At 35.5% G+C, this 142,957-nt stretch overlaps 1 protein-coding gene and 6 long non-coding RNA genes across 15 annotated transcripts; 3 read left to right on the forward strand and 4 right to left on the reverse strand.

Annotated features, from left to right (window-relative positions):
• Nucleotides 1-49,443: 49,443 nt before the first annotated feature.
• On the reverse strand, nucleotides 49,444-51,709 carry LOC138140617 (uncharacterized). 2 transcript variants are annotated; one of them, XR_011162644.1, is made up of 4 exons: nucleotides 51,653-51,696; nucleotides 51,542-51,593; nucleotides 51,383-51,475; nucleotides 49,444-51,328 (listed from the first exon to the last, which is right to left on the reverse strand). It is a non-coding gene; the product is annotated as an uncharacterized lncRNA (long non-coding RNA). The 2 variants fall into 2 exon arrangements; XR_011162643.1 differs by having other exon boundaries at nucleotides 51,542-51,709.
• Nucleotides 51,710-64,655: 12,946 nt separating this feature from the next.
• LOC138140640 (uncharacterized) lies at nucleotides 64,656-67,325 on the forward strand. The gene is made up of 2 exons (XR_011162671.1): nucleotides 64,656-66,095; nucleotides 66,151-67,325. It is a non-coding gene; the product is annotated as an uncharacterized lncRNA (long non-coding RNA).
• A 24-nt stretch (nucleotides 67,326-67,349) lies between these two features.
• LOC138140636 (uncharacterized) lies at nucleotides 67,350-70,384 on the reverse strand. Of its 5 annotated transcripts, XR_011162664.1 has the most exons (5): nucleotides 70,221-70,384; nucleotides 69,478-69,583; nucleotides 68,758-69,419; nucleotides 68,414-68,700; nucleotides 67,351-68,347 (listed from the first exon to the last, which is right to left on the reverse strand). It is a non-coding gene; the product is annotated as an uncharacterized lncRNA (long non-coding RNA). The 5 variants fall into 5 exon arrangements; XR_011162665.1 differs by having other exon boundaries at nucleotides 67,350-68,347; nucleotides 68,758-69,580; XR_011162663.1 differs by having other exon boundaries at nucleotides 68,758-69,583.
• A 4,638-nt stretch (nucleotides 70,385-75,022) lies between these two features.
• LOC138140638 (uncharacterized) lies at nucleotides 75,023-76,650 on the forward strand. The gene is made up of 2 exons (XR_011162669.1): nucleotides 75,023-76,049; nucleotides 76,103-76,650. It is a non-coding gene; the product is annotated as an uncharacterized lncRNA (long non-coding RNA).
• Nucleotides 76,651-79,577: 2,927 nt separating this feature from the next.
• Nucleotides 79,578-88,551, reverse strand: LOC138140553 (uncharacterized). 2 transcript variants are annotated; one of them, XM_069061632.1, is made up of 4 exons: nucleotides 88,395-88,551; nucleotides 87,841-88,338; nucleotides 80,776-81,077; nucleotides 79,579-80,720 (listed from the first exon to the last, which is right to left on the reverse strand). In XM_069061632.1, exons 2-4 carry the CDS (start codon nucleotides 88,334-88,336, stop codon nucleotides 80,190-80,192), a joined length of 1,329 nt encoding a protein of 442 aa, XP_068917733.1. In that variant the 5' UTR covers nucleotides 88,337-88,338; nucleotides 88,395-88,551; the 3' UTR covers nucleotides 79,579-80,189. The 2 variants fall into 2 exon arrangements, with proteins under 2 accessions (XP_068917734.1, XP_068917733.1); XM_069061633.1 differs by having other exon boundaries at nucleotides 79,578-80,720; nucleotides 87,841-88,539.
• Nucleotides 88,552-99,672: 11,121 nt separating this feature from the next.
• On the forward strand, nucleotides 99,673-100,924 carry LOC138140639 (uncharacterized). Its single transcript, XR_011162670.1, has 3 exons — nucleotides 99,673-100,256; nucleotides 100,312-100,727; nucleotides 100,785-100,924. It is a non-coding gene; the product is annotated as an uncharacterized lncRNA (long non-coding RNA).
• Nucleotides 100,925-114,278: 13,354 nt separating this feature from the next.
• On the reverse strand, nucleotides 114,279-121,447 carry LOC138140637 (uncharacterized). Of its 3 annotated transcripts, none has more exons than XR_011162667.1 (3): nucleotides 115,798-118,480; nucleotides 114,598-115,745; nucleotides 114,279-114,548 (listed from the first exon to the last, which is right to left on the reverse strand). It is a non-coding gene; the product is annotated as an uncharacterized lncRNA (long non-coding RNA). The 3 variants fall into 3 exon arrangements; XR_011162668.1 differs by having other exon boundaries at nucleotides 114,598-115,292; nucleotides 115,370-118,465; XR_011162666.1 differs by having other exon boundaries at nucleotides 114,598-121,447.
• Between the last annotated feature and the right edge of the window lie 21,510 nt (nucleotides 121,448-142,957).

Consider the following 142,957-nt stretch of genomic DNA (forward strand, 5'->3'; position numbering starts at 1 on the left):
TGCGTTTTAGGAGTATGTTCAATTGGAAATGATGTTACAGACTATGCTGGCCTTTCTGAACTTTTTTAAAAAGACCTAATTATTTTGAAGTCAAAGTTAACATTGAATTGTTATCAACAGGAATCCTGCTGCAACCCCACTCTTAAAAATGTAAAATATGAGACGGAATCGGGTGACCCCTCTAGTATTTGGCGAAATATTTTTACAACCGATTTTACTTGATTGGTGATTAAAAAATACTCAAAATTCCTTGAAATTATCCCAAACACAAATAAATAAAAAAGCCGGATTCCGAATCATTCTCCAATTCCCGCAAAGGTACTTTTGGGGAATTTGTGTTCCTCAAAAGTACCTTTACGTGATATGCGTTTTAGGAGTATGTTCAATTGGAAATGATGTTACAGATTATCCTGGCCCTTCTGAGCCTTTTTAAAAAGACCTAATTATTTTGAAGACAAAGTCAAATCCCGCTGCAACCCCATTCGTAAATATGTAAATTATGAAACGGAATCGGATGACCCCTCTAGTTTTTGCGAAATATTTTTATAACCGATTTTACTTGATTGGTGACTAAAAAATACTCAAAATTCCTTGAAATTATCCCAAACACAAATAAATAAAAAAGCCGGATTCCGAATCATTCTCCAATTCCCGCAAAGGTACTTTTGGGGAATTTGTGTTCCTCAAAAGTTCCTTTACGTGATATGCGTTTTAGGAGTATGTTCAATTGGAAATGATGTTACAGACTATGCTGGCCTTTCTGAACTTTTTTAAAAAGACCTAATTATTTTGAAGTCAAAGTTAACATTGAATTGTTATCAACAGGAATCCTGCTGCAACCCCACTCTTAAAAATGTAAAATATGAGACGGAATCGGGTGACCCCTCTAGTATTTAGCGAAATATTTTTACAACCGATTTTACTTGATTGGTGATTAAAAAATACTCAAAATTCCTTGAAATTATCCCAAACACAAATAAATAAAAAAGCCGGACTCCGAATCATTCTTCAATTCCCGCAAAGGTACTTTTGGGGAATTCGTGTTCCTCAATAGTACCTTTACGTGATATGCGTTTTAGGAGTATGTTCAATTGGAAATGATGTTACAGACTATGCTGGCCTTTCTGAACTTTTTTAAAAAGACCTAATTATTTTGAAGTCAAAGTTAACATTGAATTGTTATCAACAGGAATCCTGCTGCAACCCCACTCTTAAAAATGTAAAATATGAGACGGAATCGGGTGACCCCTCTAGTATTTGGCGAAATATTTTTACAACCGATTTTACTTGATTGGTGATTAAAAAATACTCAAAATTCCTTGAAATTATCCCAAACACAAATAAATAAAAAAGCCGGATTCCGAATCATTCTCCAATTCCCGCAAAGGTACTTTTGGGGAATTTGTGTTCCTCAAAAGTACCTTTACGTGATATGCGTTTTAGGAGTATGTTCAATTGGAAATGATGTTACAGATTATCCTGGCCCTTCTGAGCCTTTTTAAAAAGACCTAATTATTTTGAAGACAAATTTGTCATTAAATTATTACCAATAGGAATCCCGCTGCAACCCCACTCGTAAAAATGTAAAATATGAAACGGAATCGGATGACCCCTCTAGTATTTGGTGAAATATTTTTATAACCGATTTTACTTGATTGGTGATTAAAAAATACTCAAAATTTCTTAAAATTATCCCATTCACAAACGAATAAAAAAGTCGGATTCCGAATCATTCTTCAATTCCCGCAAAGGTACTTTTGGGGAATTCGTTTTCCTCAAAAGTACCTTTACGTGATATCAATTTTAAGGTTACGTTCTATTTAAAATGATGTTACAGGCAATGCTGGTTTTTCTGAGCCTTTTTAAAAAGACCTAATTATTTTGAAGACAAGTTTGTCATTAAATTATTATCAATAGGAATCCCACTGCAACCTCATTCGTAAAAATGTAATATATGAAACGGAATTGGGTGACCCCTCTAGTATTTGGCGAAATATTTTTATAACCGATTTTACTTGATTTGTGATTAAAAAATACTCAAAATTCCTTGAAATTATCCCAAAAACAAATAAATAAAAAAGCCGGATTCCGAATCATTCTCCAATTCCCGCAAAGGTACTTTTGGGGAATTTGTGTTCCTCAAAAGTACCTTTACGTGATATGCCTTTTAGGAGTATGTTCAATTGGAAATGATGTTACAGACTATGCTGGCCTTTCTGAACCTTTTTAAAAAGACCTAATTATTTTGAAGTCAAAGTTAACATTGAATTGTTATCAACAGGAATCCTGCTGCAACCCCACTCTTAAAAATGTAAAATATGAGCGGAATCGGGTGACCCCTCTAGTATTTGGCGAAATATTTTTACAACCGATTTTACTTGATTGGTGATTAAAAAATACTCAAAATTCCTTGAAATTATCCCAAACACAAATAAATAAAAAAGCCGGATTCCGAATCATTCCCCAATTACCGCAAAGGTACTTTTCGGGAATTTGTGTTCCTCAAAAGTACCTTTACGTGATATGCGTTTTAGGAGTATGTTCAATTGGAAATGATGTTACAGACTATGCTGGCCTTTCTGAACCTTTTTAAAAAGACCTAATTATTTTGAAGTCAAAGTTAACATTGAATTGTTATCAACAGGAATCCTGCTGCAACCCCACTCTTAAAAATGTAAAATATGAGCGGAATCGGGTGACCCCTCTAGTATTTGGCGAAATATTTTTACAACCGATTTTACTTGATTGGTGATTAAAAAATACTCAAAATTCCTTGAAATTATCCCAAACACAAATAAATAAAAAAGCCGGATTCCGAATCATTCTCCAATTCCTGCAAAGGTACTTTTGGGGAATTTGTGTTCCTCAAAAGTACCTTTACGTGATATGCGTTTTAGGAGTATGTTCAATTGGAAATGATGTTACAGACTATGCTGGCCTTTCTGAACATTTTTAAAAAGACCTAGTTATTTTGAAGTCAAAATTAACATTGAATTGTTATCAACAGGAATCCTGCTGCAACCCCACTCGTAAAAATGTAAAATATGAAACGGAATCGGATGACCCCTCTAGTATTTGGTGAAATATTTTTATAACCGATTTTACTTGATTGGTGATTAAAAAATACTCAAAATTTCTTAAAATTATCCCATTCACAAACGAATAAAAAAGTCGGATTCCGAATCATTCTTCAATTCCCGCAAAGGTACTTTTGGGGAATTCGTGTTCCTCAAAAGTACCTTTACGTGATATCAATTTTAAGGTTATGTTCTATTGGAAATGATGTTACAGACAATGCTGGCCTTTCTGAGCCTTTTTAAAAAGAACTAATTATTTTGAAGACAAAGTTGTCATTCAATGACAATAAGAATCCCGCTGCAACCCCGTTCGTAAAAATGTAAAATATGAAACAGAATCGAGTTACCCCTCTAGTATTTGGCGAAATATTTTTATAACCGATTTTACTTGATTGGTGATTAAAAATTTTTTAAAATTCCTTGAAATTATCCCAATCACAAACGAATAAACACGCCGGATTCCGAATCATTCTTCAATTCCCGCAAAGGTACTTTTAGGGAATTCGTGTTCCTCAAAAGTACCTTTCCGTGATATCAATTTTAAGGTTATGTTCTATTGGAATTGATGTTACAGACAATGCTGGCCTTTCTGAGCCTTTTTAAAAAGACCTAATTATTTTGTAGACAAAGTTGTCATTAAATGACAATAGGAATCCCGCTGCAACCCCATTCGTAAAAATGTAAAATATGAAACGGAATCGAGTTACCCCTCTAGTATGTGGCGAAATATTTTTATAACCGATTTTACTTGATTGGTGTTTAAAAAATACTCAAAATCCCTTAAAATTATCCCAGTCGCAAACGAATAAACAAGCCGGATTCCGAATCATTCTTCAATTCCCGCAAAGGTACTTTTGGGGAATTCGTGTTCCTCAAAAGTACCTTTACGTGATATCAATTTTAAGGTTACGTTCTATTTAAAATGATGTTACAGACAATGCTGGCTTTTCTGAACCTTTTTAAAAAGACCTAATTATTTTGAAGACAAGTTTGTCATTAAATTATTATCAATAGGAATCCCACTGCAACCTCATTCGTAAAAATGTAAAATATGAAACGGAACCGGGTGACCCCTCTAGTTTTTGGCGAAATATTTTTATAACCGATTTTACTTGATTGGTGATTAAAAAATACTCAAAATTCCTTGAAATTATCCCAAACACAAATAAATAAAAAAGCCGGATTCCGAATCATTCTCCAATTCCCGCAAAGGTACTTTTGGGGAATTTGTGTTCCTCAAAAGTACCTTTACGTGATATGCGTTTTAGGAGTATGTTCAATTGGAAATGATGTTACAGATTATCCTGGCCCTTCTGAGCCTTTTTAAAAAGACCTAATTATTTTGAAGACAAAGTCAAATCCCGCTGCAACCCCATTCGTAAATATGTAAATTATGAAACGGAATCGGATGACCCCTCTAGTTTTTGGCGAAATATTTTTATAACCGATTTTACTTGATTGGTGACTAAAAAATACTCAAAATTCCTTGAAATTATCGCAATCACAAACGGATAAACCATTCTTCAGTTCTCGCAAAGGTACTTTTGGGGAATTCGTGTTCTTCGAATGTACCTTTACGTGATATCAAATTTGAGGTTATGTTGTATTGGAAATGATGTTACAGAGTATGTTGCCCTTTCTGACCCTTTTTATAAAGACCTAATTATCTTGAAGACATAGTTGACAATAAATTATTATCAGCATGAATCCCGCTGCAGCCCCATTCTTAAAAATGAATGAACGAATGGGAATCTGATTGGAATAGCATAAACATAACCGACATAACCAAAAAATCTTTTTGATGTCATCTCAAGTTAAAAAATTCGGTCATTGCCAATTACGAGACAAAAAACCACAAGTGCTTTTCAATTGTTTTATTGCCAACAGACTCTGTCATTGTTCATCACGTGAAAATAGAAATTGATGTGTCTGAAAATAAAAATTTTTTCACAAATTGTTTGTTTACAATTTATGAAATTTAATCCACGGTTAATGGGTGCAGTTTACGTCCAAAGGAGTCCAGGGGTTCTTTTTTCTCAACAGTACCAGTCTGAATGTGCATTTCAACACCTTACTGTACATTATATACAATAACACACCGATACGTTTTAATTATTATTATTTAAATAAAACAAAATGCATATTTTATTTTCAGTAAACAATCAACTGCTTGTTAGAAATACTTCTCAAAACCTAAAAAATTAACATTTATTTCATCAAAGTACAAGGTCGTTCCTAAAAATCTTGCCCGACTTACTCCTTCTTACAACACCTAATTAGGCCCCATATTTTAAACAAAGGATACATTACATTTCGATTCTAAATCTATAAATAGTTCATTCTCTGGAAATCAGGATCAAGCACCGATCAGGTGTTCAACATCGCCGTCCTTGCAATGGCTTGCAATAAAAAATATTATGGTTATTTACAAATTACTACAGCTAAAATATACAGCGTGTTTGTTTAATATTCCTCCACATTATGTTAATGCAAAATACAATCAATTTTCCCTCAATCATTTTTGCCTTAAACCTGAATTTCATTCTCTATTAAAAAAATGTTTGCAAACAGCTGATTTTTTTTGCTTATGACTCACATTAAGCCGGAAGCCAAGTATCAGTTTTACAATTCTTGAGGTTATATAGGTATGTTCTACTGGAAATGATGTTACAGACTAGGCTGGCCTTTCTGAGCCATTAAAAAGACTTAATTATTTTGAAGACAAAGTTGACATTAAATTGTTATCAACAGTAATCCCGCTGCAACCCCATTCTATAAAATGTTAAATGTGAAACGGAATCGGGTGGCCCTTCTAGTATTTGGGGAAATATTTTTTTCAACCGATTTTACTTGATTGGTGATTAAAAAATACTCAAAATTCTTTGAAATTATCCCAATCAGAAACGAATAAAAAGCCGGATTCCGGATCATTCTTCAATTCCCGCAAAGGTACTTTTGGGGAATTCGTGTTCTTCAAAAGTACCTTTACGTGATATCACTTTTAAAGTTATGTTCTATTGGAAATGATGTTACAGAGAATGCTGGCATTTCTGAGCTTTCTAAAAAAAGCCTAATATATTGTAATTAGCATGTACAACATCTCTTCGGTGCAGGCGACTTTTTTTTTTTTTTTTTTTTCATTGTGTGGATGACAGACAATACTTTTTTTTTTCTTTATCCTCGAACGCTACACTTCCGGATTTGCAATTTTTCAAGTTCGTACATTGTCAAAGTGAAATCCGTTAATTCAGTAATTGAATACATAGGATGCTGCAGTTCCGGATATTTTAATCATTTTACGGAAATATTCAATAAAATTCTGGAAGTACCGCGTTCACGAAGACAAAGTTAACATAAAATTATTGTCAACAAGAATTTCGCTGAAACCCAATCTTAAAATTATTAAATATGAAAGAAAATCGGGTGACCCCTAATTTAAAATATCCTTTTCAGACGACCACTGTGAAATTTGACACACTTCACACGGTTTCTCCTTAGTGAAAATTTAAAATTGCAAACGATTTCAACACGAACACGAACGAACAGCCTAACTGTGTACAATGAAAAATTTGAGAAATGTGATTGGCCGACAGCTGTGTGTTTTTATATTGTACACGGGCCGATGATTAACGATGTCTATCTCCCCGCAACGGCATAATTATTTTGTCCGCAGCTCTGTCGAATGATATTTGAAGTTTGAAGGGATGCCTAATATTAGCGTTTTTTTTTTGTGGTCGTCGGAAAAATATCGTGTATACCACGTGTTGAAAATTCGATTTCACACTCGTTTGCTTAAGCCACGCGCCTACGGCTTGTGGCTCAATTCTGCAAACTCGTGTGAAATCTTTCATTTTCAACTCTTGATATACAATATACTATTCAATGGTTAATTATAAGAGAATGCATGTTTTTTGTAACAGCTATTGGCTCCCATTTGCTATTTAAATTCTTTAAAATGAGGGTTGCCAATTGCTTCCTAATGACATTTTAAGGTCAACTTTCTCATTAAAATATGTCTTCTAGAAAATAGAATTTGATCTGTCCGAAGATTGTTTTTCAAAAATTGTTTGTTTGCATTTTTTCGAAATTAATCCACCTTTTATGGGCGCACTATACATCCAACGATACTTTCAAGGAGTCCTTGTTTCTCAACAGTACCAATCTGTATCTAGGGGTTGCGCAACAAATTTCGAAAATATAATTTTATGTAAAATTTAATATTTTATAAATTGACGGGGGATGGGGTGTGGAACGTGTGCGGTGGAAGTCCTAAAATACTTTTCATTTTGTTCATGTCATCTCCAATTAAACAGTTTATAAGCGTAGTACAAAAATAAATCAAAAATGCTACATCAACGGGAGTGGTAAGAATAGCGTAAACATCGGGAAAGGCTCCATTTCAAGCATTCCCACAGCGAAACAAAAAAATCGCGCGGGAAAGTTTTACAACTTCGGCGAAAACTGATCGTTTGATTTAATGACGCCGGCTATATAATATGTACTTATCAGGCCTGGAATGAAGATTACGTTTTTAAGATAAACAGAAAACACGATCTTAATATTACTTGAAGAGCCAATTCTATGCACTAATATTTTTGTCGAATTAATTTAATTAAAAATAAATAAATTAATCCAAACACATTAAAACACAATCTTGTCCGGGTTAATTATACAACTAGTAATACTTCTTATAATAATGAATTAATAATTAATTGAGAACGAAAGACCAACAATTCCACAATTTCAGAAGAATTGGGATAATATCAATACCAAACGAATAATTGCCAATGACTTAAACTTTAAATCACCTAGAGACTTGGCTCGTTATAAAGGCGGCCTTACACCAAGGCAACAATTGGCAACATGTTGCCTGCAACATTTTCTATTAATCTTGCCGGTGATTACTAAAAAATGTTGCGGGCAACATGTTGCCAATTGTTGCCTTGGTGTAAGGCCGCCTTTAGGCTTTGCAATGCCGAAAATCTTGGTTACATGCAATACCTTTTCCTAATATTGGTACTCTTTTAGATAACACTTCCTTCCAAGTTTGTATTCGTTTAATATTGGGTTGTAATCTTTGTACACCTCATATTTGCAAATGCACGAAAGTTGACTAAATTGGCATCCACGGTCTAAGTTGTTCAAAAAGCAGTGGTAGATTTTCCAGACACACTGAAATTAATTCTATTATCAACCGGGCTTTGACTTCTATTCATGTTAATTCAACTTTAGAACCAAACGGACTGTCTCGGGATGACGGAAAACGCCCAGATGGGATTAAAGGTCAACCTTTGGTTTGGGACGTTACTGTTGTAGATACACTTGCAGATAGTTACGTTTTGAAAACTTCTGAAGTTTGCAAACGCAAACATAGCAAATATAGTTCAATTATTTCATCAAATTATGTATTTAAAGGTTTAGCCTTTGAAACCTTAGACCCTTGGTGCAAAGAAGCCATCGATTTCATTAATGTCATCGGAATCCGCAAAGGTACTTTTGGGGAATTCGTATTCTTCAAAAGTACCTTTACGAGATATCAATTTTAAGGTTATGTTCTATTGGAAATGATGTTACAGAGTATGTTGGCCTTTCTGAACCTTTTTATAAAGACCTAATTATCTTGAAGACAAAGTTGACATTAAATTATTATCAACAGGAATCCCGCTTCAACCTCTCTAGTATTTGACGAAGTATTGCTTACAACCGATCCTACTTGATTAGTGATTAAAAAATACTAAAAATCCCTTGAAATTATCCCAATCACAAACAAATAAATCATTCTTCAGTTCTCGCAAAGGTACTTTTGGGGAATTCGTGTTCTTCAAAAGTACCTTTACGTGATATCAAATTTGAGGTTATGTTCTATTGGAAATGATGTTACATAGTATGTTGCCCTTTGTGAGCCTTTTTAAAAAGACCTAATTATCTTGAAGACAAAGTTGACATTAAATTATTATCAAAATTAATCCCGCTACAGCCCCTTTCTTAAAAATGAATGAATGAAAGGGAATCTGATTGGAATAGCATAAACATAACCGGCATAACCAAAAATCTATTTAATGTCATCTCAAGTTAAAAAATCCGGTCAGTGCCAATTACGAGACAAAAAACCACCAGTACTTTTCAACTGTTTCATTGCCAACAGACTAAGAGGTCGATTTCAAGTTGACTTGCAACTTGTATTGTCATGGTAACGGCACAAAATTGCAAATTTGAGAAAGATGACGCATATTAGTAATTAATGTGTACGACAAAGATAGCTACACATTTGCGCTGCACCACCTATTTGACACCCTGACTTGAAATCGGGCTCTCAGTCATTGTTCATCACGTGAAAATAGAAATTGATCTGTCCGAAGATGATTTTTTTTACAAATTGTTTGTTTGCATTTTATCGAATTTAATCCACGGTTTATGGGTGCACTTTACATCGAAAGGAGTCCAGGGGTTCTTACTGTACATTATATAAAATAACACCGAGACTTTTTAATAAAAAAATAAAATAAAAATAACACCCTGTATAAAATAACACACCGATACGTTTTAATTGTTATTATTTAAATAAAACAAAATGCAAATTTTATTTTCAGTAAACAATCAACTGCTTGTAAGAAATACTGCTCAAAACCTAAAAAATTAACATTTATTTCGTCTGAGTACAAGATCGTTCCTAAAAATCTTGCCCGACTTACTCCTCCTTACAACACCTAATTAGGCCCCACATTTTAAACATAGGCTACATTAAATTTCGATTCTAAATCTATAAATAGTTCATTCTCTCGAAACCAGGGTCAAGCACCGATCAGGTGTTCAACATCGCCGTCCTTGCAATGGCTCGCAAGGTACTTTTGGGGAATTCGTGTTCCTCAAAAGTACCTTCACGTGATATGCGTTTTAGGAGTATGTTCAATTGGAAATGATGTTACAGACTGTGCTGGCCTTTTTGATCCTTTTTAAAAATACCTAATTATCTTGAAGACAAAGTTGACATTAAATTATTATCAACAGGAATCCCGCTGCAATCTCATTGTTACAAGTGTTAAATATGAAAGGGAATCGGGTGACCCCTCTAGTATTTGGCGACAATTTTTTACAACTGATATTACTTGATTAGTGATAAAAAACACTAAAAATGCTTGAAGTTATCCCAATCACAAACGAATAAATAAGCTGGATTCCGAATCATTCTTCAATTCTCGCAAAGGTACTTTTGGGGAACTTACGTTCTTCAAAAGTACCTTTACGTGATATCAATTTTATCGTAATCACAAACGAACAAAAAAGCCGGATTCCGAATCATTCTTCAATTCTCGCAAAGGTACTTTTGGGGAATTCGTGTTTTTCAAAAGTACCTTTACGTGGTGTCAATTTTGAGGTTATATAAGTATGTTCTACTGGAAATGATGTTACAGAGTAGGTATGTCCGCCTCTCTGAGTTTTTTATAAAGACCTAATTATTTTGAATACCAAGTTGACATTAAATTATTATCAACAGGAATGCCGCTGCAACCCCATTCTTAAAAATATTAAATATGACAGGGAATCGGGTGACCCTCTAGTATTTGGGAAATGTTTTTTACAACGGATGTTAATTGATTAGTGAAAAGAAAAATACTTGAAATTATCCCAATCACAAACGAATTAAAAAGCCGGATTCCGAATCATTCTTCAATTCTCGCAAAGGTACTTTTGAGGAATTTATGTTCTTCAAAAGTACCTTTACGTCATATCAATTTTGAGGTTATATAGGTATGTTCTACTGGAAATGATGTTACAGAGTATGACGGCCTCTCTGAGCCTTTTTAAAAAGACCTAATTATCTTGAAGGCAAAGTTGACATTAAATTATTATCAACAGGAATCCCGCAGTAACCCCATTTAAAAAAAATATTAAATATGAAATGGAATCGAGTGACTCTTCTAGTATTTGGCGAAATATTTTTTACATCCGATTTTACTTCATTAGTGATTATTAAACAGTACTAAAAATACTTGCAATTGTCCAAATCACAAACGAATTAAAAAGCACTGATTCCGAATATACCTTCGATTGTCGTAAAGGTACTTTTGGGGAATTCGTGTTCTTCAAAAGTATCTTTACGTGATATCAATTTTTTAAGGTTATGTTCTATTCGAAATGATGTTACATAAACATGAATTTATATTATTAAAAAAACAAATCTTGAAGACAAAATTGACCCTAAAATGATATTAGAAACTAGAAATTATAAATAGAAAATGGAGTCGACTAACCTTTCCTTTAAAAAGTCTTTTCAAAGTTTTTGATTCAAATCTTTTTTGTAAGTATAGACCACCTGGAGTCTCCTTGACATAGATTAAAGATTGCAAAAGTGGATAAAGTGTCTCTCAATAATTGAAATTTATTTTAATTCTTTACTTGCATTTTTTATTTTCTTAACAGTTTTCACAAAAATAATTTTTAATTTTACAAAATTTACAAAAGGAGTAGTTTTTCAAATGGTTGAACGCAAAACGACAAAAAAATATCCTTTCCCGTAAGGGAACAGAAACTCCTTGAAAGTATCATTAGATACAGTCAATGAAGATTATGTACCTAATGAAACTTTCAGGGAGTTTCTGTTTCTCAAAAGTGCCAATTCGTATGTAGAGGGTTGCGGCACAGATTAGTAAGGCAGTTATGAGGAAAACAAAATTTTTGATTAGCCATTAATGTTGTGACAGTTTTTAAGATGATTGCATCATTTTAAAAAACTTCTACGAGATTTTGGATTTTGAAAAAAAAAGTGGAGGGTGAAACTTGAAAAAAAGTTACTGTTTGTTCGTCATCTGAAATTAGACAGTTAAGGTTTGTAGTATTTTCCTTTTTTGTACATAAAAAAGTTTGGGGGTTGAAAGGGGGTGGGAGGGTATTTTCTTGTCACACTGTTAACATTAAAACTAAGAATTCTTAGTGTGAACAATCAATGCTAAAAACAAAAAAATTATGGGAGCAAATTTACAAAAGGGGGTAGTTTTTTAAAGGGTTGAGCGTAAAACAACAAAAAAATATAATTGCCCTTGATAATAGAGTTTATGTATCTAATGATACTTTCAAGGAGTTTCGGTTTCTCAAAAGTACCAATTCGTGTGTAGGGGGTTGCGGCACAGATTTGTAAATAAGCCAGTTATGAGCAAAACAAAATTTTTGATTAGCCATTAATGTTGTGACAGTTTTTAAGATGATCGCATCATTTTAAAAAACTTCTACGAGATTTTGGATTTTGAAAAAAAAAGTGGAGGGTGAAACTTGAAAAAAAGTTACTGTTTGTTCGTCATCTGAAATTAGACAGTTAAGGTTTGTAGTATTTTCCTTTTTTGTACATAAAAAAGTTTGTGGGTTGAAAGGGGGTGGGAGGGTATTTTCTTGTCACACTGTTAACATTAAAACTAAGAATTCTTAGTGTGAACAATCAATGCTAAAATCAAAAAAATTATGGGAGCAAATTTACAAAAGGGGGTAGTTTTTCAAAGGGTTAAGCGTAAAACAACAAAAAAATATAATTGCCCTTGATAATAGAGTTTATGTATCTAATGATACTTTCAAGGAGTTAGGGTTTCTCAAAAGTACCAATTCGTGTGTAGGGGGTTGCGGCACAGATTTGTAAATAAGCCAGTTATGAGCAAAACAAAATTTTTGATTAGCCATTAGTCGTGTTGTGACAGTTTTTAAGATCATCACAACACTTTAAAAAACTTTTACGACATTTAGGAATTGTGAAAGTTAACGCAGGGGGTGAAAATAAAAAAAAATACCGTTGATCATTATTCGAAATTAGACAGTTAACGTTTGTGGTTTTTTGCTTTCACAAACATAAAGAAAGGTTGGAGGGTAACTTCTTATCAAAATTGTTAACATTAGAACTAAAAATTTTTGGGGTTAACGAAAAATATTGCAAAAAAATATTGATTATTCATTGGATTTATTTCACAAAAAGAGGTAGTTTTACAAATTGTTGATTAAAACGGGATGAAGGATATGATTGATCATGTGGAAGAACTTATTTAAAGGCAGATTTTTATTATGCCAAAATAAGAATAATAATAATAATTTATAAACATTTTGTCAATTAAATATTAAATAAGGGTTGAAAACCAATTTGAAAATAATTTCGTAATGTATTTCACCACCTAGGGGACAATAGCCAAGTTAAACTCATTACAGTGTCGATACAGTGTTAGTTCATGTAGTGGGCAGCACATACCAATGAGATCTTGATACCTCAAAGGTACCTTTCCGTTGCATGGAATTTCGAGGAGCTCCTCGAAATTCCCAAATTCTCCTCGAAAGTACCATTCCGTGCTACAAATCTCCTCAAAAGTATCTTTCCCCATACATATAGGTATACAGACTGTTTCACATAACGTTCCGACCCCGGCGAAATTTAAATACAGCCATTTTTTTTCATTCATAACTTGATCCAAAAACACGAATAATTTTAAACTTTTGTATAGTTTGGATATCCCTCACAAGTCTCAATTATAAAAATTTTAAAATGGCAGTAATAATCGCCAATTTTTTTTAATGTATTTGGGTAGTGACTTTTGTTATGCTTTTGATGTAAATACTGATTTTAACACTCACTTTTGGACTGTGCAAGGCAATGTTGTTAATTCTCCTTTACAATGGAGATCTCCCTAAATGTTTTGATGGAATCTGCTGAATGATCTGACCAAGATTCAAGCGGATGTTTTTATCGCATCTCTCCATATGACGAAGTAACTCATTTTACAGTTCTTACTGATTATTACTCTCTGTTATAGCTTAATCGACTAAAAGAACCAACTGCATAACTTGCCCGCTGGTGAGTAAAACTTCAACAATATGGTTTCGATTTAATCCATGGAAAAGGGAGCTCCAATTTTGTTCCGGATGCGCTATCTCATATGCACTCTACAGTTTATTTTTTAATGCTGCAGAAAAAGTCAGGCAGCCTAAGATACACTTTCAATAGTTCACTAGATTCCCATTTCAATTTTGTAAATTACTTCAATCCATGATGCCATGTCACAATAAATGCATTAATATCAATTCCTGTCATTGGGCCGTACGATTTCCCTTTCATAAAGTTAAAGAACGTCGTTAAATTGTTTTGTCTCTGTCTAACATACTGCTTGGCATATACTCTCACTTTGTATAATCAATTATTTAGCTAATGAAAGACTTAACGAATGGGAAATCATACGGCCCACTGTCAATTAGGTATTAATTTAAAGACTAATTTGGTCAAGGGTTTTTACACTTGATTATCTATGGGATGCACAGAACAAATTATGTTCAACAAAAAAGTAAATCGCCCTTATCCGTATTCGAAAAAAACATTATTTTGAACATTTACAAACATGCCTGTGATGAACATGCGGAACTTAAGGTTGGGGATACGGTTAAACTAAAGAAGAGCAGATATGGGAATTGGATGTGTGTATTGAAGTGACTGTGGAACCACTGATTATACACCTTGGAGAGTCTGATGACGATTCGGATTAACCGGAAGAATTCGAAGATAAGAGTTGATTTTTTTAAATCAATGATATGACTGAATTATCGTTAATTCCCAATTTATTATAATCTGGATAATCCGTAAGGTATATTTTTTAATACAATGTAATAAATATATGTATTTTTATATATAAAATCATAAACAATGCACTTCTTCAAGTGGAGTTGCATAAGGCAGAGTGTCCAAAATACTTGCAGCATTTCCACGTTGAATTGCAAGGAGATTCTTTGGTATAGCAAAAATTTTGCTCTAGAATCTCCGAACCCAACTATAAGTTTTGCACCAATGAAATCAATAAATGTTTTACATTCCAAACTCCATGGACCCAACGTTTCGAAAGCTAAAGCTTTAAAAAGATAATTTGCTGACTTTAAATTTTGATATTTATCATGTTTTCGTTTACTTGCTTCTTCGGCAGCTGATCCTGCGATTGTGGAAGTTAATTATTGGTTCTATTTACTTACTTAATGTTTTTTAATTCATTAATTCTAGATTAAACACATTATTAAACACGTTTTCTCATTTCAATTAAAATTTATTATCAAATGTCCAAAACCTTGTCAGACTGACAAAGATTTTGACAAACAGAATTTTTAGCGGCATCGTGGATCCGTATCAATTATAAATGAATCTCTAAGGTATCTAGGCAGCTTTGATAACTGTATATTGGGCTGCCTGACTTTTTCTACAGCATTAAAAAATGAAATATAGTAACCCTCTTCCCATGTTGATATCATTGAGATTTCTCCAACAACTAATGACAATTGGTATGAAGATCTCCGTGCAAGAGTACAGCAAACCTGACCTGAACGTTACCCCCAATTGAAAATAGAATATAATTTACTATCAAACATGCCCCGTTACGACTCCCGTTGGAAACTAATTTTACAGAATGGAAGTTATTAGTACCAAAAGAAAAATGCCATTTAGTGATTTCATCGTGTCATGACCCACTTACGGCTGGCCATTTAGGTTTCATGAAAACATTCGCCCGTGTTGCAGAAAATTATTATTGGCTAAGGATCAGAAGAGATATCCTGTCCTATGTAAATAAAATGCACTGTTTGTGGAGCTCAAAAGCCTCTTTTATCCGGTCGTTTTGGTTTGATGGATTCTGAAAAGAAAGTAATTTTTCCTTCACAAATTTTGGGAGTTGATTTGTTGAGCCCCTTTCCCCATTCATCAAAGGGATATACTCATGTATGTACTTGTTGCAGTAGACTGGTTCAGCAATCATATTCTTCCCTTTCCTCTATGGAAAGCCAATGCTAGTAATGTGATTCGATGTATAGAAGATAATGTTTTTCTTGTATTTGGAATCCCTCAATACATTATTGCCGATAATGGTACCCAATTTGCGGATAAAGATTTTAGGAAGTTTACTGAAGAGTACAAAGTTCAGGATATTTGGTACAACACCAAGTATCATCAACAAGTAAATTTCACAGAAAGAACGAACCTTACTTTAGGAACAGCTATACATAGTTACGTAACAAAACATAAGCAATGGGGTAAAGATATCGTAAAACTACAACATGCTCTCAATACAGCAAAACATGAACTTACAGGTTATACTCACTCGAACGTTCTTAAATTTTGGCCGTCGTTTACCTCTTTGTGGAAATTATTATGGAAGTCTCAACAACCGATGACATGGAAATTTTACCGGATGATCGCGATCAATATGTTAATTAACCAAGGAACTTAAAAGAAATTTTCTATAATGTGCGTACTAAATTGCACCAATCATGTTCCAAAAATGCAGCCACATATAATTTACACAAACGTGATGTTAACATTTGAACCGAGAAATAAAATTTGGAAACGCAATAAGGTTCTTTCCGATCGTTCTACAGATTTCACTGCTAAATTAGAACCGAAATACGCAAGTACCATGTATAGTTGAAAAAAAAATCTCGTTTAGTGTATTCGTTAAAGGATATGGACGGATCAGATGCTGGTAAAATGGCATGTGAAAGATATGAAGCCTTATTTTGCTTCTAACCCTGAATCAACCGTTGTCTAAATATCATTATTAAAGGAATTTTCTTTAAACTCTACTTTATTTTTCTTTCAACATTTTTTGTCTTTGAATATCAATTTGTATAAGAAGTTGTCTTTATCTAGGGTTTTTGAAAAATTGAAAGAACAGCCCCCATTTGTTCCTGTTCCTGTTCCGTCTCTGTTCTTGTTTTCCTTTCCCATTGCGTCCAATTAAAGTTATAGCTACAATTATTTCGTTTGATCGTTTCGGGCCAATTTATAGAAAGAGAATTAAATATTTAATTCGAATTAAATTTTAATGAGCGATTAACCTATGAATCCAAAACTTCGATTGGTTCAATCTGATCACGTGTTCAGTTAATCTCGCATTTAATTACGATTAAGTTAATTTCGCTTCTGTAAACTGGCCCTAAATATAATAGTTTTAAAATTAGCTTAAGAAACGCTGTTTAGGGAGTTGTCACGAGTACCTATTGTTTTTGTTATGTTATTGTATTTCTTTTTTTTTTTCTTTATTTGTTCTCCACTGTTACATGATATTGTTTGCCGTTAATAAACCTATTATTATTAAGAAACTTCCTCACGATCTGACATGAGTATAATAATATATGTTTTGAAGTAATCGAGCTTTTTCGATTACCAGTTGAGTGAATACACAATTAACTTTAATAATAATATATTGATGTAAAAAGGACGTTACAGATAAAAATTGGAGATGTTACTGGTTACAAGTTTTCATGCGTATTGATGAATGTGTTCTTGTCCAAAACCCAAGCAAACCTAGGAGCAGGTATACAGGGTGGGGGTGCGCAAGGGCGCGCATTTAACAATATACCTTTTTGAATTTCAACTACCAATGTGTTACCTAAATCCAGAATTTTTAAATATATAATTTTCTTTATATTGGGTATTATAAGTTACACAGTAGTCAGCCGGATTTCGAAGACGTCACTATTTCTTGGTCGCGGCCTCTATCAATCTCGGAGGTTACGGTGCGTGCTGAGTAGTAGGCTTTGTGATTAAAAAAAGCCAAAGAAACAATCATGGTAAATTATTGATTATTTAACGTAGCCAAATTACATAAGTTTTCTTAAGCACAAATCCCTAAATATATATCTCAAAAATTGTCCTCGGACGACATAACCTTGCTGCAGATGGTAATTGATCACTCACAACAACCTCTAGAAATGGACAAAGTAAAACTAGAAGCGGACAAAGTAAAACTGGAAGCGGAATTCAATAACGCTAAACATGAACTAGACTTGAACAAACAAAAATACCAACAACTTGAAACTTCACTGGTAAGTTAACCTGATTTTTATTGATTAAAAAAATTTGTCATTGTTTTCTTTTAGGCCACAGTAAACTGGAAATTGTTTAAGAATACAAAAGAACTTAATATAAGAAGTGTTTTTGAGGAAAAATATATTGTAATGATAAGTCCTCTAACCTTAACAAAAGCAGGTAAATTAAAGCAGTGGGCACATAATGCAGCGGACCTAGCGACATATAAAATGAACGAGAAAACATTTGCTGATATTTACATGAGGTTATACAAAAAACTGAATAGCTCAGCCCAACCGTATTTCGACGAAGTACACGGTTTGGTACTCCTTGAAGATGAGTTTGAGCCGGAAGACCTAAAACTGTTGGCTTTTTTGTGGCACTCACTCCCCCTTGATTCGGAAAAATTTACTGTCCAAAAAGCAGATGGTAATCAGATTAAGTCTCCAAATGCTTATATCCAGAGTATAAAAAATTAAAGTACCTAATATTAAAAAAATATGTGTAACATAAGTGCGCGATTCCAAATCATATGATCGCACTGTGGTTTCGGGTGTTCCTCAGGGTTCGGTTTTAGGCCCTTTACTCTTTGTCATATATATCTCGGACCTCAAGTCTATTATCGACGTTGATCATGTATTCTTTGCTGATGATGGCAAATTATACGGTAACCCATCTTCGCAATTTCAATCCATCCAGGATAGTTTGGTAAAGATCTCCCATTGGTGTCGTGACTGGTTGATTCAGCTAAACATTGAAAAGTGTGAGGTCTTGCATTTGGGTAAGAATAACCCGCATCTCGCGTACGTTATTAATAATAAAAATCTGAAAGAGGTTGAGTCTCATAATGATCTGGGTGTGATTGTGAACCAGAATTTGTCGTGGTCCGACCATGTATGTTTCATAACAAAACGTGCCAACAGATCGAGTTATTTAATGTTCAAGGTTTTTCGTCGTCTTGATTTTGAAACTTTCAAAAAATTATATAAAGTCTATATACGTCCTCTGCTGGAATATGCGAATGTGATATGGTCCCCTCACTTACAACGTGATATTGACACCCTTGAGAGAATTCAAAGAAGGGCTACTAAACGAGTCGCTGGACTTAGATCGATTCCATACGCAACTAGACTGCAAATGTTAGACTTGCAACTAGACTGCAAATGTTAGACTTGCCAACTCTCCAACACCGCAGAAGACGGGGTGATCTCATATGGACCTATAAAATATTGACCAACAATGAATCTGACGAATTACTTAATTTATTTGAATTCAACACAAACATCCATTTGCGCGGCCATCGATTTAAACTGAAAATTCAAAATTTTAAGACAAGTGTCAGAAGCCATTTCCTTCCGAATCGGGTTTTTAGCGACTGGAACGCCTTGAGTGACGAAATTGTAAACGCATCCAACCCCAACATCTTTAAAAACAAACTTGATGCACACTTTCGATGACGAAGCAGATGCGATCAATTGAAATTGGAATTACGGAAATAGTTATTTACTTTTCCGTTTTGATCTGGGAGTTAAATAGACTTCGGTCTCAGCTTCTATTTTGAGTAATAATAATAATAATAATAATATATAATAAATAATAATAATAATATACATAATACATACAGGATGTCCCAGAACTGGCTCCCCAGAGAAAAAAGGGAGCCTTAGGGCGAATAGATTAACGTGTATTTTGAAGAAAAAAAGTCTTATCTCAAATGATAACCGAGAAAAGACATTCTGAAGTTGACCAATTAGAGTTGAGCATCATTAAGGTGGAATAATCGCAATTTTGCATTGCCTAGGTTTCCTTTTTATCCGCAAACCTCTATAATTCTGTCCATTAGATTTGGTCCACTACATTTATTAGAATGATTGTTTACGTCAGTTTGACATTTGTTATACAATTTCGCTGCGATATTTAATTCAAGTGTATCATTTAACATGTATTCTTGCTCTGAGTACGTAGATATGATTCTTACTTTTGCGCGATGTGGGAACAATACACGTGAAGCAGTAAGGTTGTACCGTGAACAATTTCCACAAAGACAAAGTCATCCGGATCATAAAACAATCCTGAAATGAATCGCTCGGGGTCGAGAAACGGGTCAGATGCAGCCAGTTCGAAGAAGAAGTTGGGGGTGTAAGGACTGTCGAACACGAGGAAGCCGTATTGAATGTCTTTGAGGAAGACGGCACCCGGAGTATTCGTGAAATGGGTTTATCCAAGAGTTCGGTGCAGAGAGTTCCAGCTCATAATAGGAGGCATCCGTACCACTATACAGGAGTACAACATCTTCTGCCAGAGGATTATCCAATTAGGCGAGAGTTTTATCTATGGTTAATAAACCAAAACGATGCTCCGCACTTCTTGTCACGGATACTGTTTTCTGATGAGTCGCTATTTTGCCGGTAAGGTTGTTCCAATTATCACAACCTTCATATCTGGGCAGAGGAAAATCCAAGAGAATTATTTCCCAGAGGTTTTCAACATAGGTTTTCTGTTAATTTGTGGACTGGGCTATTGGGCAATCGTTTGGCAAGTATAAGCGTGGTGGATCCTTTAATTTGTTAAAATTCCGAATCCCCGGCTCTAGATTGGACCGTTTGAATTCCCCGCAAGATTAACGGGGGCAAGATATGCTCAGTTCATTGGCACGGAGCTACCTGATTTACTTGAAATTGTACCTCTTGCTTATCGCATAAATGACTGGTTCCAATATTTTAGCAGAAACGTTCGGGAAATTTTGGATAACCAATATCCACAGCGCTGGATCGGCCGAGGAAGACCGCATCATTGGCCTGCCAGGTCTCCAGATCTGAATCATTTATCGGCGGCCCATAAATTCAGAGGCTGATCTGAGAGTTCGAATTCAGGAGGCTTTGTTTCAGTTACTGAAGAAATGATAACTAACGCGACTACAAGAAGTTTGTTACGTAGAGCGCAATTGTGCATACAAATGAAAGGTAGTCATTTCGAACATCTGCTTTAACATTGTTACCTATTTAAATAAATGGTTCTTTGTAGAATCGCCATTTTTATTGTTTTATTTCGAATTTTGCAATTGTCAAATCTTGATGTTGATGACAGATAAACGTCAAAATTCCAGTTGCCCAAACATTTTATTGATTTGTGCGATATCAGAGATTTTTTGTTGTTGTTTAGCAACCGATCGGATGTTTTAGTAACACCTGAGGACGAGCTTCCGGGATTGGTGAAATTAAAAACTTTATAACTCGGTAATTTGAGCTAGTAGAAAATTTATTTTAGTCAATTTGGAATCTCTTTTGTTGTCGGCACATGCCTGTTTTCTCTGGGGAGCCAGTTCTGGGACACCTGTATATAATAAATAATAACATACATAATATATAATGAATAATAATATACCTTTTTGAATTTAAACTACCAATGTGTTACCTAAATCTAGAATTTTTAAATTTAAAAAAAAAATTGCGATACTATTCCCGTTGCTGAAATTATAAGTGGTAAAATCGAAATTTTTTCTAAACACCAAAGATTTTTCATAGCAACGGAGAGCTCTAAATATTTATTAATTTTTGTGTTATACAGAGTGTCCCCAAAAAAGAAGACGAGTCCATAACTCCGTTATTTATCGGAAGATTTTAATTATCTGTGCACCAAATTAAATAGTTGTTAATAGGCTACAAAATGGCCTAATAAATTCAAAATATTTTTTTTCAAATGGGATTACATATTGAAAGTGAAACTTTTTATGGGAGGGGTTTGAAATTCTAATCGGCAACCTTTTTGTGTGACGAAAAGTGGTGGGGGTAAACACTGGCGGGTCGAGTAGGAACAGTGTCTCGCACAACGGTTGCGCCAATGTTTCCATCTCATGTAAAATGTAAGTTAATCTGTTTGACACGATACAAACATCCCTTAAAATTGCGTATACTTCTGTCTTTGTCACACTCACGGTATTTATCGATAATGTCCTCTCGTTTAATTTGGAAGCTTAAAAATGAACAATGAGTTACGCATTTCGATATTGTTTAGTGTTATCGTTGTTTATAATTTATTTTCTTTATTAAAATATACAATTTTGTTGTGAATATGCCTAAGTCAGGCGCAGAAAGAACAAGACCGTGGCATGAGAGAAAACGTACGAGTCAAGTGACAGTTCAGAATGTGAAAAAAAGAAAAAATAGATCTGAAATGAACGAGATAGTAGAGAAAGGAGTAGAATATGTGCTAGTTTGGACGGTGTAAATAATTGTAAATAATAAAGACAATGAACCAACAACTAGCACCTCGGCTCAGCCACCTCCTCTTGCACCTATCAGTGATAATTTACAATATAGTGATTTCCCTGTAATACAAAAGTTTCACTTCTATCGTGCGTCTTTACGACATACTCTTTTTTTTTCTTAGTAATTCTGATAGAGATTTTTTATTCTGAAAACAATGCCTCGATTTCCGGCTTCTCATATTACGAACATTTTCGCATTTTATAATTTTTCATATTTAATAATTTTTTACAATTATTAAATTCTCACATTTTCATAGTTTTGCATAATTTAGAGTTTTCATTGTTATATAACATTCACGTTCATTGTTCAGATTCTCGGAATCATTCATTTTTATACATTTTTTATATTGTTTGATTTATCAAGGTCATTGCATTTAAATTAATGTATTAAATTTAGTTCATTATTCAATTCATTTATTAGAATTTCTTGTTCATTTAAGAGTTATTGAACACCCCGTGTTCACCATCATATTTAAGTTCGGAAAAGTCATTTAATTTATACTCTTGTTTTATGCTCGGAAACACCACCGACAGATAGGAGTGTTCAAAAGCACTCAATATGTATTAAGTTTATTTAAACAGAATTTATTAATAAGTTACAAGGTCACTGTGAGGAAAAGCTTTTCTAGAAGACCCGAATAAGCGCTAATTTAAGGTTCCATGTGAACTGGTTCGGTCTATTTAATTTTTTTATACATTGAGAAAAATCAACGTCAATTTAATGAACCAGCGCACACCACTAAAATAAGTAACTGTTGATCCAATTGCTGTTTCGAAATAACGAGAATAAACGAGATCATTTCATTTCGACCGAAATTAAATCTTTTCATTTTTTCCGACGCAAAAAACTAGAGCGCTTGTCCCGGCAGCTGGACAAGGTTACCATAGCTCCCGAAAAGTTGCCTGGCGCCCACTTATGAACCCACCCCTTTGCCCCGAAAAACCCCCTGAGAGCCCGGAGCAGTCCCTGGCCCATTTTGGGTCACAAGGCCAACTTGATTTTTTTTAATTAGCACAGGGAGTCAAATTTAATATTTTTGAAAACAGTATTTTTTTGTGAATTCATTGAGAAAATTGAAAAAAATCTCAGATGATAGAATTTAAATAATATGCCAAATTTCAACGAGCTCTGCTAAACCCTTCTGAAAATATTTAGCTGTATCCATACTTTTTAGCGACCCTGTATAAAAATTTCCCAGTTTATTAGTTTCATGAAAGTGGCAGATCGAGTAGGTTCATAATTAAAATACAAAAGTCAGCGCGTTTTATGTTGAGTGAAAATAGTCATCAGTTGTTGGTGTTAAATTATAAGTTTTCTAAAGCAAATACTTCAAAGTCTGGAAGAATTCGTTGGAGATGTTGCAACCGAAAATGTCCCTCTACAATTTACAAGAACGTTTCTCAAGAAGGCATGGTTATCGAAAAAATATTTTCTTGTGAAAGTAACATGCAATTTATGTGTAACCAACAAATATTCTTTGTTGATGGAACATTTAACTATCGCCAAAACAGAATTTTATTAACTCTGAGATTGAACACCTTAATACCAAAACATTAGTATGATTATGTTAAATGCGTGTCTCACAAGTTTTGTAATACTGTTTTGTAAATAAATGTTTGTTTCCAAAGTTTTGAATTATATATAATAAAGTTTAATTGCAATTCATGGTATGGTGGGGAGAGACCAACAGGTACCTTTTAGTTATCACCGAAATAGTGCCAACAAAAACACTAGATGATCATAACCAACTCGGTCCCAAAAAGTTCGTGAATGCCTAATAAGTTAAATTTTCTTGACTGCAGTTCGAGATAAGATTAGAGACGACCAGGTAAGTTAAAATTCTTTAACCGCAATTCAGGTGTTGGATTATTGCGCTTCTGACCGCTGACCGCAGTTCGGGTGCACCGCCAAATATTTTAAATGCACTTCCGAAAAATGAAGATGACGTTTTCAATGTGGTACAAAGTTTAGAACTAAAAACTAATAAACATGAAAATTTAGATTTAGTGCATGTGAAAGTGAACAAATTATGGTATTTTCATGTTACACAAATTTACACTTTTTATGTGCAGTGGATTCAGTGTTTATGGATGGAACATTTCAATTCTGAACAAAATTTTTCTACCAAATGTTTACAATTCATGGTTTTATGAAATGACACTATGTTCCTCTTGTGTTTGGTTTACTCAAAAATAAAAAAAGTTAAACTTATTTTAATTTCTTTAAGATACACTTACCGGCACAAAAAACGACTCATTATGATTTCTTTAATAAATGATCTTGAAATTATATCTGTGCTTATTTTTCTTTTTTATAGTTAAATTGGGATATTTTCAATGATCGGGAGTGCTATGGTCACCATGGCAAATGAATTGTTTTGTGTTTTTGTCGGTTGATTGACGTGTTAAAAGATTTAATTTGACAATACGAGATACTAATTCAAAATGCTGTTCAAATTTTGCCAATTTTTCATAACATCAAATTTTTTCTAAAAAATTGCTTTTATTTTATTTTCAAGACAATGAATTACTTAATTATATTAATAAAATTCAAAGTGAGTCGTTTTTTGTGCCGGTCAGTGTAGTTCAGCGACAATGCAATAACTTTGACCTAACATTTAAACCAAACAAAATTGTAATAGATTTTGAACTTTCTATACATAACGCCAAGTTCTGAAATTGTTGGCTGTAGATTCCACTTGAGTCAAGCATGGTTTAGAAAAATCCAATCTTTAAATTCCGTCGGAAAACATAATGATAAAGATTCTTCAGTTGGAAAGTACCTAAAGCTGCATTTTGGAATGCAATTTTTAGAACCTGCTGAAGCGATGAGTTTCTTTACTACTGAATTGCATTAATTAATTCCAAATGACAGTAGAGTGGTTGAATTTCGCAATTATTTGTTCCATACTTATATTAAAGAAAATGCAGTTTCTTCTAGAAATTTGGGCTTCTAGCTTTAATGTGTTATGCAGAACTACAAACGCATGCGAGTCCTTCCACTCCAAGTTCAATGAAAACTTTTATTCAACTCATCCCAACATATTTCAATTTACTACAAATCTACTTAATTTTCAAACCGAAATTTATGTTAAAATTAAAACGGCCTGCTCCTATATTTAAAAAAAGTAAGGAATACCACATTGTCAAAATACAAATACATTAATGAGAACATTTCAAAATACCAAAATAAAGTTATTTCTAGATATAACTTTGTTAAATTAGTTAGTTATAAATTTTTACCGGTTGTACATTAGGGTTTGCTCTTTTTGTTTAGTAGGTTTTGTTTTATGTAGGTATACAGGGTGTCTCAGCTAAGACTTTCGAGCCTAATATCTCGGTTATTTGCCAACGGATTTTTATGAAATTTAAAATACAGATATTTTAGACGGCAAAGGTTCAATTAGTAATAATAAAATAACATCAAGTTAAAAAATGTAATTTTAACACATGCCTCCTTTATTGAAAATTAGGCGCGATTATTATTAGATTGTTAACATTAAAAAATAGGGGTCTACACAAACAATTAACTAAATCACTCGTCTAATTCAACGAAAAGATTAGATTTTGTCGTTAAAAATATAATGTAAAATTTGAAGGTATTTGAGCAGTTACTTTTTGAAACAATTGATGAAAGATTGCCAAGCAACATTTTGTACACCCTTTAAAATCTGTCAAAATTGGGTGCGCTTTATTAGAAACGTGAAATTGTGTAAATTAATTGAAAATACTCTAAAAATAGACTACAATGGAGAGTGTCGTAAGAACTTCAATGACACAGTTCATTTTCTCGTGGAACACTATCCAAATGTAGGCTTTACAAAATGTAAGGTTAAAAGAGTCGTCAATTTATTTGAAGACACAGGAAGCGTACGTGAACTAAATTACCTTGCTAAAATATCCCGATCGTGTTTTAGTCCTTTATGGAAGAAATTAAAGCATCCAGTATAATAAATTACGTCCAAATGTTGTCTTTACCTTTGTAAATGTTTGTAAGGTTAGCAAGATAAACGTCAAATATGTCACCTGCGTTTGTGCGAGAAGGGGTGACCAAAATTCGGTGATAGTGCGCGTTTGTTTCATACGCGTCTACGTTTTTGCATCTGCAGCTACGTTTAACACAGTTTTTTGCTTTTTTCTTGCAAACCAGACGTCTTTCGAGGACGAGTTTCTCCCTACAGCATTTTTTGATGTAAATCTTAAGTGATTCAACATTTTAAAAAGGCATGTAAAAATTACGTTTTTAAGACTTGGGTAATTGGATTAATGGGATTTTATTCTTCACCGTCTAAAATATCTGCATTTTAAATTTCACAAAAATCCTTTGGAAAATAACAGAGTTATTAGGCTCGAAAGTCTTAGCTGAGACATCCTGTATATGTATAATGCTGAATGTATGTATTTGTAGAATAAAATTCTTATATCATGAGTGATTTTTTTTTTTATAAATCTTTACTAACAGGCTGGACGAATTTGCTTAGAAGGTGTTCACTCGCCAGCCGAGATCATATAAACGGTCGCGATCGCGAGTGGGCGGCAGCACGCCCGGACCTCCTCGTGGTGGCACCTGGTAATGCGGTTCGCGCAGCTAACTTTATGGGCAAATCGGGGAGTTCAGTTGAGTTGACTGACTGTTCGCCCTATTCGGCATTGAGAGTATACGGCGGGGCCGTCGCTTGAGGTGTCGGGCACTGGTATCTCACGATTTTACGATTTCGGGGGGGTGCCAGTTGTCACAGTATCCGAGACGAGACCCGGTGCAGACCACACGGCGTTTACCCCTAAAACTCGTTTGTTCGCTTTGCGGGCAATTTACTGCGGGTGGCTCTGTCCCAGGTTCTCTGGAGTAAGGAGGGTCGCAGAGAGACTAAGATGTGTGGTAGAGCCTTGTTTATAGCTTGCTATATCCGCGATCGACGGGGACTTATCCAACGTTGTGGGGGCAACCTTGCTAAGATAAGTACCACGGGGAAAGGGAGCCCTACCAGACCCGGCTATTGGTGTTGGACTCGTGAGGGCGTGGGGCTGGATAGAGGGTTTAGTCGGGGAGCTTCATGTGTGCATCCAGTCCGTAAGATGGGGGTTCTGGTGTTGCTGTGCACCAGTTCCTGTCCAGCGTTCATTTCTCTCTGTCGGTCGCTTCGGAGTCGTCCCGTTAGGGTCCCGAGGGGTCGGTACAAAGGGGGTTCCTAACATGCGGGGAACATCTGCATGAAATGGTCGAGCATAGTGACCGGTGTCTGTAGTCCTACTGTGATGAGAGGTCCTCGATGGTCCGGCTGAGCGGAGACAGCGTTCGCTGGCTGTAAGGGGAAACCCCCGGTTCGTTGACCGAAAGACATACGGATAGGCTCGGGGACCGCTTCCGATACCGGTAGAGCACCCCCCAGACCCCCTGCTGCGATCGTAACTATGACTCACTTATGGTGGTTTGGTTACCAACCAATTTCTTGGTTACAGGCTTTTCAGTCAATGTTCGTCCGTTAACCGTGGTTAAGTTAAAGAAAATTTTAACCGACTGAAGAGGGCTCGGTTAACCGGTGGCGTTGATTTGCACGTGCACGTGGTTTCTTGCAAATAGTTGGAAGATTTCTAGCTTATTTAGCTATTTTTGAGTTGCGATTAAATGTGAAAAAATGGAAAAAAGTGGTCATTCCAAAAACTTTTCTACCAATGAAATAAATTTATTGATGATGTTAGTTGTCGAGTCAAAAAAAAAAACAGAGACAGTAACCAACAAAGAGAAAACAAAAATGTGGGAAAAATTGCTGTTTCGTTTAATTCACAAACAATAGAAAGCATTAATCGAGATGCAAAAGTGTTAAAAGAAAAGTGGACCAATTTGAAACGTGTGTGTGACGGTGAAAAACTACTCTTCAGACAAGGCGAATTCGTATTATGTTGGATATTTTCACGAATTTCCTCCAGTAATAGAACAACCGTGTTTTTGGAAGTAAATCTAATGTAAAATTCTTCGTCGTTCCAATATTCTAAATGATTCCTTCTAATTTGCAGTCGAGGATTTTTACGAATTCTTCCCAAATTAACCACAAAACACTCTGCACCAAATTAACACAACTGTCAGCTAAGCTATTCACGCCTCGAATTTCAAATTTTTAACCTGAAAATCTAATACGCACGTGATTGCGCACAGGCAATGTTACCAATGTCACGAAAATAATGGTTACTTAACCAACATTTATCTAACCAAATGTTTAGTACAGAAAAACGGCATCTCGGTTAAAATATTGGTTAGCTTTTAACCACTGTTACTTAACCGGAAAGTTAACCAACCACTGAACAACTGGTTAGTCTGAGTCTGCAATGGTAATTACTCTGTGACCCAACTAACCGGTACCTTAATGCGACTACCTGATTCTGTGGCCCAAGGGGCGTAGACCAATTGGGCCAACGCTACGGGCCGTCCCTAATGTCAGAGTCGGAGTTGGGCCAAATATGCCCAGCCAGGGGATTAAGAACCCTGTCACCGACTTAGACAATTATTGGAAAAGATGAGCCCTTATAACGAAGGTTGTCGTAAAAGTAGTAAGTAACCGAACCCCAATGATCCGCAGGTACAAGTCTTGAATCGTCTTGAACTGAATCAAGAAACAGAGTCGTAATTCCAATTTTGCTTCCTTTTAAAATTAGTCGTCGGTGAAGTTTTTTTTCTTTGACAATTTCTTCATTTTTCAGTTATTTGTACGGTAACAGAAATGCAATGAAATAGTACAGGGTGCCCATTTTATCTCTTCCCGCCTTACGGTTTAGCAATAGGCAACACATAATACATTGCACAGATATCTTGGTGGAAATTATTTATTTTTATAATAAGAAATATAGTTAGCGAAAGTGAAACGTTTAATATGCCACAAAGTGACATAACGCATAACCTAATAGCTTAAACAAGAGTTCCTCTATTAAACAGCAAAAGAGTAATTTAGAGCAACTTCGTTCTCCATTGTAGTAACTGTTCGAGGCTTAGCTCTTTTTTTCTCGAATTTCCCATGTTCTCTTAACGTTATTTCAAGATTCCTGAAGACGTGATTTCTAGGAGTTCTTCTGTGGGGATAGCGTCTAGCGTAAAGTCGGATTGCTGCTTCATAATTCCCGAGAGATTCTCCTAGTATGAGCAACATATCCACTTTTTCGGAATTAGAGGGCATTTTTTTAGAATTTATAACTCATACAACTATTTCCAAATTTTTGAAGTATTTGATGACTGATGTCATCCATGACGGTAATATTCAATGCAACCTTTTAAAAATTTTCAAAAACATTTTTTTTAAATATAGCAATCTACGAAAAGTAAATTGTGTTGCCTATTTTGTAGTTTTAAGGCGGGAACCGATAAAATGGGCACAGTGTATATTGTATATCAAGAGTTGAAAATGAAAGAATTTTCAACGCGTGGTATACACGATATTTTTCCGACCACAAAAAAAAAGGCTAATATACCCCATATAATTTTTGTTACAACACTTTAAAAGAAATTAGGAATTAAATTACCTACAAGCTTGGCCCAACAGGCCCATGGGATTAAGTTGACCGTTTATAATTTTCCGTTTACTCTAAGGTTATATTGGGGCCGCAAAAGTAGTTACCTCCTAATAAGCTGCCCTTTTGTGTGGGTTTCAGAAGCCACGCGCCCCTGCAATAAATCAAATTTTAAAAGCTGTTGGGTGGATGTACAAGGTCCGGTTTAAGGGAGAATGTTTAGTTTTATTATTTTCTGAACCGAAGTATATGGTACCCTGGTTAATTCACTGGTCTTTTTAATAGGATTAGAACACCCCCTTGTGACTAGATCTTCATAGCTTATTTTTCAACATAATCTCTAAAAACGAAAATTTATAAATTGGAATTCATATTTCGACAAATTTGCCTCAGTCCCGCTCTGAATGAAACAACCAGCCGGGTTTACCTGCTGTTTACAATCACAAAATGTTTTCTATTGTAGAAAAATCAACTTTTACACAATGGGATAATTCTACGGCCCCAATATACCTAACCTTAGAGTAAACGGACAATTATACTTGACATTACTCGACGCAGGTAGGTTGGCCCAACTGGCCGACTCCGGGCACACGTGACGTGCGTCGCTCCCACGATTTTTAAAACTAATTTGAATATTAATTTAATTTTTGAGACCAGAACCTTTAGGTGATAGTCTAGGACTCTAGGTCTAGGTTATTCTTCAAAATGTTTTTGGCGCAATCGTGTTGTTATAGCTACTTACAATTGTTGTTGACACAATCTGAAAGTTGAACTTAACAACCCTAATGCTGTAAGTAAATAACGACACCGATACCTACTGAGGTAATGACATTAATGTTTTCAAAATATTCCTGTCAAAAAAATTACTTCGAAGCCATTTTTTTCGTATAAGCGTTTCCGATTGTACGAAAAACGTTGTGGGATATACCGTTAGTAAGTGCCATAACAGAATCTCGGTTGTTGTTGAAAAATCTCGATTTGTCTCGATTTTTCACTCTTTCTCGATTCTGTTATAATGCACTTACTAACCTTATCCCATATATATACCGGGTGTATTACGAAAAATCTTTGGTGCTGTAACTTCCTTATTTTTCATACGATTCATACGATAAATGATGTGTCAAACAAAATCGTTTTAAATGGGCTACAATTTGAATTGATGATCCAATATTTGTTCTTGAGTTCTGTTTTTGACAGATAATAGTCAACTTTTTTTTTTAATTGCATTATTAACTTTTCTAAATGAAGCAGTCACATTTAACAGTTATAAAAGTGCATTCTTATTTTGCAAAGTGACTAAGAGAACTATGGACATTCAAAACAATGTCTATTTGACTCAGCCCGATAACAGAGATGATTTAGTAAGAAGAAGCGTAGCAGTATGTGAACAAATACCACCAGACATTTTATTAAACGCTGCAATGGACGTCTGTGGAAGCGTTCCGGCAGACTACCCCATCCCACCGCTCCGTGGACAACGGGCGTCGCGGTTCGCAATTTATGTGGGGGGAGGGAAGCCCATCGGCCTCGCCGGTGCCCTCCCACGGGAACGGACTCTTAGTGGCAACGTGTATACGCTAACCGGTAGGTAGCATTTTTATAGGACTTTTAGCCTTGAAGGCAGGCAAGTCGGGCCAAGGCCCAAGATACACATTCAGCACCAAAGATTTTTCATAATACACCCGGTATATATCCCAATATACTATTATCCGTTCAGCTGACATCCGCACTGTCAGTATCATTTTTTATTCAAATTATTGGAATGTACACTTCTCTGGAATAAAATTAAGCACAAGTCTTATGACTAATTTTCACAATATTTTAGTAGTTGTAGGTATAATACATTTAACATTTGAAAACATTTTTGAATTGTTCTCTAAATGACACAGCATTTTGACATTCCTAAAAAAAAAATACTGACTTACATAAATACTTTTTTAATAGGAATTTCGTTGTCCCGTTTAAGGATGAACTGGAGTAGCAATCTCAGCAAAAAGTGGAGGAATTCTTATAATGCTACTGAGACGTTTATTATGAAGTATTAATATTTGAAAAAAAGTTTTTAATTTTTGGAAACGAATTTTTATCAGTTGTAAGTAAATTTAGCGTTTATTTTCTTGATATTTAGATAATGGAATGGAATCACAAAGCGACGAAAACACCAATTTTGAAAAAGTCGTTAACGATTCTGTGGCTGAAGAACGCGAGAAACCAATTCTTGAGGGAAGAAGAATCGTAGAGATGACCTTACTTGGCGATGAATTGTGGTGTGTCTTGTGCAAGGAGTGTTTATCCCTACATGTCGAACGTGAAATTCGACGGGGTTTCGGCTCGATCCTGAGTATAAGATGCCATAAATGCTTACTTCTGAACGAAGTAAAAACAGGAAAACGCAGTGTCCTGATGGAAAACGAAATGCTACACGCTTTAATATTAATTACAAAGCAGCAATTAGTAAATGATATATATATATATATATTTTTTTTTGTAGTCAAAATCTGAGACAAAATTTTGTTTGTGCGTGAACTCAACGAGTTTCTAGTAACTCCTGGAATTCTTTTGAACAAATCCATTTTTCTGCAGGTACCGTTAACTCCGGAATGGGCTGGACACATCTCGACAAATTTTGTGCATGTTTAAACACTCCATGCTTGGATTTTAAAACGTTTCAAATGTACGATCAGAATGTTGGTAAAGCGGTTGACGAAGTAGTAAAGAAAAGTTGCAACGAGGCTTGCGCGATCGAACGCAAACTTACCATTGAGAATGCAGCAGATATAGAAAAAAACTTGTAATTAATTAGAATCGCTGATTGTAGAAACCACCTGAGTTAATTTTTAAATACCAAAACACAATGCTTAGTGAAGTGTATTTTGGGTTGCATTTTTACCTGGTCAGGCTCGTCATCTTACGTGAATAACCCTGTACATACATAAAAATCACAATATTACAAATCATATATTATTCCATTTTCATCACATCATTTTTCCCTTTCAGACCTGAAGAATTCCAATAGAACTTTCTGATCCCAAATCCTTCCCAGTTACCTATACTGGGTGCCCCAAAATTCGCGGAACAACTCAATGAGGCAATGTCAACTCAGGTTATAAAATAATGAGAAAAATAATAAAAAAATTCTATATCTCTTAGATTTGAAGATATGGGGGGTCGAAAGGTGCAGCTTTGATCTCATTTATTTTAAATATTAAAAAAGATTTTGACTATAGGGCATTCATTTTAAACGTTGGGTAAAGTTGTAAACTCAAAACACCATAAATTACGAAAGCGGCAAATTTTCATTTTATCGGTACCGTAAAGTAGGAATCCCTCTGTTCATATAAAACTGGTACCACGTCGTACTTTCACCATCTTATCGACGAGCAAAAGAAAGAGACGTTAAAATATCCACAAATAAAAAAAAATTAAAACACGTTTTGTGATCAGTGACCAAAAAAATGTAAAGAGATTGTTGATTTTAAATAATGTATTTGACAAATAAGATTACTTAATAAAGAAATAAGAGTAATTAGTAAAGTATCCATTACATGTATCTTTTAAAGTAAAAAATAAATAATAAAATACGTTAACAAATAAAAAATTAATCGTCATCTGAATCAAATTCACTAGATGATTCACCAGTATTGGCAACAAATGTTAATGGTTTCACTTGGTCTTCTAAAAGTTGATCTCGATCCCACCATTCTTTAATTTTGGACCCGAATATATTGAACACAGTTTTAGATTCACTGAGTTTCGGACAAGTGTCAAAGCAATCAAGTTTTATTACAAAACCGAACATTTAAAATGAATGCTCTATATTTGTCTTTTACTAGCCAGTGACCTAATAATTCTGAACGATTGTGATCACTGATCAGGTTTGCAATTATTTTCTTCATTATTTATAGCATTTCCAAGTAGTAATTTTATGTTCGTTTTACCGCAAATAGCGTGCGGCAATATGGCTTTGATTTTTCCCTCTCATTTCCATGGATACAACAAAAATGAAATATTTGCAAACTATTGGGATGCACAGAATGTTTTGAAATGTTGCCACATTTAGTGTAACGAATAGGTCCATATCTTCTACAAAAAAGAAGATTTTTTTTTCAAACATTTTTAGCTGATATAGTAATGACTACTTAACAACGTACTACTACGTTGTTCCGCGAATTTTGGGACACCAGTAGATGAACCAAACCTGACTCATATTTCTTTCGACGATGAAGTTAGAATTATCGTCTCGTATGATATGGGGTGTAGCAAAAGAGGAGCAGATCGAGATTATGACAGTCCCAATGGATTCGGAGCGATTGTGGGATCGATGTCCGGTTTAGTTTTGAACTACTCTACATGCAACCGCAAGTGTAAAAAGTGTGACAGCACTATTGACAGTCCGGATCATGATTGTAGGAAACATTACTATGGGTCAGCAAAAGGCATGGAATCTTTTGTCGCGAAGAAACTGATTGTCGATAGTGAAATATTGAAATCTCCAGGTCGGAGAGGTGACGATGACAACAGCAGCATAGCAGAGTGTTGTGCTGCGAGTAAGCATCCAATTATTAAGCAATCTGACACTAATCATGCGACAAAATGAGTGAAAAAGGAACTGTATAAAATCGACAGGACTCATAAAGAGCTAATTAAAGATTAAATTAAAGATTAATTAATTGGCTTCAGCGTCAGCTAAAACAGGTCACTTGTATAAAACAGAAACTAAAGAAAAATTTGAAATTTTTTGCGGTAAATTTAATGTGTGGTACACTCTCATTGTATGCACATTTTTTAGGATTCTATGATAATTGATAACCCTGATAGGAGGTATTAATTAAAACAAGACGTCAAAAAAAATGTTTTGTGTAAATTTATACCTTTTCATATTCATTTAAAAAAATATTTTCTTTTAATAACGTTAGTGCATTTGTTTTGGTGAAAATAAAACAGATTTGCTCAAAACAATCCCTAATTCTGAAGAATTATTTCAGCAATGTTGCTCATTTATTCAAAACAAAAGACAACAGGATCACTACTTGACTCTGTTTCGAATTCAACCACAACATTGCTAGAATAATTCTTGAGAATAACCAAAACCTATCCACTAACATTATTAGAGAAAAATCTTTCTTCAAGTGAATATAAAAAGGTACAAATTTGTAAAAAAAAAAATTTTTTTGTCGTCCCGTTTTAACTAATACCTCCTAACAGGATTATCACCAGTGTTAGGACAAAATAGTACCCGACAGTCGACCAGTACAACTTTGCGTAATCCCTCGCTCGCACATAAACACGATTGAGCTGGTTCGCCTGTTATTTAAAGCGAACAGACTGAACCAAGATGTACTTGAAAATTTTTCGGTCTTATCAGAGCCAAGGGAGGGCTTCATGATCACCCAAATGCTTTGGAATTTAGGTATAGTCTTTCTAACTCAGGTTGAGCCAACAATAAAAATATACTGCGTACCCTCAGTACCGCAAGTGCCACCTCCTCTTAGCTTTACAATGAAGATGAATTTATGGTTTAAATGACAGATGTTTTTATTGCTCTTTCTCGATGGTTTCCAGGTGAATGATACTCTTAATGATACTCTTGACTTAACGCCGCCAGATGTAAATTTAGGTGCGCGTTGTTTTACGGGCCTCGTTGATGATTTAGAACCACACAGCGATCATGATTTGAAAGAATTGGAAGATGTCGTTTATGATGGTTTGGAAAATTTGGCTGGTTTCATTTGCAAAAAATTTCAGGAACCAAACAGCTAATTGGCAAGTTGTAGTAATGAGTCTAGTTATTCATTATTAATTTCAAAAAATTATTTGTCAAATTTATTAATTAAAAGTGCCACTGTGATGTGCAGCGAATCTTCGAAAAAAATGTTTTTCAAATCTAGAATGTTTTTCCGATTGCGTTATTTAAATAAACTATTAAATTGTAACCGCAAAAGCACAGTCACACACAGCACCGGAGTTGTAGCTGTATTTTTTTAGGGAGCGGGTCGTGGTTCGGACAGACTCTTGGATTCCTCCACAGAGTCCGGTACAAATTGTAACAGGGCGCCAAGTAGCTTGATTTGCGGCTCTGTGCTACTGAAAGCCACTCAAAAAGAAACGAACACAAACTTTCAACAATATATTGACTGCCTGTCAACCACTCGCACCTATTAAGTGGCGAGCAACTCGTTTACAGTGATTTCAAATTTTACTGGCCAGTCAAGAGTACTCTTGTTCACACTTGGGCGCGAAAAAAACAAAGCAGTTCAATAGTAACACTTAACCATGTTTCGTGACAGCTTACAACTAGGTTAACAATTATAACAAGATTTAAAATTTCGTGACTTTCGTGACTCTCTCTACCTTCCACAAAACAAACGGAAACGACAAACGGTAAGTCAGAGCACGTAATCGTCGCAGCTCCGCGGACACGGGAAATCAAATTGTCTCGACAAGACGAGACGACGACAATCAAGAAAAATAGTCCGGGCTGGCGAACGGTCCTCGACGCGGTACGGTACGATTTACAACGATACAAATAGCGGTAGGGTACGAAACGGTTCTGGCCTGCTTTCCGGGAATCCTGCGAACATAGGGGGTGGACTCCGGGCGGGTCCGGTGATCCGGGTCGGTCCTGCTACGGCGCCTCAAGAGACTGCGGCGGGGTCGTGAAGCGAACTTCCGGGTTTTCGCCTACAGAGGTGGCTCGAACGGGATTTCTCACCCCAAACGGTGGTACTGCAGCCTTATCTGCGATTCTGCGGCCCCAATCTGCGATTCGGCAACCCCTATCTGCGACCCTGGGTGCGGAAATTTGCCGTAGCGTGCGTTCGGATATTAATTTTGTGGTATTCTACCTGTTTACAAAGGTCGACTCGCGTGACGAGGTTAAGCGGCAGCGTGGTCAGCTCGTAGATTTTCGGTGGTGGTTCTCGAAACGACGCTGGATCTATGGAAATGCTGATTTTCGAACGTTTGCTAGCCGGTTCGCGCGATAATTACCTTGGATGGCGTCGATTTTGCTGGGTTGCAGGTCGGAAAGTGCGTCTCAGTACACGGCCATTACGGAAAAATGAAGACGGAAAATTAAGGGTTTTTTCCCTCTTTTCGTCACTCGCGCGGCGTTCTCCCATTGGCTCGGCACGGGCCGGAAGCACGCTGATTTCTGTTCGCGCAATTTTGTCAACTTAACGTGGTGCGTTTTCCTGACCCGTATCATTAGGTTGTTTGTTTACCCGCGCGACGTGGGCGAAAAGCGGGATTCGGGAAGAAATAATAATAATAATGAAAATTTTAGGTTCGACTTCCTTCGAGGGCTGAGCCGAGATACGAACGTGTCGTCGTCGAACCGAGCGTTGATAGTCACGTCACCATAGACGTCTACTATATCCTCTAGACATTGCATAGCCCACATTGAGGTGTGACCACTACGTATCGAAGGCGCCATATTGGTAAGGGCAAAAATGTGCATATTGTGTTGCATATATCTACATAAGGATAACAATAACAAACTGACAATTCTTTCAGGTCGCCACATTTTATAGGTTCGGAATCTGTGTTTACTGTTCAGAAATCTTTAAAATAGTGCAATACAAACTATACAAGCATACTTACCAAAATGACAAGAACTTGTTACGTAAAAAGTTGCAGAAAATAAGTAACAAGAAGGCATTACATTCCACCGGTAAGTATCTAATCATAAAAATTTACCAGACACTTACAGTTCAGGCAATTATATGTAATGGTCTAGAACAAAAACTATAGAACAACATTCAACATTTGGAATCTGTACAAACAACATGTAGCAGTGTAAGGAAAGAGTAATAAAGTTGTCTATAAAACATTTCAGATTGCCCTTTTCTAAGAAGAGCTTATTAGAAAAATGGATTGCAATAATTGGTGAACAAAACATAAAAATTAGTAAGTTTGCAAGAGTTTGCTCAAAACATTCGACATCTGGAATCTGTACAAACAACATTTAGCAATATAAGGAAACAGTAATAAAGTTGTTTATAAAACATTTCAGATTGCCCTTTTGTAAGAAGAGCTTATTAAAGAATTGGATTGCAACAATTGCTGAACAAAACATAAAAATTAGCAAGTTTGCAAGAGTTTGCTCAAAACATTCAACATCTGGAATCTGTACAAACAACATTTAGCAGTGTAAGGAAATAGTAATAAAGTTGTCTATAAAACATTTCAGATTGCCCTTTTGTAACAAGAGCTTATTAGAAAAATGGATTGCAACAATTGGTGAACAAAACATTAAAATTAGCAAGTTTCCAACAGTTTGCTCAAAACATTTTCATGAAAGTTGTTTTGATAAAACAGGACAGACGACAAGGCTATACGAAGACGCCTACCCAACGCTTTTTTTAGGTGGTAATGCAAATGAAGAAATTATTGAACTTTTCATTTTTGTTCATTTTGTTACAATTGCGGTACATGTATGTACATAGAACATGCCATTCCGTTATGTATTAGTTTATTATACGTTGTGTATGTTAATGTTTAATGAATCGTTTTTTCTACATATACATTTTCTCTTTATTTTAGATTGATATTGAATACAGAATATACTTATTTTGTTATGCAATGTGTATTTTTTATATATTTCTAATACCTAAAACGGGCATAATAATGACATACGTAACCATTATATATTTATAAGAAATTGGCGAAAATTATTTCATCATCAGGACGCAGGTCGAGGCAGTAAAAGCCTTTGAATGCACAAAAAACATCTTCACCCACGAAATATAAACAATATTTTTTCTATAATTGCTTTCAAAACTAAATTTTAAAATTCAAATTTTTGAAGGAAATCTGAAGTATATCAACCAGTGACCATGTTGCTAGATAACTAAAAAAAAAACAGTGCGTGAAGTGAAAAACAGAAAAGGTTAAGTGCGTGAAATCGTATTTCACACAGTGTTATGCATTGTTTCTATAGTTACTATAGTACTAACAACGTAAAAAAGAAATACACGGAAGAAAATGACCCACTTCACGCAAGTATAACTATGCGTGAATATGAATTTTTTAAATCAATTATAGAAAAAATTAGTTTTTATTGTTTCCTAACCTGTATTATATAAAAAAAATACCAGCGAGAGATTGGTTGACATAAGAATCACTAAATTCTACATAGAGAAAGTAGTACTTAGCGCACGTAAAATTTGAAATATAGGTACCTTTCAAGTAGCAACGTGTTTGCCCTGAAATTATGCTATAATTAATGTATTCTAGTGCCTTTTGTAGTGTTCGGTTACAAGTCTACAATTTAAAATCTCCCAATCTCTCGCTGAACGAAGTTTAATAGTTTGTTAATGAATGTTTCATTTTATTAAGATAATCAATTATACTGAATTAAAATAAACATAGTATCTTACGCTTTACGTGTTTTACTCCAACATTTATCACTTAAAAATGTATAATATCGCTAGAATTCATTCGAGTAGAGTTGCGAAATACTAACCGCGTGACGTCATGCGCCAAGCTGCACGAAAATGAGACCGTCTAGTATTATATCTCTCTAGTCGTATCATGTACATATGATGGTGCTCCACCACATTTTAGTTTAGAAGTTAGAAATTACTCCTATTTCAATACTACTTATGGCATCAGCTGGATTGGAAAAGGTAGACCTATTCCCTGGCCTCCCCGCTCTCCAAATCTCAACAGCTGTGATTACTATTTATGGGGTTACATGAAAGCGATGGTGTATAAAACTCCAATTGACAACCAAGAAGAACTTTTAAATAGAATTACAGTAGCTGCGGAACAAATTCGCAATAATCCAAATGAACTGGCTAGTTCTTTGTTATCTTTTTTATTTCTTGTTAAATACATTAACGTTTTGTTTCTTGATGCCGTGTTTCTTGGTGAATGGCGAAAACTTTCCTTGCGCAACGTCAGCTGTTCAAAGACTAGTATAGATTCAACACTTTATGTTGCTAAGCAATTTACTTATTTATACTATAATCCATTTTTAAACAATGGAGTATTACAGCAGTCCCAAAATATTGGGAATTAATATTAAATTATTTGTTTTTGGATAACTATTCATTTTAGGCAAATGACTTCTTTAGATTTTCATCTACATTTTTCATAAAGAATTCAATCCAAAAATTATTCCCAACCATTTCCTAACCCCTGTATACCACTTTTCACGTTATGTATCTCGGGAAACGAACATGAAAAACTCATTTTGACAACAATTTGAAAACTGTCACAATTTAATTGACATTTATTTTATAAAGGTGTTTTTTTTTTCGTTGCTATGATATGTTAACAATGTGGCCGCGTTTGAAAACTACTCCCCCACACCGAAGAATTTCATCATATTTAACACTGACGAAAAAACGGATTTCAAACATATTCGTGAAAGCAATTTTTGGATATCTGTTGAGGGCACCTTTGAAAGTTGACACATAATTATGTTTCCACATCAATAACAAAATTATTTAGTTTTACAGGTAGTTTAGTTGTAACTGACAAAAGCCTTTTTTCACTACTAGTAATAAAGTCTAGCGTTATCGGTTGTCATAGAACACTGAGAAGTTTCGTTTTTCTACGTTGGCCCAGTGACAGGTAAATAATTTTTCATTATTAACTAGTGGTGAATAATGGAACAACCGTCACCTAGCAACGAAAGATTGTCGTCTATTTCATTGGTTAACGTAGACGATTTTCATACCAACTGTCAAGAAATGACAACTCGGACCCTTCGCATTCGACAAAATAATTTGATGAATAATTATTATCAGAAAGGGTTTTAACGTATCTAGTAGTGAAAAAAATAGTGTATAAACCACGGTGGAGAAGTCCCTTATAGCCTTCGCGCCTTACAACCCTCGGCGCGCCTCGGGCTCTAATCTTGGCGCTCTGGCTATAATCATGAACTTCTCCACCTTGGTATATAATATACTATTACGCGTTAACGAAAAGCCAAAAGCAGAAAAATTGTAAATTGTGCACCTTGTTTGGTGTCCGTCCTTTTTGATACGCCCGATATAATTAGGCAGTTTGCTAGGGGGCGTGAACTAGATACCATATACACAGATGTTACTATAGTCCGGACAAAATAAATGTGAATCCTGACTTTATTAAGTCAAATTATTTAACATGTTCAAATAAAAATGTAAAGATAACAATAATAAAGATTTATAATGGGGAACAGATGGTTATCTACCACCAAAGTTGCAGGTAGAATTTCGAAAACTCCCTGTATTTAGTGATGTTGACGATTCAGATGCCGATCCACACTTCACTCCTATATTAATGACACTTTTAATAGAACAAAGATATTCTCTAATAGGGCAACTCATCCTTCTGATAGTAGAAATAGTTCATCTGAGAGTACAGTTAGTACAGGTTCAGAATGAGGTTCCTTTGTTGCAAGAAAAGAAAAAAGGCAAAAAAAAAAAACAACAACCTAAGAACTGGAAGAATAAAAAGATAAAGCTATTGAGGAATTCAGGATAACCCAATGACATTATATCTGACTAGATGCGCCGTAGAGTGAGAGGCATTGACTTCTACATAGAAGTGAGACAGCGAATAAGAGTCAGCTGACCGTGGGCAAAACATTCTTCACTTCTGCAGCAACTGTGTGTTCCTTATTATTACCGAGGTGTTGTAATAAGTATTGTAATCGCTTTAACAATAAAACATCCATCTTTTAGAAATACAGATGCAACAGTAAACTTTTGCCGCACAATAGATAAATTATTCGATTATTATTATACTTATAATAGCTACGCGAAATTCACTCAGTAAGAATCCTTTCAAAAAAACCTCTCTCAGAGGTGAATATTTCTTCTGCAAAGGCATTCTTTGCTAAAAAATGGTTTTTAGTAAGAGAAAAACTGGCTTTATTGAACATGCTTTCAGTACAGGGTTATTTTATTATAAATGATTGTAGTCCAAGTAGACGTAAAAACGGAATGGTTGCCGCTCCATGTAAAAAACATCAAAATGATGTGAATAAGGAGTACACACCCTTCATACACAGGAGTTAAATTGGGTGTAAACAACTCAATATATACTTCAATGCATCAAACTATTGTTAGAAAAAACCTCTGGGAAAGAGGTGTCATTGAAAGACGAGATATCTTAAATCCCATGTATGTACCGCAGCTGCATGCCACCTTAATACGCTCACCAAACAAGACGGGATCTCCGTATCATGTACACGAGTTAACGCATAGAGATTTTTATGATTTGAACACCTTACAAGAAGAGTGGGGAAATAATTTTACTGTTGATGAAGAAAGAAATCAAATAAAATGGCACTATATTAAGATACTACGTGTTGAGGAAGAACATCCTCTCTCTTTCTTTTATTAAACGACGTATGAAGACAAGAAAGCCAATGTGCGTAAATTAAGAAAAAACAAGGTTCACGACGGACAGCTTTTTCCTGTTGGTTTGATTAATATTTACCAAAACACCAACTCATTAGCTGAGAATAAAAAAGGACATACAGGAGTTAATAAATAAAAATATAATTCCTAAGTCTTATTTCCATTCTTTCTTCAAGAATATTCTTCATTAAAGTATTACGATTACGATAAAGACTTGACCAAATTAAGGGCTGTTACAAAATTAGGTACTAGCAGTGGCGACTCGTGCAATTCTGGGTTGGAGGGTCATTTAAAAAATTAAATAAATAAATAAAAAGCAAACTATAACTTACCAAAATTAAAATTTCTTATATTTCAAATCAATCCTTCGTTCCTTTTGATTTGCAAAATGGTCAATAACGAGTTCATTAAAATTCACTATGTTTTTTTAATAAATGAACTTTTCAATACTGAGCAGTGCCAAAGAACTTAATCTGGACTGTTCCATGGTATTTCGTAAAAAACTTTTAATTCGCTTTAAAGTAGAGAATGATCGCTCGCTTTCTACTGTTGTCATAGGGATCGTGCACAGTAACTTTAACAATTTAACAGTTTCCGAAAATGTTTCTGCAAGATTCATATTCACAAACAGTTGTAAAATTGCGATACTGCTGTCACAGTCCGTAAATTCTTCTCGTTGGTAGATGACTTCTAATTCCGATTTAAGCATGAACTGGCGTAACAATCTCAGCAAAAAGTTGACGATTTCTTATGATGCTATGAAACGTTTATTATTATGAGTCAATATTGCAAAAAAATGTTTTTAATTTTTGGAAACGGATTTTAATCAGTTGTAAGTAAATTTTGTGTTTATTTTCTTGATATTTAGATAATTACTTACATGTAACTTTACAATGTTTTGACTAAGACTGTACGTAAAAGGAAACATAACCAAACTAAATTTCAAGATGGAAATTTTTATTGCATTTCTGTTAACGTTGTTAATGTAACTGTAGTAAAACGTGCGATATAAGTATAATATTGCATACCGACATCAATTACATATTTGCTTTTGTTCACTTTTTATTGAAATTAAAACAGTTGTATAACGTGAAAAACCATATAATCAGCGATTACATAGAAAATCCTCGACCAACTTTTCTTTGTAAATTCATTAGAAAATTCTACGATATCCGATACTTTGTTTGAAAAATTTAAGAAAAATTGGCCATTTTGAAATATGTTTTTTATCAATTTATATAGGAGCACTGATCGATTTCTCATAAGAACGCGTGTAAAATATTCCGAAACTTTAAAAGGTAATAACTTTAAAATTCCTAGACCAATTTTTTTTAAATATGGCACAGTACTTTAGCATGGACGAAAGGACTACTGTACCAATTTTGAGCAATTTTCGCCATTTTTCAATGTTACTCCAGTTCATCCTTAAGTTTAAATGCATTTATGAATGGATTTTAAAATAAATTCCGGGAAAACAGTTCGAAACTGGGAAAACTTTTCTTTATAAAAAAAGCTGGGCTATGATTAAGTGATCGTTAAAAATAAATCGAGTTTTAATTTCGCATAGAATGTCACACACTTCAATAGCAATTTGGCGCTCTGAATCATCTGTTCTCCTGCGTTTGCTTGTACTAGGCTCGCTTTCTGAATCATTCAGAACTGTATTTCTAACTTTTTCTGTTTTTTTCAAAATTCGAAATGTAATTTCTTGTAGATGTAACATCTAGATCTCGTTTTTGTAGCTGTTGGAATAGAATTTCGAGATGTGGCCTAACGAAATGGAAATACTGCAACCAATACAAAAAGCTGTCGTCTTTTAAGTAATTAATTAGACCACATTAGTTCAAACTGCTATTACTTTCCATGTCCATTATCTTTTCCAAACAAGAAAGGATATCACTTTGGTTGATATAGACAGTTTCTACACATCTGCCATTAAAGCACCACCTCGTAGGAGGTGATTTAGGCAATCTAACTTTTACCACTTCGTCTAACACTGCCGTTCGCTTTGGAGACATTGAAAAAAACGTAGAAAAAGCTTGTAAACTTGCAAAAAATATTTTTATCATTTTATTTTGACTAGCGGCTTTTTGCAAAATTAAATTAAGTTGATGTGCGTAACAATGTATAAAATTTGCGTGTTTGTATAGTTCCCTTACTTTGACCTGCACACCACTCAATTTACCACTCATTACGGCAGCTCGATCGTAACTTTGAGCGATGAGCTTTTTAGGATTTTGACTAATTTTTGAAATTTCTAGTTCTCGAAATATCTCATCCGTGATATGATTTGTCGTAGTACCTGCTGGATTAATAAATTTCCAAAAGTGTTCGCACAGAGTATCATTTAATAGATATCTGAATATATTATTACCAATTGTGTTTTTTATAAATATCAGTGAGCTTGTATGGCTACAAAATCTGACTGCTCGATTTCAGTTTCAACAAAAAATGAATTTAGCTATTTTTTAAAATTGATTTGTTAATAATGTCACTTTGGATTTAAAATGTCCAAAATCACATTTGAATCTGAACATTAATTTTTTTTTTTTTTTTATTTAAATGAAAAAATACTCGTAATGAGAGCGCTTGCAAAAAGCTTCTAATTCGCATCAAAATCTAGTAGCTGTGTAGCTACTGTTTTCGGATATTTTGACATGTGCCAAAAATGTTTTTCTGTCATACAATTAAGGCGTAATTGTTCAGTGTGTCTTTGTTACAAAGGTATGTATGCATATTTATTTACACAAATTTACAAAAAGTATGTTTTTCGTGTCCCGTCCGTCATGCAAAACTCAAAATAATTGAAAATAAACCATAATGTTCTTGAATCGGTTATTGTTACTTTTATGTATTAAAGTAGAAGGACCGATATATGAAGAGGAACTATTTAAAAAAAATATATGGTGCCATTTGCAAACATTAGAGCACCATTTTTCCTGTCCCGTCCGTCATAAAATAAATAATAATGTGAAACATGTGATATAAAAATTGCTCCTATAATACACTACTCAAAAATAAAAGTAGTCACTTTTTTGAAGTTCGGTATTTTTTTCATATTATAAGGGATTTAAATCAAACTTGGAATATATATTGAAGCGTCATTTATTCAAGTAATTACAAAATTGTACTCGAATGCTCCTTGTTATAATCGACTTAGAGCCTCGAATGTTCAAAGAATACAAAAACTAAAATGGAAACAAATCACTTAAGAATAAATGTTTAAGCAGGCTTTGTGCCATTTTAGTGTTAAACAACATTAGACCAGTTTGACAGTTCACTAACGTTTAAAAGAAGCAATGCCTCAGCAATTAACGTCGATAGAAGTTAGTAGAGCTGTAACGTTACTTGAAGAAGGGTATTCACAACGTTATGTTGCCCAACAGCTTGGGGTTGTGCAGGGAACGGTATGGAAGCTTTGGAAACGATACCGAGAAACAGGTACCGAAACAAGACGAGCAGGTACAGGTCGGCAGAGAAAAACTACGGCAGGTGATGAGCGTTTTCTGCGATTGCAAGCCCTTCGAAATCGCACACACACTGCGCGGGACCTGCAAGAAGATCTATTGAGGGCAAGAGGAACAAGAATTAGCGACCAAACCGTCCGCAATAGGTTAAGAGAGGTCGAGTTAAGACCAAGACGTCCTGCAAAAGTGCCTAAATTGACCAGAGTACATCGTCAAAGCCGACTTGAATTTGGAAGAGAACACTTAAACTGGCAACTTCGTCATTGGACCCCTGTCATGTTTAGCGATGAGTCCAAGTTTGTTCTAACCGGTAATGATGGACGTGTAAGAGTCTGGAGGAGGCCTGGAGAACGTTTCATGCCAAATACAGTGCATAAAACCGTCCCGTTTGGTGGTGGATCCATAATGGTGTGGGGTGGAATAACAGTAAATACCCGCACGGACCTTGTTGTTATTCGCAATGGTGGACTAACAGCTCGAAGGTATATTGACGAGATTCTAAAGCCCCAAGTGATCCCAAGAGCAAATGTTATTGGTCAAAATTTTATTTTTATGCAAGATAATGCCAGACCGCATATTGCCCACATCGTCACTGATTATCTTGATGATCAGAATATCTGTAAAATGGATTGGCCCGCATGCAGCCCAGACATGAATCCAATAGAACATGTTTGGGATCAATTAGAGAAACGTGTTCGACGACGTCCAAATCCTCCAATTACAACTGAACAGTTGGCACAGGCTTTAGTTGAAGAATGGGACAATTTCCCCCAAGACGCCTTGCGAAGGCTTATTCGTAGCATGCCACGACGCTGCACAGCACTTGTGCAGGCAAGAGGAGGCCACACTAGATATTAACATAAAAATTGATACAAATTAGCCAGGTTGTCAGACTTTTTTTTTATTCGTTTTGATTTCAACCTCTTTATTTTTGCACATAGTAGTACATAAAAGTTTTACATTTGTTAAAATAAGTTCAATAAATAATAGTTCTTTACATATTCCAAGTTTGATTAAAATCTTTTCAAATTTACAAAAAGTATCGAAGTTCAAAAAAGTGACTACTTTTATTTTTTGAGTAGTTTAGTTTTTAGTTATTTACATTGACTTTTGCTACATTTTTTATTTTTCTACATACAGGCTGTCCCAAAAATGGCGTACTAACTACTTACTACCGTATCGAGGATGTTTAAATGTACACAAAAAAAACATGGAAAAAATTTTTCAGACAAAAAAATTAATTTTTATTATTATTATTATCAACGGTAATAAAAAAGCTTCTAAATTCTCTATTATGCAGGATTAGATATTGGTAGTAAGTAATCTTGTACTTTGTGATAATATGTACGATTATAGGTAGCTGTCATGACAATTTAATAGATTTATTTTGAAATAATTTACCTGTTAGGTGCCACCTTCAAAGACCGCCAAATCAGCAAATAAGTCCAATAGATTTTTTTTAACATTTTTCTGACGTTTACAGTAGTATCTTCTACACCGTAGTGCACCGTTAGTACGCCATTTTTGGGACACCCTGTATAAACGAAATCTGCCTAATAAATGGTTTATGCATATTTTTTGTACATATAGACAAAAATGGATGCAAAGAGGAAAGAAAGATTCAAAAAACTAAACAAAGAGGCTTCGCGGCGATACTGACACAAGATTACATCAAGTAATAAGGGAGAAGGCTTTCTATAACATGACGCTCAAAGAAAGAGAGTACCAAGAGCAGGAGAAAGAGTTTCATTGAAGAGTAATGCTGTGTTATCGAACAAGAAAAGAATATCTGAAAGGGCTCGTAAAAGAAGATTCAGGAAAAAGTTGAAGAAAGCAGAAGGAAAAGTTGAAATTATCAGGTTCTCAGTTGTGTGCGTGCAAATGTCCTCAAACATTGAGTAAAGCCTTCAAAAAAGTTAAAAACGCTTTACCGACAAGTACTCATAAACAGAAAGTTTTCTTATTACGATTTTCGAATTTTGAACTTTGTTTATAAAATGAAGTACGAATTATGTAGTTATTTTTGTTCGTTTTGTAGTTAAAAGTACTTGTTTATTGTAATGGTTGGTAAAATAAAGTATATTAAAATTGAAAGTAATTATTGTCCCATCCGTCATGTCCCGTCCATCATGATTTTAAAAAATCAATAATCACTTTTTCATTCACCATTTCTTAAACGTGACTGTTACATTTCATTGATTTAAAAATTACAACATCAGTGTAATATCAATTCTACTTGGTTTATTCATAATTTCGCATATTTTGTAGATAATACACTTGGAATTTATTTTAACATTATATTCATTTCCCGTCCGTCATTCAACTTTGCAATAAAAAAAAAACAAGTAAACAATAAAGGCGATAAAAGTTAGCAATAAAATGAATCATTGGATCACATTGAACAGTATTGTGAAATCTTATTTCAATTTAAGTACCAATTGATTAAAAAAAAAAACAATTTTTGAATAAATGTTTCCGATTTGTCCCGTCCGTCATAATGGAATGGCTGTACGATAGATTGCAAGCATTGAATCTAATAGTTCATTTTGGATTGTCTTAGAGACTTCTTTAAAAATGGAACTTTTTTCTATATATTCTTTAAATATAGTGTCCACTTCTGCCATTAAATCAAGTAGTCCCCGAAATACCCCTGGATTTGCAGATAAATCACTTTCATCGTGGCCTCTTAATGCAAGCTCAAAAGCACCACAAAATTTAACACATTCAATTATCCTATTTAAAATGAATCTATTTTTTGTTACCTGTTCATTGTAGTCTTTTATAGATTCACGGTACGCACTACGTAACTGTTGTCTGATGTCTGTTCGTCCAAGAGCTGCTAAATTCATTGAAGCATTTAAATGAACCGTCCATAAGCCATGTTTCTTTACTTTTTCCTTTAAATGCTTGATATCTGTTACACCCGTTTTAGTCCATAATGAATCCTCACAAAATAAATGACAGAGAAAACAAACAAAAAAGTGTTTCTAACACTACACCCACATATCCTTACTCACTTAGCTCGCAGAAAGATTGTCTAAAATACCTGTGAATGTCATTGCCGCGGTCTTTAGGTACAGTAGTTTGTTTTAATTCGAGGTTAGGCTTTGGTCGTCCACTTTCTTTAAAACGCAACCGTTTCTCGAAATTAAGTTCATTAGACGATTTTAAATTACAAATATCTTGGACCGACATTGTCCTGGTTTTCCAAAACACAGCAAACAATAAACAAATATTTTTTTATGATCTCGACTCAATGCTCTACGTAAAATTCCCCGAAATTGAAAGTTCGTAATTATTCGTCTATGTTCGTTATATTTCCAATGCGCCAGAGTCGACATAAAGAAGTCGGGCCCTCGACGCAGCAGCGAAGTTTAACAGTACTGACATCACACTCTAGCTCGCTTCAATTTGAGGATACCAAATTTTATCTCCCTCGGTGACGATTCACTTTTTCTCTTTTCTCTAGTTGCAATTATATATGTATATAGATAACGAGTGTTCAATTGAAATGTTCATCAAGTTGGCTTTGACTTTATTTTTTAAAAGACAACAACATCGTAGATTAAGTTGGTTAGACAAAGATAGCGACAAAGATCAAAGCCAATTTGATGAACTTTTCAATTGAACACGTGTTATAATCCCTGTGGGGGCAATCTTGAATACGGCCAGCAAACGACAGGACAGCCGGGCAACCACCGACAAAAAATGACGGCACTGGTTGGTAAATGATAGAAATTTGAAAGTATGGCATTATTCAAAGAATTCTCAATTATATCTTACATTCTATCGAATACATGAAGCTATATTTTTGGTGGGTCATTGACCCAATGCCCTCATGGAGAAACCGCCAGTGGGTACAAGTGTTTAGTAAGGTATTGAAAGGCAGGTAGTAATAGGCTATAAGACTTACTTGACCAAATTAAGGGCTGTTACAGAACTACCAGTGTTTAGTTTTTGAAAGGTTGGGTCTAGGCCAACTCGACACCAAACCTTAGAAGCAATAAACATTGACCGGCCAAATCGACACCAAAAAAAGCAGGTAGTTTTCAAAGACACCCCAAGAAATAGGCCAACTCGACACTAAGCACCCACTCACTACCTGTCTATATGATGCCCCCTAGTAGAGGGTATTTCCTGAAGGGCAGGCGTCTTTTCCGCATCAACCATTGCTTATAACACCCCTATAACCGCAGATACAACTTTGGTGTACTGCTTTTCCGCACTTGGAGTTCGAGAAATTGCACATCTTTTTGGATTACCATATCTTGCGTTTGAAAGAATCAGTGACTGTTTTGTAAACAATTTTATGGCGAAACTTCCTAACTTAAATTCTTTTTCAAAAATGGCAGATGATCTTGTGGATAATTATAGTGGGGAAGCTTCCACATTTCCCCCTTCTTTGTGGTCCTCTAAATCAAGTCATCTATACTTAACTACCAATCCATGTGAATCGTTTCATTCGCATTTTGCCAAATCCTTCTACCATACGCACTCAAATATTAATATTTTTGTAAAAACTCTTCTTGAGTATCAATGTTTTATATATATAAAAAATCAGAGTATTAGAACGCAAATAATTGTAAAAACCAAAAAAGTAAAAGAAGCGGAGAAATTTGTATCAGAAAATATTTGAATATGATAATTGTCAAATATCAGAATATGATTATGTAAAATCTACTTCATATAGATATAAGATTAATAATTAATTAATAGTCTTGTAGTTAATATTTAATTGTAAATGTCCTATAAAAATAACATTATATTTGTATATTATAAAAAAAGTATTTCCTCATCTCATTTTATAATCCCTGATATATTCCCGCAAGAACTCTTGTCACTGGCTGCGTCCCAGGTAGACAGTGCCGAGTTGGCTTGACCGCGGTGCCGAGTTGGCCGGTTATTCATGGGCCACCGGTGCCGAGATGGCCTGTTGTAAGTACTTTATTGCAAATTTTACCTAGGTATAATAAAGTGCGGAGTTGACGTCCGCCCAAAATTTGGTGGAAAAATTAAAATTTACAAAGGTACTCATGGCTTGCTTGATCGCATCGACCACTCACCAAGATAAAAAAATAGAGTATATAATGCGTGACTATTAAAATGTTCACTTGGAGTTGACTTTGAACGAGTTTTTCATTTTTCTGTTACTTTAGACACACGCAAGAACGCACGATAAATGTCAGTCAGTACAATTGAAAACATTTATGAAATGTCAAACTTGTCAGTGTCTAACGTGTAACGGAAAACAAAGAATGATCCATAGCCAATCTTAAGTGAAAATTTTAATAGTCACCTGTTACTACTCTAGGTCTCACCAGTCTTGGCACCAATACCAAATTTATCAAAATTTCATTTATGTTTAGGTCATCAAATAGCTGTGATGTGCCAGAAATATTGTCCAAATTAAGTTTTCATGTTGTACCTCTGTATACTCTCACAATGGTGCCACTTTTTCACATTAATATGTAATTCTAAAACCAACTTCACCTCCAATCAGTATTTATGCGACAATTTAGTTAATTTAAATTATTAGAAACGAGTTAGTTTTGCTAATAATTTCAATTTTTTGAAGTGGTTACAACCTCCTCTAGACCATGACAAAATTAAGAATTAAATGTCTGTCCTACCTTGTTTCAATGACAGCGATGAATGACTTTGAGAACCACATCCAGAGACTGAGTCCTGAGGTCTAAACCTGGCGTTAAGGGCTGTGTTGCACTCTAAGGATCGAGTTGAACATCTGGATCGAACTGCCCACCAGACGAAAAAGCAAATATTCAGGTCGAGATGGCTATGAGTGCTTCGAATTAAACTGCCACTTGACTGCAACTGAAACCTGAACCCAAAGTTTGAACCTATGACACGTATAATTAGCGCCAAACTCCGTATGTTTTTATCGGCCTATGTACCTTCTCAACAGGGTCCCATCGATTCCTCAAAATTCCATGATTGAGCCTTGATCGCTTTATTGGCGATTCCGGCGATACCATAACCACACACCACTATCGAAGTATTGAAGAAAACACGTGTTCAGAAAATTTCAAGATTAGATGTAAATTGTGACTTACCGCTTTCTCACCAATCCCTCGCTCGAGAAGCCACACCATGCACCTTCGTTCACTAAGAGAAACATATTTTTGAAAACTATAACTATGAATTTCGGTAAATTAGTTACAAACGTTTTCAGAACACATCAAGACGTGCATTCCAGCCCACGACATTTTGATAGGACAGTGGAAAAGGAGGGGGTAACAACTCACTCACCAGAGAACAACGAGAAGCGACACTTCGCTTAATTTGCAAAAATCACTGTTATTGACCTTCGACCGTATGATTTCCCTTTCGTTAAAACTTATATTAACGCGTCTCTATCTGAATAACAATTGATTTGGCTAAACAACTGTTTACAGAATTATTTAAATAAAGGGTTATAACTTCTTTAAGGAAACAATGACAACTTAATAAAAACATTAAACATCACTTGCCGTTGTTTAAAATTTTATTTAAAAATAACCACTGACGGCAGTCGTTAAACACTTAATTAAAGGGAAATCATAGCAAAAAATTAAAGACCGTCTTTAAGTCCTTAACAAATGTTTTTTTAAGTCTTAATGAAGAGGAAATCATAATAGTCTAAGATCCCACTGCATGATTTCTACGTTCATCTGTTTTTTAATCAAAATACCATTATTACCTATAGATAATTATGAATAGAGAAATATGTTTCTGCAGGGTTGCCTATCAAAATATGGCCGCAAGTATTTTTTAATTAAATCTTGGCCAACATTTTTTAGACATTTCTAAAAAAAATGATGTAAACCAATCCTTAGTGTCATTTAAGTGACAATAATAATTAAAAGTCACTTTGAAATTTTTCGTGTGACATCAAAAAAGCAGGGAAATGGCATTATCGAGCCAAAAGTTGGGTTATATTCAATAAAGGCCAGTTCACACATATTTGTCAGTTAAATGTCAGTTGTGGCCAAGATTCCGTGTCCGGAATAGTACATGTTTACACCCGGTTGCCAAAGGGTTGCGGCCAACTGAGAAATGGCAATCAAAACTTTTCAACTTCTTTACACATCTCTCTTTGAGATGAATTATAATTTATCTTAAAAACAAGTGAACGAAACTGTTTGGAAAAAATAATTAATTTAATTTTAATTAAAAAATACTTGGGGCCATATTTTGATAGGCAACCCGACAGAAACGTATTTCTCTCCTCATAATTATCTATAAAAATTGTATTTTGATTAAAAAACGGATGAACGTAGCGGCGTTGGTCAGTTGGGCCAGGCGACAGGTAGAGGGATTAATGTATCGTTCAGTTGGGCCGATCATTAGTTAGCGGTAGGATTATAGCGTTATTTGTAATCTTCTCTTCGCATGTTTATGTTCTCGACAGCACCAAACAAAATACTTTATTAGAAGTGTTGCTGTATTGCTATAGGAATAAATATTTAAAATCAAAGATACAACATAAAAAAATGCACGGTGTGGTGCGCTAACTCTCTTTCGCTCTTATCTATCTGTAACAGTTACCCATATTTGCGGCCACTTTTCCATAAGCAACCGTATTCCATAGTGTAGAGAAAAAAAATAGCTTTAATTTGATATATAATTTATGAGGATACGTTATGAAGGTATAAATTAAACAGAAAGGTACATGTTTACACCCGGTTGCCAAGGGGTTGCGGCCAAGTGAGAAATGGCAACCCAAACTTTTCAATTTCTTTACACATCTCTCTTTGAAATGACTTATAATTTACGTAAAAAACAAGTGAACGAAACTGTTTGGGAAAAAAATATTTAATTTAATTTTAATTAAAAAATACTTGCGGCCATATTTTGATAGGCAACCCTGCAGAAACATATTTCTCTGTTCATAACTATCTATAAAAATTTTGACAGATGAACGTAGAAATCATGCAGTGGGATCTTAGACTATCAGATGTGGTCAAATTTAAGAGCATTATCTCTCTGGCCCAACTGCACGGTCAACTTAATCCTCCCCCTGCCCTCCCGTTTATAGTGCTTGTATTTTCCTAAGGAATTCTGACTTAAGCCCTAAATAAACCGAAGAAAAACCCTACTTAAAGAAATTTATTGTCATATTGTGCCTGTCAATCACTAGAGGGTCTCCGACAAATATTTTGAGTAGGTACTACCTCAGGTAATTTTTTTCTCCGAGACCGGTTAGTGATTGACAGGTACAATATTACAATAAATTTCTTTAAGTAGGGTCTTTGTTCGGTTTATTTATGACTTAAGCCAAAATTCCTTAGGAAGATAAAAATACTATACCTGCGTCGTACTTTTTGGCCCAACTGACATACGTTCGAACGTAGAAATCATGCAGTGGGATCTCGTACTATAAGGCCCACTATGATTACCGTCTTGATTATGATTGGATTTTTTGGGTGGTAAATTTCAAAACTCGAAATTATTTTGTCATTTTCTACTACACAGAACGTTTCCCTCAGCTTCTCTATCTACTACTGCTCTAATTTTATTCATTCATGTCGGATTTTTGGAATATCTGAACTTTAAACAGTTTAAAGTGATTAGCAGAATAACAATATGCATGTCAAAATGGCAAGAATTGAAAGTGGGGTTACGGTTCCTAAAATTTTTTTGGCTGCCATAGTAGGTGCCAGCCGAAGCCTCCGTGAATATCATATACAGGGTGGGGCATCGTATACGCGCATGCGAAAAATCGCGACTTCTAATGAAATAAAATTGTCGAAATTTTATATTATTTATATTAAAAATTCAAGTGATGCCTTAATTATGGAGTTCAGTGTCAGTTTATTTTTTTAGCTCTGTAATTATGTTTTGTAAATAGTGGCATGTAGGTAAACACCGTACTATTACGTTACGAGTTCCAAAACAACACAGTGAAAAATACCAAGTGCTTATTCACAATGGACTTGACACAAGGCATAAGAAATTCATGATACATGCAGTGGGTGTAATATTAATTTTTACGTAACTTGTGAGAAGTTACCTCAGTGAACATAATTGTTGTGTACAAAAAGGCATGAAGAATCATATTCGAGTTATATGGACACATAAATTATTTTCCAATTGCCCAGATTTACAAATTATTCTTAGGTATCTCTTATGTATTTCTTATGTCTTATGTCCATTGTGCATAAGCACTAAACTGTGTGTTATTTGCACCACAATGGTTTTTTGATTTTTAAACAGCGTTTAGTTATAAATAGTGCTGTTCTTAAATTTTATTTAATTATAAAAAAATTGAAAGTCGAAACCATATTCTGCCTAATTCTTTCAATAAACTATATATCTAAAAATCCAAAGGCACACATAAATATTAAAAACTTTTTACGTACAAATATTTAAAAATTTAGAACAGCAATTTCCTTCATGCAAAAATTGAAAATTTGAGAAACGATATTTCAAATGCATCAAACCATCTTGGGAGATCATATAAAAGCACTGACCAGTTAAGGGGAATTGTTTATGATAATTTTGTAAACAGTACTTTATTTGAGACATTTGTGCAAAGTTTAAATACTTAGAGTTTAAATAATGGTAATATAGGAAAATAAAAAATGGAATATATGTATTAAGAATTTATGAAAACAGAAAGGTAACGTCTCGAAAAAAAAACTCAAGGACACAGTTAAAATCCTGAATGTTATAGAGAACGATCAATTCGACTTACACCTAGTAAATTTGGAAATAAAAAGAGAAAATAAATTTGGATTTAAAATATTGTATAATTAAAAAAGGCAATAGATTCTGGTGTGAAATGCTGGAAAATCGTTTTCCGGCTTTACGTTCGAAATTAGTGGATCTTAGACATCAAAGAGGACAGTCGATCAGAAAAATACTAAAAAAAGAGTTATAAGTGAAAATAATTTTAATATAAAAACATTATAAACTCTGTCCACTCATAGATTGCTTGACATAAATGTTACTAAAAATGTTCAGTCTATGCTACAACAAATAGATCCGGCGCGAAATTTAAAAAAATGGAAAGAGCAGGTTTACACGTGATGTTTTATTAATATTCTACATGTTTGCACTTAGGAAAGACGAAAGACGAAAGAAAACTTCAGTACAGTAGGAGTAATATATTAGGTTTTATTAATACAGGGTATTTCACGAGAAATAATGTGCCCCACGGAATAAAATAAAATACATTTTGGAATTTCCGAAAAAGCTGGCTACTGAAATTAAAATATCCAGCTTTTTTCGGAAATGGTTAAACACAAGCAAGAGACTATTTAATATGTACTCCTATTTAATGCATGAACAAAAATTACCTCTGTATCATTTTCGATGTTTGTAATCAGATTCTTGAGGCACTCACTTCACAAATTTAAAAAAATCAACAAAAAATCGCAACGGAACAGATCAAAACAGCAAGACGATCAAAACTAATAACTTTTAAAACCAGAGAATCGCAAAACAAAGCTCTAAAGATGAAAAAACGCAAATCTAAATGCTTAAACCACCTTGACAGAACTGACAATTTCAAATTTGAAATATCATATAATTGATTTTTCGTGTGGGTTTCATAACAACCAATGAGAATCAGTGGCACGAATGCTTCAAGATATTACCAACACAATCTATGATACTTTCTTAATATTTTAATGCTATGGTTTGGGGATTTTGTTATCTAAGGATATTTAAAAAAAAATGCATTCTATCAGTGGACGTAGTCTACCAACTCAACTTCTAGTCACTAGGACGCAGTCAAAATAAATGGAAATATAAACAAACACAGCATATTTATATTCAAGATTGTACCTGAAACGGGGATGAATAACGGTGTCGTCCAATAATGATCCTTTTTTAATTTGGACACGGCAGATTAGGAAAAATTCCGAGAAGAATTATATACAGTATGAGTCAATTGTGGGGTATTTCTGAACTGGTCTTTGATGCAACCAAAAATACTAATTCCAGCATTCACTAGATCTGTAATTTAAAAAAAATTAAAACATTAATCCATGATTGCATTGCTTTGAGAATTGTCAACTTTGTCTTGACAGTTTTGCTAAAACTTGGTTATGAACTGTTATGACTCAAACAATGAAAGTGGACATTGTTTCTCATGTACGAGGTACGGGGTACCTATGTCGTAAAAATGCCATGGTCGCTGCAGATCTGTATCTATAGAAGTATCCAAATTTCAGCCACATTTTTGTTTATTTAAATTTTTTACAAAATGAGTTAGCCCTTATTGTTGGAACAGTTGGATGTGAATAAATGAACAAGACAACAACGTAAAGGGGTTCTAGCAGCGCCTTTAGATTTTTTTCTTGCGGGAAAGAGTCTACCAAAGACCTGTGCTTACTATTGATGAACTTAAAGAATTCGTGGTGGGTGCATGGCCATAACGCCAGAGACATTAAACAACGTTCAAAGGTTTTCTTTAAACAGGGTTGACGCGTGTTTACTCCAAAATGGAATGCATGTTGAACAATTTTTACGTTAGTTTTCTTTTTACGTTATCATTTTGCTGATTAAATTTCCCACATTGTCATTTTGACGTTTGTAGCGAAAAACGCAATTTTTATTCAATTTATTATTTATATCAAACACAGTATCAAGCGGTAAGTGGAATTAGTATTTTTGGTTGCTTCTAAGAAAATTTCAGAAATACCCCATAACTGACTCATACTGTATGTATTTGGAATTTTGTGATCTTATAAAGCGCGATCAAATTCATTTGCAATCAAGTTATCCATGAATCCGAAATCGTATGTCGATACTAGAACTCCACGCGCCAATAAACACAGGTTGAAACACAGGTTACATCTCTTCATATCACTACGTTCCACTATTTTGTTTTTGGTTGTCACGGCTAAATATGTTATGTTACAACTTGATATTGATAATAATCAAAATTTAAAACAGAAATGGATTACTTCTTTTTGGGGTTTGTGTCGTTACGATTTTCTTACCGAATCTGCATTCGAGCATTAATTCATATCTGGAAATTATCGTGCATTCTAATAACTGAAACAATAATGCTTATAGCAACATTTAATTTTTGTAAATGTTTATCTTCAAATTTTTAATGCCTTTTTGCCTGCCTATTTTACCGATTTTTAATGGCTAATCATCCGGGCTCTATTCATAATGTAATCGAACATCTACCGGACAGTATGAAATAAAATTTTAAACGCAGACGCAGTCGAAGTATTTGTAGACAAAATGGGCAATCTATTTAAAGCAGTAGCGAGTCGGCGAGTCCGACCGCTCTCCAGGGGGCAATATAAATTATGAGGGCTCATAAATCACCCCTCGAAAAGGAATTTTTCGATGCAAAAGTTACGTTGCTTCGATTAATTATTTTTAAATACAGAGAATTATATTCTATTTACTAAAAAAGTAAACGTATACAGACCTAGTTCGCAACATGCTCGTCATTTTGGTGTAAGTCTGAAGATTGGCAAAGAAATAGGTTTGGAGAAATAGTAGGTATATTTCAAACCAAGGTAAGAAAGTGCCTTCTTGCAGACCACAGGCAAAGATTATAAACCGTGAGATAGCCGAGTTTGAATTTAAACCAACCGCCAACAAAAGCCAGGAAATTACCGGAGTGGGCACCACTGGGGGCGTGGGTGGAAGCCGACAGGGGATGAACGGCCATGTTTTTTTTTGCGACACTTCTCCCTTGTCTGTAGATGAGTGCAGAGGTACCCTGTGTGATTTTCTTTTTTTGTGTGCTCTAACTGTGTGATTTTCGGTGCTTTCCGAACTACATTAGACGTTGTTGTTGTCCAGCCCTTCTGGTTTGAACTAGGTAGTTATGTTTGCGGTACTAAAATTATGTCTGTTTCGCACGGAATGTATTTTTAACTATTATAATTGTTCGCACGTGGTTTGTTGATGTGGCCACCATATTGTATAAAACCCGCAATTATCTCGACCATCCCCATGTATCACACTTTCTAACAATTGTAAGCTTGCGAAGGAGAGTAAGGCAGCCGGGTTCTAGTTTTGCTAAATTTATAAAATCGTACGGATCACTTTTTTTTTGTAAAATCAGGTGTAACAATTCACTAACGTTCCTAAAAAAAGAAAAGGGCGCCAAGTTTTTAGCATGGGTGTGTGGCTTTCATTTTTTATAAGCGCACTCCCTCATTTTTGATTCCCTTTTTAACTATTCCGAGTGACGCTTTGGTGTAACAAGTATCTATTTATTGCTTAACATTTTTAATCAAAATTTGAAAGTTTCCACTTTCCATCCCGGTAGCAACCAATTGGGTTTATATTTCAGGTATCTGCGCGGGCTTTTCCTTATCCAGGGATCTTCTACATTTAGGTATTTTCATCGTTTAGTCCCGGGGCGCCCTCCATATTATTCAAGGGGGCCCCTTGTCGATGAACCGGCTCTAATATGCTAGGGTCGACCGGACTGTGGTTTTTTATTTTTGTTTTATTGTTATGTATGTGTTATTGGTTGTTACCATTTTTTTCCATCCCAGACTGAAGTGTTCTTAGATTACTCCGTCAACAAAGCTTTGTCGCGGTTTCGTTTGCATTTTCCAGTTGCTGTAAATGTCAATTCTTCCTTATCGCGAGGGTCTCTCTGTGTTTGAGGGGTTTAGTTTCTCCTAACATCCAATCGTTGAACACGACCCCGCGGCCCCTCGTTTAACATGTTGTGCCCCCAAGAGAGACCCGAAAACCATAACGCTTGGCGGGGCTTGCTGAATGCTGGTCCGCAACGTCGCTCATGGTGTAAGTTGAATCCGAGTTCCTTGGCACAGAACTTCCGGAATGGGAATCTGTTCCCGAAGTTTGTGGTACTTGACAAGCGTCGTTTGTTTTTGCTTTGTAATAGTCATATTCAACTCAACCGATGAACTTAGAGTATCTCAATTTGTTGACTTAACGTAAAGTGGTTAGGACTTTTCCTTTAGCACTAAATCACGGGTAGGCGGGAAATGTTAAAGTTATAAGGATAGGGTGCCACAGACCACTGGACCACGCGCCAGCCACTCACTCCTTCAATAGCGTATCTGTCGTACATTGTAAATTAACTTGGAAAAGAGAAAAAGGATGCTAAAGTTCTCGTCTAGTGCCCGCTTCCGCTCGAACGGTCCGAAGTAACTGTTTTGTTTGTAATGTACATGACCCTTCTGCTTTTTCTGAATTTTGAATTGTGTTGTTTATGAAATCAGGTTTGCTCAACTTACAATAACTGTCCCGTTCATGTCGTCACTTCGGATTTGTTCGTATTTTCAGGAGAGGTTTCTAGCGGAGCCTCATTTGGGGGTCTAGGGGAATGGCCAGAGCTCACCATTTTCCGAGAGTTCTAAATGAGTAGTCTTCTCACATTTGGGAAGACTTGGGTGCCCTCTCCCGAGACGTTTTTATTATTCATTAATCCCGGCGTTAACAAAAATCATAACTTTGAATAAATAGCTGATTTTAATTATTGTGTTGTTTTATTTGCACTCTTCTGTGTGGTTCACAAACCCTGTTGGAACGAATCTGGTAATGTTTAATTTGTATTAAAAAAAAACACAACGTAGGGAAATTAACTAGGTACGATCACGCGCTCTTGGCCATTTTTGAATTTGGCGGGTTTTATTTTCATTGCGTATGTTGATGTCCGCTTGGTGGGAATTTTGAATTACCCACTTGGTTCATCACAACCGAGACGTAGGCGAGGTTTGTAAGTGCCCAAGCCCAATGTCTGCAAGGGCACTTTCTTAACAAGGTTTGAATACTATTTTTTTCCCTACCGGCACAACTTTGTTGAAAAAAGTCAAAAAAAGATGGTTATAGTCCATTCCAAAATAAAAAAACCACCACCTGTTACTTTAGGTTGGTAAAATTTAAAAAACCCTAGGTAATTATTTTTTCATACCATGTTGGTAACTATAAATTATGACATTTATTCAATTCAAATAAAATTCAATTGACTTGAATTTCGTTCAAATTGTTTTATTATTGCTCAGCGCGTTTCATTTATTTATTAATTCTTATTATTTTTACTTAAACATGCCCAGAATAGAATTCACACGAACCCCCGATAAATTTGAGTAATTTGACACTTAATAAAGATTTAACCTCAAAATTACAATTCTCACCAAATTTTACACTAGACAGCATTGCCCATAGTAATTATCGAGGAAAATGCGACGTTGATGGTTTTTTGATTTTTGAATGGACTTTATATTCCTGATTAAAATGAAAATATTGAGAATTGAATAGTAGGCTGGGTTATTTGTTTAATTAATTGTCATCGCATTTGAAGATTTGACGTTTGTTCGAAAATTTGATATACTTGAACAGGGTAAAGTAATCTATTTAACATTTAATTATAGGTATATCTTAAACTTTAATTTCAGTATAGAATCTCGGCTTTACAATGTCTGATACAGATAATATCTCTTGAACACCACCTTACATTCGGGCTGCGGCGCTTGCCACCGTAGGAAATTTATTGCCGGAAAAATCGCAAACCACATACAGGCTGTTTGATGAAAAACGCCTCAACCCATAACTTTGTTATTTATTACCCGATTTCAATGAACAAAAAAATCAAAGATATGGTTTTTCAAGCGCTACAAAACAGCCATAAAATGGTTTTTTTTTGGCGTTATCTTTAATAGCTAACGACAGTCAACTTTTTTTTTTTTAATGGACACATGTAGTTTTTTAGGCTTGGTGTGGTAAGGTTTTTTTTTCTGGATCTAATGATGTATTGAAAGTTATCATTTGGTTCATAGCTAACTGAAAAAAAAAACATTTTTTTGTGGTTCAGCTTAATATAAAATTTTTAAGAGTGCCGTGAAAAACAATCGGAATACAAAGTACGATAAATGTCATCTAAACGTCAGCTTAGAAGTTTTCATCTGCTTTTTTAACCTTTTTTTATGTCAGTATAAATAAGTATAAAATAACATTGTCAGTCATGCAGGATAGCAGTCATTTGACTATTATTTTACGTTCGAGTGTAATAAAAATCGTAATTAGTCAAAAACAAAAAGTTAATAGAAAAAATAATAATAATAAAAAAAAATATTTTTCTTTTATTATTATTTATGTTTTCCAAGAAAATAATAATAAAACGCTTCAAGATTGCACCTGAAAATTTTCCAAACTCACACTTGACATTTGTTGCTATTTGTATTCCAATTGTTTTTCACGGCACACTTGAAAATTTCATAATAAACTGAACCACAATTAAAAATTTTTTTTTTTTTTCAGTCAGCTATGGACCAAACGATAACTTTTAATACATCGTTAGATTCAGAAAAAAAAACTTTATCAGACTGAGCCTAAAAAACTGCATGTGTCTATTTAAAAAAAAAAGTTGACTATCGTAAGCTACTGAAAATAACGCAAAAAAAAATATTTTATGCCTACTTCGTAGCGCATGAAAAACCATATCTTTGGTTTTTTTGTTCATTGAAATCGGATAATAAATAAAAAAGTTATGGGTTGAGGCGTTTTTTTATCAAACAGCCTGTATAATAACAGTTATAATGACTTCAAGAAATGTGACTAAAATCACTGAAAATGTAGTCTTAGTTTACTTCCAAGAAAAATCCTACTGATCCTGCAAAAAAAGTTGAGGTTAGGTAGCATTTTAACCTAAAATATATAAAAAATTAGATTAATTTTTAGAAGTTGTAGTACGTACCTAGCTTATCTGTTTATTTTCCAGATTATATGATTGATCTACCAACTTGCTTTATTGAATTGGCTTTCATTTATCAATAACTTATTTCACTTTTGGCACTTTTGACATTTGTATTTTGGTACAGTTTTACCATAAACATTTCATGATTAACTTTCTTACCTTAGCGAGAAAGTTGAATTTTCTCACCTCAAATGAGGTATCCACAGCCTACATTTCTAACCGGTAGCGAAAAAAATGTATGTTCAGATCAAAATTTAAAAATAATTAACCTGTTCAGACATAGAAAACAACTTTATCATCCTGTAGAGATATCGATCTCCTTTTAGAATTGAAAATTAAAGAAGTTATTTACGCACAAAAAATGAGTGTTCTCTCATATACATTTTCGGTACTGATAGAGAGGCTTAATGAATTATTTCATTATCGATTATACCTATGCTACCCTCAGGGACGGCTGGTGTATAAGTGCTGCAGAGCTGCAGAACTCCCAAAAATTTTGTTATACATTCTGTTTCAATTTCCGCAATAAAACAGTGACATGATTAATTATTTTACGTTAAAAAAATTGAAAATGATTGCTATGCTCCACTGTGACGCGCGAGTTCCATTAAGTGAAATAATTTTTGTGGTCGGTACCACAGCTGGGCGGCTTTTATTGCATTGGGCCACTGGAGCTGAGCTGTGCACCTCTTCGCAGTTCCTTCCAACCGCAAACGCGTCTACAATTCATTAGTAGGATTGAACGAGAAACCTGCAAAGGCATCAGTTCATGGAGTAATTTCGCTCGGTTTTGACGTAGCGTGTATTCGGTGTAAAAACGTGCTGTTAAAAATTTTAGGAAATAAATACAGTAGGGCGTCGATTATTATCTAAATGGAACTGAGGGTAGTGCCAATAATCGTAAAATATAGCTGAAATTAACAAAAAAATTATAAGAAATATGTTTGATCTACGACACAGACTCGAATTTATAATAAATTCCGATGTAAGCGGTTATAATTTAAAATTAGGATTCAATGTTCTTATAACTAACATTCGGCTTTATATTTACTTTACTGTAAACAAATTAATAAATTTGCATTCCTTTCACCGTCCAGATCTGGAGATATACGGTGTGATCAAGAATGACTGAGTCTGTTGGTAACAATGAAATTTGTCAAATTTGAAATTTACCATCAAAGGTTCATTTTTATAACAGCATAAACATAACCGGCACGACCAAAAATGTTTTTAATGTCGTCTCAAGTTAAAAAATTTGGTCAGTGCCAATTACGAAATAAAAAAACACCAGTACTTTTCATTGTTTCATTGCCAACAGACTCAGGCATTGTTGATCACGCTGCAGTAACGAATAATTTTAACGAACGATAATCGAAGAGCATATTCGAATGATCGATTATTCGGCTATAATCGATATATTTCGATTATATCATTCATAATCGCCCAACACTATGTCAAATCACTGGTTGCCGCTTTTTATTGTATGGTTTTTACCTTCGAATAAAAATCAATCTTTATTAAGAGCTGTGATTAAGAGTTAAGACCACAGACGACCATAGCAGACAACGACGAGTATACAACAGCGATTAAGGTTAGGTTAATAAAATTCCGTCCCCCGAAGATGGACTCGACAGTTCGACCGCTCCAGAGGGCCGGTGGTATAACACTATGTCAAATTTCATATTTAATAAATATCGATTTATTTAAGGAAATTCTGGAGATAAAATCGGAGACAAAAGTGAATATTTATTGATAAATTAATGAAAAATATGTTTAATATGCAATATTTTTTATCTTAGAAATTTAATTATTTAATTAATTAATTTAAAGGGCCTCCACTTTCTCCATTGCCCCGGGCCCTGACGCTTTCAAATTAAGGCTGGGACTTTCTTGGATTTTGGTATTCGAATAGTCATTCGAATATTCGAATAATTCGAATATTCGAATATGTAATTATTAATAGTTATACACGTTCACGTTGTATTGATCATTGGTAAATTCGCATTATGTTGGTTCTCTGCACGTCACTATTTACAAATATAACCACATAGCCAAAAAATAAAATTATTTGACCTTGAAATACCAAATCCATACTGAATTTACTACGCTAAATTCGCATTATGTTGGTTCCCTACATCTCACTATTTTAAGAATCAAATAGCCAAAAAATAAAATTATTTGACCATGAAATATTCAATACACCCTGAATTTACTTTATTCGAATTTACACTTATTCGAATTTTACATAGTCAGCAATTCGAATACGATTCCCAGCCTTACTTCAAATCCGGCTCTGCTCGAGAGGAATTAATAGAGAGGTATTGCAGTAACGTGTAAAAAGCACTCCCCTTAATACGGTGCACGTTATTTGGAATAAAGTGAAGAGCATAACGTGGTTCATCCATGTGGTTATTGCAGCGAACCGTATCGTATACGGTAGTCTGATTGTTGTGGCAGCAAGTCGAGAGTTTTCGCGTTACGTTCCGTTAAAATAACCGGGGGTACGCTATTCGCGAGCAATTACCGTAATCCCTACCTATAATCTATTCATTTTGATTGTGACCACTCCCTAGTAACTTTTCAGTTGCTAGGTTATTGATAGGGAATTTTAGATAACACTAAATCCAGTCGCAGTTGGCAACTCTCGGAGGCGCCATTTTGACAGAAACGTCACGCTCACAGAAGACAGAACGGAGAACGACTTGCGCAAACGTTTTTCGACGTACACTGTGCGCATATCTATAAAATTGAGTTTTGGTAAGTACAAAATTTTAGAATTCAAAAAGAAAATGCCACGTCGTCTTCTCAAAGTTGGGACCAAACGGGTAATATTGACTTGTTTCGAGACGTTTATTGAAGCCAACGGGAAAACAACTCACAAAGACGAACATCACCAATAAAGTTAACTCTATTTGTGCTTTTTTGTTGTACATTTTGGCTAGTAAGTGTTTTGAACTTTCTGTCTGATTAGTTTTTATCTGAAAATATTTGTATTAATCAATGCTAATTGAAAGTTCTGATTATCTTTAGTAGGTAATCCCCAGGCATTTTTCGCATTTGTCTTACTGCCAAATGACCATTTCCTTCGTTCTTCATTAATATCGAGAATTCCATGAGGTGATTTCGAAGTTTTTACGTTAAATAATCTGTACCTGGATATAACCCCACTTTTCAACAGACGTGATCACAGAATCATAGAGACGTTTTTAGTTTCTCCTACTTCAAATATTGATTTCCGTTATTAATATTGATAAATATATTAAAATCATTGCTTTACTACCATGGTCAAGTTTTGACAATTCTGACATTTTCACATCATGTTCACACCACACAAATATTTAGTGTAAAACGTATGCAGCACACAGCTAAACAGCGCCTACTATGTTTTTCGTTGTGGTCACAATCAAAGTGAATAGATATTATTTCAAACAACGGGCGTCAATGAAACGGTTACGCTATTGCCTAGCAAACCCGGCGTTGGCGTACACGGTTATCTGAAAAACGTAACGCGAAAACTCTCTCACGATCGTGGAGGGATATGGAGGGAGCACTCTTCAAAAAAGTGGATTCGCGATTTCGGATAAGCAACATGCCCTCTAGCGGTGGAATGTCAAATCCTCGAAAATTATCCCTTCATACGTAGCAAATGGCAAAAGTAGCATAACGAACGATGTACGGGCCACAGGTACGGGCGTTAGTGACAAAAAGTGCTGTTACAATGAACAAAAACAAAGTTGATAAAACCAAGTGTTGTGTCCATGGTTGTCACACACGCAGAGCGAATGACAAAGAAACCAGCTTTCACTACTTTCCACCACGAAATAGTTGTAAAGTGCAAATCACAAACATTTTTGGCGGCAAGGAAAGTATAGACAGAAGAAAAGCTTGGGAAAAGGTTTTGTTGTTGAGAAAACCTGCAAAACGGCATATGCGAGTATGTGGAAAACATTTTTTACGTGAAGATTTTATAAATCGTAAGTTTCACGAATTTGAGGTTAAAAGTTTGTAGTTTCTTCTACTTTTTTTAAGCTCCACGCAGCATTTCCCAAAAATTGAGATTGAAGAAACTTGCTGTTCCTTCTCAAGAGTTACCCAAAAGGACACACGACACAAAGAAAGTTTGCATCAGAAATGACAGGCAAAGTAGACTTGAGCAAAGACAGATCAAAAAGCAGAAAGAAAATATTGATCCAGTTGAGCCTTGTGGAAATGTGGAAACTTTTGAAGAAGATGATGGTTTGACATTAGTGGATGTGGGGAAAGCAGAACGTGATGCCGTAAATGTGCTTTTAAATTTAAGTGATATGAATGTAGAACCTGCAAAGGCAGTGCATGATGATAATGTGAAGGCAGTTGACATTTGTACAAATATGGAAAATTTGGAAGAAGATTGTGGTTTGACATTAGCAGATGTGGGGGAGGCAGAACGTGATGCAGTGAATGTGCTCTTAAATTTAAGTGATATGAATGTAGAACCTGCAAAAGCAATGTATGATGAAAAGGGAGTGCAAGTGAAAAGTGGTGATTTAATAACTTCTTTCTTCTCCACCATTAAAAGTGACACACATTTGAATTCTTTAGCAGGGCTATCAAATTTCTCTTTACTTAATGATATTTGTGAACTTGTTGAAACATTTTATCCAACTACTCGATGTCGTAGACTTTTAATACAGGACAGAGTACTTTTAGTTTTTATGAAATTGAAAATGGCAATCAAATTTAATGTACTGGCAATTTTCTTTCAAATTGCAAACAGCACATGTCGTGAAACTTTTAACGAATATGTCCAATACATATCGAATGTTCTGAAACCATGCATTGTGTGGCCTTCCATGGAGGAATGTAGGTCAAATACCCCAAAATGTTTTCTTAAGTACAAACAAGTGCGAGGAATCTTTGATTGTATGGAAATTCCAGTTCAAAAAGCTAAGTGTAGGTGTTGCAGAATTAAGACATTCCACTTATCGAAGTCGGCAAACGTTAAAGTTTATGACCTGCGTTTCACCTGGAGGATTAATAACTTTTATTTCAAGTGGTTATGGCGGGCGGGCGTCTGATAAGGCGATTTTTGAACAGAGTGGTGTTATAAATAAATTTCAACCACATATAGATCATATAATGGTAGATAAAGGATTTTTAGTGGATGATATTTGTAGTAGACATTTTTTAAAAATTCATAAAAAAAATAAAAGGCATTTAGTTTATTGATATATTTTTATTGAAAACTTGTTACTGTAAATAAAATGTAATTGAAATTTAACGAAAAAACCTAAAATTACCTGTACTAATGGTTGATGCTTGAGGAAAACAAAATCTATTACACATAAAAATGCTCTCCGTTCTTAAATACGTAACAAACTAGGGGCGACTTTACAGAAGCGAAATAAAGTTGATCGTAATCAAATTTGAGATTAACTGAAGACGTGATCAGATTGAACCGATCTAAGTTCGGATTCATGGGTTAATCGCGCATTAAAATTTAATTCGAACTAAATAAATTCATTTACATAAACTTACCCTATGGCTTGCAAACAAAATGAAGCATGTTATTAAAATATTTGTAGCTAATTATTTTAAAAAGTTCCGTTGCAAATTGTACGTCAAAAGGTACCGCTATGGTTGCAAATGATTTTGACTTCGGCGAATAGATAACAAGATCGCAACTTTGCACATTTAATATTGCCATACCCAGTTGTACTTGACCATAATATGCATGCTTCCTTTTGAGTGATGAATGCCCAGTTTCTTTACACAGCCAGTCACAAGTTGGGGGTAGACAATCTGCATCCTTTTCCAGACCTAAACAACAGAGTTCAGCAGGGGCTTTTAGTTTTTCATTTACAGTTACGATTTCCACTGTTTCTATTATTGTTTCGTAATTATTAAAATTGTTTTAACATATTTTGTACTGATCCTTTGCTTTGCATTTTGTTAAGTTTACCTTTGACAGGACATTTTATTTCCAATAATTTTTGGGGTATGCCGCTGCTGTTGACGACAATCCCATCAGGAGAATAGCCCAGCCATGGAAATTTTTTGCAGATGACAAAACCTGCTGACACAACAATGTCACTGCACGACATGGCATAGGCTGCAAAAGCTTCTGTCTCATATTTTTTCCCATGCTCTATAGCATCGCCATAAGCTTTTTTTGGAAAAAAAAAACTATCATTTTTTTTCTTCCAATCCTGCTTAGCGTAGGTAAAGATAGAGTAGCATGTTGTACCTGTAAAAAAAATAAAAAATTTTATGCGTAAGTATATATATAATAAACTTTCAAGATTTATCATGCCTGTAATTCTCAAGCGCCGGAAATCAGACCATTCCGCGGTACCTTGATCAACCATTACAGCCTGCTTAATTCTCTCATCAGTTGCTGTTAAGCTGTCCAACAAGTTGAGACAACATGACTGCAGTGGTGGTAAATCAATCTTTAAATTTGCCATGAAAGATGAGGTTTCAGCATGATTAATGATTTGCAATAAGGTCCAATTAATTTGGACAACTTCCTGCTCAATCCCTTCTTGTGAAGTTCCCTCATCTCTCCTCCGTTTATTGCTGCCTCCACAAATTCCTAAACTGCTAGGACAATTTCATTTAAAAAAATTAATTAGGATAATGTAAATTGATTCTTACGAATGTTTATGTAAAATTGATGCAGGCCGACAATTTTTAAGTTTCAGAAGAGCAACATTCTTTTCTTCTTCATTTAAGTCCCTACAACGTTTTGCGACTTTCACGCATCCGTATGAGCGAACTGGTTTTGGTTCAAAAACACTGGTAGATTCAGCTTTATTTTTGTTCCAATAGCACTCCACATCTGTCGATGACAACTTTTCAACATCATCTAATGTACTCCTGAAAAAGAAAACAAAGGCCAAACAAGGAACTACACATAAAATGTGTAAAATATTATTTTATATAATTGCAGTGGCTTGATAATATGCCAAATAAAACATATTTTATACAACCTGGCACAGTAGAATAGGCACGCTGAAATATGCTTGCAAGTGCCTGATAATCCAGCCTTACAAGTACAGGTGAAACGATGTATTTCCACCTCACATCCCGTTAGCTGCAATTCGCCAATAATTTTATGTGGAGCACTTTTTAATGCACTGGTTTGGAGACACAATCCAGCAACACTGTAACGGTTGTCCACAATTTTTGTGACCCCACACAATAATAACAGCTTTCCCAACAGGACCCCTTCACCTTCTACTACACATCGACTGTCAGCAGAAGCCTCCAAGTACTTAAAAATCGTAGCTAACCGAAGAAAAGCCATTATCCTGTAACTGAAATATCAACATATACAGTACGACCTCTTTAATCCGAACATGGGCTAATCCGAACCTCCAGAAATCAGAACAACGGGAATTCGAGCCACAATCCGAACAGATAGTAAAAATCTCAAAAGCCACGGACTTTCGGAAGTGAACCACTGCCGGTGATGTACCTACTAAGGACAGAAAAAAGCCTTGATTAGCAAAGAAATTTTTGAGGACTGGTTTTATAAGGATTTTGTTCCGACCAAAATGTGATTCAAGCGGTCAAGTTACATTACATGTGTCTTAAAACGGATTGTTGCTTTTGAAGATGCAGATATTTCTGCAGAACTGAAGAAAATCAACCTAAACCATGTTATGATCAGATTATCAAAAGCATGGGAAAATGTGAGGCCAGAAGTTATTCAAAAGTCTTGGAGTAAATTTCTGGAGTAGTTGATGATAGTTGGAGTAAAGATGATAATTTCCCATTGTCACAGTGGAAGGATAAAACAGAGTGAAAATAAAGAGATTTTTATTGTGGGAATGTTGAAATTCGTAGATAATTACGAAAATGGACATTTTCTATCTTTTTTGGATAATCCGAACAATTCGAAAATCCGAATCAACCAGTGCAATTATTAGTTGGATTAAAGAGGTTGTACTGTAGTATGTTTTCCACTTTTTAAGACTTTCAATGTTTTGAAAACAAAATACTTAATTCACCTAACCTACCTTTACGCCTCCATTTGTTTTACGCCTGTTTTACGAAATTACATCATAATATTTGATGACTACATTAAAAAATGTTACGTTAAGGAATACACTTACCTTACTGAAAAACACACTGCACACAATTAATAAATAAAAGAGTTTTGGACACAAAAATTAACACAGAAACAAATGGAAAATATCACAAGGAGGATTTTCGATCAGCTGATTGTCAGAACAGCAGCGCCCTCGCAGTAGTCGAAATCGCGAATACGACCGCGCTTTTCTGTAGACCTAATAAAAGGTCTCCAGGATGAGCCGAGCGAAACCGAAGTAAACGTAGATAACTCATCTTTCCAGTGACGTCCCTTCAACTTTTTTTCTCGGGGGCAATTTTTGTAGGAATTTTCATTATATCGCAATGCAACTGAAGTAATTAAAATGTCGATTCCAACATTATCATATCATAAATATTTCGTTATATACCATTTTTTACCATATTATTTACGATCATGTTTATACACTCTCGAGACAACTGATTAAATGGACAACTGATTAAATGATAGTGTTTCGTAGTTTGAAATGAAATTACTTGATATTTTAGGAGCCTTTATTGACCTTTAAAATGAATTAATTTTGTACAATTATTCCTAATTGTTACATCTTGCTTGGAGTAAGTAATACAATTATATTTAATTCGTAAAACTAAGTAACAGTTTATTACTGCATCTACTAAAATAAAACAATGTTTATGGAAACTATTATTATTGATAAAGATATTGCCGCCCTCAAATTGTCTTAACACCTCAATAATTACTTTTTGTTTGTTTACTTTAATACGATGTATGGCTTGAAATATTCGAAACATTTTTTCAGATACCTTACAAATATTAATTACGTCCTGACTGGGATAAGTCAAGGAACCTTTGCTTTTAATGTCTATAAAACTTCCTAATAAATTTTCTTTGTACCATGAAGCAAACTCACACATTCTTCGCACCTTAGTGTTCTGCTTAATTTAAATGCCACAAAACCTGCAATATAAACTACAATTTCCTCAGAAAAGGAAGATAGATTTTTCTCAGAGATACTATTATTAATGAAAGTTTCGACATAATCTATATCAGTATTATTGTCTGTATCACAGAGATTGTTATTGTAAATGATATTGTCAGAATTAATTATATCTTCTGAAGATTTTTTACCAGATGTATTTAATATACTAATTTGTTCTAATGGAACACAGTTGCCTATACCATCATCTGCAATTTCAGCATGTATAAGTAACTTTTTATATGCAGTCCTAAATTGTCGAGCAGTTGGGTTGTCATTATAACCTAACTGAGAACGAACATTACTAAAAAAAATTTCTAAGTGGTCCTGACTACATTTGTATACTGGTAAATATTCTATCAACTTTTCCTTCTCTAGAAATTTACTATAAATATTAATTACTGCATGCAAACCTAATATAAATCCTAAAAATCCAGTTTTTCTAGCAGAATCTAAAATTAATTGATTATTGTTTTCAAATTTTAATTTGCTTACATATGAAGTGAATTTTAAAGTAAATAATTTAATATTTTCAATATTACCTACAGTAATTGGAGCTTTATAATCCCTTTGCCATACATTTCTTGAATTTAAAATGTCAAACGCATCGTTCATAAAAATTATAAACTTGATTGTGGCACCACATTTTTCAAAATCCGGTAATTGCAAACGATCTTTACAAAATAATAGAGCGTCAGCTACAGATCTGCTTAGAAGTTGAGTTGCCAACTTCACTTTCATTTTCTGCTTAAAAAAAGAAATGTGTCGACTTCTCAATTTGTTTGCCAAGTGGAGGGCTTCATTTTCTTGCAAATCATTTAATAATGCAAGAAAATGAAAGTCTATAATTTCATTGGATATTGGATTCAACCAAAATTCTGCCTTTTCGCCAAAAGTATTTCTCACTAACTTGCACATATGTGAAGGATCTGGTAATATGTCAGCCCCATAAGCATCACAAGAAGTGTTGATATTATTAATATCAAAGCAACATCCTAATTTTTTTGCCATAGTAAAATTGGCGGGACATCCATCACTAGTAATATTTGCTACAAGCATGCCACATTGTAAAATGAGATCAACACACTGTGTCACGAGTGTTGCTTTTTGATCACTGGTTATGGATTGTATAAGAAAATATCCCACTGGAATTTTCCATGTGTCATTTATTGCAACGACCATGAAAACAAGGGCCTCTTTTGCAATATCTGTTTGAGATACATTCAAACAGCCACCCATAGCAACAAAACCAAAATAATCACGACCATCGTATTCAACATGTTGTCTTATAGCCATTTCGTCGAATACGAGGGGGAATACAATTTTTTTGTTCGATGAACTGGCTTTTAAAGCAAGCGCATCAAATGACTCTCTTGTAAATCCTGGCATGCCAGCAACTGTTGAATACCATCTCGATAGAGTCTTTGGGTGCGGTAAACAGTTATTAAATTGCTGTCGTACATAACAATATGCCCTTGGTGAATAAAAATGTAGAGTCACTGCAAATTTTCTCATGTCCTCGGTATACCTTTTACCCTCAACATTATAGTGGAAACAAAGTTGTTTATTAAACTTTTTCCAGGGCCAGTTAATTTTTCTGCACTATTGCTAGGAGACTGCTTCTTTAATTTTCTAATTTTTTTCTGTAGTCGAACACACTTTTTCTGGAGAGTGTATATTTCCCGTCTTTTTGACGAAATTTTCTTTACTAAAAATTTAATTTTTTTCTTCAGCAACAAAACCTGGGTAGTTTTTGTTTCAAGCAATTCGATTTTTGACGTTATACTAGCAATTTCATTTGATAAAACAAATTCTTCATCAGCACTTGCAGCAATTTCATTTGTTAAACTAGAATCTTTATCAATGGAATATTGAAATGGCTCCGAATCCTTTGTGCGACTGTGTCCTGAAGAGTCATTCGCTGCAGAACCAGTGACCTATAACAGACATGACAGAATAATAATTATGAAAATATGAAATGTTCCAACTTTTATTTAAACAAAAAACATGTGCAAGAGTAATTCCGTTAGAAAAATTTTATTTGGTAATTTTGAAAAGTTATACCTCAATATTTTTTTTCTCCAACAGATATAACCATGGAAGTTTGTGCGCCCCAAATGGCTGTATCTGCAATGCACTCCTTCACTCCCAGTACACCGAAAGGGTCTGTTCCACAAAATTTATTTAAAGGAATGAAGGATATATCCCGAGCAACTGCTACGCCAAGGAAATTGAATCTAATGGATATGATATGCAGAAAAGAAGATCACGTGAGGAAATTGAAGAAGATATGCAAAAAAATCTGACTTCAAAGCCTTATGTGCCTTTGACAAGTCTCAAGTGGTACAGAAACTATTTAAGGGCATGGCTATGAACACAGTGAATTTTCTTGTGTCAGAGTGAGGAATGCACGGCGCGAACCCAGGGGACGACGATGGACCATAGAGGAAAAAGTTGTGGCCTTAGTTCTAATGAAGAGAAGTCGCAAGGTGCTTCAGGTTTTTGAACAAAATCGTCACCATGCCAAAATCAACAGCGGTTGCGTGAGCGAAGACACCAGAGCTGAGAAGACGAAGCTTAAAAAAATGGCTCATAAATGAACATATACTCAATTTCATATAAATGTGCATCTAAGCAAGCCATGAAAATCTGATTTTCTGTTGGTATTAAAGCTAAAGCTAGTGACTTTGACTTTCAAAGTTGCTTGCTCTGCGCGAACCCGATTTGACTAATTTTTCAGTTTTTGTCCATTTTAACATTGCTGATTTCAAAAGCAATGTTACGTCTTTTTACTGATTAAATTAAAGTAATCCTTATTTGTTTTTGTCTGTATTTTTACCAAGTAAAGATTTATTGGACATGACCTTCATAAATGTGACTTTTGTAATGTAACTAACTTAAAGGTGCTTTTACAAATGCACAGCTCACTTGATGAACATTTATATGAAATCAATTATATGTATACTTTTCACCTTATTTGATAACGTTTAACAATAACACTAATAAATTATCTGTGTCACTATTGATGAGGCTGAATTTTATTTTATATTTAGTTATTTCATCCATATGGTAACATCATCAACAACATCAAATCAACCAAAATTTTTGATAAATCGTGCAGATTGAGCTAGGTTCTTAATTTGGACGATTTTTCAAATTTTTTGGTTGATCGATGTTACCAGTTTAAATTACGATATTTAGAACTCAACATTTTGAATTTAGCGCCCCCTATCCCACGCTCGTGGCGCGTGGCTAAAGTTACATATGCAGTTATCATGCAGTTATTGTAGTAACTTTAGCCACATGCCATGATCGGGCACCCTCTATACGTGGATCATTCTTTCCAGTCGCCCAATTTAGTAGTTCGGATAGTATTTTACCACGTACTTGACCATCTCTACGTTATCTCTGCCTTGGTACATCTACACAGTTTGCAGCTAACCATTTTATGTATAGCTATGAAATGACTATCGAAGCCGACCGTAAATAGTTCAAAATAAAAACAGATCACACTTATATAACTGAAAAAATACGAGAATTCACCAACCGGCTCACGTGTAAAAACGAAATCCCAGTAAAATGACGGAACACCGACGCCTATGAAGTATCTGATGCCCAACGACCCTCGCCACGAAATTTCACGAAGTACTGGCGGTCATTTTAAAAAGGGTCATAAAAGGTCTCCGCACAGGTTTCGCGACGTGCCGCTTTCTTTACATTGCCAGCATAGGCAGTGCTCCCTCCATATCCCTCTACGCTCACGATAGAACGTAAGTCGCGCGCATCGAAAATTTGACATTCCCTATATTTTTAACGTTAACGTGGCAATATAAGGTCAGAGATAACGATAAGGTCACCTCTATTCGACCATAAATAGCGTTACACGTTAAACGCTAATAACGTTACGCTAGTCCATTTTCGCTCTGCGCATGCGTAGCTGTCATAATAAGGTGTCTTATTAACGTTACAACGTTATGTGACACTGCAATACCCACTCTAATGGCTGAAATTACACATCATTGTCAAAATATTGATGCTCGCATATTAGAGAATATTTTTGACAATTAAAAAAGACGAGTAGCTTTATGCCTACAACAGAACGGAGACCATTTCCAACATCTCTTGTAACTTAAATGGGTTAGCCCGTTTCCATTTTGATTGTTTTAATTAGAATATTTGATTTGTTTGAATTGTATTCCTTTTTTTTATTATTTTTTCTTTCTGAAAAATATATTGCGTTAATATTTTATTCTGGTTTTATTTTCTGTATCATTTTTATGGACATAACATCAATAGAATTGATTAGAATTCTTATTTGCTTTATTTACAATTTTAGAATTCCGCGTCGATCGGGTCACATTTTAAATTCGCGCGAACCAAACGAAAGCTACCGCGGCAAGAATCTTGAACCGCTACAATCAATGCATTGCTGGTCAAGTGCACTATCTGGTTATATGAGTAATCTGTGTTAAAAGTGTGAAGTGTGTGTGAATAACTTAAGTGTGCAAATTGTGTGGGAATAACTGAAGAGTGTAGAGTGTGTGCAAATAACTTAAAAGTGCGAAGTGTGTGTGAATAACTTAAAAGTGTGAAGTGTGTGTGAATAACTTAACTGTGAAATGTGAAAAAATGATAAAAACCTAAATCTAAAATAAAGTGATATGTGTAAATCCTTTTGCAATAACCAACCTGCTGGGCAATATCATACCAGTGAATTTTATTGTTAATAATGTTGGGAAGAATATTTTCGTATCACGCGCGCAATTCCGAAGTGGTACTGGAACTACTGGGACTGGGTGGTAGTTTCCACTCGTCCACTCTCTAGTTTAGATCTAGCTTTAGCTAGACTCTAGAGCAGTAGTGCGAAAGTGCGATGGTGCGGGTGCCTGACTAAAGGTTAGATGGAACAGGTCCTCTTTGTTTATGTTATTGTTTTGACCCGTATTTAGCGTTATTGTTAACTCCCAGAGTGGCGAATGAGTATGTTGTTGAGTATTTGCAAGATTTACGTCCAGAGATGACCATTTCCAAGTGCCTGTTACAATGACACACAATGGCAGCTGTGGTGACGCAACGGCTTGCGTAGGGATACGCCAGACTGCCAGAGTATAACATGAATTGCCGTGCCTTTTGGCCGGGGCTGGTAGTGCCAAGCCAAACCTCCATTTGTCAAGTCAACGCTGGATGCAGCGATCGTGAAGATAGAGCCTGATGATGCTGCCGTAAGTTCATAACCTGATTGTATTCAATGTTAGAACTAATAAGTATACCTCCTATTCCATATTTGTTGCTGATTTCGTTAACGACTATTCGAGATTGGATCAACGCATACACAGAACTTGTCCGATGATACCCATCTTGTGTATCCTGTCCCTCAACATTGTAACATTGGAAATCATTTAATGCACATCTGCAACAATAAAACTTTGCTAGACAGTCAAATACCTTTAATTTGTTGCCATATAACACATAAATAAAATGTCTTTATTCACAAAGATTTCATTCTTTCATTTTCCGTCAACAGTTTTGGAATCTTGTGGTAGGTACCTAACATTGTTTCCTTGAAACTTATTAAAACAAAAATGATTCAGTACCTATTGAATAATTTAACAGCAGCAACACACATGTGGTTGAACACCAGTGGGTAAGTTTACAAAACTGAAATAGAGAAAATTAAATCTTATTGTCTGTATGAGATGGATTGAACCATATGAACTTTAAAGTTCATTTTGATAACCAATCCCGCCCTGATGGATTTTAGTTTTTAGTCACTGTTAACTCACGGTATTAAAACAATCTCTTTAAACTAATCATCTTTTTTGAAGGTAAACATAACCTAATGTCAAGAATAATAATCCCTGTACTTCGTATCATTTTCGTATGGAACTATGGAACGGCAAAACAAAAAATTTCATTTGTTTTCATGGGCTCGTTGACTACAAACATTTATAATAACCCTGTACATACGGACTGCCATATGAAAAAAATGAGTTTTTAACATTTTTAGTTAATGTTTAAAAAATCGCAGTAGGCATATCGTTCATTTAGAATTACAATGTCGTAGACGCCATTTTTTAATTATTTTGAATTTCTAGTTTTTCTAAGTTTTTAATGTTCGAAAGACCTGAAAAATTTCATTTTTACAACTTCTTTAATATCATTTCATTATTAACACATCAAAAACAAAGTCGTATGATACGAACCACCAGTTTTTTTCGTTCAAATGACATTCGAATTTAAAATCAAAAATACAATTGTATTCAGTATTGTTTTAGAAAGAAAATATGAACTTACTGTACTCAATCTTAACTCTAAAATCATGTCGAAACATATTTTTCCGCATTTTTATTCTTTAGAAGCATCCGTACTGCGGCGCCTCATCGGCGGTAAAGAAGCATAACTTTGCTAGTAGGGTTATTTAAAGAACTTCAGCTTTATTAATAAGGTAACCCTTCTGAGTTACTAACTAACTATACCTACTCCATCCTGTATAGAGAAATTCATTCTTTTGAAACATTTCTTGTTTTATGTTTAATGTTGTTAAAGTAAGTTATCTAGAGTTTTCTGTATACCTACCTAATGTATGAGTGATTTTTTTCTCGACTTGTTTTGACTTACATTTTTTATTTTTACATGCACTTGTTTCTTGCACAATATGTAATAGTATATTATGCAACAAGATTTATAAACGGCACTTTAGACACGCGTTTTATGTTAGGCACGAGCGAAGCGTAGCGGAGCGAGTGATTATAAACAAGTGTCTAGAGAAGTTTATAAACGAGTTGAATACTATACTTTTTCTACGACCAAATTAACAAATGGAACACATAAACGAAACAAGCAACTTTTTTATTCAACGTTAATTTAAACATACAAACTAAATGACATACCAAATAGGAATATATATATTTCTCAGGATACAAACTGTTGGTGGCTTCAGGTCCATATTTGAAAAATACAACGAATTATTCCACTGCAATGACGTTTTCTTTCACGTCGGATGCGAAACTGATAAACGTCAAAATACCAACCTGATCTAGAGCTAAATATGTCCAAAAAATTCAAGCCGTGTTTAAAGAAACTTCGAGCGTGTTTAATATCCCGAAAACGCCCGAATGGACACCAAGTTGTGACTAATGAACAATCGTTTTTAAAGTGACGTTTTATACACTATTTGTCAGTGCAAAATGTGACACTTTAGAGAAGGAAGTAGAAAAAATATTTTATTGTTTTCAACTGTCATAAATTCTCATTTTTCTCCTTTGTAAACTGCCTCTTAACTGCCCTAAAGCAAAATGAGCAGATAACGAATCGTTGCCGTAGACAACACATTCAACGTCATATTTCTGACAGGTCTTGAAAAATTTGTCAAAACTGTCAAAAGCAAATGCGAAACCATTTTAAAAAGATTTGGAAGCTTCAGGGACGTCGCTTCAAACAATAAAATTTTATATGCAACTCGTTTCTGGGTAAATTGGGCTTTTCTAATTGTCCTCGAGGCCTTAAAACCCTGGCTACGCTAGTGTTTTAATCTTGTCCCTCGGGCAATTAGAAAAGCCCAATTTACACAGAAACTCGTTGCATAAATAACTATTATCAATTGTTAAATTAAAAAAAAAACAATCAATAAATACATAGTAATTAAACGTTACAAAGTCTTATACGCCATAAATAATTTAAAAGTTAAACTTCGAAATAACAAAGTCTTACGTGTTTCTATAATACTTGATTTTCTCTCATCTTTGTAAAAAATTGGATAAACCCAAAGCCTTAACTTTTAATTTATATTAGGTAAGTAATGCTGACTGAACATACCAGTTGATTAGAACAGATAATTCAGATATAGCATATACAAAATCGTCGAAGGTCAATATCTTAAAATGGTACTAAATGTACATATGAGAGTGTAATTCTAAACGAACGACATGCGACTGAGCAAGTTGTTGAGTGAACACTCGACAGATGTGGCAAACATTCAGGAATCAAACAGCGTCAATTATTTAAATTTATGTGCAGCGATTTGGAAGGTACGAATTGACGAACGGACCTCTACAATTCGAAATGCTGGTAAAAAAAAAAGCGACACAGATTAAAAACGATTGCAGATAAGTAAAAACGATCTCTATAGTAGGGTAGGTTCCATTTAAAAAGAAACATAACTTTAGTGTTTTTCTAATATTGGGATTCCTGTATATATACCGCAATATTTTCCGAAGGTGCAGTAGAAGCGGAGCAATCATTTAGAAAAAAGGAAAAGTTGATATATTTAATAACAAACAAGTTATGGTGCTTTTTCGCAACTCTGGGACACCTGTAGGATATATTTCTTTTGATGCTGAAATACACTTGCAATTTATTCATAGAGATGTCATTTCAAACTTGACCAACTTGCCACAAATAAACACTTTTATAGCACAAGAACACCTCGAAGTTTCATGTTGAACGCCGGGAGTGGGTGATAGCACGCGCGTCAGGCACCAAAAGTAGGTAGTGCCTCCATGTTCGGCGTCAAAACGTGGGTCTACGGCCTATCGAGACTGAGTTGAGGAGTGATTTATAATCGAGTCAGATAGTATGAAACTATTTTATTTGAAAGTAGATTAATTAAATTAAAACATGAACAAAACTTATTGAAGGTATTCGATTGACACAATCTATTACACAGTAATCACATTAAGATAAATATCACGAATTGGAGAACACCCCACAACAACATAACGAGGGATTTCATAACGGCCATTTTAAGGTTCATTCGAGATGAAAATTTCGGCTGAAATATAAATTTTGAATGTATGTACCTACTTTCCCTGTAAAAATCAGCGAAAAAAGATGGTTAAATTTGTTGTTTTTCACTGTCATGATGTTATGAAATTCGTATTTTACCTCATTCAATCATAATATAGTACACACTTTATATTTATGATTCAATTCCCGTTTTTTTAAACATATATTTGTAATTTGCAAGTAAGGCAAATTTTTTGTGGACAACGTAACAAAATAGGCCAAATTCACAAAGAAACAAAATCGTATTATTATTTATTTTGCGGTTGACGTCGACTCAAGACATCTGTGTTTCCACCGACACGCCGCCAGGTCCAACACCTTGAACTGCTTCTTGCAGAGTATGCAATGCACATCTGGTTCCATCTTGTGGTCATTCTTCAGGTGATCGAGCATCCTGTTTTTCGAATTCTCACCGCTGTATTCCACCTGGCAGTAGCTGCACTTGTACCATATCCATGGTAAAATCACTTTCATCTTCTGGCTAGCTTTTATCTGGTCAGTGTGTTCGAAGCTGAGTGGGACAGTGTCCTTTTGTTTGGGCATGAAGTAGACCAACGCGAAATTTATTTTTGGGGTTATTTCCTCGCAGTAAGCCACTCTCGCCTCGTCTGCCTTCGTGTCATTGTCCCTCACCAATCTCTTGTTCCTGATGAACGGTAAATGTGACAGTCTGAACAACACGGCCGTGTTGGTCGCGATGCTGTTGTTCACGTCTATGTATCTCACGTCCTCCAGGAATTGAGAGAGGATTGTCTGAATCTCCTCCAACTTCGAAGGACTCACCTGGAAAAATAACAATAAAAAATCCACAAAAACAACTATTTACTAGTGATCTCACTTTTGTTGTTGAAATTAAAGCCTCCATGTATACTCTGAAGTACTCCTTTAGGAAAGTGTAACTGTAGCATTTACGTTTGTAAATGGGTTGGGTTTCTTGTACATCTTCGATTATGCTTTGGTTGGATTTGTTGGAATCGTGTGCTTCAAAGCTCAAATAACGGGTGAACTCTGTGGCTTGTAGCCTCACGAAACAGATGTCTTTAGTCCGAAAGGTGAGCTCCACGTGTGGCCAGTTTAACAGTTGAGTTGTGGATAAGTCTTGCCAGTCGCTTGCCAGATGGTGCTGCATGATCAGATCGTCTGTTGAAAAAATAATACAACGAAGATGCAAAAAATTAAAGAGTGAGCGGAGCGATTGGCAGTCGAATATGTTTTTGTAAAAGACGGAGATTATAAAGGCAGGATGCGAACAGAGATTAAATTAGAATAGTAGTTTATTTAACGAGTTCGTATGTAAATTGTGCCCACGAGTGCCAAAAAAAGCCCAATTTACACACGAACCAGTTGAATACAACGTATTTTTATTCCACGATCCCCTTAAAGGCTCCAAACCGTATAAAGTGAGCCCGAAATATTAAATAATTTAATAAATTAAATAGGGCAAACGTGAAAAGTTTGATCAAGAAAAGATTGAATTTACATGACACAAAAGAATTGCTGCAAACTAAAATAACGAATGATAATAAATATAATTTCATAAATGTTAATGTAAAATATGTCGAAAATATTTTATCATTAAGGTGATCAATAGACTTAGGCGAAAAATAGTGAGCGCGTCAAGAATACCTCCCACCATCACGATCCAGTGCAGCGCGCTCGTATTATAAACGATCCACGGTTCACGCTCGCAGCGAAAAGATAGCGGTGCGACGCTGTAGCGGACTGGTGGGGAGCGCCAACTATTTTCCGCCTAACCCTAGTGATCAAATACTATCAATAATGTCAATATTGAAAAAATAAACAAATTTGTGAAGACAGAAGAATTTTTTATAGGTACTATTGCGGTCATAAAATTTTGATCAGCACCTTTTTGCCATAAAAAAAATGTTGTAGTTTACTCTTTATTATCAAAGTGACGGGCGTTTAAACTTATTTTTTGACAACTATTTTATTTTCCGAAAAAATGCCTCCAATACGTGACTTTGACAAAGTTAAGGTAACAACCCTTACGGAGAACGGTATGTCCCACAGACATTAAAAAAACTACAATTACTGCAATTATCAGAATGTGGCGAAGAAGTGGAACTGTCGCAAAAATTTATGTCCGAAATAGTACAGTTGCGGCCCCTACAAACTCAGACAGTGTGACAAATAAAAAATGTTCGCTGTGTAACATGGTCCTAAAATTAAAGTTTATAAAATGTCACCCAACTGAAAGAAAGTCAGTGGCGTATAAAATAAGAAATTTGAAAAATGGAAAAATTCAAATACAATAAAGGTAATATTTTATTGTATCACCGTTAGCATCTATGACCATTTGGAGTCTCCTCGGCATTGACAGAACTGTGCGTTATACACAGTCCACAGATAAACAGCTAACCCTGTTCGTTGTCTCCTGCGTAAGGCGCCAGACGGTTCATGTGAAGCACTTTCATCTTAGCCCTGGGATAGCGCTGTATACAACGTCATTTATCCTCTTCACGACGATGAACGGTCCTTCCCAACTCGGCTGCAGCTTTGACGGTTAAACAGCCACACGAGGTCTCCTTCGCGGAATCCTGCCGTGTTCGCCTTCAGGTCGAATCGTGTTTTCATTCGGTCACTAGCTACGAGGATATGACTTCGAGTCAAATCATGAATGGTGTGCATGGCCTCTTGCAGTTCATCCATGTAGCTAGTCACGTCTTTAGGCACTCTAGCAGGTGATCCAAAAGTTAAGTCGCAAGGTAGACGTAACTCTTGACCGAACAAAATCTTCGCAGGCGTCTGGTGTGTCGTTTCGTGGATCGCTGCTCGATACGCCAACAGGAACAGTGGTAGATGTCTGTCCTCGTCCCTTTGATGTTGGTCAACCACCTTCGACAAATGCTGCTCCATGGTTCTGTTGAAGCGTTCGACCATTACGTCTGACTGGGGATGCAAGGGTGTCGTTCTGGTTTTCCGTCCCCCAGAAGTTCGCAGACGCCTTGGAACACATTTGATTCGAAGTTCCGGCCTTGGTCCGAATGCATCTCCAGAGGGAGGCTTCTGGCCACTTGCTAAAATAATCCATCACCACCATGATGTACTTGTTGCCTGAGTCCGTAATTGAAAATGGTCCGGCTATGTCGAAAGCTATCCTTTCGAACGGTGCCCCCACATTACTCTGTTTCATCAGGCCTCTGCTTCATGTTCTGGGCCCCTTGCTCGCTGCACATGTCACACATTTGCGACACCAAGTCTCAATGTCATCCCGGGCATTTATCCAGTAGAAGCGTTCGCGTATTTTTCCCAAAGTCTTGGATTTCTTGCAGGACCTCCTTCACTCGGCACTTGGGGAGAACCAGCTGCTTTCCCATCGACACTTTCCCATGCACGTTTTAAGAGGCCGTTTTCTACTCCGAGGGAATCCCACTGGGCCCACAACGCCTTAAGAGCTGGGCTCTTATCCGAAACCTCTTGCCAACTGGGCCTTTGGTCCCCATTCTCTGTCGCTCCCAGAATTTGGACGATATCGCTGTCTTTTAGGTGTTCTGACTTCACTTCGGCCGTGATCCAACCGTCTTGGGGTTGAAGAACCATACCTGTTCACGGTTCCGATATCCTCGGATTTTTCCTTTCGACTAGTGTTTGAAGTCGTTCCGACATGGTTCTAACTTATCAAGGTCCGTTTGGATTTCTGCAGGTGGAACTACATGTCCCAAAAATTTGACCTCTTGCTGGAATAGTTGACATTTCTTGGCATTCAATTGAAGGTGTGCGCTTCTGAGGCGACCGAAAATTTCCTTCAAGTTCTTCAGATGTTCGTCGAAGGTACTTCCTACCACCATAACGCCATCGAGATGTATCTCTACCAACAAACTGTCGTTTCTCTTCTTCAGCTGCCCTAGGGGCTGTTGGGGGTCCAGCTAGCACGCGCCCCGGAGTGCTAGCCTGATTTAGTTTTCCGACTGCCTAGAAGTCGAAGAAACTGGTTCCCAGCTTCTTCGTGACGGCACCGGTGATCTGTTCGAGTGGCAGTCCCTCTTCAGATGGCCCACCTTACCGCAGTTGAAACATTTAGTTTTTGCGATGGAGAAGGAACGCTGAATTTCTTCAAGTATTTTGGTCATTTTCTGCAGCAAATCTCCTTGTCTTTCGGTCGATTCCTTACACGGTTACAGCTCGAAGGCGTTGCGCCGTCGGGCGAGAAGCATTTTTCGCTGCTTCGAATTGCAGGGCATGAACAAGGGCGTTAGCACACTTCTTGTGTCTGGCGAGTCTCAAAGCTAGTTGTAGCTCACTATCGCGAACTCCGACGACGAAGACGCTGGTTCCAATTTCATGGTGAAACTGCGCGGGACCGTTGTGGTAGGCCAGGTGAACTACCTCTCGACGTCTGCAGCGAATTCTTGAAGATTCTCGCGGCATTTCTGTACTCTTGCTCGCAACTGTGAGTGGTACACTTGGCCGAATGGTGGTCGCCATACCGCAGCTCTAGCGCTTTGACGAATGCTGCGTAATTCTTTTGATCTTCCACGGACAGGGTCTGTAATATCTGCAGTGCCTGTCCACGTAGAGTCAATGTCAGCGCAACGGCTTTACCTTCGTCATCCCAATTATTCGCTCCGGTGGCCGGTTCAAACTGTTTCTTATACATGGACCATGAAGTCGTACCGTCGAATGACGGATGTTTTAGTTTCACCAAACCCGCCTCTAGTTTCCCGGATAGTCCTGTCTTAAGTCCTTTAAATTTTGCTTTCATTTCTTTTGCCTTCCCTTCGAAGTTTTCTTTTATTCCTTCTACATCTTTCTTGATTTCTCCCACCTTTTCCCCTACACTTCTTTGGATGTCCGTGACTTTTTCCTCCACTTCCTTCTTGATTTCCGTAACTTTTTCCTCCACCTTTTCCTTAAAGGTGAATTCTAGGTGCTCGAGAATTCGTTTCTTTTCAATTTCCTCTAGAAACCACTTGTTCGTTTCTTTGTTGTTCTAAAAGCTTCGCTTTTTCTTTTCTTCGTTCTCCTTTTTCATGCAAACGTTTCTTTTCTTGTTCTTCTAGAAACTTTGCTTTTGCTTCCCTTCGTTCTTCGAGACGTTTCTTTTCTTGTTCTGCAAATTGTTCCAGAAGAAGTTTCATTTGTTCTTCCATGATCTACCTTTAGTTTCTCGTGATTCTTCCAGAAGATTCGGACATCCGCTAACTCACCAGAGTTTTATGTTACACGTTTCTTTATATCCCGCTCTCGAAACCAATGTAACGACTTTTATATTTGAGTTCGCTATATTTTAAAAAATAGTATATTTCAAACCAAGGTAAGAAAGTGCTTTCTTGCAGACCGCAGGCAAAGATTATAAACCGAGCCGTAAGCGAGGTTTGTAAGTGCCTAAGGTCTGCAAGGGCACTTTCTTAACAAGATTTGAATACTATTTTTTTTCCCTACCGGCACAACTTAGTTGAAAAAAGTCAAAAAAAGATGGTTATATTCCTGATTAAAACGAAAATTTTGAGAATTGAATAGTAGGCTGGATTATTTGTTTAATTAACTTGTCATCGCATTTGAAGATTTGACGTTTGTTCGAAAATTTGATATAGACAGGGTAAAGTAATCTACCTACCTAGCTTATCTGTTTATTTTCCAGATTATATGATTGATCTACCAACTTGCTTTATTGAATTGGCTTTCATTTATCAATACCTAACTTATTTCACTTTTGACATTTGTATTTTGGTACAGTTTTACCATAAACATTTCATGATTAACTTTCTTACCTTAACGAGAAAGTTGAATTTTCTCACCTCAAATGAGGTATCCACAGCCTACATTTCTAACCGGTAGGGAAAAAACTTTATTTTTAACCGTCAATATCAAATTTTTATTAATTAAATTGACTATTCTCCTCTCCCCACTTTCTCATTCCACTGATTTGATTTCTTCTGAGCCCACATTATCACTATTCGTATCAATATTGTTCAGAAGACACTGACATTGCCATAACGGATAAAAGACAAATTTACACATTACAATTTTTTTTAATTTGGCAGAATGTGTCAAAAGTCGGTGTCTAAGTTTGTAGGGGCCGCAACCGTACAGTCATGTTCAGATAAATCTGGGACAATATTAGTTTTCGAGGATAATGTGGGCTGAACACTGAACAATATTTCCATGAATTTTTTGCTGCCAGAACAAATAGCAGATATCATTTATGTGTCAAAGTTTACATGTGATTACATATATCGGGCCTTCAAATAAATATATATTTAGAGTAGGCGTAGGAGAGATTCTAATTCTTTTAACAGTGTAAAGTAATTTTTGTAGGTAACCAATTATTCTCCGGAGTTGCGTAGTATGCAAAGTAAGCTTTTTCCCAATTTCATATTGTCATATTCCGTGGAGGGAGAATAGGGAGAATGCACTACAAAAATTAAAAATATTTTCTAACCTAATTTTATTTCGTTAAAATGTCAGGCGTTTCTTGTGTCATTTTCTACGCTGGAAAAATGTTGCAAAGAATTGAATTTCCATAGGTTGCTCTAAATATACATTTATTTGAAGGTTCGTTACTTTTCAAAACAATTTTACCGAAAAATGCCTAATGATAATAAAATAACAACCATTGCATTGTTAATTTTAGTCAAAATATCGCGCGTTCAAATGAAGTCCTGGGCTGCGAAGGCGTTGGAAACCGTAAATTGTTGTGGTTTTTTAAAGCGTAGATTAATCAGAGCATGTTGACAGCTTACCTAAAATTTAGAGCCAAAAAAATCTTTCTTTGCAATGTTTTACATTAAAAATAGAATCACTTAACGATTCTTATTCTCGAAGCAAATATCTAAGGGCACCCTTTGCTGAAAACAAACATGTTCAATTATGTCCAAGGAGTATAGAATAATAGGGAGGGGACATACGGCCGGCCGAGTGAAGCCGCCTTAATGCGCATGTCTGCTATTAGTACGCCCCAAGAAAGTAAATCAAATCACTTGCATTGTGATATTTAGTGTGGTTTTCTAGTTTCTCATACTCTGAATACATTTGTGATGGAAAAAATATATATAGTGTTTTATTTTCCTGCAGTTTTATTGTTAATTCCCAACATCTCAAGTAGTGTTAACTGGGGCGTACCTCACGGGTTGCATAAAATTGCACCCGTTTCCTTGTCCCTCACCGCTTCAATTTACCGTGCCCATAAGCTTGCGTATGTCCCCTCCCTATACTTCTACACTCCTTGATTATGTCCCGATTAAACATAAACAAATGTCATTCGTGTCAAACGGCGGGAAATTCAAACTTTACACTGTTCGAAACGGTTTAATTTTTCCAACGCCTACTCAGCCCAGGATTTCATTTGAACGCGCGATATTTTATTTGCTTTAATAAAATGTTAATTTATTAACTGCTTGAAGTCACATTTAAAACCCAAAAAAGATGTCCCAGATTTATATGAACAAGTGAAATTGAGAGTTATGTACGTTATTTATAACAGTTGCCCCAGATTTATTTGAACATGGCTGTACACTTGCTTTCAAAACTTTGGCGTACACATTCAAAATCAAGTAACAACGATTTTGCAAAATTTAAGCAGTGTGAACGGGTAATTTTGAGATTAGGTTAAAGATGACATTAACAGCAATTAAAAAAAATTACGTTCAGTCTTCTACTCACGGCCCCTTCTTGTTCCCACCTCTTCTTCTTTACTTATTACTTGTAGAACAGTGCTTTTATTTAGCCCATTATGAGTAGCAACCCTTCTTATGGACCACTCTTCTAATTTGGAAAGCACAAAACTTTGTCTTGCTGTCAGTCGAGGCATTTTGACTTTTCCAAAATTTAAATGTCAGAGTTGATTAATTACAACCCTGATTTAATACAAAGAAAAATTGGTGTACGCGAAAGTTTTGAAAGCAAGTGTACATCTAAAATAAAATATGACAATTTTACTTACCACCTATGTTCGAAAACAGAATAGTATTCAGCATGGCTGGGGGACACTGAATCGACATAGCATAAGGTGAAAACTTTGGATCACTTTTATTATTAGATTTACTAAATTTAATTGCAGACTTGACCACTTGTTTGTCTAAATCTTTCACAGCAGAAGTATATACTTCTTCAACTGTACTCTTCATCTTGTGAAGCATAAATTTTTGAAACCTTTCAAAATAAACCTCCTTTTTAAACTTCCCATTCAAAAAATCATCTTTGTCATTCCATCCTGGCCATAAATTCATGTAACCTAACAGTATTACCATTAAATCTTGCTTCATTCCTGCTGGTAACTCGTCCAAATTTAATTTTAGGTCGTCGGTAGCGTACGACACAAGTTCATCTTCAGTAACGCTGATTTCGTCGTCAAATACGAGTACAAAGGCCTTAAATATTTTCCAAGCCACTGGCAGACTCTCTGTTGGTAGGCCAAGTAAGTCTTCGCTTTTATCCATTTCTACAAAACAATTCAAATCATAATTATCGCACCTCTAACATCCTCACTTTCCTCACATTACGGTTTTGTACAAGTTTCATAGAAAAATATTTCAAGTTGGATTTCAAATTTAAAAACGTTCGCATTCGTTGGATTGTAAGTCTGTACATAACCTCAATTTAACATGTTTAAATTTTAAGGTAGTGGCGGTACACGCATATAATACACTGCCCCAAAAAAGTTAAGGATATTGCTGTTTGTGAACAAGAAAAGAAGAACAGGGATTATAATCGATACACATGTGTAATTCCATTCATTTTCAGCCAAATCAATACAGAATGGAACTAAAAAAAAAGTAAAACCTTTGAAATTAAATAAAATTAAATTAAAACAAATAATTTTTGTTTTCATTTCAAATAAGAGGTATTTCGTCCTCGTACCCGTAGAACTTTACTAATACGACGAATTAAGTTGTCAACCTCTTCCTGGGGGATCTGTTGACACAAAATAGGGAACAAGTCACTCAATTCCCGGATAATCTCTGTATAAGGCAAATAGTCTGCGAGAGTGTTTCCAAGGTCTCAGGCGGATTCAATGGGGTTGAAGTCCGGAGATCGTGCAGGTAGCTGAAAATGTTGAATTTCCTGCAAATCTAAGGTTTCCAAAACCAATCGTGTCCTGTGCAGACGAGCGTTATTATCATTCACATATCGAGAATATCCTTAACTTTTTTGGGGCAGTGTATATGATACACGGATACTTGACTGATACGGTTGGAGCGAAACGCACTCGACCAATCATGTTGCTATCCGCGTTTGACGTCACAATTTACCTCTCGCTGTTCCGTTTTGCCATGTTCTCCGTCTAACTTATAAGTTATAACAATTTGTAACCTATGGAGCGCGGAAGAATATTGGGCAGTATTAATAAAAGGTAGCAAATGCTTTTGCTAGCTATTTTATAAGCAATTGCTTTAAGTGATATTAATAAAAGGTAGTAAATGCTAGTGAGACCTGGCTAGCAAATGCTTTTGCTCGTTTTAGAAAGGATTTGCTTGACGATATTAGGATTTGCTTCTTTTACTATTAATAAAGTTTAGCATTTACTTGAAGTATTAAGCAATTGCTAGGATAAATGACATTCTGCTTCGTGTCGTACTAGTAGTGATAAAGCGGCTGTTAAAGCACCATAAAAGTATGTTCCAAGTGCCAAGAAAATTTTAAAAATTTTACAAAGAAAGGAAAGACAATATACCATTACAAGAGAAGATGATGTAAAATTGTTTCATTTCCGAAATGAAAATGTTCAGTGGATTGCTGATTTTCTTGGGGATGACGATGAAGAAACGCGTGGTGGTGCTTTATCTTCGGTGATGAAAATAAAAATATTGTGGCGATATGTGGCTGATCCAGGTAAAAAAAATAAAATTATTCATAGAATAATAAATAGTGTTAAACTATTTATAGGATTTCAAATTGGGGTAGTTGAACTCATGGAAGTAAGTCAACCAATTGTATCGAACGTTGTAAAATTTGTCACGGGAAAAATTATAGACAAGGCACCCCTTTGGACACATTTTCCTGGCGCCCTGCGTTGAACGGCAAGCAATTACTTGTGAAGTAACTAGCATTATGCTTTCGTCAAGAGGATTTGTTTATTAATACCAAAACAAGCAATTGCTAGAAGCAAAAGTTTTACTTTAAAGCAAATGCTAATGCTAAGTAGCAAATGCTTGGAAGCATTTGTTTATTTTTATAAATATCACCCATTATCATCGGTGACTTCTGTTTTCTTGGAATCAAATCAAATAAAAAACAATACCTAATTGCAAAGTTCTTTTACAATCAAAATGCTTACATAACCAAAATAAAAAAGTAAATAACGTGGGCATAGGTAATTTTATAAAATAACAAATTGAATCTTCATTTTTTGGAACATAGATTCTTAAAAGGTTCATCAAAATAGTAAAAAGTTATACTGTAGTGGAATAGGTTGTTATAATAATAATAAAAATCGTGTTATAAATACAAGAAATTATAAAAAACACATATGCAGTTTGCAATCGATAAATTGATAAATGTAGGATTTGCGGAACTGAAGGGGAAACAATTCAACACATAATTTCTTCTTGCACCGTTTTAGCTCAAAGCGAATATAAGAAACATCATGATATATTCGCTAAAATTATACACATGAATTTAGCTTGATAGTAATATCCGTAATAGTGTATGTACTCCGGCAAAATTGCCGTGCCGCCGGGTGGTGGAGGGTTCAGATGGTATAAAAAAATATATAATTTTTAAAGCGAGATGTTTATTAATTAAACAATACGAGTAAGGGAGTAGGTAGGTAAAATACAACAAATATTCATAACTATAAAATTGCCTAATATAGAAAAAATAAAATAGGTAATTACATACCGGGTATCAACCACCAAACCTGGCCATAGGCACATTACACATATTAAAATAATATATGAGTTGCTATGGAATATATTATTGTGTAATGTCACATTGACAGCTATAATTATCATCCATACAAACAATGCCATCAGGAAACTTTTGATGTAAACGCTGTGCCAAAATCAAAAAACCATTGTGGTGCAAATAAAACACATTTTTCATGACATTTCCTATTACTTATCACAGTGACGGATTAGTCATTTGCACCACAATGGTTTTTTGATTTTGGCACAGCGTATAGGTAACGTAGAAAGTAGAAATACTTTTGAAATTTGGAAAAGGGAAGAACGATCACAGAGCAGTATTATGCTCAATGATTGGGCAAATTTGACGAAACAATAATATGTTTCATAGCAACTCATATATTATTTTAATATGTGTATTGTGTAATGTGCCTATGGCCACGTTTGGTGGTTGATACCTGGTATAATATGTGGTAATTTTTTTCTTTTTTTTTCAGTTTTCTGCTTTCAGAGTTAGCTTCCCGTTTTCTCTTTATGGTTTCAACTTTTTTTAGATTAAAATATTTAACTCATATATAATATCTCTGCATTATACAGGGTGTTAGGGAATGGTCTCCCAAGAATATCAGGGTGAGTTTCTGGGGGAAAATATGGTCGAAAACCTTAATACCATTTTTCCCAACATGAACGGTTTTCTCAAAGATAAAAATTTAAAATGGTGCCACACTGTTTGGGAGCTTTTGCACCATTTTATTGTTGTAATAATTAAATAAATAGTTAAAGTTCTGAAATGAAAGTTAATTGCTTAGCAACTAAAAGACAGCAATGCCTGATTGCAGCAATGTCAGATTTTATCGAGTAGATATTGTTACATTATAAATTACGCTCCCGAAACTGGGCAACCCTGTTACCGGTTACAAATCCGGAATGTTCAGGGGTATAACGAACAAGTCGTGGCTTCGACTCGGTTTACAATGCGAACCACGAGAAACGCCGACTGAAGCTGAAAAATTGGTGAGAACAGCCCGGAGTACGGGAAATGATACACAATCTTCCAACTATGATATAAATGAAAAAGAACACAACGAAGCCTGACTAGCCTAATGGCGTGTACAAATTTCAATAACCTAACTCCTCGGAGGGTCCTCCGGGTCCCAGACGTTCAACAAACGAGTACCGGCAAAACAATAAAAAAAAAATCCTTTCTTTAGCGAAGGAGGAAGGCCGACTGATCCTACGTAACGTCGCTATTCGGCTACGCCGCCCGCATAAGCGGAGAGGTCCTCTAAGTCTTTCTTCGCTCAAAAAAAAAAAAAAATTGAAGTCAAGATGTTTTTCTTCGTGAAGAACCACGCGCAAAAAAATGTTCGGTGAGCGCGATACACAATTCCTGGCGAGATCGCTCACGGATTGATAATCGTTCGTGAATATAAAAAACCCGACGGACTTGATAAGGAAATTTTTTCTTAAGTTAGTACAATTATTGAAATCACGCGCCCTATGACAAAACTGGAACTTTAACAGTCGAACAAATTATAAATCCTAAACGCGATATACAAATTAAATGAAACTGATGGAAACTATTCACCCGTCGAAATAATGAGTTGACAATGGAAATTTGACAACAGTTAAATACAAACGCTCAATTAGTTCGACGGAGTGACAAATTATACAACCAAAACTTTGGGAAGCCACGGCCGGTGGAAAATGGGGTGTCACCACTGCTCCTGACTTGCTGGAGGGTAGATCCGGCACCTTCCGGTGAGTCCGGGGACGACCTGGACTGTCAGGACTCGACGAGATCCTGATCCGCAAAAGCGTTCGGTCTGGAACCTTCCGTAGTGAAGTCCGTGATCCGCTTGGCGATGTGGGCGGTGGTACTTAGACGAATCGTCTCCAACGGCCCTCGTGAACTCCACTACGTCGTCTCGTCGGCCCTGCAAATTCACTCGATCACTGTCCCCTTGACTCTCCCCAGGCACTGACAACACCACCGGCAAAAGGTCGTGAAAATCTCCCTGTTCCGTCTCTGGTTCCCCCGAATTATAGCTTCCACCCCCTCTATGCGCAGATTTTTCGGCGGAAGTCGAGTACGTTTCCGTCGCGATGGATTCTAGAACATTCTAGACAATCGCGAAGATTTACAATCGCGCGGCGATTTAAATCGTAACAGTACCTGCTGTCACAATGACGTTTCGGTTTTAAATACTTCCCTTGGATAATATCTCATCAAAAACTACCAGGATTGCATTTTTTTAAGATAAAAATCAATAATTCACTCGAAATATTTATCTAGATTAACCGCAACCTTGAAGTAAGTCCCCTTTTATTGCCGCAATAAACTGAAATAGTTTCTGCAGCTTTATGTGTGATACCACATCTCGATCAACCTCTAAAGGGATTTGAAATCGAGCACTAACCACCTAATACTACTAATAAGATTCGTTAATTTTTGTGTATCTTTATTTATTTGTATTTGTATTGAAAAAAATGATAATAAATGTTCAAAATGTGCTCCGTTTGCTCTAATAGAAGCATTAACATACCTTCCGACAGCAGCAGTAGCCTTTCCACTATATTCCCCATACACAAAATACATATTTGCATGCTCCTCGATAAAATATTCGGGTATTGTAAACGATTGTAGTCTTCGTAGGCGACGGATAAAAGATAGATCAAATTAAAATATAAACTTTGACAGTGGTAAATTTCGAATAGTTACCAAGCAATCATTTTGAAGTCGAAACATATAAGATTTGTTTCTTGCACAAAGCAATATTTCAGCAGTCCCAAAACAGCAGGGAACAATTTTATTTTGAGAAAACGGTTTAATTTATCCAAAAACGGTATAAAGGTTTTCGACTACATTTTCCCTGATAAAATCACCCTGAAATTCTTGGGAGATCATTGCCTAACACCCTGTATATGCTCGAACAACATCTTCTGAAATGTTATGTTTTTTTAAAATAATATTCACTAATTTTTTTGTAATTCCACTGCCTTTCCTAAATCTAGAGGGATTTAGGATGCAGAGGCATATTTTTTAAAATATTTTTCTATAATCCTGGCTTAACCATTTTATGACTTGGCGCTGTTAACCCTCCAAATGATAAAAGTTGAAGCCAGTCCGGTGTAAATACCCATATCAGGATATTTTTCCTTAAATTTTCTGGCAATAAATCCACATAGGTATTTAGAACCATCGGCCTCTGAAACTGTGTCAAAACTTCCTTTGGATTCCCTGGTAGAAGTAGAAGATAATTTGCTCTCAGAACGAGTAGTGGGATCATCAATTTCGTGATATGGGTCAATATTATTTATAACTTCATTTTCTGAAATTTCCAATTCGGCGCCAGATATAACATTTGCAACTAAATACTCCTCCAGAACTTCTTGAGAATTATTGAATTATTGAGTATTTTGGCGGTCTTGGATAACTCCTGGATTTTTTCCTAACACTATCAATCTAATTCTATATATTGATTGTAGTGGAGAAGGATGATCATGTAACCCTCCCATTTTTCGTACTTACTTGCGAAGAAAAAAATTTCGATGCAATTTTGATTCACCCTATGAGTAAGAATATGTTTACAATCGTATTTGGCTCGCATTTCTATAAACAATTGTTGCAACGACTTTACAGACGTTAATAAGCTCTTCTGAAAAGTTTGTAAAACATTTTTCCCATGACACTTCACAGACTTAAATGTTTCGTAAATCCCATTTAAGCTATTATTTTGATTTTCAAAAAAAAGACCATATGGCTTCCGTACATGTTCTGAATGTGCCACAGAATACGAGTTCATAATGCTAAACCAAGTTGACACTTGCTCGATAAATTTCCCCGTTTGTTCTGCTAACTGTATGTTACAATAGCTGCATCGCCAAAGGAACATTCTGCCTTTCACTCTTGACACATTTTAGATGTTTTTTTGTCAACCTGTGACACGACGATATGTCAGAACTCAGAATCCACCACTTGTAACAAAGATTCCAATGGTTTTTTGTTGACTTCAGATCCATCGGCCATAATGAAACCAGTGTCTAACAACCAATTTCTTACCAGGATATGTGGAGCATCAGGAAAAATAAATACTTTCTCTTCAGTTACTGGGTTATTAAAGTAAGTTTTGTCTATTGATATGTCTAGACTACTCCATAAACCGACGTTTCCACCACCACAATCTGATACACATGCTACTACATGGTATCCAATTTTTTCGAGTTCAACTATTATGTCAAATATGTAATATATTTTGGGTCATTTTTTGATCGAAATCAACATACACTGGTTGCTTCCAGTTTGAAAAAAGTCCTCTTACCATTACAACCTGCATTTGACTATGAGGTCCTATAGTCTCATCTCTTATTTTGTCAAATTCATGAGTAGAATGAACTTTCATTTCATCAAAATTTAATACAGTAACTTTTTCAATGTTAGATAGTTTCATTCCAGCAATCTTCATAAATCGTAACACATCTTACAAAATACCTTGTCGAAAATTTAATTTAGCTGCCCATATTTTTAAAGTAGCTATGTGAGGCAAAGGGTATTGTAAAGTCTTTCTTACATAAATGTAAACTCTTCTACTTAAATATCTCAGCGTAAACGAGCGAGATATATCATCAGAGCTCCAAATTACTTTTTTTTTCTTTTTGGTTAGTAAATCTCTTTGAGCTGCAGTAAATACTGTTCCCAGTGCTTCTTCCAATTGTTTTTTTATTGGTAACCTCTTGTTCAAGTTTCGCTTTTAGAGAATCAGCCGTTTTATCTTTTTTCACAATTTTTCTGTTGTGGTCTCTGAAATTTTGTTGAAGTTTACACTTCAATTCTTCATAGTTTTGTAATAACTAATAATTTGCTATATTTTTCCTCAAGAGTTGGTAAAGTTAGTTCAACTTCTGCTAAATGTCCTGTACTTGTGCTTGGTTTATTCTCAATTTCTTCTTTTTGCAGAATGTTGTCTATGATCTCTTTTCTTTCCCGTTCTTGCAATCGTAATTGCCTTGCCCTAGTTTCTTTACTGGTTTGTAATGGTTTTACATGAAGCGAAGGAACAGCTAAAAAATATTTCAAATTTTATTTAATAAATAGCAGGTTTATTGAAATTGTTATTGTAAGTACCTCCTGAAATTAGTTGTCGTTTTGTTTTAATGTTCATCAATTGGCTCCGCAAGTCCACAAAATCTTCTTCTTTAAAATGCACTCTGCATGTATGAGTTGTATCTGGGTTCCATTTATTTTTTCTTCGACATGCTTTGATCCACAAATTTCTCAATTCTTTGTTTTTTTGGAAATTTGTGAAACGAAATTAGGAGTGTCTGTTTTGTAACTTTAGCCCAACTGTTTGAACAAACAGCCACAGCACATCTGGTCCCCGGCATGTTAGAAAACGAATAGCCTGAGAAAGTGCAACTAAAATGCATTATTCAAGGGAATGGGATGCCTTTACCTACTTACCTTTAATTCCAATTGTTCAACAAATTTTGTTAAAATTCAGTTGGTGGCCTAAACAACGGTATTCACAGAAAACAACACTTTAAAACCCTACGTTAGTCACCTGGTCTACAATCGTAGATCACCTTTTTGCAAACACTGTTAGTTTTTTTTTTTAACTGCGTGTGCTTCTCAGTAGCTGTTGCTAAGCAATCTCTCTACCTTACCAGTGTGTTGTTATGTGTACTTGATATGAATCTTATCAAGGCTTAAACAGCATAATGCGTGACCATCGACGTTACGGTTTCTCGCTGCGGTGCCGCCCTATATTTCCCTTATTTTCTTGGTCTAGATTAGTATTAGTTATTAATTTTTGGCGCACGTGTAATAAATACAATACAGTTTGGAAAAAACAATGTCTACCCCCAAAAAAAGACGCGGAAAGAAGCAGTGACCCGGAAGTATGGCTAAGATGGTTTAACGCTTTGTCAAGTAGGGAAGAGGGTCCTGTTGACGAAGACGATGACGAAGCCGAAGATGATGTCAGTGTGGATGTGAGTGTTGCTGAAAAAAGTGATTACGAGACAGAATCTGAACTAGAAGTGTCGGAGGAAGAATAATTGCACCAAGAACAATCGGACCTAGATGAAGGAATGTTGCCAGACGATTTGGATCAAGCGTGTCCCTCAAATTTTTATATTGGAAAAAACAAGGTGACTAAATGCAGTAAAAAAGTGCTGTTTTCAGTGACCTCAAACTCATTCATTTTTGTTACTGATTTTTTTTTTATCATCACATTGGCACATTGGCAATATGCGGCCGCGCGTTATCTTGTTGAAATAGAGCATTATTTACTCTTCGAAAGTAAGGTACCACAACAGGCCGCAAAACCTCCTGGACATAGCGAATTGCTGTCAGGTTTCCCTGTATAAAGACTAGACGAGACCTGCTTCCAAAACAAATTGCTCCCCACACCATTACACCAACAATTCTTGCTATGGGCCTTTCAATAGAAAAAGCAAAATTGCGTCTTTCGCCACGAAGTCTCGTGACCCTCCGCCGACCGTCGTGCATGCCAAGACAAAACCGGGATTCATCACTGAATATGACTGAATTCCACTGTTCATCCCAAGCAATTCTCTCATTACACCAGACCAAACGCTGGCGTCGATGATTTGAAGTCAGAGGCAACACTAAATGTGGACGGTAGGATCGTATCCCAAATGATCTTATTCGCCTATAAATCGATGACATTGCAATTGGCCTTTCTACTGCGCGGTACCAAGCATTTGCTACCTCTCGAATTGTCGAAAATCGATCTCTAAGGGCCAAAAATCTAAGATGGCGATCTTGTCGATCTGTAGTCCTCCTTCTTGGGCCAGTACCCCTTACTCGCTGGTGTCTTCCTTCTTCAAACCAGGCACGACAACACCGTAACACAGTAGCTACATTTCGTCTCACACGATGAGCGATTGCCCTATAGGAAAAACCTGCTACTCGCATTCCAATAATGCGGCCTCTTTCAAATTGAGTTACGTGCTGATAATGGGCTCGTCTTCGTACTGGAGGCATAGTATAGCATTAACACACTTTAAATGCTGCGATATACAGAAGTTATTGATGATAACTGATCGTCAACAATAAAAAGAAATGCATGTTCGGATAAGAATAATCTAAAAGATATGGGTATTTTCTTCAGGTATATCTTTAGGTATTTCTTTCAAATTATCATTTTATCTTTAGTGAACACCTAATTACTGTACCAAGTTTCATCAAAAAATATTAACTATTTCTGGGTGTTGCATTTTCCATGATAAGTAGTATATGTTAATTATGAATGATGTTAATTAACCGGTTAATTATATCTCGTTACTACTACTTACTATCCGTTTTTTAAACTCCCGCACTATCAAGTGTTTGCAAGTTGCCGCACTGCCGTTCTGAGATTAGTGATTTTTACTTTAATGTTGGCGCAAAAATTTGAAATTTCAAATTTGAAGTTAAGTTTAAAAAATTCTCTTTCTTTCATTCAAAGTATTACTTACACGAAAAGGCTTGTAGAGACCCAGTTTAAAATTTAAATTTAAATTGATGCAAATGTGAAGGTACTAGCGGTTAGGCTAGGAACTAACGGATGGGGTTGGCAATCCTGGGGAGAGCGGAAATAGAGCGGGGGTGAAGCGGTCTCTCGCGCGCGTGGGTGAAGGGGGTAGTTCACTTCTGGTTGGTTTCTCAAAAAGAACACACCGTGCAAAGAGCGATCCATATTTCGAAATTTGTAAGTTAAACCTGAATCAATTACACTACCGTCCCGAGCAGATATTTTGTATCCCCGTGAGGAATCCGACGTTTTAATCCACCCCGGGTAATTTATCCCACGTTCGTTGTCCTTGTTTTGGGACGAGGACCACGTGGTAAGGGTATGTTGTAGATATCATTTTGTTGCATGCTGTTTCTTGCGAGAAGCGCCCATTTGTTAATTTTAAGCCTTATCCCTTAAGTTTCTCCCGGAAGAGATAATTTTCAGGCAATCCGTTAATTTCGAAAATTAGTAGCCGTCGTCCGAATCACGTGCGTCCATTTTGTTTTTTTTTCTTTCGCTAACATTATCTAACGGCACTTGATCCGCCATTTTTCGTTTAGCATTGCCAGCGATGATCGTATTCTTTATTTATATTGCTTAGGTACTTATATTCGTGACATTTAAAGCGGTTTTTATTTTATCGTTGTTTAACGTTGCGCTTTGTTCTATTTTTATTTTATTATTGTTTAATGTTGCGCTTTGTTTTGTTGAATTTTATCATTGTTTAATGTTGCGGTTTGTTCTGTTGAATCAAACTCGGGTTTTCTTTGTGTTGTTGCTTAGCACCGCTAGATTTCGGATGAGTTAAAGTTAAAATGTTATAAGTACGATCCCATGGGGGCTAGGTGACATTCAGGAGGTCAGGGGGTTGTTTAGTGAAATTTCTGTGGGGGCGACTGTTAAGTAGAGCCGTTAGCGGAGGCGAACCTAAGTAATGCTGTACGCGGCACTGGGATGTTGACGTGAAGCCCCCGTCGCAGTTAAGCTCGATTTATAGATTGACGTCCGTACGTACGACCCAGCCGCTTATCTACCGCCGGGACATGAACCATCGTAAACGAATTGGACCGTTTATAAATCGACGTATGCGTTTTCCGTAAACGTTGTCTTCCAAGCGTACGCAAGGAAGTTGGTCATGTTTCAACATGTTTTCCACCGCCTTGTCCTTATGTTTGTCCCAGAAAAATGAGCTGCACCTAATACAGTGCAATTGACAATTATTTACATCAAAGAAGGCGTTGAAATCTTCGCCATGTGTCAACAGGGATGGAAGTATTTCTGGTTGCATATACCCATTACAATTTAAATTTCGAATTTTTTTCCGAAACTCGGCCAAACAGGCAACAGCCACTGAATGTCCATTCTTCGTTATTGAAAACACCATTACGAAAGTAAGATTAATCTTCTACAGAGTGATCAACAAGAATCCAAATCAGAGCAGGCGTTGCAAATTATCGGTCACGTCGTAGCAGAATCATACGCAAATAAGCGTTCAAAGCATGGCCGTAGACAATTTGTGGTCTCAAACGCTATTTTATAATAAATCATACCTCATGAATTGTAGACGTTGGAATTATAATTGTGCATTGTATTATTATTATCTGATAATGGAGGTAATTTATAAAATAAACAAAAGCAATATTTTACATTTGTAAGAATTGGTAAATGACCAGCTTTATTGCCAAACACGACGCCACTGGTACGGAGATGTTTCGTTGAAATGTCACATTTCAAAATTCAAGGTTGTTCTTGTTGACAATTTAAGTGATTTAACCTAGAAAACAAATCTTCGATTTCCGCAAAGTTTACAGACGTTTATTGAAATTGTAAGCAATAATTATCCCAGAATAAGTTGTAAAATGGGTTTTACCATTAAAGAGAAGGCATTTTTATTAGATTATTTTCGAAAGAGGGTGAAACATGAAAGTGAAGACTGGCCTTACTTTGTACCCCCTTACACTGAAGAATTTCAAGCCAGATGTCCGAAACTGATGGTATTGGTTATCAACAAGTTTATCAATGTCTTAAAATTATAGTGCCTAATTTTAGTGAATCACAATCCATCATTAAGGAGAAGTCAGGTCAGTCCTTAGTTCAAATTTTAGCAATGATGCAAAATGTTCGACAAATTATCAAGGAACATCCCTCAACTTCCATAAGGCGTTTAAGACAGCAAATTAAATTGAGTTATGGCAGTTATTGCAAAAATTTTGAAGAATATTAATTTGTTTCCCTTGTGTGTTGCAAGAAATAAAACCCACACATTACCTTAAACAAATTTTCATCATAAATGAATTTTGGCAATCCATTTCACCTGACAGCTTCATAAGTGTTTTTGGAAAATATGAGAGGCAAGTTTGACTCTGTCTGGACCACAATGCAGAACATTTCGAGCAGTTTTTGTGAAAAATTATTTTTTGACCTTGGAGTAATTTAAATGTTTTAAACTGGTAGAAAAGATACGAGTAAGTTCTCAATTAACCAAAAATGAGAGAATAATAACTTTAGCACTTTTCTTACAGAAAACAACAAAACAAAGAATTATGAAAAATAATTATTTTTAAAATTTTGTAACCAAAGATTACGTGCCTTATGAAGGAATTTTATGTAACTGTGTGTTTTTTCCTTAATCAATAATGAATAATAATTAATAATAACTTTCTTTTAAATTCGTTATTCATGAATTATAAAAAATTTATAAAAGTCATTAATAATAGATTTTTGAGAGGTAGGCAACCAACGAAACGAGTGTGCACAGCCAGTATATAAAAGTGTCTGATAAGTCTACGACATATGTTTCGATAAAACAAAAGATGAGGTAGCACTCTTGATTTGGATTCTTGTTGATCACTCTGTATGTCCTGAAGTACAAATTCAAAATTTGTGTCTTGGTCGGCCATCGCTGATTTTTTGACTTTTTCTTTTGCGCTTGCGTACCGAATGCGACAGGCCAATTTATAAAATGGTCTGTCGTTGACTATGGCACGTCAACGTCAGCGGTACCATCAACGCTTGCATCATACGTACGGATGTCAATCTATAAATCCAGCTTTGTAGGGACCTCGGGGTTTTGTCCGTAAACGGTTGGTTGGGGAAGGTGGAACAGGCCTAGCTCTACGCGACTCTGAGAAGCTCATCGTACAACCCCGAACGTTTATATCACTCGGAATTGGTCGGTAAACATTAGTCCGACCCGCGATACCCCGAGTACCTATACAGTGCATTTTTTTTAACTGTTGCCATAGGGAATTGCATGGTAAAATTTATACCCCCTGTTAACTTTTGTTCTGATGAAAATATTCAAACCATTTTTGGATCTAAGTTGGAAGATTTTTTAAACTATCGGATAGATTACAATTCAATATCCTAAACTGTCGAAAAAGTTGTGAAAAAAATAATTTCTAGCGCGCCGGAATAATAGTACGTCGAGCGGCCGCCAGAATAGCGTCCTTGTCGGCTCAACTCAACCAGCACCTGACCATCTCCACTTTTGACTTTTGTCTTTTGTCACTTTCATTTAAAAAATAAATAGGGAGATCTCCTCGAGGCTATGATTAAAGTCGCTTTTGGAAGGCAGAACATGTAAACATTTATTTATTAAAGAAAACAAAACGTTAACGCACAAATAACTCAACAAATTAACAGAAATTATTAAAAGAAATGTTGAAAGTGTTCGACTGCTAGACAATGTCCCAAGCGATCTTGAAAATTTCTTCGCGTGTTTTTCTTGCCCTTAATTCCTCCACACTTTCTGGTTGATCTTTTATTTTTTTAACTGTTGCCGCAGGGAATTGCATGGTAAAAATTATACCCTCTGTTAACTTATGATGATCCACTGCAGATTTGGTGCAAATTTTTGTTTTTGTAATCATTAATAAGACTACGTAATGCATACTGTTTGAACAACGAACGACAAGCAGTTTTATTTTACTAATTTTACTCTTCAAAGTTGAAATTAATGAACGTAAATAATTTGACAAAAAACGTAGTAGGCGATATGGGAACAAAAATTAGGTTTTATATTTTAATTTATTATTTATTTTAATCATAGCCTCGAAGAGATCTCGCTATTTATTTTTTAAATGAAAGCGACAAAAGTCAAAAGTGGAGATGGTCAGATCTCAGGTGCTAGTTGAGCCGACAGGGACGCTATTCTGGCGACCGCTCGACGTACTATTATTCCGACGCGCTAGAAATATTTTTTCACAACTTTTTCGACAGTTTAGGACATTGAATTGTAATCTATGTGATAGTTTAAAAAATCTTCCAACTTTGTTCCAAAAATGGTTTGAATATTTTCATCAGAACAAAAGTTAACAGGGGGTATAAGTTTTACCATGCAATTCCCTATGGCAACAGTTAAAAAAAAATGCACTGTATAAATGTCGCTTGTTTTCAAGACGATTCAGATTATCTTTCTGAGTTCCCTCGCGACCGAGAATTTGTTACCTCCAGCTCTAAGCTCCTGTCGGCGTACCTTGACCGCGTAGTTACTAATTAAACTTGGAATTGTCATAACTCGAATTGTAAAATATGAGTAATACCTGGGATACGGTTTTGGAGAGGGTTTTTATCCGTCCCTGCCTGTCTGTCCTGTCTTATAAATTTGTTACTGTTTTTTTTGCAACCTTTCACTTGTCATTTTTGTTGTCATGTACCCGTTCTGTTTATTTTCAATGTTGCTGTATTAATATTGTTGTTTGTTTTTGCTATGGCTTCAGCTAGTTAATTTACTTTACAATGTTATACTTGGTCCTCGTTAATTTTGGATTCGTTCATTTGTTCGCCGAAAATCAAGGTTATCACAGGCATTTTTCAATAAAAGGTATTTTGCGTCCCTCACATGTGTGTTTTATTTTGCGGTACTCTTCCAAGTGGAACCCTCATCGTTTGCATTCCGAACCTTTTCCGCCAAAAGAAAATCACAACGTAGGGCCCCTCCGCTTCGATGACGATCACGACCACATTTGTTTCAGTTTGCGCAGGTTCGAATATTTGGCGGAATGAAGTAATGTATTCAGATCAGAGACTTGATATTCAGATCATTACAGGTTGAACAAGAAGAAGATATGCAACGTAAAAGAATACTGTTAACGGCCAGAGAGAAGCAGGCTATTGTTAATTATTATTGTTTAGAAAGAAGATAATTAACTCCATTAACATAACCAAACCTTTCTTGTTGACGTCTTTATAACTAGATTTTGTGTACAGGCAACTGAAAAGGTATGTCACCATAGGTAGATACACTAGTTTCAATGTTTTGAAAACAAAATACTTAGGTAATTCACTTAACCTATCTTTACGCCTCCATTTGTTTTACGCCTGTTTTACATCATAATCTTTCATACCTACATTAAAAAATGTTACTTTAACATTAATACATAAACCTCTATGTTTTTCAAGCAAATCTTCGGTTCTAAAGTAATTTAAACATCGTTCACAAATATATGTTTTGTGACCACGTGCCGACATATATTTTATCCACGTGAAATGAAATAGTAGTTCCATATCGGACAAACTATATGGGTTAGTACTTGTATTGGAGTTACATTTTAACGGTAACATAAGCAAATTTATTGTCTTAGCGTTTCTTTTAACATTGGAGTTAATAGAGCAAAGTAAAACTTTTTGTTTTCTATTCAAAACAGATTGATAATTAATTTGTTACGTACAAATTTTCTAATATCTTTTATTGTAATGGGAAACTGAAGATCATCATCATATGTCACGACATCTTTAAAGTGGGTGTTGGATTTTGTAAATAGTTAATTTTAGTTGTTTCATTTTTGTTTCGTTTTGTTCGGTTTAGTTTTAGCGCATAGTTTAAGTTAGTTTTAAAAATTCAATTCAAAAATAGTTGCACCCTCTTTCATTGGTTATTGCGCGTTAATCGATTCACAATGTCGTGCAAAATCAGGGTTGACGAAACCTCCCCTGCCGGTGAGGAACATTTTTGGGAGAGAAGAAAGAGACTTCGAATTTGACCGTCTTAGTGAAAACACCTAGTTTCGTAATCATCGTCTCGTGTTGTGACACCCACTTAATTGAAGTGGCACCGAAGTCCAAAATTATCGTTGAATTCCACCCATGCCAATCGGTCTATGGTCTCTTCGCGGTCCTCATTAAACGGTAAGTCAATTTTGATTTAACCGGAGTCGGCCCGTTGGGCCAACCTACCTGCGTCGAGTAATGTCAAGTAAACGGTCAACTTAATCCCATGGGCCTGTTGGGCCAAGCTTGTAGGTAATTAGTTGCCGAATGATATTTGAAGGGATGCCAAATATTAGCAAGGCGGTCTCTATTTTAAAATTGAGACCGCCTTGATATTAGCGTTTTTTTTTGTGGTCGGAAAAATATCGTGTGTATAGTCCAATTTTTACCCTTTTGCGATGACGTCATTATCTAGTAACTTTACGTATGTTTGAGCTAGGATCAGAAACAAATTTGAATTGATCATAAATAACTATAAATGTGTCAAATTTGTTGACAATTGCTTCGAAAGGTTATGTTTGTAATCAATGTAATAAGTGAAAGAAATTAAAAATCGTCAAATTGACAGGAGCATAAAATAACCTCAAAGTGACCATCAATAAATAAACGTGTCTTTTTTTTTGTTTTTTTTCTGTTTCTGTCGTTTCAATAAAGAGAAAGCGAGGAAGGAAATCGTGACGTCACCTCAAAAGGCTAAAAATTGGACTATACCACGTGTTGAAAATTCGATTTCGCACTCGTTTGCTTAAGCCACGCGCCTACGGCTTGTGGCTCAATTCTGCAAACTCGTGTGAAATCTTTCATTTTTAACTCTTGATATACAATATACTATTTCATTGCATTTCTGTTACCGTACAAATAACTGAAAAATGAAGAAATTGTCAAAGAAAAAAACTTCACCGACGACTAATTTTAAAAGGAAGCAAAATTGGAGTTACGACTCTGTTTCTTGATTCAGTTCAAGACGATTCAAGACTTGTACCTGCGGATCATTGGGGTTCGGTTACTTACCACTTTTTCGACAACCTTCGTTATAAGAGGACTCATCTTTTCCAATAATTGTCTAAGTCGGTGACAGGGTTCTTAATCCCCTGGCTGGGCATATTTGGCCCAACTCCGACTCTGAGATTAGGGACCGCCCGTAGCGTTGGCCCAACTGGTCTACGCCAGATTTAACGAATTGTGGATCACGAGGAAAATCGAACAAAACTCTTCGTTTAGGTAGGCTTAAGTCAACTAAAACTGACTTAAGTGCCCTGGAGACAAACAGTGGGGATACGAGGACTTTCTATTAGCATTTTTATTAGCCAGATATAAGGCACACTACTGCCCAAAGAAAACAATATTCATCCTCATTGATGACGGCATGTTTATTCTTTACACAGGGTGATTTATACAGTCTCATACAAATTTTAACCAGTGGTAGATTCCAACTCCTTGACACTCTTACAAAAATGTCTAGGTTCTAAGGTTAAAATTGTTGAAGATAAAGCATATTGAAGAGTGTACTACCACCTTAAGAACTGCAGATAAATGAAAATATTTTACGTTGAAACAAACTATCAGGCATTGTTGTCAAAATGAAATTAAAGCGAACTTTAAAATATCAACATTTTCTCTATAGCAACAATTGTTTGCTTCTATTATGACATTCATGACATTTGTTATGTCTACGAGGGCAAGCTGATATAAAAGGTACCTAACTATGAAGGAGGCTATGAAAAACAAAAATTGTATTTTTCTCATATTCCTTAAACTGTCAGAATACTGTCACGAAATTATTACTACTCAATTCTGGTTGTACATTGACTTGTCAAAGTTTTTTTTATAATGGAAAAAATTGAGCACCGTGCCACCATCAAGTTTCTAACAAGAGAAGGAAATAGTCCGATGGAAATTAGAAACCGTCTGTCAGCGGTGTATGGTGATTCTTCTCCATCCTATAAAACAGTAAAATTCTGGTCAAAACAATTTAAGTGGGGTTTTTAAAAAACAGTTTTTTATAAATATCTGCTCATAGAAAATCAATTATACCGGCTGAAAGTAAATTTTGCGACAAATCAAATCTGTAAATTTCATCATTTTGCCACCGGCGGTAAAAGATGAATCACCCTGTAGTACCTTCTTTATCCCCTCGGTATGGCTCCCACTGGTGTCGACGCGTACGTGTTGTGGTGCGTCGATAGAGGTCGCCACAAATTCATGCAAAACATATGATGCAAAGATTGCCAAGCATGCCAAGCCATGGTATATATGGCCGTTTCATTTTGCAATTTCTCTATAAGAGAAAAATTCCGTAATTTCCCGTAAAGTAGCGACATCATACGAATTTAATTTTAACCAATCTACAAACTACGACTACGTCAACTTGTCAAATTTATTTTCTTGGTTAGATAGCGGTTAGTTGTCGTATGTTGTTTGTCTGTTAATCTGCTTGTCACTCGAAATTAATAAATTAAAATGAACACAACGAAACCAAACACGACAACCAAAAACTGAACAATAAATGTTATAATTGAACACTGAGCAGAGAAGTGTAAGAAAATACTTCCAAAATCTGACAATTCTGACGTTCAATTTGACAATTTGACAATGACAATGAAAAAAAAATATTATGAAAGGGTCCAGCAGATGTCGCTACTTTACGGTAGTGCATGGTTTGCTTTCTAGGAACACTTTTATTTTGAAATTGAAACGGCCATGTATACACGTCTAGGGTATATCGATACAGTTGGCCATGATGCAAAGTAAGGTACAAAGGTATCGCCAACGGTGCAGAGATATATCTCCCTCTCTTTTAATTTCGAGCAATGTTAAGTTAATCTGTTTTGACACGATACAAAAATTTCTTAAAATTGTGTACCTACTTCTATCTTTGTCCCACTCACGGGATTTATCGATAATGTTCTCACTTTTAATTTCGCGGCGAAAAATTGTGGAGCGGAATGGCGCTACCTTCTAAAGATACAGTAGGTACCTACCTTAATGCAAAGCACATCCTGAATCCTTTTCAGCAAATTAATCCAATTTTGTCATGAGTTTATCCGTTACGTTATCTTGATACCATCGCTTTAGATCAGTAGTAGAACCGAGAGGGGTGTTTTTAGTGCTAAAACTTTTTAAATCCATTTCCCCTGTTTGAGGTTTTATAAAATTAGCAGATAAAATGACGTTAATTTTAACCATAGGATTCTTGAAGAATTTTCTTAATTTTTAACAGAAAACATGTACACGATTTTTTCAAAAACATTAAAGGATTCTTTATGTTTAGTGTTGATATAAAACCAGTACGAATTCTGTTGTTAAAAGATTATTAAATATCTTCCCATTTTACATTGCACACTTGTCTTTTTACACATGTCGATACACTTTCACCTGACTTTATTAACAATTTCTTGAGTTGTTTGACTTTCGACTTTCAATCGATAATATTTTAGATGCGACAAACTAGCTTCCAAAGAAAAAGGTGACTAAACAATTGTCTTCATAAATTTTAATCTTAATTGTTTTGCGAACAATTTGTATTTTACGGTTAATATAAGTTTGAAGTGTATTAATTTCTGTCAATAATTTTATTTTACTTATGTAAGTGCGTATCACTTTCAAAAAACGCTTCCACAAACATGTGACACTGTCCATTCTGTAAAAATTTCGTTCTTAATTAATGCGTAAAACGGAAACTATGGAAATAATAATAAATTGTGTGTGTGCCTACACATACCGGGTGTCCCAACACTTGCAGGTGCTCATCTGAAACGAAAGCTCACGATGATCTACGAACCCTTAACCAATCCCAACAAAAGAAGGAGTGATAAAAGTTACTGAGTAAGCTCACCCTAGGAAACTCTTTACTTACTGAGGAACCATACAATATAGGAAAAAATGATGTATGGCAAAAAAGGTTTCTTTTTCGAGGGTGAATCGGATGGCGCAAAAAAAATTTCTCTTTTTCCGGAGACTTATACTTTTATGAAAAGTTAATTATCTTGAGAACCATACACATTAGGAAAATTCAATATACCCATCGCACAACAATTATCGCATCACTTTGATTCTTAAGTATAGGTATAGCAAATGGTTTGCAAACATTTGGTGTAAATAGACTAAATTTAATTTTTAAGCAGATTTCAACCCTATATTGGAATGATAATTGATTTTTGCACTGGTTGTGTTAATTTTTGTTGACTGTATCCAAGACATTGCAGAACCATCTCGTTTACCACAATACTTTTAAGCGAATTAATCAATGACTGTAACTCCTTATGTTGATATGTGCAATATGGATTTTATACAATTCCATTCTCGGAAAGATTACACAGAAAGAAAAAATAAGTTAAAGTTCAAATTTTACATGTATAAACATATGTTATGCGATAATTGTTGTGGGGAGTGTACTACAATAAATATTTCTTTTTCGAGGTTGGACCCGAAGACACATAAAAAAGAAAAATTCTCCTTCTTATTTTAGGAGAAATGTCACTTTTACGAAAACTTAATTATCTTGGGAACCATACATATTACGAAAATTTGCTTCGACAGATAAGGGTTTTTTTTCAGGGAGAATCCGAGGGTGCAAAAAAATAAGATTTTTTTTTGAAAAAAATTAAAGTGCCATTATCTCGGAAACGGTAGGTCGAATTTTGAACTATGACGGAAAATGTGCGCCTTTAAAAAGTGCATCGGATGACTCGAAATGCCCTATCGCGACTTGTAAAGCAATTTTTCCATCAATTTTCAGTAAGTTTAAAACGGTAAAGAAAATAATCAATTTTTTTCATCTCCTCCGATTTCTCAGTTCGAGGGATGAAGTTTAATATGTAACTCGGGGGAGCTAGGATCACTTTGAAAAACCTACCCTCTCCAGAGAAAAAAATCCCACATATAGGGGTCGGAACACTGAATTAGGTGGCGAAGTTTGACAAATCTCCGATTGACGGAAGACAGGTTTCCGGCGATGAAAATCTCTTATCTTGAATCTGTCAGAGTAGGAAGGAGCAAAATTAAACGTCCTCTGAACCGGCTTTACGGAGCTGGAAGGAACGTGCAATATTTTGAAATTTAAGGCCTCGAAAGTGAGGATTCATCTTCATTTCCGCCCGACCAAAAACTGAGGGAAGAAAGATTTGGGCATCCCCTGTACAGAGATAATTGTCCCGAGGTTGTATTCCGACTCTCGGACTTTGAAAAAAAAGTGATTTTCGAGCCGTCCGCTCTTCCATATGTTGCAGGTTTCTTGATCAAATTGGACTCAAATTGTTAGTTTTTTTTTATCGAACTAGTACTAATTGCTAATCGGGGAATGTGTAGATTATTTAGAAATCAAATATGGATTATGTTCCTTTATTCAAGAAAATCAATTACTACATAGTAAAGACTATTCCTATACTGATTATGTGGCACATATATAGGCTGGTCATCCATGCCCCACGAGTCGTCTTCTACCTCAGCATGCAATTGGGATTGTTGTTGTTGTGTGGGATAGTCAACCTTGTCCCAAGAATCCTCTTCTACCTCAGTTTGCAGTTGAGATTGTTGTTGTTTAGGGTAGTCATTCTTGTTCGATGACTCCTGTTCTACCTCAGATTGCAGTTGGGAATGTTGTTGTTGTGCAGGGTAGTCATCCTTGTCCCACGACTCTTCTTCAACCTCAGCTTGCAGTTGGGATTGTTGTTGTTGTCTCCCGTATGTTCTTTTTTTTGAGACGTGCGTGGGATAATTGTTGTTTTCCCACAACTCCTCTGTGACATCCGTTTGTTGTTGAGGCTGTAGCTCTTGTTGGGGTTTTTGTTGTTGGAGCCGTTGCTGATGTTGTTGCGTCATTTCCGCACATTTATTATCTAATTTAATGTCTAGAATCTAGATCTCTCGTATGCTCCATAGGATGACACTTCCACATGTCCTTAGTCATTCGACCTAACAAGGACATGTGGAACTTGTTGTACGGACAGTGTACTACTTGTTCTTTGTAATCACACATTTTTGTAGGTATGTATGTATAAGAGTCACAAAAAGTGGGAGAAGAATCTATACCCACCTCTCTTTCAAAAAAATTGCCCTCTCCGCTGCCGCATGAAGGAAAGGTTTTTTCATTTTCATCCATTTTTGAGCTATGACGTCATCACCATTTTTTTAAAATGACAACCCCCACATGTTTCTTCTTTTTCTGATAGACCTGCGTACTACCTAAACTATAAATTAAAAAAATTGGTAACTTACATAACAATTTTTTTGAGAAAATGACAAATTTTACTTCAAAACTTTAATTTAATTTTTAATGTATTTAATTTTTTTTCTATGTGGTTATTTAAAATCGAGGATTTACTTCAATAGACCAAACAATTTACAAGATTTACGACACAGAATTCGCGCTGCAATTGAAACAAATTAGCCCTAACATTATTGAGCGCGCGGTGTACAATGTTTACACTCCTGTGTGAGTGCTAAATAGTTGGCGGGGAGCAATTTCAACATTTGCGTTACATTTTATTGTTAACCTTAAATGTTTGTTTGTTTTTGTTTGAGGACAATTAAATTTTTTACATTAAAAATTAAATTAAATTTTTGAAGTAAAATGTGTCATTTTCTCAAAAAAATTGTTATGTAAGGTACTGTAGTGAGACCGTCCATTGTGATCGTGATGACGTCGTAAATTATCGCATTTTTTGCTGTTAATTTATCCTTTAAACTCTCAATTTGATTTACAAATTTATTTGGCTCGTCTAGTAACCCTTTATACTTATTATTTTCACTTACCTACGTTGTGTTTATTTTTCGTCGATAGTCACCTTTATAGTGATGATGGTGTTTTATCTTAAGACCTATTAGGCAATACTCAGTAGTCGTAACACAAATTCCTAGACAAAGTAGTGTCAAAACGCATGGAGGAAGAGATTTAAACACAAGTTTCCCCACAATTATTTTATTACAAAATATTTCGAAGCTTTGTTTATAAAATGGATGAGTTCTGCGGGTTTGATCAAATTTTGCCGTGTTAAAATTATTGTTGAGGTTATGTTTGTAATCAAATTCGTAAGAGACTTTCTTTGTAATTGTGATCATGGATTTAAACAGATGATTGAGTCGTCAGTCTTCACCTGATTATATTTTATGTTATCAAATTTAGATTTGAAAAAGTTAGATCTTGCTGTAACCCCCATTTTTATGCAACCCTATTTACGTATGGTAAATCTACCCTAACCTTCAGGTAACTTGTTTGAACTTATATCACCCAAGCAACATTTAATATCGCGTTTACTAAGTTAGACTTGTACCAGAGTCGGAAGGTAACATGCTCGCGGCATTTGATAAGTGCATCGCATTTAACTATTACGCCCTACTGCCGAAATACCGCTTCCGGTAAAAGTCCGGTGCTTAAACACCAATCACAACTTCCGAACAAAACCCGGATATACAGGTCCTCGCAAATCAATCTGAATGACTGTAGGCATCATTTCTCTCACAAATTTCGTCCACGAGCTTCGACAAAGACTTGTACAGAACTTTGTCGTACGCGACACCAGTTTATTACAGGTAACCGGGATGGTTATTTTGTCTCGTTTGTCCTCGTGGTAGCCCACACATACATAGTACATGTCGTTGGAGCGGGAATTACGACGCCCATTTAAGTCCACGGTCGGAAACTACGACCTGACACCGTGTCTTAGACCTAGTAAAGTTGGAGAAGAGGGTCCACGGGAACCACGACTCTCCTCATCGTTGGTGGCCGACAAACGCGCCTATAATTTCAGGTGCAATTGGTGCAAAACAATAATTTTGCTTTGATCGCCTAAACACGACGCGGGAGAGAAATAGCCCTACTCTACCCTATATTGAATATGCAACCAATTATTCTGTCTCCCTAAAGTTTATAACTAGAAATTTCGATCTGATTTGAGGGCACCAGTTGAGAAAATTCAGGAACGATTTAGTTATCATATTAGTAATTGACTGTTAAGTTTCAAAATCCCTGACTGGTGGTTACACTCAAATTTGGAGTAAAGAATTTAATATAAAAAATGTCGAATAAAAGGATCAGATAAGTTAAATTTGTAATTTAGGTAATCCGACAACCAAAGTGTTGCGGCCCCCTTCCATCGGAAATAGAATCATTTGTTGCTGGCTACCTCTAGCTTTAAACATTTACTTCAAATACCTCGAAACTTGGAAAAATTATTTTAAATTTGGATTTTGATTATTTCAAATTGTTGAATAAATTGAAATTAAATATTCCATGGTGAATGACTGATAAAATAAGTTCAACGAAAAACAAGTAAATTTTGACATGAAGTTAATTAATCAAAGGATTAATTAAACAAAGGAAGACGTGTGTTTGGACGCGGACGTGTGTTTTGAGCTCTCTGAATATCTTTGCTTATATAGTCTTGGAGGTGTGGTTTAATTTGTTTAAGTTGGGCCCCAACTCAATCGACTATCTTGGGTGAATACTTTTGTATATTTTAGTGCTTTTCATATCAATTAGGTAAGTTATCTTTGATTTTGTTATTCGTTCGCGATTGCTGAAGCATCGGCTCGCTCCTATCGTCATAGGTTTTTGCCGCTGCGATAGCCGGGCGATAACCGGGCAGGTGTTTTTGCAGGTCTCACTAGATTTCGTGTTATTTACTTTAATCTATAACGATTAATCATACTTCATTCTTTAACAATCATTATTTAATTAATTTAGTTAATCATGCCACCGAAAAAATGCTGTCATTGTTTTGAAAATGTTAATTCAAATAAGCCGTCAATTCATTGCGACGCCTGCAAATATCCATTACATGTGAATTGTTTGGAAATGAGTACGGAGGAAAAAAAACTAATCACCAATGTTAAGTCAGCCAATATAAAGATCTTTTGCGATCGTTGCAACGTGTCTTTGTCTGCGATTTCGGAAGTTAAAGCCTCTGTAGACGAATTAAAAGCAACTTTTGAATCTCGCCTCGAGCAGTTAGAAAATCTAATCAAACAATCGACTTTAGCGCCTAATGAGAAGGAATCTGTTATTAACGAGCAGTTGAAAGATCATGGAGAGCGCGAAACGTCATAATTTACAATGTAGACTCGTGCGAAGAAAAGCGGGATGTAGACATTGTGAATGATATCCTGAAGGTCTGTCATGCCTCCCTGGTAGTAGATCCAGGGTCAGTGGCTCGTATTGGAACAAAAATTACAAATAAACCGAAACCATTAAAAGTATCCTTCAATACTCCTGATATGGCGCGGCTCTGCTTACGGAAGAAAGGGAATCTCATCCACCTTGCCCAATTTTCGAAAATACTTATTCGAGATGACAAAACTCCGCTACAAATAAAACATTTGCAGTCTTTAAGAGAAGAACTTAACATTATGCGTCAGCAGGGGGATGATACGGCAACTATAAAGTACGTTCACAACATTCCTCAAATTGTTAATAAAAAAAACTAGAAACTGGCAAACCATTTAGCTTATCCATTTTATACACAAACATCTCGTCAATTATGGCAAAACTTGCTACACTTTCTACTGATATCGCGAAAAGTAATCCTGATATAATTGCCATAAGCGAAACATGGCTACACTCAAACATTGCAGATTCAGAAATATCTATTAATACCTATACTATATTTAGAAAGGATAGAACTATATGTAAAGGGGGTGGGGTCTGCCTATATGTTAAGGACTCCTTACTACACAATTTCAAAACTACTGTCGTAGATATCGAAACAGATCCATATGATTCACTTTGGGTTAAATTTTATAACAAAGTATTTACTTTCACACTTTGCTGCTTATATCGACCTCCTGATGGTACCACTTTAAACTCCGTTGCTCACGATGCAAAACTGAATAATACATTAGAATCATGTTTTACAACTTTATCTAATTTAGTCGTGATAGGTGACCTAAATTATTCCAATATCAAATGGAATGAAGGGATATATCAATCGACAAGCAGCCGTGAAAGTGACTTTATTTCAATGCTCAACCACAATAATGTATCGCAGTTAATTTCTGAACCCACTCGCTTTAGACAGAATCAACAACCATCCATTTTAGATCTTTTATTAACAACAGACCCAGATCTGATATCACAAGTTAATGTTGGCGACCCAATTGGCATCTCTGATCATTGTAGAATAACGTTTGATATACAAGTCCTAGTGTACAATACACCCAAAATTGAAATAAAAACTTATAAAAAAATATCTTATGCTTCTGTTAATGACGACTTAGCCGGGCATGACTGGTCCTCCTTTTACCAACTGCACTGTGTTAACTTGCAATGGCAATATTTTCTCTCTACAATCAACCAATACCTGGAAAAAAATAGTTACATCAAATCGCATAAACAAGTTGTGTCCAAACCATGGATTGATCACTCTCTACTCAAGATGATAAATCATAAGAGGCAGCTCTGGCGGAATTTCAGGCGCTCCGGTGCTCCATCTGATTACGACATTCACCGCAATTTCTCTAATCACCTGAAAAATGTCATTAATGAAAAGAAAACCAAATTTGAAAATAACTTATTAAATAATCCTAAGGCATTTTATGGACATCTGCGTAAACATCTTTCCTCCAGAGTCAGTGTCCCAATCGTTCGTAATCTTAGCGGAATTTTGTGTGGTAGCAGCCTCGAAACTGCAAACGTTCTGGCAGGGGTTTTTGCATCAATGTTTAACACCAGTTCAAACAATAACATACCCACATTTATTCATCCTTATGTCACACACTCCGACACTTTGTCCAATGTCTTATTTACAGAAGAAATAATTTTAAATGAAGTCAACAATTTACCGGCGAACTCTGCGCCTGGCCCTGATGGTCTCACTTCTAAAACTATTAAGTTATGCTCCCAAAATTTGATTGGCCCTCTATGCAAAATCTTTCAAACATCGTTAACAAGTGGCAAATTGCCCACACAATGGCTTGAAGCCGTTGTAACGCCAATATTCAAAAAGGGAGATAAGTGCAAGGCAGAAAACTACCGGCCCATTAGTCTAACATCTAGCACGTGCAAACTATTTGAGAAAGTGCTAGTTAGACAATTACTCGAATTTCTACGAAATAAAAACGTTGTACCAATAAACCAACACGGGTTTATTCCTGGCCGTTCTGCCATAACAAACTTGCTTACCTCGTGTAACCAGTGGACCAAACTGCTAGACACAGGAAAAACCGTTGACATTGTCTACTTAGACTTTAGCAAAGCATTTGACAGAGTGCCACACTCTTTACTCCTACATAAACTCGAAAGATGTGGCATCAATGGACATGTCTTAAACTGGATTGCGGCATTTCTGTCCTCTAGAACGTTTGCTGTTAAAGTGGGTTCTGTGCTCTCAGACAAGAAACTCGTTATAAGTGGCGTGCCGCAGGGCTCGGTGCTTGGTCCGCTATTGTTCACTCTCTACACATCTGACTTGCTTGCCAGATTACAATGTTCTTTTGCAGCTTACGCAGATGACGTAAAAATCTTTAGTTCATCCAATGAATGTAGACATATTAACAAGCTACAAATTGATTTGAATTTTGTGACTGAGTGGAGTGATCAGTGGTGTTTACCCTTGAATCCGGACAAATGTTCCGTCATGTATCTTGGTTTCAACAATAAAAAAAATATATATCAACTTGGAAACCGAGATATTACTGTAGTTGAAAATCAAAATGATCTGGGCGTTCTCGTTAATAACAAGTTGAATTGGGGCAACCAGAGCGCCAAAGCCGCTAGAAGGGCTTCTGGGGTTTTTCATTCAATCAAAAGAGCTTTCTTTAAACCAAGTCCTGAATTATGCTCAAGGTTATTTAAAATGTACATTAGGCCCCACTTAGAGTATGCAATATCGGTTTGGAGACCCTATCATGTGAAGGATATACATATGCTTAACCGAGTACAACATGCAGTGACAAGATGGCCGACAGGCTTTAAACATAAGCCCTACAGAGAGAGGTTAAATATTCTACAATTGCCTGAATTAGAAGTCAGATATGATAGAGCAGATATGATCCAGATATATAGATTAACCCACAATATATGGCCAGGTGACACCTCGGAGTTCATAGACATGCAAACGGACCCCCGACTACGAGGACACCAATAGAAGCTTAAGAAAGAGAAATTTAGGACATCTTCTCGACAATATTTCCTAACAAACCGCGCATTTGAAACCTGGAACAAATTAGATAGCACAGTCGTTAACAGCGCTAATGTCTGTGCTTTTAAGAAGCAATATGACAAAATGCAGTAATAAACACAATTGTCCAATATACGGAATTATACAACCATTAAGTTGCTAAATAGGTTTGCCTCAGCAACTATTTAAATGAATAATAATAATAATAATAATAATAATAATAATAATAATCAAAATAATATAACCCTTTCTCGGGCTTACCTAGAAAGTTTAACACCCTGGTTGATCGTCGGCACCTGTTGTTTGAACCGGCACTAACTTATTTATTAGCACTCGGCACTCTTAAAGAAGCTACAGTGATTTAATAAAAAAAAATTAGTTTAAGTTTGGAAAATTTAAACAAAATCGCAAAGGCAGACACACGGATATCGACTAGCTCGAAAGACAGTCAAAAACCCGAATTCCCTAAAACAAATGTGCCAAAACTTTAAAGAGGGGACGCTAACTCGCCTACCCCCCTTCCCTTGTTACTCATTTTCCACATGTGTGGAATTATGCAAATTTGACTCTTACGACGCATTGGCATTCGATCAAACCTCGTTTAACTCGCTTAAAAAATATTATTATTTCCTAGTTAGGGTGGTTTTTCGATTCGCAATATCAACATTATTAAACATACAATTTGTTAGTCCATTGGACAATATAATACAACACAGTAACGATACCGAATCACCCCAATTACGCTGAAAGAGAAATTAAACTCCAAAATTGGTTGTTGTTCTGTCTGCAACTAATTGTTTAACTGAAGATGGTTAATGAATGTAACAACAAATTTTGTTTGTTTAAATTTACGGAAAGCATATGGAAGAAAGACGTAAGAAAACTGTAAATTTCGTAGTACTACCCCTTGTTAGATGTCGCCCCCAGTATTACAGCGGTACTATTTTTACATTTTCACGATTTTCTACGTTTTTCCTACAGAAATTTCCACCTACTTCCCTTGTAAAACTATGTTAGTAAATGGGCAGTAATCGTACGGTGCAAGATTTGCTTACAATGATTAAATAAAGAAAATTGGTTTGTACATCAGAATTACGATTACTGCAGCTTAAATTAGGGGTAAATTGGATATCAAAATGTTCAGAAAAATACAGCGCGTCTTTCTAAAATAGTGGGTTTGTAACTTGACTTTGTTTAAACAAGAATTTATTAATTTCGCTAAATTTTCCCACGACTGACCACACGTGCAAGTGTAATCTGATATCTTACTTAAAAGTCTCGATCTGTAACGCGTCTTTCGTCCCCTTAACTAATCGGACCACCCTTGGCTGGCGACGCTGGGTTTAAAATCTAAATTGCAGACATCAAATTCTAGTAGACCAATTCAATTGTGAATATTTTAAACGATTTGACCGATTTACAAGGATTTAAACTAATTAACAATTTTTACCATATGGATTCAGCAACCCCGAACAAAGCTTCCTATTTAATGTAAACATCTTATGAGAAATTTAAATGAAACATCATTTACGACCAAACTCAGACGAATTGAATTATTATCAACATTGTTAATTCTAGTTAAATTTTGTTTTTGTCACTCCTTTCTAAACGGATGTATTAATTTATTTATCGTTATATCTCTATTTTCATCCAATTTTAAACAACAATTAGATTATTTATCTTTTCGTATGCAAATGAATGCCTTGCTTGGTCGACTGGTCGAGTGTGGTGGGCGTCTCGCCACCCTGACAACCTAGAAAAATACCAGATGGCCTTTTGCAAGAAACTAAAGAAGTTAATTTTGCGATTTGAAACGGTCTTAAATTCCAGGAAACCCTTCGTGGGAACGGCTCTGTTTTTCTCAACATTCTGACATTTACAAGACATGTGTGTATTTAAAAATGGGAATAAATGGAATTCATAAATTGCACAGAAACAATTTGGAGGTCGTTAAGACAAATCTGAATTTGTTGAATTGAAGATGAATATTTTCCGCGATGGGAATAAAAAAATTTTATAAATACCGCGTTCATCACAGTACCAATTTTTTTAATTCATCGTTTAGGTAGTAAGAAGATCTATCAGAAAGAGGACAAAAAAGTGGGGGTTGTCATTTAAAAAAATTGGTGATGACGTAATAGCTCAAAAATGGATAACGTCATGAACAAGTGAAGCAACTTAAAATAAACACCATGAGAAAAAAAATTGACCTTGAGATAGCCGAGTTTGAATTTAAACCAACCGCCAACAAAAGCCAGGATAGTACCGGTACTGGTACCATCAACGACAGCTAGGGGCGGGGGTGGAAGCCGACAGGGGATGAACGGCCATGTTTTTTTTGCGACACTTCTCCCTTGTCTGTAGATGAGTGCAGAGGTACCCTGTGCGATTTTCGTTTTGTGCTCTAACTGTGTGATTTCCGATGCTTTCCGAACTACATTAGACGTTGTTGTTGTCCAGCCCTTATGGTTTGAACAAGGTATGTTTACGGTACTAAAATTATGTCTGTTTCGCACGGAATGTATTTTAACTATCATAATGGATCGCACGTGGTTTGTGAATGTTCCCACCATATTGTATAAAATCCGCAATTATCTCGACCATCCCCATGTATCACGCTTTTAACATTTGTAAGCTTGCGAAGGAGAGTAAGGCCGCCTGGTTCTAGTTTCGCTAAATTTATAAAATCGTACGGACCAGGTTTTTTTTTGTTGTCAAATCAGGTTTTACAATTCACTAACTTTCCTAAAAGAGAAGAATACCAAGTGTTGGAGCGGCCGGTCCAATTTAGTTTATGACGCCGCTTCCAATATTTCTGGCGACAATCATCCCCGGTGCCGGTACGTTGGTGGTCTCTTTCACAATAGTGGGAAAGTCCCGCCATCTGGCTCATTCCATCTTGCAAAAGACCACCAGCGTACTACCCATGATGGAGAGGGGGTGCAAATTTACTTTTGTACATTTTCGTTAGTTTTAAGTTAGTTGATAAGTAAATGTAGACCAAGAAACATCAATACATCTTTGAACTAAGCTGAAGTATCTATCCTTATTTGAAATCACGCTCCACATTGTGCGAAACCCCTACGCGTAACAAGAAAACACTCTCGGACACGCAATTGGCGTGTCATAGGTTCAAACTCCTGGGTACGGAAACATCCGTCATACTTCGTAGGAGGCAATTGAACCGAAACACCAAGTTTTAGAGTAGGTCTGTGGCTTTCACTTTTTATAAGCGCACTCCCTCATTTTTGATCCCCTTTTAATTATTCCGAGTGACGCTTTTGGTGTAATAAGTGACTTGTTATTGTTCAACACTTTAATCAAAATTTCAAAGTTTCCACTTTCCATCCCGGTAGCAACCAATTGTGTTTATATGTATTTCAGGTGCCTTCGTGGGTTTTTCCTTAGCTAGGGATCTACTACATTTAGTTATTTCCACCACTTAGTCCCGGGACGCCCTCCATATTATTCAGGGTGCCCCCTTGTCGATGAACCGGCTAAGCTAGGGTCGACAGGACTGTTTTTTTTTATTTTCAGGTACCTATGTGTTATTGGTTGTTACCACTTTTCCATCCCAAACTGAAAGTGTTCTTAGATCACTCCGTCAACAAGTTTTGTTGCGGTTTTCGTTTGCATTTTCCAGTTGCTCATATGTCAATTCTTCCTTATCGCGAGGGTCTCTCTCTGTTTGCGGGGTTTAGTTGCTCCTAACATCCAATCGTTGAACACGACCCCGCGGCCCCTCGTTTGACATGTTGTGCCCCACGAGAGACCCGAAAACCATAACGCTTGGCGGGGCTTGCTGAATGCTGGTCCACAACGTCGCTCATGGTGTAAGTTGAATTATAATTATTGTGTTGTTTTATTTGTACTCTTCTGTGTGGTTCACAAACCCTGTTGGAACGAATCTGGTAATGTTTCATTTGTATTAAAAAAAAAAAAAAAAACACAACGTAGGGAATTAACGAGGTACGATCGCTCCTTGGCCATTTTTGAATTTCGCGGGTTTTATTTTCATTGCGTATGTTGGTAGAAAAAAAAATGAGATGGCCGCTTGGTGGGATTTTTGAATTACTCACTTGGTTCATCACAACCTGTTTCAGCGTTTTCGACAAATGTCATTAGTTTTGAAATTACTGAATTTATGCCATAAGTAGTTTCCACACTGTATATATGGGGCCTCAGCGGGGTGGGGAAGCAACGCCCACTCACGGGGTGGACGCTACCTACCCCGAAAACTATAAATTCTAAGAACATTCAAATTTTTATGGAATTCTTGGTCGAAATTCTTGGTCATGATTCTTGCAAAACATTCTCGTAAATTCATTGTGTACTCTTGTTGACATTGTGTAGTATTAAGTGTTGAGTTTAAATAAACGAAGTTCAAAGCAACATACATATTTAATTTGGTCATCCATTGTGACCCTCAACTAATCGCACGAAACATTGGTTCGACGAAACTGGATGATCCATTGTGATCTACATCATGCAAAACATTGGTCATCCATTGTGGCCGCAAACATATACATCTATAAGATTGGTCCTTCGAGCATTTAACAAAAATTGGATGATAGGTAGGTACATTGTGGTCCAAATCATCACAGAATCAGAATCAACTATGAATTGAGAGATTAAGTCCAACTAAATATGGCGCCAGAAACCAAAATTGATCGTGATACGAAAAAACTTAGCCATTTGCAACTGTTACTAGCAATTCGCTGCCTTACATTTTTGATGGGGTTACGATATCTTTTGTTTGTCACCAGAAGCCACATAACCTCCAACCTAACCAAATTAAGGGCAACTTAGTAACGAATATCCCTAAATCCTAGGGAGTAATTTATTTTTGACACGATTATACAACGTGATCAAAAAGGACTGTTTAAGTTGGCAGTACTGATTTTTACTTTTGAATGGTATAATTGGAGTAACTTCCGGTTGTTGACGACTTCACAGTGACAGTTCAAGTTGTTTCTTTGTACCGTTGATTTTTATCCATGTGTCGCATTTATCTATGGTCATATTCCTGGTCCTGGAGTCGGCTATCTATTCTCGTCTTATCTATCGTCATATTGTTGGTTCCTTGATGACGATGACGAATTGACGATTTTTTCTACGTGTTTTGTGATGGAGTTGCTGTCGCTTGCGTGATTGATAAATAACGAAACAGAACTACTAAGATTGAATAAACTGCGATTGTGAAAAACACATTTCCTGTTCTGATAGAATTAATGGTAGGTACGTACTTGCTTCGGAACCAGTGTTTTTTTAAAGCTGACGTTGAAGAGTCGATTGTGAAATGTGAGGGCACTACCGGATTACAACCTTCACCTTCTTTAGGGGCCGGTTTCACCAACGCCAGTTAAAGTTAACTGTAGGTTAAAATGCGTCGTTACCGTAGTTACCTATTGTTACAACAATGTTTTCGTATATTTTAACCTACAGTTAACTTTAACTGGCGTTAGTGAAACCGGCCCATAGAGCCATATGCAACTGTTACAAGGAATTCGCTGCCTTACAGTTACATCTTTTGTTTGTCACCAGAAACTACATAGCATGGTAATTTATTTTTGACAAGATTATAAATGTAGGGAATTATACAGGGTGGTAGGAAATGGTCTCCCAAGAATTTCAGGGTGAAAATGTGGTCGAAAACCTTAATACCATTTTTTCCTAACATTAATGGTTTTCTCAAAAATAAAAATTTTAAATGGTGCCCCACTGTTTGGGAGCTTTTGCACCATTTTATTGTTGTGATAATTAAATAAATAGTTAACCTTTTGTAATGAAAGTCAATTGCTTAGCAACCAAAAACAACAATGCCCTATGTCAGATTTTATAGAGTACCTACTGTCACAATGACGTTTCGGTTTTAAATATTTCCCTTGGATAATATGTCATTAAAAACTACCAGGACTGCATTTTTTATTGACAAAATCAATAATATTCGAAATATTTATCTAGATTCACCACAACCTTGAGGTAAGTCCCCTTTTATTGCTGCAATGAACTGAAATTATTTCTGCAGCTTTATTTGTGATATCTCTAAAGGGATTTGAAATCGAGCCCTGACCCTAATCAGATTCGTTCATTTCTGTGTAACTTTATTTATTTGTATTTGTATTGGAAAAAATTCATAATAAATGCTCAGAATATCCTCCGTTTGCCATAACACAGGCATTAGCATACCTTCGGACAGCAGCACTGGCATTTCTGCCACATTCCCCATATAGAAAATATCTGTATGCATATCTGCATACTCCTCGATAGAATATTCTGGCATTGTAAACGATTGTAATCTTTGCAGGCGATAGATCAAGTCAAACTGTATTATAGACGTGTAGACTTTGACAGTACATTGTAAATTTCGAATCGTTACCAAGCAATCATTTTTAAATCGAAACATATAAGATTTTTTCGTGCAGAAAGCAATATTTCAGCAGTCGCAAAAGAGGAGGGATCAATTTTATTTTCAGAAAACGGTTCAATTGATCCAAAAACGCTATAAAGGTTTTTGGCCATATTTTTCCTGATAAACTCACCCTGAAATTCTTGGGAGACCATTCCCTAACACCATGTATACAGGTGTCCCAAAAAAAAACGAGTCCATAGCTCCCTTATTTATCGGAGTATCAAATAAAATAAAAATAAAAAAATAACACTACTTTTTGAAACAAATGACGAGCATCAAGCCAGAACCTATCAAAATGCATTGCGTTACAATGTAATAAGTTAAAAACCAAATGCAGTTAGCTGGAAAAACAAATGACAAATAAAAACATATGGGACTGCGCAGAACGCAGTTTTAGCATAGACGATAGTAGCGTTTTTTTACTTTTTTTTTGTATTTTTGGTATGTCAGTGTATACTTGTGATACTTACACTGTTAGAATTACTAAAAAAAATTATGTTCATATTAAAAAAAATTTTTTGACAGTTAAGCCTTGAAGCCCTTGGGGCTATACGTAAATTTATTAGGCCTTTTTGTAGCCTATTCACAACCATTTAATTTGGTGTATAAATAATTAAAATCCTCCGATAAATAAGGACTCGTCTTCTTTTTTGGAGACACCTGTATAATTTACAGGGTGTCTCAGCTAAGACTTTCGAGCCTAATAACTCGGTTATTTTCCAAAGAATTTTTGTGAAATTTAAAATGCAGATATTTTAGACCGTGAAGAATAAAGTCCCATTATTGCAATTACCCAAGTCTTAAAAACGTAATTTTTACATGCCTTTTTAAAATGTTGAATCACTTAAGATTTACATCAAAAAATTTATCGTCAATAAAAAACGCTGTAGGGAGAAACTCGTCCTCGAAAGACGTCTGGTTTGCAAGAAAAAAGAAAAAAACTGTGTTAAACGTGGCTGCATATGCAAAAACGTAGACGCGTATGAAACAAACGCGCACTATCGCCGAATTTTGGTCATCCCTTTTCGCACAAACGCAGGTGACATATTTGACATTTATCTTGATAACCTTACAAACATTTACAAAGTTAAAGACAAAATTTGGACGTAATTTATTATACTGGATGCTTTAATTCTTCGATCAAGGACGAAAACACGATCGGGATATTTTAGCACGATATTTAGTTCACGTACGCTTCCTGTGTCTTCAAATAAATTGACGACTCTCTTAACCTTACATGTAAAGCCTACATTTGGATAGTGTTCCACGAGAAAAAGAACTGTGTCACTGAAGTTCTTACGACACTCTCCATAGGCAAAAATTGTTTCCTCTTTCAACAATATTGAAATTTCTGCCATTGTAGTCTGTTTTTAGAGTATTTTCAATAAATTTACACAATTTGACGTTTCTAATAACGCGCGCCCAATTTTGATAGATTTTAAAGGGTGTACAAAATGTTGCTTGGCAATCTTTCATCAATTGTTTCAAAAGGTAACTGCTCAAATACCTTCAAATTTTACATTAAATTTTTAACAACAAAATCTAATTTTTTCGTTGAATCAGACGAGTGATTTACTTAATTGTTTGTGTAGACCCCTATTTTTTAATGTTTAATAATCTAATAATAATCGCGCCTAATATCTGTATTTTAAATTTCATAAAAATCCGTTAGCAAATAACCGAGATATTAGGCTCGAAAATCTTAGCTGAGACACCCTGTATAATATAATTATATATGATATCTATTGGTTATGCCCAGGGTTGTAAAAATACCGGTAATTTTGATTTAGGTAATATTACCGGTTTTATTACGGTTTTTTTCGTAATTCTGGGTAATATTTGTAAAAACTTCACAATTATGTAGTAATAAGAGTTCCAAAAATATAAATTGTATGTAATTACTAATTACCTAACCTCTAAACACTTACTATTTTACAAAATTTGCATATAATTTTGGATATCTTTCCTTGGGCGCTTTGTTTCGGCAAAATCACATCTGATATCCGATTTTTTACGTATAATGCGAGAATGTTGGAATTGGAAATTGGAACGATTAATTCAGATTTCAGAATTTAGATCATCAGTCATCTCATCACTCTCAATCATACAGCATCAGATTTGTTTGAAGATAGAGGGCGCCATGTTAAAAATTTCCGAAAGTGGTGAAACTTACTGTAAATTACCGTAATGTTCTCGGTACTTTACCGGTAATAAAACCAAATTTACCGAAAGGGTTGAAACTTACCGTAGGTATATTACCGTAATATTACTAGTACTTCACCGGTAATAAAACTGACTCCCAACATTGGTTATAACAGCCAACGACTGTCACTTTTTAATGTCCTTGAAAGTACGCAAACTCGCATTTAAAATTTGAATGTGTTATTAAAAATGTCTCGCAAAGTGAGACATTTGTTAAACTCTCAAATTAGTTGTTAGTAGTTATCATTAACTTTGTTAACATGCTGCGCTACTAATATCTCTACACAACCTAAATTTTTATATGATGAGATTTGTCAGCTCTGCTTTGGGTGTAAATTGCGGTGTTGGTGGTTGTTTAGTAAAAAAAAAAAAAACAGAATAGAAGTATAGAAGTACACTATTTTTAGGGATTTTTGTGATTTGAAATTTTACGTGTCAAAGAGATTAACTTAACATTACTCCAAATTAAGTGACATGGAAATTTTCATCGCAACCGTTGTCGTTACCATTTAGTGGAGTAACGTTAGGTTTTTATTTCGGAACCGGTAGCAAGAGCTCGGATTTGAGCGAAATTTTTTTATTTTTTATTGTTTATTTATAAGAACTGAAATTTTCCAGTTAGAAATCGATATTTTCGCAAGAAAAATAATAGAGAACAATATAGAATGACTTTGGAAAGAGTATATTGTTATGTTGAAACTTGTTTGGAATGAATTGTATGTCGAAAAAGAAGAACAATAGGCAGATGTCCGGTAGCCCGGTGTTGACCGGCTCAGATAGGAACACGTTCAGTTTGTCTTCTAGAGTCGCATTGTTAGCATTTTTTGAAGAAAATATATAATTATTTTTGATGATTTTTGACAAAAAAGTGTTTAGTAATACCATGCGATCGAAAATAAAAAAAATCCAGAGGTCCGTGATTAATACGCTTCAGTTGGCAACACGTAAAAATGTAATTCAAATGTCATCAGATGTCATTACAATGGAGAACTGTCATTATTAATTATTGACTATTAAAATTTGCTATTGCAATATGTTCACTTCAGAGCAAAAAATTTTCATTGTGCAGTGTTACTTCAGAAACGGCGAATCGTCCTATTCAACACCTCTAGTTTTCGAGGAATTTCAACAAAAGTTTCCGGACTTTCAAGGCACTTACAGTGGAGTACTGTAAGTGCCTGTAATTGCCCACCATCAACAATTTTAGATGAAAATGACATAGAAGAGGATGAAACCGGCGAAAAAATATTTAATTTTTATAATACACTCTTAATGAATTTGTAAATTTTTACTTTCAGCATTTCTTGTATATTTTTTACCAATACCCGTCACAATGATCGTTTGAAGAGTTCTCATAACAAAGTCAGATATATAATTTCAAAAAGTGTTGTCGGAATAGTTTATTTCACCTTTTTAACCGCTAAAATAAATGCAAATCAATTAAATTCCATGTTTTTGGATTTCTTGTTTTGTTTTCGAGTGTTCCGAAATATTTCCCACTATAAGCGTAAATTTTTAACCTATAAAGGTTTTAGTATTTTGTATTCATGACATAAAAAAAAATAAATTATTACTAGGGCTCGGATTTTAGGCAATTAAAAAGTCGGAAATAGGTGCCTAAAATAGTCCCTTAAATTACTGCAAATAGTCCCTTAAAAACTGAAAATAAGCCACAATAGGTCCTTAAAATTGTGGTTAATTAAATTTAAAAATGGGTTTTTAAAGTTTTAAGTACACCCAACAAGATATTTACTAATTATTGGGTAATTGTTTACTTTAACTACTTCTGGGGAATTTTCGCCTTTTTTCTGGCTAGAGAGCCTCAGGGCGTCCTCCTAGATCGTGTCCTACCATTCAAACCTTGTGCAAATGCCTTTTTTTTCTCTCTTGTTGTGTGTCAAGGTCGTGTCAAGGTCGCGCCAAGTCTTAGTATAACTAAAGTGTAAGGAAAATTTTCATTTGCACAAGGTTTGACTGGTGGGAAACGATGTAGGAGGACGTCCTGAGGCTGTCTAGACAGAAAAAACGCGAAGTAGTTAAAGTGAACAATTACCAATTATTCTTTATTACGAGTAATTTAATTAATATATCTACCTACAAGTTTGTTAGTTATATACTCGTATTTACATGGCATACAATATATTGCTCTGAATTTTCTATTTTAAAACATTGTCTGTTATCCACCAAAGTGGACTTATATTTTGAGAAACTTCGTTTTTATAGTAGGGACCATTGTATAAACGTTAAAGTTTCTAACAATACCTAAGTGTCACAAACCATTAGACTGTGTATACCTGCACCCCTTCGAACAGAGGCAAACAGATAAACTCTGAAATTTATGCCAGACCAGTCTAATGGTTCCTGGTACTTAGGTATTGTCGGAGTATTTACCGCTGACACCATGGTCCCAACCGTAAAAGCGAAAAAGTAATTCCTCTATTGTACTGCACTTTGTACATTTCAATAATTACATCTCCTTAAATTTCAAAATCATAAAGAATTGTAAATTTTATTGAGGTACCACTTTTACATTTTTAATACCGTAAACTTCCCAGAATTCGAATATTGAGAAAAAATCGCGAAAATGAAATTTATTTTTGGTCATTTTAGGCATGTTCAGGCAGTTATAAAGTAAAATAGGTATTTAAAGGGCATTTTAGGCCGAATAGGCAGAATCAAATATAGCTCTAATTACTCAAATTAAGCCAGAAATCATTTATAGACAAGTTTCATACACGTGCCTTAAAAAATAAAAATAGTCCATTTTGCCTAAAATCCGGGCCCTAATTATTACAATCGGAACTCTTGCTACCGGTTCCGAAATAACGCCGTATTTTTGTCTATCGTTACTCCACTAATTATTTAATTTAAATGTCTAGCTATTTTTAGCGAACGCACATTGATATCACAAAATGATTTGCACTGATTGTGACTGAAGTTCTTATTGTATTTATCTTATTTTCAATCAATGACGGATTGACGGTTGACATTTATTCGAGTTTTGAACCCTCCCTAGGCATTACAGTTTCCATTCATTCGCGATCCAAGTGCCTCTAGTAGCCATTTCATTTCGATGAGAACGACTTTAAAAACAAAACATAAATAGAGCACTTATTTATTATTGTACAACGTGTAACAGAAATAAGTAGGTACATTAATTTTAACCAGAAACAGAACTCGTCATGATGAACGATTATTCTATGTAACACTTTTTCCAAATCGTCAATTTTTTAAAACATTTAAAACAAATAATATTTAAATTGGGCAAGCACAAAACATTAATTTTTTTCTATTTTGTTTTTCAAAAAAAACCATCGCAAAAAATCGTCATTTCGAGAACTTTCTTTTTCTAGCATTAGCTTTTTTTCTTCGGCGCAAATTAGCGCAAATAAGACGAACTATCTTTTTTTAGTAACTTTTTCGGCCTTGTTTTGGTATTTTCAGCCTTGTGGTGCCATATTGCTATGATAAAAACAAGTATAATATCTTGTTGAAAATTGTGTAAACACAACATAAACAATAAATTTATTGAGAATTTGCAATAGCAGATATCACTCCAGGAATGAAAGTCATCCTGGGAACATCATTATCATTTTGAGAACATGCCATCATGTCCGGGAACGTTCACGAAATGACGTTTTCAACTAAACGCTGTTTTTTTTTTTGACGGCAGCCATTTTCGACGCGGTCGGACATGGTTAGTGTAAAATATTTCAGGTTATTGTTTTAATGTTGTAATCTAAAAGGAATTTTTTCAATATTCCAAACTTATAAACGCATTCCCGGAATCATGACCTATTGATGTACGCTCTGTAAATAGTGAATTGAAAGGTACTTATCACTTAATTATAATTAATTTGGCGAAAAACACTTATGACGGCCGGTTATAATATCATCTCCTACCACAAACTGCGGCTAGCACCTAAAGGCTGTGTTCATTATAAATTCTTTTCAGCTAGTTACAACTGCGTTCACTGAAATGATGCATACTTTGTCGGACAAAATATTTAAGCATATTTCTATTTAAATTAATTAGATTTTTTGAGCAATAGTTAAAAAAATTAGATGTTAAATAAAATTGGCCGCTGATAAGTAGTGGAAACTGTTAAATATCGTTTATTTTATGGGAATTCCTGGTGTATGTTTCTAAGGATCGATCCTTGGGACGCGTTCTCGAAATGACTTTCCATACATAGGTATATCTTGAAATAATATTAAATATTATTTACTTTTCAAGTATATTGTATGATGTACAGTTAAAACAAATAAATTTTAGTATTTACTAATGTTCACTTGTGCAATAAAATGGTAATTTTTGTAATTTATTTGCTGGCGAAGCAAATTTGCCACCTTGGTGATTTTGAGCCATACCTTCTAAGCACAGCGACCAGGTAGCGTGCTCTCCAGTGTCGGGTAGCGAAATTTGTGAAAAATTTTAAACAATTTTAACTCATTAACAAGAACGTTTACAAAAAAAAAAATATTTAGAAAAGTTGTTGTCCTTGATGAGTTTTATTACCAGTTAAAATTGTACTTATTTCTGTTACACGTTGTATTTACAAGTATCGAGCGCTCAAATTAATTTGTAATCGAGTCATCCACGTATTTGAATCCGTATGTCTTTTGCGATTGATTATCTACATTTAACCTGTGTTTCAAGCTGTGTTTATTGGAACGTGCAGTTCAAGTAACGACATACGATTTCGGATTCGATTACAAATTAATTTGATCGCTCTCTAGATAAAACGTTTTGAAATTGTTTTGAGTAGTTTTTTGTTTTGACACGAAATGAAATTTTTCAGATTTTAAGATGGAAATGCCAACTTTGGAATATAGCATCCCGAAATGTCACCGGTTGCCACTCGAATCATCCAGATGCGAAAGAAACGATGTGGAAAAATACTACTGCAAGGACTGCAATTTTGAAACCGATCTTGTGGTAATTTTGAAGCAACATCGCAGGGAATATCACAGAAAGGGCACTGATTGTGTGCAAGATCAACCAAAGAATAACACTGTAGTGAAAAGCTACATTTGTCAAAAGTGCTCGTTTGAAACATATTCTGTTTTACTGTGGATCAAACACGATGATGGTTCATGTTTTGATACAGAAGAAAAATGTGAGAAAGTAGATGTAGTATCTTGTAGTGATGAAACGTCGTACCTATGTGACTACTGTTACTTACAAAAAGTACAAAAGAAGCAACAGATTTGAAAAGACATCAGATAATAATAAGGCATCCATATCACCGGGAGGGAGTATTTCGTTGTTTCCATTGCAAGTACAGTGTGAAGTGAACATAAAGTTTGGAACAAAATTCATAGTAGCGTTATGTGATGTTTTTTGGAAAATCGCTCGGACAAGTCGATTGTATTTTGAAAAATGCCATCCTGTGACGTACAACTTGTTTAAATGACGTCATTGGTTTTTGCGCAATGGCGTCATCACCAATTTGTTTAAATGACAATCTCCACTTTTTTCATCTCTTTCTGATAGACCTTCCTACTACCTAAACGATGAATGAAAAAAAATTGGTACCTTACATAACAATTTTTTTGAGAAAATGGCAAATTTTATTTAAAAAAATTAATTTAACTTTTAATGTAAAAATTTTAATTGACCTCAAACAAATACAAACAACCATCTAAGGTTAACAATAAAGTTTAACGCAAATGTTGAAATTACTCCCTGCCAACCTTGGCACTTAGCGACACTTTGTACACTGCGCTCAATAATGTCAGGGCTTTTCGTTCCATTTTAGAGCGAATTCGCTGCAGTAAATCTTCTAAATTGTTTGGTCGATTAAAATAAACCCTCTGCTTTAAATAAACCCATACAAAAAAAAAATTACATCAAAAATTAAATTAACTGTCTATATCCATGTCAGTGCCAGTGAATACGGTGTTTTTAGATTGATCTATGTGTAATTTTAAAATATCGTCAACTTCGGCAATTAAATTTATCAATCCTCGAAAAATGCCTGGGTTATTGCTCTCAACCCCTTCATCATGTCCACGTAATGCTAACTCAAATGCCCCGCAAAATTTTATCGCGTCAATAAGTTTTCCTAAAATATATCGATTTTGTTTCACTTTTTCATTGTGTTTTTGAATTTCAAGGCGATAGCTGGTTACGGAGGTCCGTGTTGCCCAAAATTCCAAACTCGACTGAATAAAATAAATGTTTTTGGCTTATTGCATGCTTTTTGGCCCAAATGTTTTAAATCTGTAACACTGGTCTGAACCTAGGCAGGATCGCAATCAGCGGATCCCATTACCAAACACACGAAACAATAAAATGAGTTACTTACATCGCAAGCACATAACCAACTAGAGATATTTTCATATTTGATGGCGGAAACAAAAGACAGAAATGTCACAAATTTGTATTGTCAGTGTCAAATTTCTCAAAGACGTTCGTGATTTCGACAGAAATGCAGCAAACTGGCAATAAGAAAGTTATTCATCGTCGAACTAGATACAAAATTTGTAATACGATTGATTATATGAGAATAACTTTTCCTTTTGAACCACTGACAAAAATTGGTTCCCTTAGAATTTATTTTTTCAATCAATTTATCGAAAGTTTAAATTTACCTCGACATTCCTTTTTACGGCGTTTATGACAAATTTGACACTGACAATACATTTTTGTGACATTTCTCAATCTTTTGTTTCCGCCACCAAATATGAAAATACCTCTAGCATTATTGTACATACCTCTGTCAAAATTTCTTACCACAATTTTACCCTTGATCAAATTTTGTTTACAAATTTTCAGGTTTGGACGAGGTGGACCCAACTGTTTAATTTCTTTCCGCTCTTCAAATCCAAGTCCAACGGCGGTTTTTAAGTTTTTAATTGATTGAACGGAATTCATGATAATATTCGTAAATAGCACGACTGCGTAGAGCACGACTGAAACCTAATGTTACTATTAATGCAGAATGAAAGCAGAAAATAAAAGCACTAAACACACGTTTGATTAAGAATTAGACGACAAGTGTTGCGAACTTGCAAATCAGTTGAAATCTCGTTAATGTCGTTAAAATTTGAAATTCATAACTTCGGATGCAATTGAGCTAAAAACAATTCAACGTTCGATGAAGTCCGGTAAATTATGTGTTCTTATTCGCTATGGGCAAAGTCGCCCTTGCCCACAGAGATGGGCATCGGCGTCATAGGGATTTTTTAACATGATGTTCTCGGAGAACCACAGCGGAGAACTTGTAGAAGCATCGTACGTCGTAGGGGAAAATAAACGAAGCGGGGCAAGCTAGTGCTTGCCTACGTCGCGAGGCGCTTTTGTAACGCAAGATCCAAATGACGCTGAGCGGCGCGCAAAATACAAAATGCACCCATTGTCACATTACAAAGGCTATTCGAACTTATTACAATTTAAATATTTGAATAGACTATATAACGATTTTTATATTTATTGTTATCCTTATTTTACAATTTGTTTTGGGGGGGGGGGCATAGCCCATCTGCCCCTCCTGTACCAGCCGCCACTGGTAAAAGGTGAAGGAAAACTCCACTCTCAAAGCTTTTACTCGAAGTAAGAGCAAATGCTTTTTTTATTCATATCACTCAAAGTCCCGCTTTTAGCTCTTGTTGTATAAATAGCTATTTTCATGTTTAATTTTGTAATGATCTACCTACATTACTTCATTCCGCCAAATATTCGAACCTGCGCAAAACTGGTACAAGAGTGGTAGTGATCGTCATCGAAGCGGAGGGGCCCTACGTTGTTTTTTTTTTAGCGGAAAAGGTTCGGAATGCAAACGATGAGGGTTCCAGTTGGAAGAGTACCTACCGCAAAATAAAACACACACGTGAGGGACGCAAATACATTTTATTGAAAAATGCCTGTAATAACTTTGATTAAAATGAAACGACTCCAAACTAACAGAAATTAAGTTTAACGAAGTAAAGTAAATTAACTAGCTGAGGCCATAACATTTGCCATAACAATTAATGTTTAAAAAATTATGCCCTTTCGTAGTGTTTTTTTTAATCATTGTAGTGCTTTTTTTGTTTATTAAAATCGGACAATAAATACCGAAACTACGGTTTACGGCGTTTTTTAGGAACAGCCTGTATGTATAATAATTTTAACACGAATTGCCGATGTGTAATTAAAATTGACACTTTGAAATGATACGTTACGTGATCGGCGCGACCTATTTTTTATTAAAAAAAAAAAAAAATAAAAAAAATTGCAGAGCACAAATGCGTTAACACCCGCAGTACGTTAGTACAGGTTACAGGATTAAAATCTCGTCGACAACGCGGAGTCGATTTCTGTAGCTGAGTCTACTTTTCAGAATTATACCCCACTTTACCGCTTCACCTTTACTTGTCGCATCTCTGTTTCACATCTTGCATTCCACTCCCTCTTTGCGCATCCTTAGCGGCCATTCAACATTTGCCAAGTTGTAGGTATTGCGCTGCTTTAGCTAAAATAAATGACATTATTGATAAGAAAAATGCTCCCGCGCCCCCTGTAACACCGTACCAAGTACCTATAGTCGGCAATCCGCAAAATAACGCATCGAGTAACGAGTTTTTTCAATTAAATCTACCTGTGCTAAAGATAAAATTTATGTATAATATACAGGCCGTCCCCAAAAAAAGAGACAAATCCATAGCTCCCTTATTTATCGGACGATTTTAAATATCTATACACCAAATTAAATGGTTGTGAATAACCTATAAAATGGCATACTAAATTCACGTAAAACCCAAAGTGCTTCAAGGTTAAACTATCAAAATATTTTTGAAGTGAAACTTTTTATGGGAGGGTCTTGAAATTCTGACCGGCAACCTTTTTGTGTGAGGAAAAGTGGTGGGGGTAAACACTATTGGGTCGAGTGGGAGCAGTGTCTCTGTCTTTGTCACACTCACGGCATTTATCGATAATGTCCTCTCTTTGATTTGGAGGCTTAAAAATGAACAATGAGTTACGCATTTCGATATTGTTTAGTGTTATCGTTGTTTATAATCTATTTTCTTCATTAAAATATACAATTTTGTTGTGAATATGCTATTTAAAAGTGATTGATGAATAATTACAATGTTTCCCAGTAATACAAAAGTTTCACTTCTATCGTGCGTCTTTACGACACATTCTGTTTTTTTTTTTTCAAATACAGACACATACTTTTTTTTACTAATTCTGATAGAGATTTTTATTTTGAAAACAACAATGTATGACATCTGTAACCTGATATAAGAAAAATTAAAAAAAAAATCCCACTACATTTTGAAACAAATGACGAGCACCAAGCGAGAAGCTATCAAAATTCATTGCGTTGCAATGTAATAAATTAACCAAATTAAGTTAGTTGGAAAAACAAATGACAAATATGTAATAACATTTGGGATTGCACGTACAGAGCGCAGTTTAAGCATCACGATAGTAGCATTTTTTAACTTTTTTTTTTTTGTTTTTGGGTAAGTAAGTGTACACTTGTGATACACTGTTCTTTTTAGAATAAAAAATCTCTATCAGAAGTGTTAAAAAAAATTATGTGTTCGCATTTGAAAAAAAATATTTTGACAGTTTAGCCCTGAAGTCCTTGGACCTATATGTGACTTTATTAGGGCTTTTTGTAGCCTATTTAAGGCCATTTAATTTGGTGTATAAATAATTAAATTCCTCCGATAAATAAAGGAGTTATGGACTCAAATTCTTTTTCGGGGACACCTGTGTATTACGTCATATACTGTAAAAAATTAGCGGAGTAAATGCGGAGTGAATTTGGAACGAATGCGGAGTGGGTCACTTGTAATTGATTTAATCCCCGCCGCAATGAAATCCACTCCAAGAGGGAGTTTATTTAGATTATTAATAAAAAAAAAACTCTTTGGAGTGAAATACAAAATTCCACCACATAAGTTAGTATTGAAAGTTAATTGGACGTTTTACTGATCAGAAAGTTAAATACAAAGGAGGCAGTCTATGGAACAAGAATACGGATCAAGTTTATGCATCGCAATGCTATTGATTGCGAATTTTTAACTGGAGCCCAATGCAATAAGAGAATTTTGATTCCACGTATAAATTTAACATATTCACGTACTATTTTACCATTTAATTTTCAAAGAAGTCAATTTTCAATTATAGCTGCATTTGCGATGACAATAAATAAGTCTCAAAAACAAACGTTCGAAAAAATTGCAATTTTATTGTGGCAGCCAGTTTTCAATTGTACGTCGCAGCAAGTAGCGTTCGATCATCATTCAATGGTTTGAGATTTTATATTTCCGAATATAACGGCCAAGGGCATTTAGCAAACGATGAAATTTTATTTTAAGTTCAATGGACATTTTATTTTTTTAACCGCCCGGTTTTTTGTTTCAAAAAAAAATATCGGTATAAAAAATACGAAACACGTCTTCTTTATTTCATTTTTTGTATTAATATTTTATTTCAATTTTATATAATTTGAAAAAGATCGGCAAATTAACTGTGTAGCCTTGGATAGATACTGGAAGCTCTAAATGCAACAATGCCAAAACGAATCATCAGCAAACTGGTAAACCCCGAACATTTACGCATGCAGGTGTAAATCAAAAATTATTTTGCACGTTTTATAAAAATTCAGAACATCATATCGGTCAGTGTGGTAATTTTTTGGAACTCGACGGATCCGATTGAATCGCACAGGCGCAGAAAATGCAGAACGTGTAAAGGCAAACACCACACGTTGTTACATGTAACTCAACCTGCAGAACAAAATGACGAATCAATCACAACAAATAATCATACCTTGCCTGTGAAAAACGTAACCAAATCCGTCGTTTTACCTACCGCAGTGATTCTAATCAAAAATCCAGAATCAAGGAATATTCAATGGACATAAAATGCTTGGTTATTCCAAAAATCTACCGTTTCAAACAATCAGCCCATCCTTCTTGGAAATTCCAAAGAACATTTCGCTAACCGACCCTAAATTCTTTCAAAGTAGCGAAATAGATTTATTAATAGGCGCCGGCTCCTTTTGGAAATTATTATGCATAGGACAGGTAATCTCTCCGAGAGACGTCACTTCTCGAAGACTCACTTTGGATTTATTGCGGGGGGCACTTTTGGAAATCCCGAGTTCAATAATACAACCACCTGTAATCTGGCGGCAACACTAAACCCCGAAACAAATTTAGAAAAACGGGTAGAACATTTTTGGAATTTGGAGGAAATCCCCGGTATTGTTGGCGACACGGAGGAACGATCGGTCGAAGAGATCGCTTGCGAACGGCACTTTCAAGAAAACACCACCCGCGATTCGGAAGGTCGATTCGTAATACGACTCCCTTTCAAAAACAATAACCTAACCATCGGTGTTCGGTGATACGAAAAATTCATCATTAAAACGGTTCTACGGCATAGAACGAAAATTATGCAACGATTCTAAAATGAAAATTCACTATTCATGTCTGAATACCTTGATTTAAATCACATGGAAGAATCTAAAATAGCAAGCAAAAATGAATGCGTCTATCTACCTCACCATACTGTAGTCGAAGAATCCAGTACAACTACAAAATTAAGAGTGGTTTTGATGGATCACCTAAAAGCTCCAATAGCTTCAGCCTTAATGACAATCTGATTTGTGGACCTGTGCTACAGCCCGATCTATTCACAATTGTGTTAGCTTTAGAACTTATCAATTCGTATTAAGTGGTGACTTAACTAAAATGTACATATAGTTCCGTGCATCTACACCCTGACGATTTTAAACATCAACAAATTTTCTGGCGTAGTGACCCCAATGAACCATTAAAATCATTCAGTTTAACCACCCTCACTTATGGATTAAAACCATCTAGTTTCATAGCAACTCGTTGCCTGCAAGAATTAAGCAATCAAAACAACAAATCATTTCCCAAGGAGAGTGAAATAATTCGCAAGCATTTGTATATGGACGATTTATTAACGGGATCTAACACTGCTTCACAGTTAATAGATATCAAAATAGTTATTTACGGACCAAGTGGGAGAAGACATTTTTCGCACATGAGCGCATTATTTGAGGCAGGAGCGAGTGCTTCATTTGCACGAATGCGCCGAATACGTTTACGCGCGTCGAGGTTTGTACAATATTTTTTGAAACGAACATTAGAATTTTTAAATTATTACCCAAAAGTTTCCAATTTAGTGAATAGACGGCGCTTGCCCAAGTGTCAATCGAATTAATAGCGATTTATTTTCATTCTTTCGAAATTTTCAACATCCAAATTGGGGAACCAGATTTTATTATTATCAAGTCAAATTATTTTCACTGCTTTTTGGATAATTTTGAAGCACTACTGCGCGAAATCTACGTTCGCGGTTAACTGTTGCATGTGCGAAATGTCATTTTGAAGTTAGGGAGTTCAAAAACAATCTTGTTAGCATACTAAATCAAGCAACATTTGAATTAAGAAAATTCCAGTCAAATGAACCGAACGTGGTACCAGTTAATAAATCCATGCGATCCAAACGTGCGATGAAACGAGAACACCAAAACCCTGGGGGTGTATTGGAACTTTACCACCGACACTTTGAAATACGAAATAAAATTGCAAAACATTTCAAAAAAGATAAAGCGAACAATTTTATCCCTAAGTGCACAAATCTTCGACCCGTTTGGTCTCCCATAATAATAAAGGCCAAAATCATAATTGAAAAGCTGTGGTCACTAAAACTAAGTTAGGATGAGTCTATTCTTACGGATCTACATACTCTATGGAATAAATTCACGTACCAATTATATCTTTTACATCAACTAACCATACATTAGTACAGTAATCACATTTTTTCCGCATGAATTAATAGAATTCCACGGATTCTCAAACGCGTCTCAACAAGGGTACAGGGCCGCTGTATACGTAATGGTAAAATCAAGCGAAAACACATATGAGACGCACTTATTATGTGTCAAATCACGCGTTGTACCCTTAAAAACGATAATTTTACTGCGACTTGAGTTATGTGGTGCATTATTACTAGCTCGTCCTTTTGAAAAGGTAAAACAGTCTGTCAATTTACACAAAGCACGAGAAATATTCTGGACCGATTCTTCTATCGTCCTCGCGTGGATCAAAACTCCACTTCATTTATTAAAAACTTTTGATGCTAGTAGGGTTACCGACCGCGTCATCAAAGTGGAGGCGTAATTCCGGCAAAGTAAATCCTATACACATACTCAGTAGGGGGGCTTTTCCGGAAGAAATTGTAAATAATCATTTATGGTTTTTAAATCAGAATTTTAGAAACTTGATCAATGCATGTGGCTAAAATCTAATCTTGATAATATTGTGCAAAACGTACCTGAAACTCGTGTAGCAATGTTAACGACAACTCGTAAAATACTACCGGAAATGTCTGTTTTAACAAAATACTCCGACTTCAATAAACTGCAAAGAGTGATGGCATGGGTATTACCTACGTTTTACTAAGAATGCCAATCCAAAAAACAAAAACAAGCTTTCAGCCAGAATACTTTCACTTTCAGTAAACGAAATGCAAAATTCAAGGCTAACAATAGTCCGTTTACCTTTTTAATATCCCACCTCCACCCGGCGGCACGGCAATTTTGCCGGAGTACATACACTATTACGGATAATACTATCAAGTAATAGTGCAGTGCTTATCAACATAATTACCGGCGTCTCGCCTCCACATTTTGACTTTTCTGTGTTTTATGTTCTGTGTCAATATTAAGGAATTTCCTCACGATGTGACATGAGTATAATAATATACCTTTTTGAATTTCAACCACCAATGTGTTCGCCAAGTCCAAAATTTTTAAATTTTTAAAAAGAGATTGCGGTACTATTCCTGTTGCTGAAATTATAAATGGTAAAATCGAAATTTTTACCTAATACAATCAATTCATTTTGCTGAAGAATTTGAACACCTGCGCGATAACAAACCTATATCTAGAAAGTCAAAATTATTAACCTTAGACCCGTGTTTAGATAAAAACCGTTTAATTAGAGCCAGTGGATGCCGGAAACATGCCAACATCCCTAACTAATGAGTAATGACATTAAACAACCGATTATACTTCCGAAAACTATCACATAACAAAATTAATCATAAAAAACAAGCATGGCTACAATTGCACGCTGGGACGCAAGCCACTCTTGCAGCGACTCGCAGACGTTATTGGATCTTATCGGGTTATTATAATTGTGCATTTTATTATTATTATAAGAGAATGGGGACAATTTATATGATAAACAAGAGCAACATTTTACATTTGTAAGAACTAAGAATAGGTAAATTATCAGCTTTATTGCCAAACGCGCCGCCACTGGTACGGAGATTTTTTGTTGAAATGTCACATTTCAAATCAAGGATTTGTTGTTGTTGACAAGTTAACCTAGAAAACAAGTCATCGATTTCGGCAAAGTTTACAGACGTTTATTGCAATTGTAAGCAATAATTATCCCAAAATAAGTTGTAAAATGGGTTTTACCATTGAAGAGAAGGCATTTTTATTTGATTATTTTCAAAACAAGGTGAAACTGGTCTTACTTTGTTCCCCCTTGCACTGAAGAATTTCAAGCCAGATATCCTAACCTGATGGGCATTGGTTATCAACAAGTTTATCAATGTCTTAAAATTATAGTGCCTAATTTTAGGGAATCATAATCCATCATTAAGAAGAAGTCAGGTCTGTCCTTTGTTCAAATTCTAGAAATGGTGCAAAATGTTCGACAAATTATCAAGGAACATACCTCAAGTTCCATAAGGCGTTTAAGACAGCAAGTTAAATTGAGTTATGGCATTTGTCAGAAAGTTTTGAAGAAGGATATCAATTTGTTTCCCTATAAAATTTGTGTTGCAAGAAATAAAATCCACACATCACCTTACACACAAATGATCATCATAAATTAATTTTGTCAATCCATTTCACCTGACAGCTTCATAAATGTCTTTGAAAATATGAAGAGGCGACTGGCTCTGTCTGGGCCACAATGGAGAACATTTTGAGCAGTTTTTGTGAAAACTTATTTTTTGACCTTGGAGTAATTTAAATGTTTTAAACACTGTTAGAAAAGATATGAGGAAGTTCTCAATTATTAAAATTAGAAAATAATAACTTTTGCACTTTTCTTACAGAAAACGGCAAAACAAAGAATTGTGAAAAATAATTCTTTTGTAACCAAAGATTAGGTGCCTTATGAAGGAATTTTATGTAACTGTGTTTTTTCCTTAATCAATAATAAATAATCATTAATAATAACTTTCTTTTAAATCCATTATTCATGAATTACAAAAAAGTTATAAAGACAATTAATGGATTTTTGAGAGATAGGCAACCAACAAAACGAGCGTGTACAGCAAGTATATAAAAGCACAGCATAGACTAAGCGATAATTTCCCGACTCGGCACCCCCCACTATGCACTACTTGTAAAAATTGTCAATTATCAACAAAGAGTAAATATTAATCCTACATTAAGGACTTAAAACCCGACTTGACCTGACGTGACCAAAAGTGGTGCATAGTGGGGGGTGCCGAGTGGAGAAATCAATGCCAGTGTGGCATTATGAGCCCAAAATGTCTTCTGACTACTGTTTCTCGACACTCTGGTTTTCTAAGTTCTTGTCACTTTCGTTGGTAATCCTGGGGAGTTGGCAACTCTGAGGGAGAGCGGAAATATAGCGAGGGTGAAGCGGTCTCTCGCGCGGTGGTTGAAGGGGGTGGGGCACTTTTGTTTGGTTTTTCGAAACGAACACACCGTGCGAAGATCCATATTCCAAAATTTGTAAGTTAAATCTGAATCAATTACACTACTGTCCCGAGTAGATATTTTCCCCGTTCGTTGTCCCCTTTTTTGTTTTGGGGCCAGGACCACGTGGTAAGGGTATGTTGTAGATTTCATTTTGTTGCATGCTGTTTCTTTGAGAAGCGCCCATTTGTTAATTTTAAGCGTTATCCCTAAGTTTCTCCCGGGAGGTTCATTTTTCAGGCAATGCGTTAATTTCGAAAATTAGGAGCCGTCGTCCGAACCGCGTGCGTTCATTTTGTTTTTTTCTTTCACTAACATTTTCCAATGGCACTCGACCCGCCATTTTTTTGTTTAACATTGCCAGTGATTATTGTAGTCGTTCTCTATGTTGCTTCCTGATATTTGTGCCATTTAAAGTGTTTTTATTTTATCGTTATTTAACTTTGTGCTTTGTTCTCTTTTATTTGATCATTGTTTAATGTTGCGCTTTGTTTTGTTGAATTTTCTCATCGTTTAATGTTACGCTTTGTTCGATTGAATTAAACTCGGGTTTTCTTTGTGTTGTTGCTAAGCACCGCTATATTTCCGAAGAGTTAAAGTAAAATATTGTAAGTTTGCCCCTATGGGACTTAGGTGACAATCAGAAAGTCGTGGGGTTGTCTAGTAAATTTCTGTGGAGGCCACGGTTAAGTTATGGCCGTTAGTGCAGGCGGACCTAAGTCCTGCTCGATGCGGCTCTGGGATGCTGACGTGAAACCTCCGTCTCGGATCTAGGGACCTCGTGGTTTGTCGGTAAACAGTTGGTTGGGGAAGGCGAACCTAAGCCCTGCTCGATGCGGCTCTGGGATGCTCATCGTACAGCCCCGAGCGCTTCTATCACTCTTTCTTGGTCGGTAAAATTGTCCGATGTTCATTTACGCGAGTAACTAGAAACGTCGCTGGTCTCAAGCCGATTCAGATTATTCTTCTCGCGGCCGAGAGTTTGTTACCTCCAGCTCTGAGCTCCCGTCGGCGTACCTTGACCGCGTAGTTAGTAATTAAACTTGGAATTGTCATAACTAATTGTAAAATATGAGTAATACCTGGGATACGGTTTTGGAGAGGGTTTTTATCCGTCCCTGTCTGTGATAACTGCATTAGAATTTGTTACTTGTATTTTTTTTTTTGCAACCTTTAACTTGTCATTTTTGTTGTCATTTACCCGTTGTGTTTGTTTTAAATGTCGCTGTATTAATATTGTTGTTTGTTTTTGCAAAGGCATCAGCTAGTTAATTTTCTTTACTTTGTTATACTTGGTCCCCGTTAAATTTGGATTCATTTCATTTGTTCGCCGAAAACCCACGGTTTCAATAAAAGGTATTTTGCGTCCCTCACATGTGTGTTTTATTTTCGGCACTCTTCCAACTGGAACCCTCATCGTTTAGCATTCCGAACCTTTTCCGCCAAAAGAAAAATACAACGTAGGGCTCCTCCGCTTCGATGACGATCACGACCACATTTGTTACCGTTTTGCGCAGGTTCAAATATTTGGCGGAAAAAGTAATGTATTCAGATCATTACAACCTGTCCCAGTTGTTGCAATTATATCACAAAATTGTGGTCTATTTTCGTGGTCGAAATATATCAAATTATTCGGTACCCATACTATTCTGATCTATTTTGCAATAAAATTAGACAATGTATTATGTTAGGTATACAATCGTATTAGCGTAATTTACCTGTACCTATCACGGACTAACACATCGCCCACATGGTGTACAATCCAATGACCCTGTTCATTTCGTAATTTCCATTTTTGTTTAAAAAATGGAACAAAAATGGAACTATGTATAAGGTACGTGGATTTGTGTGATTAATTTCAACAAGCACATAGTAATAAATGATGAGTAAACCTCGTTCGATGTCGTCGTCGTGGAAGTTATGTAGCGAGAGAGAGAATTTCGGGTAACTTCTAGGAAATATGCTTTAAAACAAGGAAACCGCATTGGTGTACTTTTTATAAAATATGATAAACAGGGTGTATTTTTAAAATGTGCCGAAATAATTCTTATGAGGTTGTAGGACGACGCAGAAGACTAAAAGCAATTAAAAAAAATGGTAGGTCAAAAAATAAATCTCATTTTATTTTTTGACATAGAATTTTAAAAATATTTTTTCCGAGTTCTACATGAAGCCAGTAGCTCGTGGTTAAAATTTGTCCACGCATTTCAAGAACATCCCGTATATCAATGATTTTTTCTGATCCAAAC

This window comes from Tenebrio molitor, chromosome Y, assembly GCF_963966145.1.
Source record: "Tenebrio molitor chromosome Y, icTenMoli1.1, whole genome shotgun sequence".
NCBI lineage: Eukaryota > Metazoa > Arthropoda > Insecta > Coleoptera > Tenebrionidae > Tenebrio > Tenebrio molitor.

Bases quoted from the DNA above. Each gene is read 5' to 3' on its own strand.
- LOC138140553 (XM_069061633.1), bottom strand. From the start codon at position 88,336: ATGGATAAAAGCGAAGACTTACTTGGCCTACCAACAGAGAGTCTGCCA. The intron at 81,078-87,840 runs GTAAGTAAAATT...TTTTTTCAACAG, and splicing joins TCTGTTTTCGAACATAGGTG to ACGATCTGATCATGCAGCAC. The intron at 80,721-80,775 runs GTGAGATCACTA...TTATTTTTCCAG, and splicing joins CTTTAATTTCAACAACAAAA to GTGAGTCCTTCGAAGTTGGA.